Source organism: Mastigoproctus giganteus, chromosome 4 (genome assembly GCF_048544385.1).
Source record: "Mastigoproctus giganteus isolate SK-2022 chromosome 4, ASM4854438v1, whole genome shotgun sequence".
NCBI classification, from domain to species: Eukaryota; Metazoa; Arthropoda; class Arachnida; order Uropygi; family Thelyphonidae; genus Mastigoproctus; species Mastigoproctus giganteus.
The window spans coordinates 116,347,000-116,491,178 of record NC_143578.1 but is presented as its reverse complement, the minus strand read 5'-3'; the positions used below and the strand labels follow the sequence as shown (position 1 = coordinate 116,491,178).

At 37.9% G+C, this 144,179-nt stretch overlaps 1 protein-coding gene across 1 annotated transcript; it reads left to right on the top strand.

The window, feature by feature from the left end:
- Positions 1-29,680: 29,680 nt before the first annotated feature.
- On the top strand, positions 29,681-115,394 carry LOC150087014 (E3 ubiquitin-protein ligase rfwd3.L-like). Its single transcript, XM_090372346.1, has 4 exons — positions 29,681-29,693; positions 46,155-46,246; positions 90,823-91,008; positions 115,239-115,394. The coding sequence occupies exons 2-4, from the start codon at positions 46,244-46,246 to the stop codon at positions 115,392-115,394; spliced, it is 345 nt and encodes a 114-aa protein (XP_090228472.1). The 5' UTR covers positions 29,681-29,693; positions 46,155-46,243.
- The last annotated feature ends 28,785 nt before the right edge of the window (positions 115,395-144,179 follow it).

Below are 144,179 nucleotides of genomic sequence, written 5' to 3'. Positions count from 1 at the left end.
GGAACAATATTCCATTGTAGGGCGGATTTGCGATTTGTACAGAGTGAATAGCTGTTTGGAAGAAAAGTAACGCTGAGAGCGAAAGAGAAAACCAAGTTTTTTAGATGCAGAAGAAGCAATATTTTTAATGTGCTTGTCGCAGATATTTGAGATCTGCGACAAATCTGCGAAATTGGTTGCAGATATTTGAGAAATTGAAGCTGATTGAGCAGGGCAAGGTTTCTCAAACTGGAAACTGGAATGCAATGTGCTATCATTGGCAAAACTATGGATAGGATTTCCAGTCAAAGGGAGAAAGTCATTAATATACAAGAGGAAAAGAGTGGGGGAAAGAACTAAACCTTGGGGGACACCAGCATTAGTGGAGAAGTTAGAAGACAGAGAGCCATCTACCATCACCCTCGGTGAGCGATCAGAGAGAAAACTGGATAACCAATTACAAAAAACATTTGGCAAACCACAAGATGGAAGCTTGTTTAGAAGGCCTTTATGCCAGACACGATCAAAAGCCTTTGAGATATCAAGAGCAACTGTTTGTGTTTCACCGAACTTTTCCATTGAATTTGTCCATAAATGGATAACATAAGCCAGAATATCACCAGTGGACCGACACTGACGGAATCCATACTGGTAATCTTTGATCAGATGAAAGGTTTCTAAGTAGATTGAGTTGGCTGTTAATTGATTTCTCCATTACTTTAGAAAGAATAGAAGTAATTGCAATGGGACGATAATTGGATGGGAGGGATTTGTCACCCTTTTTAAGAACTGGCTGGATATGAGCAAATTTCCAAGCAGAAGGAAAAACACTTTTGAAATAAGAAAGTGAAAAAAAGTGGTAAAAAACAGGAGAAAGTTCAGGGGCACAGGTTTTGAGAACAAATTGAGAAATACCATCAGGACTTGGAGCTTTCTTAGCATCAAGATTTGTCCAAATCCTTCTGACATCCTTTTGACGAAAGACCACAGGAGGCATTGATGCAGCATCTTGGGAATGGTGAGAGGTGTTTTACCAAGATCATTAATACATTAGTTGGAGAAAAATGGGATGCTAGCAGGTCAGCTTTATCCTTGCCTGAAGTGACAACAGAACCATCTGGTTTTGACAGAGGTGGGAGCAGAGATGGGTAAAAGTTGCAGCTACTTTTGGCAAAATTCTGGTGTCTGGTCTCTTGCCAAAAGTAGCGTTGGCAAGAGACTAGAATGCTCGGCTACCATTACGGCAAGAAGCAAGTTTTCTAATCTTAGCCTGTTCAAAATCTAGTTTGGACTGATTAATAACTGCTTTACAATTGTTGCGAGCTTTGATGTAGGCAGAAAATGAAACTGAAGAATTGGAAACAAGCCAGTTACGATATGCAACATTCTTCTCTTGAAAAGCCTTGGCACATTTATTGGAAAACCAAGGTATATAGAACGGGGACAAGATTTTAAATAAAATAAAAATAAAGTACGAGATTTTAAAGTGGAGTGTGGAATAAAGGATTCCATTCCTACAGAATAATTTCACTGACACGATCTGAGCAAACATTGACATCAGAAGTTTTGAAACAGTAATCTGACCAAGGAAAAGAAGAAAAGAAATCTTGCAGGTCATCCCATTTTACATTCTTATTATGCCAAACAAAATGAAGTTGGGAATAGCCATGAGATAAAGGATCCATTGGAGAAGATACAATCACCAAGTTGTGAGCTGAGGTGCCTAAAGGACCATTCACTTCGACCATGTACTTAGAAGGGTTGTTTGTGAGAAAAAGATCAAGCGTGTTGGCTGTATTCTGGCTGGTAAATGAACAATCTGTGCGAGGTCATTAGTAATTGCAAAAGCCTCAGTATCTCGAGCAGCTGGGTCGGTGTGACTAGAAGTCGGAAGCCAGCTGGAGTTGTGAACATTAAAATCACTGAGGAAAATTACCTCACTGTTAGGAAAGTTGGACTGGAGAAAGTCAAGTTGCAAAGAGAGGAAATCAAAGAGCTCCAAGTGATTAGTGGAGTTGGGAGAATGGTAGAGACAACAGATGAATTTGACACAGTGAGGTAGAGAGATTTTAAGCCAGAGAAGATCGAAAAAAGGAGATTCCAAATTACCAAGTCTCTGACAGGGAATATCAGAACATACATATCCACAAGTACCACCTTTGAGGCAAAAGGAATCATACAGTGAATAATTTGGGCAACTGAGATAAGCAGTAGTTAAATCAACCGATAACTGAGATTCTGTCAGAAAAAAGTACATGGCGTTTGGCAGTCTGCAAGTGGAAATGGACATCGTTGAGATTAGTACTGAGACGATGTATATTTGTGAAATGAACTAGGAAGTGTTTGGGAGGTTTAGATCTTTTCACAGATAAGCTTGCTGTATTAGTTTGACAATTCATGGTGTATTCAATAGTAAGAAAAACTGTGGGGGGGACATGCTGTATGAAGTAATGAAATTTTTGGATATGGCGTACACATGGTAAGAATATACCCATATCCTTGATATAATGTTGCCTCGTTACACACTACTCGGACTCTCTCCAGTCACTATCTGGCAGAGTAGAGGTAGCAGGATTATAGCTGATCTAGATGCTTCTTAAAGAGTTACCAATAGGTTCAATTTGGTGTACTAACTAGTGGCTGGCCTGCGAACACCGTTTTAGATTAGTACCCTCGAAATGTAAGGAAGGGCACCTCCATAGCCAGGTGTGAAGGAGCAGCAGTGTGTAGCACACGCTTCTTGGTTAGACCAGGGTTCGAGCCCGTCACCGCCAAATATGGAGGATGCGGAAAGGTCAGGGAATGACCACCGCATACCCCGGAGCAATATGGCCTTAGTTGCTAATGCTCCTCAAAACCAAATAACAAACAAACAATGTAAGGAAGATTGGATCTCGCCATGATGTCCATCATAGCCTCAATAGTCATCAGTCATATTGCATGATGGAAGAGATGGGGAAGGGTTGACTGGCACTTAGCTCTGGAGACTAGACATGGGTTCCACCACTTCAAGCCTCCAATAAGCAAAGTGGTGGTATTGCGCCATTTGATAGTCATCTACACAGAGGGGCGGCATTCCTCCATGTGGTGTGGTTGCCACACCTCGACCCCTGCTTATGTTAGTTCACACCTGTGTGGTCACCCACAGTGTGGTTGCACATGTGGGTTATACCCAGGATTACTAACAGTTTCACCATTATGAAAGTGCAAGCAGAGGATTTGTCCAACACAGACCATCCGGACTTCGCCTAAATTGGGTTCACTTGACTTGAGTGTCACCTGAATATCAGATCCATGAGCATTTTAGACTCCCAAGTAGCAAATAAATCTTGTCTGGCATAACTGAGAGAATGTCTGTGACAGCATCAAGGACCAATTATAGTACTTTCCCTAACTTTCTAGTACAAATAATAATCATATAATATACAGTTGAACTTGGTTATAATAGGTATTAAGGGACCAACAAAATTTCCTCGTTATAACCGTTACTCGCTACATCAGTGATAGCGGAGATGGGGAATCCCCCGGGGCCTTTAAACAATGAACACTTTATATCAGTGATGAGTTAAATCTGCCTCCTATTTTTTTAAATTCTCAATAACTTGATAAAAAGATATTAAAAAAACAAAAGAAATATTAAAGAGAAAAAAATATAAGTACTGTATATACCTACATATTATTTGAAAAATATAAGAGATTTAACTCATACCTTTTTATAGGACTGACACACATGAGATTAATCCAATTAATACATTAAATGAGACTAGATTTATGACACGATATTATGATTTAAAATTGTTAATATATACAGGTTTCTTAAAAATAATCCTGTATTCAATTTCCATAATCTACTCACTGTCAAAAGGAACAGCAAAGCGAAGTCGATGCACATCAATCTACCACAAACTAAACCACCCAGCAATAACGGACAGGAAATTGAAGACAATTGCCAAATTTATTAAAATATATTAGACTGAACTTCGTAATAAGAGACTAATAAGTTATTCATAATAAGTTATTTCGGGATGGTCAGTGCTCATAACAAGTAAAGTGACACTTAACAATCTCCACTCTCTTTTATACTAATAATAAAATTCAATTTAGTGTACCGTGACGAAATTATTTTACTAATGTAAATAAAGTTATTTACACATGCATGTAAAGGTTAACGAGTCCAAAATCGTGTATGGTCTACATACATTTATAACGTTAGGGTTTAACTTCATTTCAAGTGTTTCACTATTAGGAGTTTTGTATATTCATATTGTGCATTAATTACTTTAGCCTCATTAAAAAGAAACTTATGGTTCTCATGGATGGCATGAAAGGAAAGTTCAGACGCACCTGTTATTTTTGTCCTTACGGATGCTTGGTGTTGTTGTAGTCACATTGAAAGATAATTTTAGGTAGAACCAATATAAAAAGAGCTACATTTCCCGCATACAATGTTATAGACTATGTTGGTACATTCCATATTAACAACTGTAGTTATCTTCCTCGTATTCAATACTGTGTGGAGTTTACTTATGCATTGCACAACGATTTTAAATTCCGTGTTTTTAAAAATAATTATGAATTGTTTATACCATTGTTGAATACATAAGGAACTTTAATAAAATATTTTTGTGTAATGTTTTTATTATTAAGTGAAACCGATTCTAATTTTTGTTTCACCTGTTATTGAATATTCTCTATTGCACACTGTCCAAAAATCTTGTAGAGAGTTCCTTAAGCTCATTATTAAGAGATTCCAGTGTAGAACTATATTTGTAAGCATTATAGAATTGGTTAAAAATGATACTTCTTTTATAAGTAAAAGGGTGATAACTTGAATAATGTAAAAATTTTCCTGTGTTTGTTGGTTTCCGGTATATTTTAAATTGTATGTTATCGTTGACCCTAGTTAACATAAAATTAAGAACATTTATAGATTTCTCTTCCGGTGTTTTTCATCTTCTAAAGTGAACTTAAGTCTCGTATGAATTTTGTTAAATGAATACATGAGATTAATTACAATATCTTTATGAGAAATGACCAGGATATCGTCAAGGTACCAACCATAAAATGTTAAGCTTGGAATAAACAGACTTAAATGTAATTGTTCAATGTTGTTAAATTTCCGCGACCAGGCCACTTGAGCTTAATCCCATTGGGAGTCCAAAAATTTGTCTATAAATATTCGATTGAAAATCAATGTATTTTCATTCAAGCCATTGATTTTCAATGAAAATCAATGGCTTGAATGAGAAATCTGATTAAATGAAATATCTGTTTTTGGTAACTTGGTTTTATTCAGTATTATGGAATCACTGTTAATCAAATCCCATAGTGTATCAAGCGAATAATTAACATCTACATTAGTGTATAATGAGTAATGTCTAGGGAAAACAATTTATCATTATTATCCAACTTTTTGTCTTTTAACTTATTAAAAAGTGACTCTGAATTTTTTATACCGAATTTTAAAATCAGATGTAAAGGTTTTATTATATCATATAAATATGACGCGAGGGATGCAAAGGCCGAATAAAAAGGTATGAGTTAAATCCCTTATATTTTTCCAATAGTATTAAAGTAGGAAGGATTGAGCTGTATTTCCCTTATATTTTGAAATCTGCATATTATTTGTATTAATATGCTTGTATAAACTTAATACACTTAATATTAAACACAATTTATTTATCTGTAATTTAAAAACCATACATTTAATACTAAACAATTTATTTCTCTGTAATTAAAAACAATACTATTTAATAATAAACACGATTTCAATTAGTCTTTATTTATGAATCCTAAAATTAATGTTTGTTTTAAAGATTTCACTTTGATATTTCATAAGTTTCCCCTTAAAACACTCAACGTGTTAAAAGTCTCATTACCTGCGTCAGTTCCTTCAAAAAAATTTACTAATGTGTCCAAATGCACCTTGAGCTTGTGAGATTATTGGCACTGGTTTTGATTCACTTTAAATTGTCATATCATCATCAAAATCATCATTGTTATCGCCTTTGTTGAGCACGGTATCTACAATGTTACTCTCTGTAGGAAGGCCACTAGTTAATAAGTTGTCATCAACTCGTACAAATTCATTGATGTTATCTTTATTAAACCTGCAATGTTGTTATGTAGCAAATATTAGGATAATGGTAAGTTGTTTTCTTCATTTCCATCTTCTTCATTTACAATTGAAATTTCATTTGAATTTAATTTCAATTTCTTGAAGCAATTTGATATGGTTGTCAAAGTAACGTTGTTCCACGCATAATTTAATTAATTTATAGCATCCAATATCGATATAGATTTGGTAAGTTTCTGTTCTTTTTGACTGATCAGATGAAGAACTATAAATCTTTTTTAAAATCCTTTCAAACTCTTGATTACGCCTATGTCCATTAGTTGTAAAATTGACGTCGAATTGGGAGGCAGAAACACTAGCTTAATGTTGGAAAAATTTTGAATCTGGGGATGCGCAGCACAGTTATCAACTTAAAATAAAATATTTTTCTTCTTTTCGAATAGCTCCTTAATCCAATCATTTACGTCTTCCTGAAAAATATCCGCAGTCATCCAAGCTTTCCTGTTTGCAGCGTAATCCACAGGAAGTTTCTTTACGTTTTTGAAACCCAGTTTTAATGATTTACAGTTCTTAGCGATTTTAACGATTTTCTGATAACAAACAGTTATTTTTTTATCAGTTCCTGTCATATTTGTGCATATGAGCACCATCAATCAAGCCTTTGATTTTTTTTCCACCAACACATTTTTCCCCTTTGAATTTAAATCTATTGTCAGGTGTCAAATTATAAAAAAGTCTTGTTTTGTTGGTGGTGTCGTAGTAGTACTAATAATAGAGGCATGTGATGCAAGAAAGCAACCATATGAGCTTATGTTAGCATCAGCCAAAAAAAAAAAAAAAAAAGAAAAACACACACACAATTTCACACAACTATTCCCTCTAAAAGTTTGTCCAGCTCCTTCTTGAATTTATTTAAGCTATGAACTTCTACAACGACAGATGGAAATGGAAGTTTGTTCCAGCAATTAACCACCTGGCTAAAGACAAATTTCTGCACATCTATTCTATAACTGTCTTTCCTCAATTTGAATTTATGCCCTCATGGGTTCATAATCTGAGCAAGCAGAAGAATTCCATTAGAATTCAGCGTGCTCAACCCATTCAAGGCCTTATACACCTCAATCAGATCAACTCGCAGGTGCCTAGTCTCCAGCTGCTGCAATTTGCAGAACTTAAGCCTTTCTTGATAAGAGAACCCCTTCATTCCTTTCACCAATCTTGCTGTCTTTCTCTGTTCAGGCTCAAGCAACTCTACATCCTTCCTAAAATGAGACCTCCAGACCTGTACGCATACTCAAGGCCTGACCATTGTCTTATACAAAGGGACAACCACCTCTTTTTCCCTGCTAGCAAACTTCCTGTATATCATTGACAATACTTCATGACCTGCTCTGGCAGCCTGTCTGCATTGCTCAGGAAACTTCATATCTGACTGCACAATCGCTCCCATGTCTTTTTCATTTTCTACCACCTTAAATGTAGTACCACACAGTTGGTAAGTTCCTCTGGGTTACTTCTACCCATATGCAGTACTTTCCATTTGTCAATGTTAAGCTTCAGTTGCCACTTCTCAGCCCATCTGCCCAAATTTTCTCGATCCTGTTGCAGATGTCTTCGTCATTGAAATCTTTCCTGATTTCTGCCCAAACACGGTCAATCCATTCATTTGCCCCCAAAATAAATTATTGGATCTGCATATTGAGATTCTCCACTAATTTTTGCATAAACGATGTTATGTCGGTTTTGTAAATCGATCCAGCCAACTGTGTTACACACAAAATTGTTGCATCCAAATTGTTTAGCCAATTTTTCCACTTGAGCCTTCAAGATCTGACCGTCTAATGAAAATCCACCACTTCTTTGTGTGGTGAACTATTGAAGCAATGCTTTGTCAACATTTGTAACCTTGCATTTTCTATTGTTTTTTTTTTTTTTTTTTTGGTTATGTTCTTTTCCAGTGCTGATATGTAAACATCTTTATTCTTCCACAATGTCGATACACTTGAAGAGAACAAAAAAAGCATTTTTTGCACCATGTTCTAACTCACGAATTTCATCTTTTTTGCGAATCGAGAGACACTTTCTTTTGTTAGTAGACATGTTTCTGATGGAAGGGCTTGTTTCTAACTGATTTTACTTTAAAATGATAAAGTGATCTGCATACAAAGTTCTTAGAAGCCCGAAATGCATACAGAGTTCTTAGAAGTCCCGAAATAAATTTATGGTTCACTGAATACAAGACAATCTGTAAATAGGGTAATGCGACAAGCAGAACTCCAGTGCACTTTCGTATAGCCCCCATCCCCAGAAGGACAAGGTCATAAGCCAGCTGCTAATCCAATGTAAAGCTGTCGCCCTTTTCATTTTCGTCTTTTCCAAGAATTGGAGTTTTTCAACTACCCGAGCAATTAAGAATGATTGCATAGTTACCAAAATTTGTTCGATATATCCATGTAGTATGCTCATTATAACAGTGAGTGATTGATTGTATGGAATATGCATAAATTAAAATCATTATGGCTTTTTGCTTATTACAGCTGTGATCTCGTTATTTTCATGCTTGTTATAACCAAGTTTGACTGTATTTAAAAATTTTTTTCCCCATGGCAAGTTTCCCGTTCGCTTATTCTAATCTGTTATGGGCAGGTTGAAGGCACCTATAAAAAGACATTCACACTTGTTTGACAATTCCAATTCCATATGCATATAGAGACTCTTGTCATACTCTTCCAAATCTTCTGTTCTAGATTACTGCCACTCTCATTACTTTGATTCCAATTAACACATCATACAGATTTTATGTTGGCAGAAGTAACTTCTGACTCAGCAAGAGCTCGTCATACTTATGCTGCTTTTAGTAAGAGGCATAATCGCATCACCCCTTCCCTTCTCTATCTTTTCTTATTACATTATACATACAAAACGGAACTTGACATCCCCAGTTTCCTGGTGGCACTATGTTTCTCTTAGTCCTATTATTCCAGCATTAGTTTCATAACCAGGAATATGAATTTGCCCATTTTGTTGACAACACTCCTGACATTACTGTAGACATTATCCTTGATTCTTAGTGCAGATTTAAGATTACTGTTGATTTATTCCTTCAGGCTGTCATAGGCATTTTGTCAGGTATATCAAACTCTCCTTACTTCCTGAGAGTCTAAAACATGGATGGAACTGATATTCAGTCAAGCAAGTGGACTGAATTTTGGCAGTCTGGTCAGGCAAATCCTCTGCTTACACCTTCACGATGATGGGACTATTAGTAACCCTGCATATGGCCCCCACATGCAGTCCTTAAATACGACACCTAGTGTACTGGAGGCAGGGCCATACAAATGGGGGTTGCATTGGATGCGCTGCATTAGGGCCTCCAATCTAGAGAGCCTCCAGTTCAACATAAATAAACGAGGCCCCCCAAGTATCTTTGCATGGCCCTGACTGGAGATGACCACCCAGTTGTTAACCAACATATGCAGGGGCCAAGGTGTGCCACCCATACTACATAGAGAAATACTGCCCCTCTGTGTTACCAGGCAATATTAGGTGGTAGATGATTCTCATCCACCAGTGCAATATCACCACTTTGCTTATTGTAGGCTCTAAGTAAAACCTATGTTTATTCTCAAGTGCAAAGTCTGGCTATCCCCCCCCCTTCCCATCTCTTATATCATGTAGTATGATTGATGTGTTTCAGGTAATGATGGACATCATGGTGATCCAATCTTCCTTACATTTCGAGGTACAGCTCTAAAATGGTGTTTGCAGGCTGGCTGTTAGGTCTATTGGACCAAACCTATTGGTAACTCTCTAGGAGGCTTCTGGATCAGCTAGTGTATTATCTCTTTCTGCCTCTATTTTGTCAGATAGTGAATGGAGGGAATCTGAGTAGTGTGTATGCAGGGGCATTGTTGTGGCCACATTATGTCAAGGAGTATATTCTTTCCATGTGTACCTATATCCAAAAACTTCATTACTCCATACAATGTCTTCCCTATTGTTTTTCTTACTATTGAATACATCATGAATATTCAAACTAATAGAACAAGCTAGTCTGTGAAAGACCTAACCTCCCAAATGCTTCCTCATTCATTTCACAAATATGTGAAATGAATGAGGAAGCATCTCTCAGTTCCAACTTCATTGATGTCCATTTCCACTTACAATCTGCCAAATCCCACCTACTTTTTCTGACTTAATCCCAATTATCAGTTGATTCAACCGCTGCTCATCTCTGTTATCTTAATTATTTGCTGTATGATTCCTTTTGCTTCGAAGGTGGTACTTGTGCATTATGCCAACTCTGATATTCCTTGTCAGAGAAATTTGGAATCTCCTTTTTTTGATCTTCTCTGGCTTAAAATCTCTCTGCCACACTCTGTAAAATTCATTTGTTGCCTCTGTCGTTCTCCTAACTCCACTAATCACTTGGAACTGTCTGACTTCCTCTCTTTGAAACCTGACCTTCTCCAATCAAAATTTCCTACTAGTGAAGTAATTTTCGTTGGTGATTTTAATGTTCACAACTCTAGCTGGTTTCTGTTTTCTAGTCACACGGACTCTTGGCCAAGATGCTGAGGCTTTTGCAATCACTAATGACGTGGCACAAATTGTCCATTTAACTTCCAGAATTCTATAACATTTACCTCTTTGATCATTTTCTCAAAAACAGAGCTCTTGATCTTTTTCTCACAAACAATCCTAAGCACACGGTCGAGGTGTGCTTAAGTCCTCTAGGTACCTCAGATCACAACTAGAGGATGGTCTCTTCTGCAGTGGAGCCTATCTCTCATGGCCATTCTCAACCTTGTGATATTTGGCATTACGAGAATGCAAATTGGCATTATCTGCAAGACTTCCTTTCTTCATTAACTTGGTCAGATTACTGTTTGAAATCTTCAGATGTAAACATTTGCTGAGATCGTGTCAGTGAAATAATTCTTGCAGGGTGAAATTGTTTATTTCAAACTCCAAGGTTTAAGATAATGTTTCATTTGAAGTATTTGTTTCTTTCTTATTAGAAATTGTCTTGCTGACAGTGCAGCAGCAATTGTTTCCTTTATTGCTGCGGCAATTTCTGATATAAAAAAAATGGTGGGTTCTTTACAAGTCTGTGAAAGGAACTTTCTGCCAGTTTTAATTCCATCTATTTTCAAATGTGAAAACTTCATTGAAATAGCCACCTTTTTTTGGAAGTCCAGTACTTCTGGGTATCTAAGTCTTTATCAGTAAATGAGTTTAAAAAAAAAAAAACTTCAAATCACCACAGAAGATAATGACTATGTACAGTTCCCAAAGAGACAAGAGTAAATAATTGATAAGTTCAGTTTTAACTTATACAATCATTCATGACTTTCTAGCTATGTCTTGTACATACTGTATGTTAAGCATTTTGATTTTTATGTTAAAGACACATTGAAATGAATTAATTAGTATTTTATTAATTTTCTTTTTCTATATGAAGGGGAGTATGAAAGGGGGAAAAAACCCAAAACTATCCTGATCGTAACATGTGTTTTTCAACTAAAAGCAAGCTTTTCCTTTTGTTTTATAAAGTGATTGAATAGAAAAACATGTTGGTTGTTGTCTTAACCTGTGACATACATCATCATCAACCTGTTAGATAAATTTTACGATTGTCACTGGTGACGAATTGTGGGTCCACTTTTTAACCTTGATTCAAATGTGCAACATTGTGATAGAAGGGCATGATGCTTCACCTCCAAGAAAGAAATTAATTTTCTCTCAGGAGGGGAAGGTAATGGTAACTGTTTTCTGGAGCTCTCATGACATTCTTGTGCATTTTCAAATGCCTAGAATGATGTATTAAATTGCTGACAGAACTTAGGGACCCAATTTGAAATGGCTTCAGCCACTGACTGTACTGTGCACTATGACAACAATCCTTGTGATCTACAGTATGCAATGCATTTTCCACATGAAAATCCACCATTTGACTGAATTATTGAAATTAGCAGTCAGATCAAAATGCTTGCTTTTCCCCTCCCCCCAACTAGTTTTGGTAAAAGGTAAAAGATTCATTGAGCTTGATTACCATCAGCTTTGCCATAAAACTTGAATTGTCTTTCTTCAGCCCTAAATATCTGAAGTTTTAATTTGCTTAATTGTTTTCTACTTGAATAGGTATTCCCTGGATGCAGATGCATGGAGCTGTATTTGGAATAAAGATGATCCGTGTTATTTCTTTGCTGGTCTCAAGAATGGCAGTGTCCTGCAGTTCGACACACGAATGACTTGTGGTCATGTGAATCAGCTTCCTTCCTTGGGCCACACCTCTCCAGTTGTCTCTCTTCAATATGTTCAAAAACATACGTCTTCATTATTAAGGTGCTACATAATCTTTTATAACTTCAAGTTCATACAGAGTTATTTTTCTAAAAATAAAATATAGTAAATGTTTATAGAAAAATTTAAAAAATAATATAAATAATATAAAAATGCAATAAAGTTAAAATATAAATAAAAAATAAAATATCTTATTATTTTTATTTTCATTTAACAGTAGAATAAATTACAGTCCAATTATAATGTTTATAAATGTCCAAATCTTATTTCTAGCTAAAGCTATAAACATTAGTTTCTGCCCCATTTCAAACTAAAACTAGAAAATGTTTGGTTTGTCAGATATATATGTGATAAATTAGGTAATTAAATTTGAGTGCACTAACTAATGGAAAAAAGACATACTCCCTCCACTTGAGCTTGTGAAAAGGCACTGAAGCTCTACTTATTTACAAATCAAAATGAAAGAAATCCAGTTTTCCTTTGCATTGTCATCACAGGTGTTCAAGTTGTTCTTACCATAATCAGAAAACGACCTAAACAAGTAATAGTATAAAATTTCAGGAAAGTTTTATATTTAAATGATATTCATATAGACAGGTGAAGGATCATTTCCTTAAGCCTGAGGCTTTGCAGCTTCCACCTTTTGATTGATTACTGTGTTGAAGTGCCCATTTAGAATAATTTCTCATGTTATAACTAACCTTTGTCCCCCTATTCACTCATATAGGAACATTAATGTTGTTTATGATTGTTGATGTTTGATTTGATATTGGCTTTATCAAATGCCAATATTTAACCATAATTATGAGAGCATCCTTGGGTTCAGGGTGAGTTCCCTTCAGACTGGAGATGTGTTCCCTATAGACTGAATTTATCCCCATTTCCCACAGGGGGATCAGAGGGTCACAATGAATAATTATAGAGAAGTAGTAGTATAACATTTCTATTCCAAGGAAATTAATGGAGTCACTGGTGAAAGAATAATGGAGGACCATCTAAGCAGGAATGCATTTGGAGTGTAGTCACGGCATGAATTTGTTAAGTGAAAGTCTTTTGTGTCTAGGCCGGTTGATACTATGATGCAGTGCCCCTGGGTGTCAAACTGTCTGTGACTAAGTGATTAATCTGTGCTTTCAACTGAGCAGTTTTTTTCCAGACTACTAGTTCTTTTTAAGTTTGACATTTATTACAGCTCTTTATTTGATAGCAGCTTCTCTCTCAAAAGGTTTATAAAGAGAATGAGAAATTAAAGCTGCCTTTCTTTATACTTTTCCATATAAGCCACTAACCCTTAGTAATCTTTGCTTGGTCACACCAGGTACTGCTCTATTCCCAACAGGGCTAAAAGGAACAAAGTTGGGAATATGACAGCTGCCCATCACTTGTGCATACATGCTCATTCTTTTCTGTCTTACCTGACACTAAATATGATATGTCACAGTTGAAAAGACTGTATTTAGATATGCAGCAAAAGAAATGCCCAACTTTCCTCATCATCCATTCCTTGACAAAAACAAATCTAGGAATTTTAGCAGTCTGTATTTATCCTACAGAAATGTCTAGAAAACAGTGGGTTCACCAGAAATGGTGAAAAGCTCTAGATCTGGTGATCTATTAATTAAAACCACAAGTTGTAAGCAATCAGAGACTCTGCTTAAACTTTCAAACTTTGGCAGTATACCAATGCAAATTATACAGTCCACCTGCAACTCTAAATACCTCAAATGGAATAATTGCAGATTGGGACCTGATGAATGTCACAGAGGATGAACTAATCCAGGAATTGCAAGACCAAAAAGTCATGCAAGCTAAGTGTATCGTGATCAGAAAAGATGGTGAGCTCTTTCCCACAAAATATACATAACTTTGGTACTCCAAACTTACTCTCCATTGTCAAAGCTGTATCTAAGAAACAAATTTTGCTCCACAGGTGACCCCAAAAATTAAGAGCTACACTATCTACCAACAAAGCAGAATTAACGTCACTGCCCTATGTGGAAGTGTAACAATTCTTGTGAACTCAAAAATATCTGTGAAATACATTCCCTTATTAGATAAATGAACAAATAAATTTTCTGTTTATACTCTGGGTCAACCACAACAGTATCAAAAGCCTTTCTAAGATCCAAATATATGATATCAAAGTTATTCCCTGCATTCAGTTCCTTTGTGACCACATCATAGTATCCAATCAAATTGGTCAGACAAGACTTCTCCTTAACTGTATATAAGCTTCCTTTATTGCATCGTTTGCCACTACTAAAACTAATATTAGAATTAATACAAGCAAAGGTTTACGGACCCTACATCTTAAAGCTCTAAACATATTAAAAAGAATGCAAAGTTATATATAAACATCGGTGTGTGTATATATATATATATATATATATGCTATTTTGTGAGCTATAAAGAAATGGGTGCTATGATTTCAGTATAATTTGTCAAGTCCAGGAAATGCTAGAATAATAGAAATTATGAAAATAAGAGGCAATCAAAGTATAGAATTTAAAAATCATATCACCAGATCAAAAGTTAGAATTAACTGGAAAAGATGAATAGTAGTATGTATATACTAGGGGTATCAAACAGTTTCTCCTGATCTATGTGTTCTTTGAACATTGTTTTATTGACTGTATTGCTTGTTTATCCAGTAATATATGCTAACTCATGTTTCTTTTGTTAAACAGCTGAATGTTTAACAAAAAAAAACGGAAACGAGAGTAGGTCCATGCAAGCTCCAGCTCATAGAGAAGTTTTTCTTACATTTTTGCCATTTTATTGACTTAATTGACATTAGTTTATTTTCTAGAAGTATCTTTTTATTCCTAGTTACGATACTTAGCTTATTTTGAATTTAGATAGAGATTTAGTAGGTTATTAATTAGTATAGGTAAAACTTATACCATTCGAAACTTGCCACCATTGTTGTAGTACTTAGATAGTGTAAAACTAGATAGCATAATATGTAGCACTGTATTAGGAATCTATTAGCTTATAGTATTATCAATTAATCAATTAAATTTATAAATCTTATTAATTTTTATTGTTGATTAAGTTGTATTTAAATGGAAATCATGCCCCAGACTAGAGCAGCAAAGCAATGTGCTCCAAGTAGCTGAAGTGCTGTGGTTCGGGGGAGAACCGAAGTGGGTAATTCTCCACCGTATCACAGTCTAAATAAATGCGCAAAATGGGACATGTTTGCAGACTTTCTTGAACAGGACATGATCTAGCCCTGGAGAAAGTCTTTGTGTGTGGCTAGGTGCAGAAAATGTGAAGAAATAAAAGTGTCAACTCAGCGTTCTGATGGGTGTCTATGGGAGTTTTAAGAATTGGGTAGATGCCTCAAAGGAATTAAAATGGGGGCCCCATCAGGATCTCAGCTGCCCAACTCAACACCAGAGCTCACTCTTGTGCACCAGGCTACACAGCAGCAATCTTCAGGGCAGAATGTGCTCGTTCCAGAGGAGCTAGTTATTGTCAGTGACTCAATAGTAAGCAAAATGTGAAATATATTGGGCAAAAAGGATAGGTGGAATAGGACCAGGGTATATCTGCCAGGGGCAAAACTTGATGTAGAGCAGATATCATCATTTAAGGGCACAAAATGTGATATTGTTTTATACGTTGGCATTAATGACATTACGTGTAGAACACTCGGGATTTATTTAACAAGTACAGGTCAATGTTGAAAAAAATTTGTGAGTTATGGGTAAAATTTGAAATTATCTGTAATCCTGCACAGACACGAAAGGAGGAAGTATATGATGAGAGACTTGTCAATATCAATTTGGCTCTGGAGAGATTGTGCAAGGCTCATGGGGTAAGGCCCTGAGTGCCAGGCAATAGTGACAAGCAATTTTCTCTGCATTATATAGAGTGCTCTTTCCTAGCAATAAAGTTTCAGTTCTTTTCTAGAGAATTTTTCTCTTTTCTTTCACTCCAGGTACTTAAAGTATTGAAGTAAGAAATTAGAAAGGAAATCTACCTTTTTTTATTTAGTGTGTGTGTGTGTGTGTGTGTTGACACACACACACCAATGAGCCAAAACATTATGACCAGCAAGTCGTTATGCAAATCGAAGCAACTGCATCGATGAAATATGGCACGGATCGGGACACAGTATAAAAAACGCCTGATACTGAACTCCGTTAATCAGTTTTACTCTTGTTCTTCAGATGGGAAAGGCATTTGACTTAAGTTTGACAAAGGCCAAATTGTAATGGCCAGACGATTGGGTTAGAGCATATCCGAAATGGCACGGCTGGTGGGGTGCTCATGGTCAGGCGTGGTTAGTACCTACCGAAAGTGGTCCAGGGAGGGGGGGACTCATGAACTACCAGCGAGGTGTCGGATCACCATGGCTCATCGATGCTTGAGGTGAGCGAAGGCTCTCCCGGGTGGTACATGGCAACAGAAGGGCAACTGTGGCACAATTTGCTGGTAATTGGAATGCTGGTGACAGGAGTAATGTGTCACAAAACACACACACAGTACATCAAACCCTGCTGAAAATGGGGCAGCGTAGCCACAGGCCACTCCGAGTGCCCATGCTAACCACAGTTCACCGGTGACAGTGCCTATAATGGGCATGCGAGCATCGAAACTGGACTTGAGTGATCGGAAAAAGATTGTCTGGTCTGATGAATCGCGCTTCATGTTGCACCATGTGGACGGCCAGGTAAGTGTCCATCGTTTACCTGGGAAAGTGATGGGACCTGGATGCATTGTGGGAAGAAAACAAGCTGGTTACGGCGGTGTCATGCTTTGGGCAATACTGGGCCATGCTTTCTGCTGGGGTACCCTGAACTCATGTGCCAGGCACTCTGACGTGTACCACCTATCTAAACATCATTGCTGATCAGGTACACTATTTCATGGCAACAGTCTTCCCCTCTGGTGGTGCCATCTTTCAGCAGGATAATGTGCAATGCCACACCATCCAGATTGTTTGAGACTGGTTTGTGGAAGAGGAAGACTTCCAGGTATTTCCCTGGCCTCCAAATTCCCCAAACATCAATTCCATTGAACATCTGTAGTTTGTGTTGGAACAACAACTCCGATCTGCAGCGACTCAACCACAGACCTTACAGGAGTTAAAGGGTCTCCTGGTTACGTGTTGATACCAGATACCACAAGACACATTTAGAAATCTTGTAGTGTCCCTGCCTCACCTGGTTCAAGCTGTTTTGGCTGCACGTGGAGGACTAACATCATATTAGGTAGGTGGTCATAATGTTTTGGCTCATTGGTGTATATGTTGCCTGTGGCACCTCCGTAGCCAGGTGGGCAGGAGCAGTAGTGCATAGCACACGCTTCTTGATTAGAATGGTGTTCGAGCCCATATCCACCAAATACGGAGGATGCGGCAGGTCAGTGAATGACCATCGCATATTCCCAGCCCAGATAAAGGGTGAGGGTTGGCATCAGAAGGGCATCCGGCCGTAAAAATTGCATGCCAAAACAATAAAAACGCTGACCCCATATAATAATGGGAAAAGGCAAGGATTAAAAAAAAAAAAAAAGGTGTATATGTTGACTGTAAATAAACAGTGACCAGAAACAATTTGGCCTCAGTTGCCCTTGTGTCATTAAGCCCAATACCAACAACAGCAATCATGCAATCATTGGGTGGAATTTTTCTCATCGTGGTCTGTGCTTGTTAACAGGAGAGAGTGCTTCTACAGTGGTGGGATACACTTAACTAGAAAGGGTGCAAGAATATTTTCTGATGCCATTGAGGCAATGTTAGATGGGTCGGAAAACTGCTGGCTTTCCGATTTAATACTCTGCCTTTCCGACTTAATACTCTGCCTGCAGCTACTCTTAATAGATTAAGAGTAGCTGCAGACAGAGGTGGAGGTGATTCTTGCGCTGCTTCTATTGGAATGAGCAGCAGTCCGGAAAGCAAGTTGCTGGGAATTTCCAGAACTGCTGGGAGTCATAGTGGAACAAGTAAATACAATAAGAATAGGTGCATGTACACCAATGATAGGAGCATAGTAAATAAATTTCATGAATTTTAAGTGCTGGTCAAGACATCAAAGTCAGATATTGTTGAATATCAGAGATATGGCGCGACACAGGTAGAAGGAATGCAGAAGTGGAATTTGGGGAGTACAATGTGTACAGAAAGGACAGATGGGATAGTAGGGGGGTTAATCTGTTGGTTAAGAAACACAGTCTAAGGAAGTGCATCCAGTTGACATAGATGGACAGTGCAATGTTGAGTCAGTTTGGTGTGACATAAGCACTGGGAAAGCAAAATGAGGGTAGGAGTTTGTTTTGTTTTAGGCCTAATGACTTTCATGAGTGCAGTTATACAGATAAATAGTGGGCCAGTAAATCAGAGTGTCTTATAATGCAGGATCTTAATTTCCCAGACATTGACTGGGACTTGTGAGTTGGTCACTTACACACTAGCAAGGTGGATTTATTGGATGATTGTTTTCTACAGCAACATGTTAGAGAGGTAACTAGAGGAAGTAACACTCTTGATCTGATTATCAGCAGTGATTATTCATGCATTAAGAATTTACAGATAAAGGAACCAATAGGTGGCAGTGATCACAGCATACTGATGTGGGATTTACTTAAAGATGTAACTACCATCAGGGGTAAAGGGAAGGGTTTTTGCTTTCATAAAGGTGACTATGGTGGTCTCATAATTTTTTTTTTAAATCTATACAGTGAAACCAACTGATGATGTTACCAACAGCAACTAAATGGAAAGCACTCAAGGAAGTAATCTTGGAAGTTACTAGAATTTTTGTTCCAACTAAGGAATACTGTTCTAGGTTTAGAACAGTATTCCTTAGTTGGAACAGTATGGAACAGTATTCCATACCCAAATGGATGTCACATGAACTGATGAGACTCGTGGCAGAGAAGAAAAGTGCTTGAGATGTGTATATATTTTCAGGCTGCACAGAAGCCTGTGATAGATATAAGCTAGTCTGTAATCAAGTCACAAAGGAGGTTAGGCAAGCGAAGGCAGAATTTGAGAAATCTTTGGCAAAGGATGCAAAGAAAAACGGCAAAGACTTCTTTTCTTGTATACTTTCCTTTTACTCTAAAAGGAAGGAGATGGATCAGGTTGGTCCACTTGATATATGAATGGTTTGACTGTAGATGATCATTCTCAGGTAGCTGAAAAACTAAATGAGTATTTTGCATCTGCATTCACACATGAGGAGATATTCAAGGAGGAGAAAGCCAGATTTTTATCAAACTCTAACAGGGAGTTAAATGATTTTGTAATAACTGAGAGAAAATTGGATGAGAAATTGTTGAAGTTAAACATAAGAAAGGCACCTGGGGTGGATGGGATCTATCGATTATATTAAACGAGGTGACAAAGGAAGTAAGCAAACCCTTAGTAATAAATATGAGAACATCCTTGGACTCAGTAGAAGTCCCCACGGACTGGAGATGTGCAAATGTATCTCCAATTCACAAAGGGGAATCAAAGGGTGATACAAGTAATTACAGACCTGTTAGTTTATCTTCTGTTCTGGGGAAAATAATGGAGTCACTGGTTAAAGATGCATTGCAGGATCATCTAGACAAGACTGCAGTAATAATTCAGACACAGCATGGGTTTGTTAAGGGGACGTCTTTTCTTACCAATTTGATTGAATACTATGACATGGTCACAAAGGAACTGGATACAAAAAATAATTTTGATATCATATACTTGGATTTCAGGAAAGCTTTAGAAAAGCAGGGTTGTTAATAACAGTAATGACAGTATGTTGCTGCAACAGGATCTGGAAAAGTTGGGCAGATTGGGCTGAGAAGTGGCAAGTGAAGTTTAACCTTGACAAGGACTATAGGTTCTAATACCTCTCGTGTTTGGGGTTTTCATTAAAAAAAAAAAAATTGCGAAAGAAGCATTGTTTCAAGAGCAAAGTGAGACCTACAAAAAATGGTATAAAGAAGTGCAACAAAAGATGGGAGAAATGCACCACTTTGAGTGATGAATACACGGAGAAGGAATAATTCTGTGCCTTTATATCCCTCATAGAGATTGACAAATATATTTTTACAAATTTTTTAAAAATCGAGTGTGGATAACACTATTAAATGGTGGTAACAAATTGGCATGGTCTCGAAATGGGAATATCTTAAAACACTACTTCTACTAAGTCCTAAGGATAGACCTATCTTAGCCAACATCACTGGGGACTACTGCTATTGCAATCTATCCAGGACACAGTATTTTTGAATCTCAACGTCTATACAGATAATAATCGACCTGGTACTATAAAACAAAATTTTGAAACAAAACAGATGCTTTACTTTACCGTATTCTAATTCCTACTCTACTGTTCCTATTGTTTTTGTTTTGAAACCTGTTTTGTTTCTGGGTTAAGTGATGTATCCATGATTCATTCATTCTTACCATGGGGAAAACACAGGTCAGGATTGCTGTCATACATGCCGATCAATTGAGCAGAGCAGCCTACCTCTTTTATTTCTGAAGACATGAGCACACGTGGAATCCATTGTGCTAAGATCATATTCATATTCTTTTATATCTTAAGCTGGTATAGCATTCTGCTGAAGGGTATCATTTTATATATTCTGCCGTATAAGGCATTCATGTTTAAGTTAAACAAGACCAATAAAAACTTGGCACCTCCAGGTTTTTTTTTTTTTTTCAGTGCCACCTCTGATTAATATTCATTTATACATTTTTGGTTGTATTTTTTCCATGTTAACTTATACTTTCCAAAGGCTAAATAACTTATCATATTTCATTTCCCTCTCTAGTATTAGAAACTTGGCTCATCTCAGCTCATGCTATTTTATATAAAAAGAAATTTATTAACGTGTCAATTCCCGTTTTCTTTTACCAATTATAAGACAATTATGGCAATTTAACTTTGTAGATAGTCTCTCTGTATTACTGATTTGTCCCAGTTTTTATATTCTTTTCGACTCGATTTCTTTTATCTCCTCAATATTCACCAGATGTGAGCCTCCCCCGGGGGCTCACATCTGGTGAATATGGGGTGGCACACCCAGGGTCCTGAGCTGGATATCATAATTCTTCCTTCTCTTGGTGATTCCTTTCTACTTCTCTCTCTCTCTCTCTCTCTCTCTCTCTCTCTCTCTCTCTCTCTCTCTCTCTCTCTCTCTCTCTCTCTCTCTCTCTGTATTGAGTTCCTAATTATCTATACAGATCCCAGTAGCTACCAACTTTTAATTCCTACTCTTACATTATACTTAAAATCTTCTCTTTGGAGTAGCGTTTTGTCTATTGCAGCGGTTGGCAACCTGTGGCTCACAAACTGCCTGTGGCTCTTTGAACACGTAACTGCGGCTCTAACTTTTAGCCCACATGTACGACAAGTGACGTATTTCTGCGAGCAAATATTTTTGAACATGAACTACAGCATATTAAAAATAAATCAAGAAATCGTCTGAACAATGCGAGTTTCTCAGAATGTTTAAAGATGAAAATGATGGCACACTCGCCTGATGTTGGAGACTCGCTCAAGAAATTTAGCAACAAAAGCCACATTAATTCGTACATAATTGGATGTTTGTTACGATTTTCAGTATTAATAAATAATATTCAAAAATATATATTTTTAATAAAATACCTTCCCACTCAATTCCATTTCTTAAAAAATTCCCCCCTACTCATCCCAGCTTGAGCTCAGGTGCAACTCTTCAGATTCTTTTTTTTTTTTTTTTTAATTAGATCAAAAATGGCTCTTCACTCAAGAAAGGTTGTCGACCCCTGGTCCATTGAATTGAATTGTTTCTTGAATATCTATTCTTCTATCTTATGAGGCATGCAAACTTAAGTTAGACAATTTTTTCTTATAGTGATACTTCTGCTGATATTTACTTATAATTTTTAGTTTATTTTTTATTTTTTGATATTGGTTTAATGGTAAGTTTACCTAGTATAAAAGGCCTCAGGTGTAAAGCAATTCTGTGATCAAGCGGCACTGTTCTGAATTAGTGTTCTTTCCTGAAATAGAAATCATTTCCTTATTTAAAGTCGTCATTAAACACACAATTAAATAATCTATAGTAAAAAAAGAAACTTTACTAGATTAAGAAAGAAAATAACATTCGCTTTTCCTTTTCTTTTCTTGTATATATATTAATTACTAACCATTAGTGCTTGTTCACAGGGTGGCACTGCTCCTGCCTCCGCAGTTGGTAACCTGGAGGTGAAAAGATCTCCCTTCCAGGGTGAAATGGAGCAAACTGATTCCAATTCCCAGGAATTCACTGAGTCAATGGACCCAAATAGAACCGATCCAAGATATGAGGAATCGAGTTCTCTCAGAGATGCTTCCAAAGCTACTAGAAAAGGCGATAGAAATAACTATCTCCACAAAGAGACTAAAAACTGACGTAAATGCATTAAATTCTCCAACATATATTTTTATACATTCAAACATGGAGAAATCAGTAAGCCAATTGTCACCCTTTCTCATACAAGAGACTTGAGAGTTTCACCCTTTCTCATACAAAAGACTCTTGAGAGTTATGTCGGCCCACCAAAAAATGTTAAGTGATTAAAATCAGGTGATATTTTGGTAGAAACAGCCTATGAAGTGTGAGGTGCTCTTATGAAGAAAGGCTTAAGTTTTGCAAATTATAGTGTCTGGAGACTAGGCACCAGCAAGGTGATCTGATAGAGGTGTATAAAGCCTTGAATGGTTTGAGCATGCTCAATGCTGATGGGATTCTTCCTCTTGCTCAGAATAATCACCTGAGAGGGCATAAATTCAAATTGAGGAAAGACAGATGTAGGATAGACGTGCGGAAATTTGCCTTTAGCCAGCGGGTGGTTGGTTGGTGGAACAGACTTCCATCCCTTGTCATGGAAGTTGATAGCCTAAATAAGTTTAAGGCTCAGCTGGACAGGTATTTCGAACGAACAGAGGGGTGAAGTGGAAGTGTTTTTTTTTTTTTTTTTGGCTGATGCTGCATAAGCTTGCTTTCTTGCATCTACTAATGCTAATGCTAAATGCTAATTACACACTCCTACTCTCATTTTTGCTTTCACCATGCTTATGTCATGCCAAACTCACTTAATGCTGCAATGTCCACCCATGTCAACTGTATGTACTGCCTTAGATTTTATGCATTTCTTAACTAACAGCATTTCCTGTCTTGTCTGTACACTCTGTATACATGTTCTCCCCAAATTCCATTTCTTCATTCCGTATATCTGTGTGACATCACATCTCTGATATACCAACAATATATTACCTTTACTGTTTTCATCAGCACTTCAAATTCATCAAATTTATTTACCATACTCCTATCATTTGTGCAAGTATACACGTATATACGCACCTGTTCTTACTCTTACTCTTAGTTACCCTAGCACAGCCCTTGTATTTACTTGTTCAATGATGACTCCCAGCAATTCTTGAAATCCCAGAAACTTGTTTTCCGGGCTGCTACTCATTCCAATAGAAGCAGTGCAAGAATCATTTTCACATCTGTCTGCAGTCACCATTAATCTTTTTTATCTGTGCTTTCCCCTAGCTAGCAGTTTCCAAAATCTAGCTAGCAGTTTCCACCTAACACTGCCTCGATAGTATCGATAAATATTTTTGCAAATATTAGACAACTTTTTAAGAACGTACAGAACATGTCTATCCAGAAAGCTGGTGCCCTTCAGTAATCATTGCCTTTTCGAAACCATAGATTCCAAAAATCCATGTATAAGAATGTTTTAAATCTGTAGCAACTTTTCTAATGCACCTGAAATTTCAATCTTGTGACTTGAAAATCTCAATTGCTTTTCCTTTGTTAAAAAGCTTCATCAAACCCCTTGAGAGTGAAGAAAAGAATAGCAGTTTCTCAGCTGTTAAATATTCTTCAGCTTCTTTACATTTTGCCATTTCAAAGAGGTCTTAATTTGTGAGCTCTCCATTGAAGCAGATCAGTGGCATCAGTTGTAGAAACCTCAAGCTGCAATTGGTTAGCAATATTAATTACCGCTTCTGTTTAATTTTTTATGATCTCTGCTGGTTTTTGAAATCCTTCAAAATTATCAATAAATTCAAGAGTCCAAATCTTCAAATTTATCCTCCTTAATAAGCAGGATAAATTTGAAATAAGACAACACAGTGAAAATAAAGAGCAACACAACCACTCTTTGTAATGTCAGCATGGTAACCACTTTATGTTATGTGAGTCAATGAGATGCTCTTGTCTGCCTGAACAAACGCACACATAGTAGTACTGTATTGTATAGCTACGTGTGTGGTTTGAAATAAAGTATTTATGAATGTTTAGCATTTATTTATTGCAATTAATGTTCATATTTTTGACTTTGTTGATACTTAGATACTTGAAAAAAAGAACTCGTAAACCCATGAACTCTTAAAGAGGGAACTCCTGTACTGAAAATCCTGTATCCGTATTAACAGACAAGAGGAAGTAACACTTCCAAGACTTCAAATTGGATATATCCATCTATTTACACAGATTAAAACAGATGGATATGTTTTCACTGAAGCACAGAGGTGAGATCCAGCTGCCTTACTGAGCTTGCAGTCAAGTATATTATTCTTCATTATCCTCTTTATAAAAATGCATGTTAAACAGCATTTCTTCCCTCATGCATAAGCATAACAGCAAGACTGCATCATGCATTACTGAATAGATAAGATATTTGTGACATTTTTCTTAAAACTTAGTTCTTTAATCATGAAACTATTGAGCTAGTAACAAGGAAAGAAATGTAAATCATGATGAACCATTTGAAAGGTGCACAGTAGCTAGTGCACCCATAAACTAACAACAACATGCTTAATAATTTTCCAAACAAGAAGGTGTAAGAAATTAATAGTTATCTTTTTATTTTTCCTTCTGCAACAGTTTTTCTTTTCATCATAATAAAAGTTTATTTTGACTTGATTACCCAGCATTAGATTAAAATTACTTGTCAAAAATCAAAGGAGAATTTTAAAAGAAAGAAAATAAAAAGAACTTCATTTTAATAAAAGTTTTATTTCATTAAAAGTAATGTTGTAAAATGACACATTAATAAAAAGGTAAATATTCATATACTCCAATCAGAATTCAAAAAACCAAAATTTTTTCCTGAAACAAAAAAAAAAAAAGAAAGTTGAACATCTTGTCAGGGGCAAGTGTTCAACTTAGGGGCAACTAAGCAATATGGCCTTAGTTGCTAAAGCTCCTAAAAACCAAATAACAAACAAATAACAAGTGCGTTATCCTCATTTTTCTGTATGGTCACAGTACCTGAATATCCCAATGACACTGACATTTTGGACAGTTTCAAAAAAAAAAAAAGAAGAAATAATTCAAATTTAAGAACTAGTAACAATACCGATGACGAGAGAAGGAAAACGAGAACAATGAAGGTATTAATTCTTCTAAACACGAAATGTTGGCATTTGGTGAGAATGAAGTTAGAAAATTGTCAATCAGATTACAGTTAAACAAAAGAGATACAATTGGTGTATTTCGGGAATACATAATTGAAAAGATGGATTCGGTAGAATTGAAGCATTTGATGGACGCTCTGAGTACGATACCAATTTCATTCAATGAATGTGAACGAGGATTTTCACAAATGAATCTGATCGCCAGCCCAACCAGAGCTTTGTTGATGACAAAAAGTTTCTTCACTACTGTTTCTTAAAATTGTAGGCCTACTGCTAACTCGCTTTGATCCAGCAAAATATGTCAATTCGTGGCTGCTCCGGGAACGTCATTAAGCAAGAGACACACAAAGAGGAAGAAAAGAAGTCGGCATAGGGTGTCGGATGAAAACTTAATAAAAATTTGGAATATTTTACAAAAATTTTATTATTTTTACTTTTATTTATTTTTAGGGTCCGTAGTCTAATGAAGGACCCTTATAATGTCACTCAGTTTGTCTGTCCGTCTGTCACAGCATTGTATCTCTGGAACCACTCAACCTATTAACTTGAAATTTTGCATGGCTTTGTACCTCATTTGGGCCAACATAATGCCATATTGATCATTGTTGACAAAAATTTGTCTGAGAAATGTGGGGGGGGGACATAAAATGTCAACAACCTATAGCTTATTATACACTGTTGGAAAGAGCTCAATGAGTAGGTTTAAAATATTTTTAAAATTAAAAATGGCAGCGCCAGACAGAAAAATTTGAGGAGTTTTCGTGTTCCCCCCCTCTATTTCCGTCGCTAATGGAGCTAAAAATTTAAAAATCACATTAGCCTATGCGTTATTCAATGCTTATCAAGGGAAATTATTCCGATTGAAATCTGCCATTTACTTTTTGTGATAAAATTAAAAAAGCAATTTTTTATTGCACTTCGATTCTTTGTACTAAGTAACTCTCCTTTTGGTGACAAAAAGGTTGCTAAATAATTAGTTAATAATTCTATAAAGATCATTTATAAATTTTGCGACAAGAAATATTTTTTAACAATTTTGAAAGTTAGAATTGTCCCGGCCTGGAGGTACTTAGAGAGCTGGTGGTGGGGAGGCGCCTGCTCAGAGTCTTGCACGGCCCTCACCTGCCAGTCACTTCTCTCCCCAAGACTTTAATTGCTTCTCCATGAAGATGTCGGGGTCGCTTCTCCCACTCTTGTCATTCACAACGACTGGAAAGACTCAAACAGACAATGTTTTCGTTAGTTCCTCAGTTTCAGGCCAATCTGGAGTATTAGAAACTTTTTTCAGTTACCATAATGCCCTCTGTTTGAGATACTACACTAACGACCATTCGTGGCTACGGACCCTTCATCCTGAGTGCCCGGCACTCAGTAGTTGGCCGATTTATTTATTTATTTTTTTATATACATTTAATAATAAATTTATGCTTAATAAACTGTGTTAAATTTGTTGTTCTTATTCCAAAAACATTACTACTAAAGTAACAATATCAGGAACAAAAAAATTTTAGAATACTTTTCATATCCTTTTAATTTTCAAGTTTTCTTGATAGCAAAGAATGAGTACCAGCACCTATTTTTTTACAAAAAAAGCACTGCAAACAACAATATTACATATACATAATTGCTTTCAACATAAAATCACAAACAACAAATACAGAGCTGACCAGGCTAGCCGGGTGGGTAAAGTGCCTGCCTGGCAACCCAAAGGTTGCGGGTTTGAATCCCACCTCGGGCTTTGATCAGAATAAATGCAAAAACTTTGGGAGGTGCATTATGGACACAGAAGCCGATGCGCCAACAACTAACAAAAAACAAATACAGAACAGATGTGTTGATTACCTCTTCTTATTATGTATACCAAAGTCTTTGGTGGGTGGGTGAGATGCAGTACTGCATTATTTTCATATAAAATTTAAAAAGTTCATATATGTTTTTGTAAATATTTTTAGAAATTAGAATGAAACAAATGGTATAAACTGAAAAATCAGGAATTCTGAAAAATCTCAAGCTAAATTTTTCCTGTGAACAGAAATAATTGTTTCTTAAAAACCCTCAGGAGTTTGAATCATTGATTGGCAAGCACTTCCTTAAGGTAACTCGAGAATTCTCACAAGTACTGTAAATATTCATGGCTATCTAAATTAGCATTTACACTAATATTTTTCTAGTGCAGCAGGCCCCCGTTATAACGCGGTTCACTTTACGCAGATTCGCTATAATGCTGTTCTTATATTATAACTGTATCTGACTATAATGCTGTCACAGATCACTATAACGCTCTTTTACAGATTGCATTTTTGGCTTATTTAACAAAATCGTTTAATTTGATGGAGTCAATAGCTTGAAAATGAATAGCAAAACAGCATTAAAACGTTTCCCTCGCCGATTTGCGAAATTTTCCCACACGCTAATTTAATTGCAGTACAGTGACTTGTTACATAGTTCCGAGATCAACATTTTAAAAAATGATCAAGTATATTGCTTGTAATATTTGCATTAAATGCATTATCTGAAAGCTAGTCATTGGCATTGTGCATTAGACATTGTGCGTAACGGACAGTTTACTTGAACATTGTATCATAATTAATGCAACCAACGCAGTTACATTTTTGAAGAGCTAATAATGACCGATAGGAATGAAAAAACGTCTGGGTGCAGTGCGAAGACTATAAATGTAAGAAAAAGATTGAATTTGAAAATTAAATTAGACTTTTTACAAGCGGATGTGTGCCATAATTTAGGACTTGCAAGTTTAACTATAAGAACAATTATAAAAATAATAAAGAATTAATTTTAGCTGCGGGAAAGATAGCTGTTCCACTGCAAGCAACTAGGGCTAGATCGGCTATTAGGATTGAAATGGAAAGACTAATTTTATTGAAGATAATATTCCAATTCAGTTAAGTTAAATATTAAAAAAAAAAAAAAAAAGAGAGAGAGAGAGAAAGAGATTAGCCAATATGATGATCTGAAGAAAACTCACTTAAAAAAAAAAAAAAAAAAAAAAAAAATGTGGAACCGTTTAAAACTGGTAAGGGCTGGTTAGAATGGATTTAAAATCCAGGGAGAAGCTGCTAGTGCAGATCAAGGAGCCGAAACTTTCAAAAAAGAACTTGTTAAAATTATTGAAGAGGGGTATTATGTGTTATACTTCTCAAGTTTTTAACATAGATGAAGCAGGACTTTTGTGGAAACGAATGCCTAAAAGAAGTTTCATATTGAAAGAAGTAAAAACATGCCAGGTTTCAAAGTGGCGAAGGATCGATTGACTTTATTGTTGGGTGGTAATGCTGTTGGGGATTTAAAATTAATATCCCTTTAAGTTTATTTGGAAGAGGGCCAAAGTTCAACTCAAAATCCACACATTTTTCATGATTAAATTCATCAATTAAATTAAATCAATTAAAATCAATTAAATTCATTATTTTAATTGGAATTTTAAGTTTACTTTTGATACGTAAGTAATTACCACAAGTAGTTACCGTAAGTAATTACCACAAGTAGTTACCACATAATTATATATGTATGTAATGCAGAATATTTTATATGTACAAATATTTAAATATTAAATATTTTGACTGACATTTGTGCACCTTTCCACTACCGTTTATTATTGATTAGGAAATATCCTATGGCACCGACCACAACTCACAAATACATATATTACTTATGGGAATGCGGCACTCGCTTAGCGCTCTGTTTTTCCGGAACGAATTATCAGCGTTAAGCGGGGGTCACCTGTATACTGTACCATTATTTTGCTAAAGAGTGTTGGATGAAATATTTTAACAATTGTGTATTTCTCTCTCTCTCTTTTTTTTTCCTTCTCAGAAATACTGGTGGACCATTAGTGGCGCAGTTGGCTAGCTGTTATTTTTATGAACAGATGGATAATCATCTATATAAATCGCATACTCTGCCATTGGATGGTAAGTTTTTCATTTATGTAAAATGGGGATAATGACTTCTGTTTTCTGACTCTCTTGTCTTAGTGGCTCTCCCACTTGCCATTCATTTGGTAAAGTGTGGGTGTGATTAAGTCTTACTGAACTTTATGGAACAGTTTTACATTCTGGTCCATAGTCCAGCAGTACTTAGGTATATCGGCATTTCACCTGCTGTTTCTTATTGGATACAATATGTGCCATCCTAAAATATAAATCCATATTAAGCTACAAGGCTGTTCAGTAAACAATGATCATAATTTTTCACGAACAACTGTACTGCTGGCTATTTCTAGTTGAGCTACAGAATTTAAGACACAAACCAAGCTACATTGTGTAGCAACTGTGCAGTTGACTCACGTGTACAGTGTGACCTTAGCGGGCAGTCAGGTTTATGTCTGTTCAGTGTCACCTATGTAGCAATGGACATGACACATTTTCCATATAGCACAGTTCGCAGGTGGTTTAAAGGTGGACATGATTCAATAACAACGATCGGCAGTCTTGGAGCTCCAACCACTGCTGTCACCATAGAAACCATAAACACTCTTTCTGCAATCGGGAGAGAAGACCATCATATAACAGTTAGGCAACTGGCAGAGATGTTGAAAATATCAGTATGAAGCACACATTCTCTGTGACCATTTACATATGACACATTTGTACACGGTGGGTTCCAAGACTACCCACACCTGAGCAATAGCAATTTGTATGGAGGTTTGTCAGGAGCTGCAATGGATGTTTATTGAAGATGGTAAGGTTCTGCCCAAGGTGATAATGGCAAATGAAACATGGCTTCATCATTTAAACCCAGACAGTAAGAAACAAAGCTCTGTTTGAAAGTCTGTCATCGCCAACACCGAAAAACGCAAAACGCTTCTGTAGGAAAGGTTATGGTGAACTCATTATTATTATTTTTTTTTATTTTTTGACATTCAAGGAATTGCTTACCAGCATGGTGTTGCTATGTCATATGGCTGTTACAAGACCACACTACAGAATTGTACTGCAAAGTTTGTAGGATCACTTTCATTGCAAATGACTACAACTGCACAAAGGTGAGTGGATGTTGCATCACAACAGTGGGAGACCTCACATTGCTCATATTGCCTTCAACTACTTAGCCAGCATTAATGTCAGATATGTTCCTCATTCACCCTATAGCCCTGACCTTGCACTCTGCGATTTTTTTATTTATTTACAAATTTAAAGAATGAACTGTGAGGAAAACGTTTTTTATTTGTCAAAAGAAGTTGTAAAGACATCCGAGGTGATTCTCAAACACATGTCAAAAAATGGCTTCCACCATGTTTTTGAAAAATGGCAAAAATATTGGAGTAATTGCTTGGGTATCTGATTGACTGTAGATGTTTCTATTTACAATAAAATATTGCTACTATCTTGCAAACAGAATATGCCAACAGCCACATGCTGCATTATTTTTGAAATTATTTTCCTGATTGTAGCATTAGTAGAGACATATGATGCAAAAAAGCAAGCTTATATATAGCAAGCATTAGCCAAAAAAAAAAAAAAACTTCCCATTTCACCCATCCATTCACTCCAAATGTTTGTTTAGTTCTACCTTGAACTTATTTAAGTTGTTGATCTCCACTACAACAACGAGGTGCCTCCGTAGCCAGGTGGGAAGGAGCAGCAGTGCGTAGCACACGCTTCTTGATTAGACCGGGGTTCGAGCCCGTCACCACCAAATACGGAGGATGCGGAAAGGTCAAGGAATGACCACCGCATATCCCGGAGCAATATGGCCTTAGTTGCTAATGCTCCTAAAAACCAACAAAAACAAACAAACATCCACTACAACAGATGGAAGTTTGTTCCAACTACAAACTGTTGAAAAAAAGTCATGAATTAGGGTTGAATTTGAAAGTGCCTGCAATTCTGCCCAGACACGATAGGAGGGAGTATATGATGAGAGCCCTGTCGATCAATTCGGCCCTGGAAAGATTGTGCAAGGCTCAAGGGGTAGAATTTTTTTTCAGCCTGGTCTGTGCTTGTTAACAGGAGAGACTGCTTCTACAGGGATGGGATACACTTAAATAGAAAGGGTGCAACAATGTTTGCTGATGCTATCGAGGCAGTGTTAGGTGGGTCAGAAAACTGCTAGATTGGGGGATACAAGGACTAATAGATTAGCAGTAGCCACTGGCAGAGGTGAAAGTGATTCTTGCACTGCTTCTATTGGAATGAGCAGCAGCCTGGAAAATAAGATGCAGGATATTTCAGAGACTGTTGGGAGTCATTGGTGTACAAGTAAACACATGGGTTGTGTTAGGGTAGCTAAGAAAAAGAACAGGTGCATGTATACTTGCGTGTACATCAATGCTAGGAGTTTGGTAAATAAATTTGATGAATTTGAGCTATTGCTCAAAGCATCAAAGACGGATATTGTTGGGATATCAGAGACGTGGTGTCACACAGATATAAGTAATGCAGAACTGGAATTTGGGGAGTACAACGTCTACAGAAAAGATAGGAAGGGAGGAGGGGTTATGCTATTAGTTAAGAAATACATAAAATCCAAGGAAGTGAAGCCAGTCGACATCGCTGGACAGTGCAGTGTCGAGTCAGTTTGGTGTGACATAAGCATTGGGAGATCAAAATTGAGAGTAGGAGTGTGCTATAGGCCTAATGACTCTGATGAGTATAATAAGAAACTGTGCAGGGAAATAGAGTGGGCCAGTAAATCAGAGAGTCTTATAATGGGGGATTTTAATTTCCCAGATATTGACTGGAATTTGTGGGTTGGTCACTCACACTCTAGCAAGGCTTTTGTGGATTTATTGGATGATTGTTTTCTAAATCAGCATGTTCGGGAGGCAACTGGAGGGAGCAATACTCTTGATTTGATTATCAGTAGTGATTCTTCATGCATTAAGAATCTGCAGATACAGGAACCACTAGGTGGCAGTGATCACAGTGTGCTGAAGTGGGATTTACTCAAGGAGGTAACTACCATCAGGGGTGAAGGGAAGGATTATTGCTTTCGTAAAGGCGACTACGATGGTCTGAGACAGTATTTAAATTCTATACAGTGGGACCAACTGATGATGTTACCAACAGCAAACTCAAAATGGGAAACATTCAAAGAACTTATCTTGGAAGCTACTAGGCTTTACATACCAACTAAGAAATATTGTTCAAGGTTCAGGCCTAAATGGATGTCAGATGAACTAATGAGACATATGGCAGAGAAGAAAAATGCATGGGATACATACAAATTAATATGTGACACAGAAGCCTATGATAGATATAAGTTGATCTGTAACCAAGTTACAAATATTGATTTAGTTTGTTAGCTCAGGTAGCTAACAAACTAAATCAATATTTTGCATCTACATTCACACATGAAGAGTTATTCAGGAAGGGGAATGCCATAGATGAAGTAAACACTGGCAGTGAGCTAGATGATTTTGTAATAATTGAGAGTAAAGTGGAGGAGAAATTGTTGAAGATAAATACAAGAAAGGCACCTGGGGTGGATGGGATCTATCCAGTTATATTAAAGGAGGCAGCAAAGGAAGTAAGCAATCCGTTAGCCATAATTATGAGAGCTTCCTTGAACTCAGGGGAGGTACCCACAGACTGGAGATGTGCAAATGTAACCCCAATTCACAAAGGAGGATCAAAGGCAAGTAATTATAGACCTGTGAGTTTAACTTCTGTTCCAGAAAATTAATGGAAGCACTGGTTAAAGAAGCACTGCAGGATCATGTTGACAAGAATTCAGTTATAGCTCAGACACAGCATGGTTTTGTTAAGGGAAGGTCTTGCCTTATTTGATTGGATACTATGATATTTTAGCATTAAATCAGCTCATACACCAACCATAAGAATAAGTATTTACTGTAACAAAAATATTTACAAATTAAAATAAAATAAATATTTACAAAAACTGCTATTATATTAAATTAAATTATATACATGTAAAAAACATTAAAACTGTGATAAAATCCTTGAGATAAAATAAAATTAAAAGCGGATTAAAAGCAATAAAAACGATAAAAATCTCTGGAGCTTTTGGAAGCATCGTCTTCCTTCCTCAGCAGTAACAAAACTTCCTGCAGCACGTCCATATATAACAGGCTCACAGTACTTATACACGTGGTGCAGTCGGCGCATGGTCTGAACTGGAAGCGGAAATAGCTCGGGAACGTGTTAAGCAAAACCGTTCATCCGTACTTAGGATGATAGTTTCAAACAGAAGATGCATACGCATACCTCTGTCCCTATTCATAATATTGTGGTCGGATGAACAGATTCGTAGGCTCTCGAGCCATTTATGGTTCCAGAACCCATGCGCTCGATCCACAATAACCGCATCCTCTGGGGAGATTTGATGCTGCTTCTCCCAAAAATGTTCGGCCACAGCAGACTTATTGTAATTAGCGGTTTTTATAGCATTTGCATGCTCCCCCAGACGATCCTTGAGCCGTCGTTTTGTCTCGCCCACATAACGTTCCCCACAATCTGGGCATTTTATCCTGTATACTACTCCACTACTCAGGTCCTTTGCAATTGGGTCTTTTACCTGAGACAACACTGTGTGCAACCTTCGCCCGGGAAGCTGCACACACCCCTGTTTTATAACCCCGCAAAACTCAAGCGAGATGCTCAGTAACACCCGGATAGTAAGGAATGTATGCGGTAGCCACAGGAACAAACGGTTCCTGACGGTTAGACTCTATTCCTCTACTAAACCTGTCTATGATCCTCTGGGGGTATCCGCATTTTCTAAGGTCTGCTGTGATTCATCTAATTTCCCATTCTTTGTCCTCAGAGGTAATGCAGTGTGACCCTGCTCTATCTAGTAGAGCTTTCACTACACTATTCTTATGCTGCCCAGCTTGTGCTGAACTATAATGGGTGTACTGGCCTCTGCACATAGGTTTTTTAAACACAGAAGTTTTGAGCCTAGGTCCTATCCTAGAGACCAGTACATCCAAGAAAGGAAGGGTACCTCCTGTCTCCACCTCTGAGGTAAATTGTATAAATTGGGAGAAGCTATTAAGCCAATGGAGTACATCATCCTCTCTCCCCTTCTGGACCACGGTGAAGGTATCATCAACATACCTTTTCCATTTCTTTATGGGAAACTGACATCCACTAAAAACCCTGTCCTCTAACTCCTCCATGGCCAGATTGGCCACGATGGCACTAATAGGAGATCCCATGGCTGTACCGTGAACCTGTTTGTACATAACACCTTGGTACACCATAGTGGTGCTGGCCAGACAGAGTTTCACACCAGAACAAATATCCTCTACATTTAAAAGCGATCTATTACCCAAAGAGACATCATTACTCAAAGATTTTCTAACGCAATATATTCCATGTTTAATTGGAATGCATGTGAATAGTGACACCACATCAAAAGAAATCATGCTCTCGTTTTCATTTACAATCAAATGTTTCACAAAATTCACAAATTCTTTACTGTCTTTTATGACATAGTTGGACTGGCTCACTATAGGCGAAATCAATTTAGCCAAATACCCTGACAAAGCATATGTGGGGCTTCCTATAAATGATACAATAGGTCTGAGTGGGACTTCTGTCTTATGAGTTTTTGGAAGTCCATAAAACCTAGGGAGTTGACATCCAGTAGCATGTAAGAATCAAAAGGTCTCCCTGGAAATCTTCTCTGCCTTTAACCAATCCTGTACCAGTTTATTAACGCGCCACTCTAGGCCAACCAACGGGTTTCTCTGAGTAACTTTATACATATTATTGTTCTGTAAAAGGTCCATTGCTTTTTTGTGATAGTCTTCTTTGTTTAGGACAACCGTCGATCTGCCCTTGTCCGCAGGTAAAATCACAATTCCATCGTCTCTTCTCAGTTCATTCAAGGCTTTTCTTTGACTAAAGTTAAGATTCGGAGATATTTTCTTTACCTGGCTCAAAATAACGGCAGATTTAACCCAGATCTCATTAGCTAGGACCTCCGGTAGCTTGCTGATGGCCCGTTCAATACCCATTGCTATCTCCGCAATGGGAGGTTTGGGAGGTACAAGCATAAACTTAGGACCTAAATTTAAAACTCCCTCTTGCTCTTCTGTAAGTTGCCTATTACTCAAATTGTAAACAAAATGAGTACTTCTATCGCTATGTTGTACTGTACCTTCTCCCAACAACCTATTAAACTTTATAATCTGCCTCTGTCTATAAGTATCCGCTATCCTAATAACTTTATCCAACACTAATCTTCTAATGAGAGCCAAATGTCCGGAAGATACACTACTACTAATAACATCGAGGTACATACCTATTTGACTCATAGTGTCTCTTAAGCAGCATCAAATCTCCCCAAAGGATGTAGTTATCGTGGAACGAGCGCATGGGTTCTGGAACCGTAAATGGCTCGAGAGCCTACAAATCTGTTCATGCGACCACAATATTATGAATAGAGACAGAGGTATGCGTATGCATCCTCTGTTTGAAACTATCATCCTAAGTACGGATGAATGGTTTTGCTTAACACGTTCCCGAGCTATTTCCGCTTCCAGTTCAGACCATGCGCCGACTGCACCACGTGTATAAGTACCGTGAGCCTGTTATATATGGACGTGCCACAGGAAGTTTTGTTACTGCTGAGGAAGGAAGCCGATGCTTCCGAAAGCTCTAGAGATTTTTATCAATTTTAATCCGGTTTTTTTTAGTGTATTTTATCTCAAGGATTTTATCACAGTTTTAATGTTTTTTACATGTATATAATTTAATTTAATATACTAGCAGTTTTTGTAAATATTTATTTTATTTTAATTTGTAAATATTTTTGTTACAGTAAATACTTATTCTTATGGTTGGCGTATGAGCTGATTTAATGCAAAAATATGAATTTGCCCAACCTCAGAGGCCTTTTTTTCAGGATATGGATACTATGATGTAGTCACAAAAGAATTGGATGCAGGGAATAACTTTGATATTATATATTTGGATCTTAGAAAGGCTTTTGATACTGTTGCACATAAATTGGAGCAGTGTGGCATTGGTGGCAAATTGTTGCTATGGATAAAGGGATGGTTGAGTGGCAGAAGACAGAGAGTGGTAATTAATGGACACTGCCCATCGTGGACTAATGTTATTAGTGGAGTTCCTCAGGGTTCAGTGTTGGATCCATTGTTGATTTCTGTATTTATAAATAATATTGATGATGGTATATCAAGCTTAATGTCCAAGTTTGCAGACGATACAAAGGTTGGCAGGGTTGTTAAGGACGCTACTGATGCTATGCTGCTGCAACAGGATCTGGAAAGGTTGAGCAGATGGGCTGAGAGGTGGCAAATGAAGTTTAACATTGACAAATGTAAAGTACTACATATGGGAAACAGCAACCCCAGAGCAACGTATCAACTCTGTGGTACTACACTGACAGTGGTAGAGAATGAAAAGGACCTGGGGGTAATTGTGCAGGCAGATATGAAGTTCTCTGAGCAGTGCAGACGGGCTGCAAGAGTAGCTCATGGTGTCTTATCAATGATATACAGGAATTTTTCTAGCAGGGATAAGGAGGTGATTATTCCCTTGTATAAGGCAATGGTCAGGCTGCACCTTGAATACTGTATACAGGTCTGGAGGCCTCATTTCAAGAAGGATGTAGAGCTGCTGGAACGAGTACAGAGAAGGGCAACCAGGTTAGTGAACGGAACGAAGGGTTGCTTTTACGAAGAAAGGCTTAAGTTTTGCAAATTACAGTGTCTGGAGACTAGGCACCGGCGAGGTGATCTGATAGAGGTGTACAAAGCCTTGAATGGTTTGAGCATGCTCAATGCTGATGGGATACTGCCTCTTGCTCAGAATAATCACCTGAGAGGGCATAAATTCAAATTGAGGAAAGACAGATGTAGGATAGATGTGCGGAAATTTGCCTTAAGCCAGCGGATAGTTGGTTGGTGGAACAGACTTCCATCCCTTGTTGTGGAAGATTTAAGGCTCAGCTGGACAGGTATTTCGAACGAACGGAAGAGTTTTTTTTTTTTTTTTTGGCTGATGCTGCATAAGCTTGCTTTCTTGCATCATATGCCTCTAGTAATGCTATCAACCACCTTCTGGCTAAAGGAAAATATCCACACATCTATTCTACAATTGTTTTTTTCAATTTGAATTTATGTCCCCCTCAAGTGAGTAATCTGAGCAGGAGGAAGAATCCCATCAGCATTGAGCTTTCTCAAACTGTTCAAGGCCTTATCCACCTCAATCAGGTCACATCACAGGTGCCTAGTCTCCGGGCACTGAAATTTGCAGAACTTAAACCTTTCTTGGTAACAGCACCCCTTTGTTCCCCTCACCAATCTTGTTGCCCTTCTTGTTCTCATTCTAGCAACTCTACATCATTCATAAAATGAGGCCTCCAGACCTGTACACAGTACTCAAGGTGTGGCCTGATCATTGCCTTATACAAGGGGAAAATCACCTTCTTATCACAACTAGCAAAATTCCTGTGCATCTTAAAACACCATGAGCTACTCTTGCAGCCTGTCTGCACTGCTCAGAAAACTTCATATCTGACTGCACAATTACCCCCCAGGTTCTTTTCATTCTCCACTACCCTGAGTGTAGTACCATCCAGTTTATACATTACTCTGGGGGTTACTGCTGCTCATATGCAGTACTTTACATTTGTCAATGTTAAACTTCAGTTGCCACCTCTCAGCCCATCTGCTCAACTTTTCCACATCCTGCTGCAGTAGTGTACTATCATTACTGCATTAACAACCCTTCCAATCTTCATATCATCTGCAAATTTAGACATTAATCCTGATATATCTTCATCAGTATCATTAATAAATACAGAAAACAACAATGGGCCCAACACCAAACCCTGGGCGACTCCACTAATAACATTAGTCCATGGACAGCAGTGTCCATTGATTACCACTATCTGTCTTCTCACACTTAACCCTCCTTTTGTTCTTAATGCCATACTGCTCCAATTTGTACAGTAGTCTTCCATGTGCACAGTATCAAACGTTTTCCTAAAATCCAAGTATATGATATCAAAATTATTTTTTGCATCCAGTTCCTTTGTGACCATATCAGTAGACTCTGGGGAGATTCCCTTGGATTGGAAAAGTGCAAATGTATCTCCCATACATAAGGGTGTCTCTAAAAGTGAAGTTGGAAATTATCGACCTGCCAGTCTGACTTCAGTAGTAGGGAAAATCATGGAGGCAATGATCAAGGGTGGAATTCAGGATCATTTGGATTGAATTGAAATTCTCAAGGATACTCAGCATGGTTTTGTAAAGGGAAAATCATGTTTAACAAATCTGATTCGCTATTTCAAAAGGGTCCCTCACGAGCTGGATTTAGGGAATAATTTCGACATTGTTTATTTAGATTTCAGCAAAGCTTTTGACTCAGTCCCACATGAGCGGTTGCTTTATAAGCTGGAATCACTGGGAAAATCCTTAGATGGATAGAAGGATGGCTTCAGGGCAGGAGGCAGAGGGTTGTGATAAATGGCTATTCCTCAGATTGGGTTGATGTAAGAAGTGGGGTTCCCCAAGGATCAGTATTAGGACCACTGTTGTTTTTGATTTTCATAAATGACATTGATGAAGGGATAGAGGGCGTGATGTCTAAATTTGCAGATGATGTTAAAATTGGTAGAGTAGTTAATGATCACTGTCAAGCTGAGCTTCTTCAGAGAGACCTAGATAGACTTCGGGAATGGTCAGAAAAATGGCAGCTATGCTTTAATCCAACAAAGTGTAAGGTATTACACCTGGGAAACAGTAATCCCAAAATAACTTATTCACTTGGTGGAGTTCAACTAAACCCAGTACTGGAGGAAAGGGACTTGGGCGTTACGATACGGTCAGACATGAATTCTCTGAGCATTGTAAACAGGTTGCAAGGAAGGCCCGTGGTGTCCTATCGATGATCTATCAAACTTTTGCAAGTAGAGATAGGGGACGTGATAATCCCATTATATAAGGCTTATGTTAGACCACACTTGGAATACTGTGTTCAAATATGGAGATCGCACCTAAAGAAAGACATCGAGCTTCTTGAAAGGGTGCAAAGACGGGTAACTCGCCTGGTGAGATCAGCAAAAGGGCGTCCTTATGAAGAAAGACTTTGAATATGTGGGTTGCAGAGTTTGGAAACTAGAGACCTTAGAGGAGATTTGATTGAGGTGTTTAAGGCTCTGAGAGGCATCAGTAAAATGAATGAGGACGAAATTTTCAAGATTATAAATGATGCTAGAACTAGGGGACATAAATTCAAGTTATGGGGGGAAATGTTTAGATTGGACTGCAGGAAGTTTTATTTTAGCCAGCGAGTTATAAATTACTGGAATAAGTTGCCTTCGTGGGTGGTAGAGGCCGACAGTTTGGGGAAATTCACAGGTCATCTGGATAGTACTTTTGGGTAAGGGAAGCGCATAGGATGATAGGTTTAATTTCCTTTTTTTTTTATTAATTATTATTATTTATTTATTTTTTTTTTTTTTTTTTTGTTTTTATCATTGTTTTGTTCGGATTGTTTTTTTTTTTTTTTTTTGCTGGTGCAGCATAAGCCATAGGCTTTCTTGCACCATGTGGCCATTACTAATACTAATACTAATATCATAGTATCCAATCAAATTAGTCAGACAGAACTTCCCCTTAATAATATAATAACTGCAGTCTTGTTTAGATATCCCTTATCCAGTGCCTCCATTAATTTCCCTGAAACAGCTTAAACTAACAGGTCTGTAATTACTCATGTTACCCTTTGTTCCCCCTTTGCGAATTGGGAACACATTTGCACATGTCCAGTCCATGGGGACCTCCCCTGAGTCCAAGGAAGCTTTCATAATTGTGGCTAATGGTTTGCTAACTTCCTTTGCTACTTCCTTTAATATAACTGGTTGGGTAGATCCCATCCACACCAGGAGCCTTTTTTATGTTCAATTTCAACAGTTTCTCCTCCACTTTGTTCTCAGTTATTACAAAATAATTTTGCTCTCTGGCAGAGTTTGATAAATTTTTGCGCATTCACCTCCCTGAATAACTCCTCATTTAGAGAAAGAACATGGAAATGCATATTTAATTAACACTCACAATGGATTATTAAAAAAGTTGTATATATTGCAGCCGCTATTGGTATCCATTTCAATATTGAAATGGGTACCAAAATATTTATCTGGAAAAGAAGCTGAAACTTACATTGAGGGAATGCACTTTTCCATTTTGTTAGTAGTTGTACTAATTTAAAAAATCTAGGTTTGGAGGAAAATACTGCTCATTGCAGATGCAAAGAATGAAACCTTATATTTAAATAGATGTTTGTCTGATTCAGTGAGGTTGGTGGGGGGGGAGGTTAAAAACAGGGCAAACAATATGTGTGAACATTCACTTATCTCCTCACCCAAAGAGACATATGCCCAAATCCCAAAGAATGAGCAATACCAAACTAACAATACTACAAAAAAAAAAAAAAAAAATTATGGAAGGATGTCAGGAAGGAACTTTATCTGCTTATTTTATGACACAACTAAGTTACTCTTGATTGAGAGTTGTATGTTTTATTACCTTCAAACTCAGATTTTTTCTTCTCCCATTTACTTCACAAACAGACTGAGGAAATACATGCTGTTATAAACATACTAGTGCCTCATTTGATGTGCCTTACATCAAATAGAAGTGCACACTTTTGCCTAGGTTGGCTGGATGTACAAAAGGGGTGAGCATATCAAAATTAGTATATTGAAAGAATGGTCCCAAACAGATATTTGAGTTAGTGGTGATAAAATTTAGCAATGATGATAATAATACTCTGCAACAATATAAATAATGTACAGGTATAAAATTAATAATAAATCAACTTTCAACTCTGCTTTCATTGTTTTTTTTTTTTTTTTTTCTCTTTAATTTCATATATGAAAGAGCCCATATTATGTTGATTCATGATACCACTGATTTTAGGTAGTTTTATACAGAACTTATTTGAAAACCCTGTTGTGTAGCTTCCCAAAGCAGTATCTTGCTGATGCGAACAAATTCGCGCCATTATATGATCAGTACAGTAAAAATTCTGTGCTCTTTGAAAATTCACAGAAGACTGAATGTTATGTTAATGTTCAAGGCTTTCAATGGATGTCAGATGAACTAATTGAGACTTGTGGTGGTGGAGAAAAATGCATGGGATACATATAAATTATCAGGAGATATAGAAGCCTATGGAAGATATAAACTAGTCTGCAATCAGTCACAGAGGAGGTTAGGCAAGCTACAGCAGATTACAAGACGCCTCTGGCAAAGAATGCAAAGAAAAGTAGCAAACACTTCTTTACTTATGTTAACGGTGAAGGAATGCATCCACTTACTATTGATGGTTCAACTGTTCGTGACCGTGATCAGATTGCTCATAAACTGAATAGGTATTTTGCATCTACATTCACACACACATGGGGAATTCTTTATAGAGTGGGGATGTCAGAAGCTTATCAAACTCTAACAGGGTGCTGAATGATTTTGTTATAACTGAGAGGAAATTGGAAGAGAAATTGATGAAATTAAACATAAAAAAGGCACATGGAGTGGATGGGATCTATCCAATTATAGTAAGAGAAGCAGCAAGGAGGTAAGCACATCCTTAGCTATAATAATGACAGCATCATTGGTTTCAGGGTCGGTCCCCCGTGGACTGGAGAGGTGCGAATTACAAAGGGGGATCAAAGGTGACATTAGTAATTACAGACCTGTTAACATAACTTCTGTTCCAAGTAAAATAATGGAATCGCTGGTTCAGTAAGTAAGGCGGGACCATCTAGCCAGGAATGCAATTATACTGCAGTCACAGTATGGATTTCTTAAGGGGCAATTTTGTCTGAGCAATTTGATTGGATTCTATGATGCAGTAACAAAGGAACTGGTCATAAAAAATAATTTTGATATCCATATACTTGGATTTCAGAATAGCTTTTGATACTGTTGCACATAAAAGACAGCTGTATAAACTGGATAATGTGGCATTAAAGGCAAGTTACTGCTGTGGATAAAGGGATAGTTGAATGGGAGAAGATAGTGTGGTTATTAATAGACACTGCTGGGCCTATTGTTGATTTTAATGTTTGCAGGTGCTACAAAGATTGAGATTGGCAGGGTGGCTAATGACAGCAATCAAGGTAAGCAACTCAGAGCTAACCTCCTGTAAATTTTTTGTCAGTATCCTGGCCTTTTCCTCCACACCAATATTATTCCAGTTTATTAATCTCTGAATCCTCCTTCTGACAATCTCCCAAAAGACATTCCATTTAATAGTATTTAGGACAAACTGTTCTATTTTCTGCCAGGTCTGAGTAACACAGTACTTAAATGATATACATCTGTGGCCACTAGTAACTAGAGCTTCCCAAACCTTCTAATCAAACAATTTGTTCCCAACTGTGTAGTGGAATTCATTGCTACATCTCTTTACATTTCTAGTCAAAGGACATTTCTAGTCAAAAATGAGGAAGACTTTTTCTCTCATCTAATCAGGATGAAAGTTGGATACACTATTTCGACCCTGAAAGTAAAAAGCAGTCCCCGGAATGGCGACCATGATGTTGCCATTCCGAGGACTGCTTTTTACTTTCAGGGTTGAAATAGTGTATCCAACTTTCATCCTGATTAGATGAGAGAAAAAGTCTTCCTCATTTTTTTGGCACAGGGCTAACAATTCTTGTGATTTCTGTTGTTGATCAGCCTTCTGGAAACCAGTCAATAATCGAGGATTCCATCTTGCACTCAATTTCCGTAAATGGAGTTGGTCATGAAGGACTGTTTCAATAGAGCCCGCACTAATCTTCACCTCCTGGGACAATTCATACAAATATCTGGCGATCTTCCATGATTAACGACTCCACTTTTCTGATCGTTCTGTCATCAATGGCTGAATGGGGATGACCTGGAATGTGCTCAGATTCTACCAATGTCCGACCACACCTAAACTGTCTCTGCCAGTGCTTCCCAATGCCATAGGATGGAGCTTCATCCTTATACACAGCAGTCATCTCCTTGTGGATTCTTTAGGAAATTTCTCTTTCAAGAATAGATATCAGATTACAGCTCTGGCTTCAACTTTCTCCATGATGCTGCTACTTCACATGTTCAGCTCTGTGAGAGAAAAACAAATTAAGACAGGGCTGAAATTTTACACCTTTAGTACAGAAATATGTATGATGCTACACACAAAATATCATGACTCTGCGATATGTGGAAGTAGGTGAGGGCGATTCTTTTTTTTGAACCACGCTTGTAAGAGGACATCTCCCTATTTTCATCCAGAACTTTTTAACCTTTCCAAGTACAAATACAAACTACACTCTCAAAAGTTTTCTTACAAGAAGAATTAGTACCACAGGGATCAGTCGTGAGTGCCACTCTGTTTGCAATAAAAATAAACTCGATAACCCAACGTATACCATCTACCATAAATACAGCTCTTTATGTAGATGATTTCGGTATCTCTTTCCAATCAAAAAACACGAGAACAATAGAATGCCAATTACAAAGCCCAATTAACAAAGTCAGCAATTGGGCTTTAAGGAAATGGTTTCACAATCTCCACACAAAAAACAATAGATGTGCACTTCTGTAGGAAAAGAAATCTTTGTTTAGATCTAGAATTAAACTTAATGGATAGTTAATCCCAATCAAACCAACCATAAAATTTCTTGGACTTGTTAAAAAAAAACTGACATTTTTAGAACACATAAAACAACTAAGAACAAACTGCCTCAAGAAACTAAATATTTTGAGTCTTATCGGCAACAAACTGGGGTACAGATAGAGCTACTTTACTGCCCTTATACAGAGCCCTCCTAAGATCTCAACTAGACTAGGGAGCTCCTGTATATAACTCAGCCAAACCGAGTTCCCTGAGATGGCTTGATCCAGCGCATCAAAATCCTACACGAACCAAGTTTGGAAAACTTATATAGAGCACATCGAAATACCAACAAACCAGCAGGTATTTATTTAAAAGACCTACTATAGCAATGTAATTTAAATCTCAATCAGATAGCAACTTCTCCTAAAGTTCCATATCCACTGTGGGATGCCATACAAACAACATGCGATCTCCATATGTATAAGTGGAAAAGGGATTCTTTACCTAAACAAAATTTTCAGCAGTTACATGCAGCCTACCCAGCATTGCAATTCCACCCTGATATACATGCAGATGGCTCAAAAACAGAAACTAAGGTAGGAATACCGCCAAGTTCCCGAATACCATCGTCTCCCAAGTAATCCCAACAGAGTGCAGCATTTATACTACAGAATTGGGGCTATACAACTAGCCATAAATCATATATGGCTTACCAAGATACCCAGCAGTATAATCTTCACGGATTCATTCAGTGCCCTGCAAGCCTTAAAGGATAACACCATAAATACCCATCCAACCGTATGTAAAATACAAAACACGTTAACAAAACTAGCAAAGCGAAACATAAATTTCTGCTGGGTTCCCGGCCAAATAGAAATAGATGGCAATGAACAGGCAGACCAAGCAGCAAAACAAATGGAAAGCCCGATCAACAATAGCATAAAAATACCATACCTATACAATTCGAAATAGTGGCCACAAAAATGGTAGGAGCAAGCTGGTAACAAATTATTACAGATAAAACCATTGTTACAACAATGGAAAACCAGTACAAGAACCAACAGACATGAAGAAGTTATACTGAGCAGATTAAGAATATGGACACACCAATTTTACCCCCTCCTATCTGCTTCGAGCTAAAGGCGCCTCCGTAGCCGGGTGGGAAGGAGCAGCAGTGCGTACAGCACACACTTCTTGATTAGACCGGGGTTCGAGCCCATCACCACCAAATACGGAGGATGCGAAAAGGTCAGGGAATGACTACCGCATATCCCCGGAGTAATACGGCCTTAGTTGCTAATGCTCCTAAAAACCAAATAACAACAACAACAACAGCTCCGAGCTGAATCTCCACCTCAGTGCTCTGTCTTTCACACAAATCTAACAGTCCAACGTATTCTACTTAACTGCCTTAACCTTACATGAGAATGTCAGATTACCTTTAAATCCTTAAAAGGAATGAACATATTTTCATTACAAACAATATTGTCAGATAAATCTAATATATTGGAAGTCTTCCAGTTTCTGAAATGCATAAATTACTATAATTTGATATAAAAATCATAACAAAGATATCATTGAATAAATAATAAGTTTGGCACACTATAGCCATAGAAGCTGATGCGCCAGTAAAATATCCAAACCAACCAACCAATCTCCCGAAATTACTTTTACTATATTTGGGTGTATTTCAGTTATGAAATTATGGATTAGTATTGGAAGTCTATTCTGATAATTTGTTTTGCTATCATGATAACTCTATTTACTCTCCTTTTAAAATTAAAATTTTGAAAAATTGAGATCTGTAATTTAATAAATTCAAATTTGCTTTCATAACAGGGAAATTTTATTCCTTGAGCTTTGAACCAAGAACTGGCCACCTTCTTGTTTCGTGTCGTCCTTCTCTCAAGCAACCAAAAGTTACTCACATGGTGAGTAATAGTTATTTCTTAGCTAAATAAAATGTCTTACTGAATTCATATTTCAGCAAATTCAACAAATTTAATTATAAAAGCAATTTACAAAATACTCAAAATTACATTCTACATTAGCAATTTGATCATAGTGGTGGAACATTGATAGGTAGAGCAGGACCAGGGTATGTCTTCCAAGGACAAAAGTTGATGACATAGAGCAATATCATCTTTTAAGTGCACAAAAGGTGATATTATTGTACATGTTGGCACTAATGACCTTAAGGGTACAACAGAATATTTTCGGGTCTAACGGCACCAGGGATTTACCCCATCTCCGCATATGTTCTTTGTATCGAGGAGCGTACTCTGTCAGGGCCAGAGGTTTAAAAGTGTGTGGGTCATGTGTGGTGTAATATGTTGTGCCCCTTGTTCATCTGGCTTGTTAGCTGCTTGGCCCCTGATGGGACCTGACATTTATGTACTCCGCCACGTGGAGGCCAGCCAGGTGTTCCCTTAAAGTTTGCTCTGGCAGGTCCTGCCACCTACTTTCCTGAGATTTCAGTGGCTAGGACCTAAAAAAAAAAAAAAATCTTTTCTTTTGGGCACAGTTGGGATGGTATATTATACACTGTTTAGAGGGGCTATAAGGGATATGTGCTGGAAGTGATAAGATTTCCTAATAGGTCGGGCATGAATTTTGGTGTTTTAAATTTGGACACGTGGGGCAGGTGCTGTGTAAAAGGAAAGAGATGGAGGGGAGGCAGAAGACTGGGGTATTGGAAATTGCAAGTAAGGGGTCGATAGGGAAGATGACCCCTGTTAAAATAGTGGGGCATGCCCATGCCCCACCAAAGGAGAAAGAGGGGTGGCAGGAGGAGGAGACAACAGATCGTCCCCTCTGCCCCTGCCAGGGAAAGAGGAGTAAAAAGCAGGCTAGGCTGAGTGTCTAGCTGGGGTGCCATATGGCTTTATGGCATCATAAGATGCAGTCTTCACCTTTGTGTTAGTCCAGTGGAGGTCCGAGTCCAAGTTGCAATCTTTATCTTTGCGTTAGTCCGGTGGAGGTCCAGGTCAAGTTCGTCACGTTCATGTGTTGTATCTACTTCAGATGGTCCTAGTTCAGAGTTTTGCAGTCATTTCCGGTAGTTATGTCTGTGTTTTCATAGGTTAGTGATGATGTGGCAGGGACCTTTGTCTTTCAAAGAGTTCGCGGGCAATGACTGTGAAAGCGCAGTAATTATCTTCTTCTTGCAATATTTTTTCTTCTCAGTTCCTTAGCAAGGGGTTGATGCATGTGTATAGCTGACATCTGAGGTCGTCACAGTCATGGATAAGGTGTTCCCAGGTTTCCTCCTGCCCGCAGTTACAGCTCGGGTTGTCGGAGATTCCCAGCTTGTGTAGTTTCCCTCTGAAAGAGCTATGTCCTGTAAGAAGGAAGGTGGAGATAGGATATACCCCGCTGATATCGGGTATAAATTTTTTGGTGACTTCCCCTCTTGTGGTAAGATTCCATTTATTTTGACAGATAGATTGCAAATATTCTGTTAACCTCTTATTTTCTGATGATTTGCTTTTCTGTGGATCTGTTATGTAGGCTAGATAAGTTGTGGTTCTTCCTTTCGAATGTTGGTGCAGCAGCCCACAGTACACAATCTCCAGATCCAGAGGAAGGAAGCCTGCCAGGACCTACACGGTGGGTGCTCACCGTGCAGCAGGCTCTAGTTGTTGTCAATAGTATGGATTGGTGGATCGATTTCAGCTTTTTCTTGTTGACTGCTGTGTTTGCTTTCTGATACCAGTCGCCAGCACCATAGGCCAGGATAGGGATGAAGAGAGCTTTGTATAGAAGGGAGAGCACCTTCTTCTTTAGTTCCCAGTCCCTCCTGGTGATTTTGGTTATCAGGGCCGAGAGCCTCCCTGTTTTGGTTCTGAGGTAACAGAATTGAGAAGTGAAGTTCAAGTTTCGGTCTATTATTATTCCTAAATATTTTAGTTCCTGTTTGAGTTTGATGGTCACTCCATTTATTTTGATTAGTGGAGGTCTAGAAGGGTCAAGAGCACCCCTGAGGAGTATTGAGTTTGTTTTTTTGGTTGAGATCATTAGAAGATTCCTCTTGGCCCAATCCTGTAGCATGTGTGTGGCAGAGCTGCAGATTTAATTAACAAGTACAGGTCAATGTTAAAAAAAAGTCGCTAGGGTTGAGTTTGAGAGTGTCTGCAATGCAGCCAAGACACAGTAGGAGGAAGTATATGATGAGAGCCTTGTCAATCAAATTGACCCTGGAGAGATTTTGCAAGGCTCATGGGGTAGAAATTTTTTCAGTGTGGTCCATTCTTGTTAACGGGAGAGACTGCTTCTACAGGGATGGGGTACACTTAAATAAAAAGGGTGCAAGAATATTTGCTGATGCTATCGAGGCAGTGTTAGGTGAGTCAGAAAACTGCTAGTTTTGGGGGTACACAGAATAAAAAGTTAACAGTGGCCGCAGGCAGAGGCAAAAGTGATTCTTGCACTGCTTCTATTAGGATTAGCAGCATGGAAAGCAAGGCAATGGAGATTTTGAGGACTGTTGGGAGTCGTAGTGGAACAAATAAATACATGGGCTGTGTGTTAGGGTGACTAAGAGTAGAAACAGGTGCATGCGCACCAATGCTAGAAGTACAGTAAATAAATTTGAATTGCTGATCAAGGCATCAAAGGCAAATATTGTTGGGATATCAGAAACATGGTCACACAGATAGAAACAGTGCAGAATTGGAATTTGGGAGTACAATGTGTACAGAAAGGGTAGGAAGCGAGGAGGGGTTATACTGTTAGCTAAGAAACACAAAATCTAAGGAAGTGCATCCAGTTGACATGGGTGGACAGTGCAATGTTGAGTCAGTTTGGTGTGACATAAACACTGGGAAAGGGAAAATGAGAATAGGAGTGTGTTATAGGCCTAATGACTGATAAGTACAGCAAACAATTGTGTAGAGAAATACAATTGTACAATGAACAATTGTGCAGAGTGGGCCAGTAAATTAGAAGGTCTTGTAATGGGGGATTTTAACTTTCAGATATTAACTGGAACTTGTGGATTGGTCACTTGCACACTTGCAGGATCATTTTCTACAGCAGCAGCATGTTCGAGGAGCAACCAAAGGGGGCAATACTCTTGATCTAATTATCAGCAGTGATCACTCCTGCATTATGAATTTGCAGTTAAAGGAACCACTACGTTACAGTGATCACAGTCTATTGATGTGGGATTTACTTAAAGTTGTAACAATCATCAAGGGTAGATAGAAGGATTTTTGTTTTCGTAAAGGTGACTACGGTGGTCTCAGGCAGTTTTTAAATTCTATAAAGTCGGATCAACTGATAATGTTAAAAACAGTGAGTTCTAAATGTGAAGCCTTCGAGGAATTAGTCTTGAAATCTACTAGGCTTTTCATACCAACTAAGAAATACTGTTCAAGATTTAAACCTAAATGGATGTCAGATGAACTAATGAGGCTCGTGGCAGAGAAGAAAAATGCGCGAGATGGATATAAATTATCAGGTGACACAGAAGCCTATGGCAGATATAAGCTAGTCTGTAATCGAGTCACAAAGGAGGTTATGCAAGCGTAAGCTGATTATGAGAAATCCTCTGCAAAGGATGCAAAGAAAAACAACAAAGACTTTATTTATGTAAACTCTAGAAGGAACGGGATGAATCAGATTGGTCCACTTGATATTGGTGGTTCGACTGTTCATGATCCAGCTCAGATAGCAGACAAACTGAATGAATATTTTGCATCTACATTCACACATGAGGAATTCTGTAAGGGATGGGAGGACAGAAGCTTACTAAACTCTAAGAGGGAGCTAAATATTTTGTAATAAGGATGAGCAAAGTGGAAGAGAAACTGTTGAAGTTAAACATAAAACGGCACCTGGGGATGGAATCTATCCAGTTATATTGATGGAGGCAGCGAGGGATGTAAGCAAACTCAGCCATAATTATAAGAGCATTTTTAGATTCAAGGGAGATCCACATGGACTGGTGATGTGCAAATGGATCCCCAATTCACAAAGGGGGTTCAAAGGGTGACACAAATAATTATAGACCTGCTAGTTTAACTTCTCAGGGAAAATAATGGAGTCACTGGTTAAAGAAGTAATGCAGGATCATCTAGACAAGACTGCAGTAATAGTTCAGACACGGCATGGGTTTGTTAAGGGGAATCCTTATCTGAACAATTTGATTGGATATTACGATGTGGTCACAACAGAACTGGATGCAAAAAAAATAATTTTTATATCATATACTTGGATTTCAGGAAAGCTTTTGATACTGTTGCACATGGAAGACTGTTGTACAGATTGGAGCAGTATGGTGTTAAGGGCAAGTTGCTTCAATGGATAAAGGGATGATTGAGTGGGAGACGGTAGAGAGTGCTAATAAATGGACACTGCTCTACGTGGACTAGTGTCATTAGTGGAGTTGCCCAGGGTTCGGTGCTTGGCCCATTGTTGTTTTGTGTATTTATTAATGATATCAGTGAAGGTATATCAGGCTTAGTGTCCAAGTTTGCAGATGATACAAAGGTTGGCAGGGTTATTAATGATAGTAAAGACAGTATGCTACTGCAACACGATCTAGAAAAGTTAGGTAGCTGGGTTAAGAAGTGGCAACTGAAGTTTAATATTGACAAATGCAAAGTACTGCATAGAGTTAGCAGTAATCCAAGAAAAATGTTCCATCTGTGTGGTACTACATTCAGGGAGGTGGAGAATGAAAAAGACCTGGGGATAATTGTGTAGTCAGATATGAAGTTCTCTGAGCAGTGCCGACGGGCTGCCAGAGGAGCTCATGGAGTTTTGTCAATGATATCTAGGAATTTTGCTAGCAGAGACAAGGAGGTGATTATATCTTTGTATAAGGTAATGGTCAGGCCAGAGCTTGAGTACTGTGTACAGGTCTGGAGGTCTCATATTAGGAAGGATGTAGAGTTGCTGGAACGAATACAGAGAAGGGCAACAAGATTGGTGAGAGGAACAAAGGGATTCTCTTACCAGGAGAGGCTGAAGTTCTGGAAGTTGCAGCATCTGGAGAATAGGCATCTGCGAGGTGATCTGGTTGAGGTGTACAGTGCCTTGAATGATTTGAGTAGACGCAATGCTGATAGGATACATTCGCTTGCTCAGATTAAGAACCAGAGGAGGCATAGATTCAAATTGAGGAAAGACAGTTGTAGAATAGATATGCGAAAGTTTGCCTTTAGCCAGTGGATAGTTGATTACTGAAACAAATTTACATCTGTTGAAGTTGATAGCTTAAATAAATTCAAGGCAGATCTAGACAAACAGTTTATTTTTGGAGCAGGCTTCCATCTGTTGTTGTGGAAGTTGACAGCTTAAATAAATTTAAGGCTGAACTAGGTTGTGACTGGATGGGTGAAATGGGAAGTTTTTTATTTTTTATTTTATTTGGATGATGCTCTATAAGCTTGAATATTTATTGAATATCTGAAAGGTAGTACTATGTGAACGGCCTCCGTAGCCGAGTGGTCAGGAGCGGGAGTGCAGTAGCACACGCTCTTTGAGTAGACCGGGGTTCTAGCCCCTGACTGCTGAATACGGTCGATCTGCCAACCCGCACTGGACCAGCGTGGCAGATTATGGTCCATTTCCCTCAGCATGAATTGTTGAGGAGGCTTCCATCCTGCAGTGGGTTGATAATGGCTGCACTTTACTTTTTTAGTACTATGTGAAGAGGCAATTACATGCTGGCAGCAAGTGGCACATTGCTTTTCAGGATTTTTATTCATTTAGCTCTGTGATAAACAGCATTTGTTTGTTTCAATAGATATGTTGCCAAGTGAGTTCACTGTCTTTTTATTAATTATGAATTAGAAATAAAAACTATTGACCTATGCCTGTTTTCCTAAACTAATTGAATGTAACATCTTTAATAAGATAAGTTAGGTAAGAAAAGTAAGAAAAAAGTGAAAATGGGCATATTATCACAAGCAGTATGTAAAATGCATTGGGTAACCCTTTGATTCCTGTAAAACTTTTTTTATTGTTATTTTTGTTTGATATTGAAATGTATCAGAAGACTTATCTCTATTGCTTCTTAACTTACTGATTATTGAATGGAGGTGATCAGAGCCGACGCAAGGGTTTCATGTGCCCTAGGCGAGACTTAAAATTTGCACCCCAGTTGTAGTTGCATGTAAAATGGAGAAGGCATCTGACTTAAAATATTATCCCTTCTTCACTAATTTTTCTATTAATATTTTTGGAAGTTATTTAATTAAATGTCAAAGTGATGTGCTGACAAAGCGACCCCGAATATCATAAAACCATGAAGAGGAGGATGGTTGTAAATCAATCTTTTTTTTTTTAAATATATTCTTAATATTTTATAATGTTATTTCTTTATTGAGAAATAATTATTACCTTATTTAATTTAAATAATTATTTTTTTTAACCACTAAAAAAAAAAAAAACTTCACATGCCAAACCTTCATTTTCATATAGTTTTTTTTATTTTTTTTTTTTATTGTTACTTTTTTCTGATGTTAAAATGTATCATTTTCTTATGAGTTTAGAAAAGGTCACTCAGGGAAATTGTTTTTTAAATTTTATTTATCTTTTCCCTGTATGGCATCTAGAAATCTACTTTCTCAAGTTCATTTCAAGTAGCTTTCAGAATTTCTCTGTTTACAGATGAAGTGCTTTGAAATTTTTCCAGTTCTCTTAACTCTAATTCTACCAATAGTACATGTATTTAATAGATGGCAGCATGAAAATAGCTTTGATAATCTGAGGAAGATTATATTTATTCGATTTTTGTGTACAACAACCAAAACTGAATTGAATGATGCATAGATAGATGTACATGTAAAAGTAATAATGAGTTTATATTTTTTATGATTTTATGATTTTTTTTAAATTGTGGTTTGATTTTCTTATTAAGCTGGGAAATCATATCAAAATAAGAAACCAATATTTAAAAGTATTTATTTAGAAGATTTCATGAAGAAACTCATTTTACAGAGACCAGCCTTATCAGAAAATGACTGCAGGGAGCCCACAAACATGCACATTTAGAAAATACTCATATAAGTGTTAAAATTTGCAGTAAGAGAATTGGTTTTCTGCAAAATGTATCACATTTTTTAAACACTTAAAACTGGAGACACCCAGCTAGCAGTCACGATTAGTGAATGCAAGCAAGAGTTATCATCAGCTGCGTTGCACACCAGTCACTTGAAATCTGTAAGCAGTCTGAAAGAAACCTCCCTTGTATATATCATTTTCAAAACACAGAAGGAACTTGCTGACATTGAAAGTTAGCCAATTGGGTTTGGAACATCATAAATGGATGTTGTAAATTTGAAATCTGTTTCTGAATGGATTGGAAATTACAGTTATCAGTTCAGAAGAATGGTGACCATGGAAATATTTATAGATATTTCCATGGTCAATATTATTGACATGTAACTGAAATGGAATATCTGTGGAATTGGGAGTTGAGTGCCTGTGTGTGAGAGGACTCATTAACCTGATTGCTCTCTTTTGGATAGAATTGAGGTTGTTTTAGAAAAGTTGGTGCTCCACCAACTTCTCTAAAGTCTACATATGAGAATATGTATGACAGGACATGGTTTTCAGAATTATGCTGAGAAATACTAGTAAGAATTGGCGACTTCTTAACGTCACAATTGGTCAGAATTCTTCTAATCTTCATAGACTGAAAACAATTGCCCATCCATGAAAGGTAATGAATGGTATGAAGAGAGATTCACCAACATAATCAATCCAAGTGAATCTTTATTTCTAGAACAACGTATGCTAGAACCAGTAAGATGTAAAACAGATGGATGTATGGATGGAGATAGACAGGTTGTAGCCACTGGCTTTTGGCAATTGACCAGAAAACTTGTCTGCCTTGTAGATTTATTAATAATTTCTTTGCAACTACTGCAATCTGTCACATTGACAGAAACAAGCCGGACATTTTGATGCAAGACAATTGCAATATGTTTTTATTTTTAGCCTGCCAGCACATTTGTTACAAATCAGATTTATGTTAAGGACAATAGTCTGGGTTGAAATAAAGAATAAGGGATTTCATCCCTAGAAGAATAATTTTACTGTAATGATTAGAACTAGTATTAAGATCAGGCGATTTAGACTATTAATCAAATCAAGGAAAATTATGGAAATTTTGAAAAACTTATGCTGCACAGGTGGTTTAATGGCAAAGAGATTAGGCTAAGAATGGTTTTGAAAAAGACAGAGGGAGAGAGAGAGAGAGAGAGAGAGAGAGAGAGAGAGAAACAATTCCTCTGGGATAGACTATAGCCAGGTTGATATGAGCTACACAGAAGGTAACTAACATTAACTGTCTTTGAAGATTTGTTCTCCTTATAGTGCAAGGAAACCACAGTCTTTTGCTACTTTTTGCCAGTGCAGAAAGAAAATTATATGCTTCCCTCCTCATAGATGCAACTAACCAGTTGACCTTTGAATTTATTGAAACTGTCAGCCTCAACTACCTGCGAGGGCAACTTATTCCAGCAATCTACGACTCACTGGCTAAAAGGAAACTTCCTACAATTTAATCTAAACCTCAACCCCCTGTAATTTGAATTTATGGCCCCTAGTTCTGAAATTCTTTATAACAGTGGAAATTCCACCTTCATTTATTTTACTAATTCCTCTCACTGCCTTGTAAACCTCAGTCGAGTCAACTTGAAGTCCCTGGTTTTCAAACTGTAGGCCACATAATCAGTCTTTGCTCGTATGATCATCCTTTTGCTGATCTCACCATCCGAGTTACTCATCTTTGGACTCTTTCAAGAAGCTCAATGTCTTTTCAGATATGGCCTCTATACTAGAACACAGTTTTCCAAATGTGATCTTACAATTGCTTTATACAGTCTTTTATATAACATCTTTTATTAATGACCTATCTCTACACGATCATCATCATCATCAGCAATTTTCAATCTACTGCAGGATGAAGGCCTCTTTGACAACTTTCCAGTTCCTTCTGTTTTATCCAATGGCCATCCATTTACTACCCACAAACTTGTGAATTTCATCTGTCCATCTCCGTTGTTGTCTTCCAGGTTTTCTTTCAGCTCCTGTTGGGTACCATTCAGTTATTTTCTTTGTCCATCTGTCATCATGTCTTCGAGCTATATGTCTTGCCAAAGTCCATTTCAGTTCTTTAATTTTGATAAGAACGTCCTTTACTTGTGTTTTATGATAATCCATGTGTTTCTCTTCTTATCGAACAGCCTGGTTTGTAATATAATTTGTTCCATTCTGTGCTCCTGTGTAGTTTTCAGCTTCTCTTCCATTCTTTCAGTGAGTGCCCAAGTTTCACTTCCATAAGTCATGGTGGGGAGGGAGTATATATTGATTCATTATTTTATGACAAATTGGGGTATTGCCCTTTAGTGTGTGACTATATTTCCTGATTACCCATCCATAATTTTATCTTCTCTTGATGTCCAGCCATTTATCATTATTACAGCTAATGACTTGTCCCAGATAAGTATACGAATCCACCTTTTCAATTACTGCTCCTTCAATGATTATATCCCTTTCTGTGGCATACTTGTTCATCATTACTTTTGTTTTAGCCATATTCATCTTTAGTCCGAAATCCTTACTAACTCTGCATAACTGATTAAGATTTTCCTTTAATTCTTTGGGATCGTGGCTTATCATCACGGTGTCACATGGAAATCGCAAATGGCTTAGGTCTTATGTATTCACATTGACTGGTGTCTGCAACCAGTCCATTGGTCTAATTAACAAGCTAATTGGTCTATAATCTTCTCAAAGCTTCCTCAAGGGCAGTAGTAAACAACTTTGGAGATATTTTGTCTCCTTGTCAAACTGCTTTCTCAATTTTAAATTTGCTACTGTCTTTGTCTAGTCTAATAAACGAGGTAGCGTTCTCATATATTTCTTGAAAAACATAATATATGCCTTACCTTTCCAGTGCCCAAAAGATTGCCTTATGCTGTTTGGAGTCAAATGCCTTTTCATAATCCCCAAATGCCAGGCATAATGGTGTTTTATATTCATTTGCTTTCTCTATTTGCTGTGATATTACGTGAAGGTGAGAGCCGTGGTTGAGAATTCTGTCCTAAATCCACCTTGCTCTTTCAGTTGATTCTCATCAAGTATTCCCCTCGACGTGGGCACCTGTACGTGGTGAGGGGACCTCCCAGTGACGCTGCTGGACTTGCAGACTAGCATCACTGGGATCCAACGCCCACAGCCTAGGTTCCGGGCTTACATCAATGGAATCCGGCGTGTTTGCCGTGCGCTGCGACCCGTGGAAATTCGGAAAGGGGGATCCTGGTGGTTGAGGGGCCCAGCTTCAATACACCACTTTGGCCCCTGCTTCGACAAGACGGGTGGTCCTGGAAGGCCCGGCTAGGATCAATCGGCTAGTAGGTTCGCCTGCGAGGGTCAACCGTGTCAAAGCCATGCCCCTACCCTCATGGTCCGAGGGACAGGATTCAGGCTGGCGGCGGTGCGGGTATGGTGTCTGGGTAGCCCTGGCGTCCCACTCCCGAGCGCATTTATTGCATGCCGGGTAGTGGGGGTCCCTTTGGGCTCCGTGGTGGGTGGGGAGCCCGGGCACTGAACCACTTAAAAAAACTCATGAATCCTGATAAACTAACTTCTTCAGGGGCCCCAACCCGGTCCCTATCTGCAAACATAGATGAAGATCCAGATAGTACTATTAGTACAAAGAGGCAGCGAACAGAAGTAACATCAGGGCCTGTACCCAGGTTCCTAATTATGCACTCAACCGGTGAAAAACCGATTGGTAAAATGTCGCCCTTTTTCATTCAAAAAGGGTTAGATGGGATAGCAGGTTCCCCCAAATCAGTTAAGAGGCTCCGTTCTGGAGACCTCTTAATTGAAACCAAAACTGACAGGCAATCAGAACATCTACTCCGAACAACATCAATCGGAGGAATCCCTATAACAGTGACACCACACAGAACGCTCAATTCATCTAGAGGTGTCATTTCGGAGTGGGACCTTCTCGACGTATACGAGGAGGAAATCTGCTCCGAATTAAAACCACAGGGAGTCATTGCCGTCAAGAGAATCACTGCGCGAAGGGATGGAAAAATTGTTAAAACCAGGAGCGTTATCCTGACTTTTAACACTCCTAAACCTCCTGAGGAGATTAAAGCTGGATATATCAACTGTTCAGTGCGTCCATACATACCAAATCCTTTACGGTGTTTTAAATGCCAAAAGTATGGACATTCCCAAATGGCCTGCCGTGGAGTCCTTGCATGCGCTCGATGCGGTGCAAAGGACCACGAAACAACAGCATGTTCAGCCGCAAAACCCACCTGTATTAACTGTGAGGGCGAACACCCGGCCTACTCACGAGCATGCCAGAGGTGGAAAGAAGAAAAAGAGATTCAACGGCTGAAGGCAGAGCTTAACATATCATACCAGGAGGCAAGGAAATCGGTCAAACCCCTGAATATCAACAGACCTACCTACGCCCAGAAGGTAGCAGGGAGATGTTCCGTTGGAACTCAGACGGACATGACCATTCCTCCAAAGGAGTCTTTCACTCCCATCGCGCGGTATCTCTTAACATCCCAAAAACCTGCACAAACGGACCAATCAGCTGCCACTCCTATATCGGTACCTCCTAATGCTCCACAAGTTCCAAAGTTAACTATTAAAGAAAAGAATAAAAAAGGGGAAGTACCCCCTAGTACCCAAGAAAAGATGGATGTCGAGCAGAAGGAGGTACCCGAAGAGTCCGTCTTGGAACTCTTTGCGGAGGAGGAAATGGACACGGGACAGCGTCCATTCTTCCCCAAAAAAGATAAATCCAAGACTGATAAAAGTAAGCCCTCAGCACCTCGGAAGCCGCCTGACGGACCCACCAAGCCAAAATAATGGCTAAATTCCTACAATGGAATTGTCGTGGATTCCGGCGAAATATAGATGACATCAAGGCCCTCCTGCAAAAGCACGAGCCAGTTTGCTTTTGCTTGCAGGAGACATATCTAAAGGCAAGTGACGATCCCACGATGCATAACACCACAATTTTTCGTAAGGATAGAATTGCGGATGGCTCTGTACATGGGGGAGTGGCTATCCTTGTGGGTAACCAGACCCCAGTGCAGTCCTTACTAATTACAACTAGCATAGAGGCTGTTGCAATTCGCCTTACGGTGGGATTTTTATTAACTGTGTGCTCTGTCTATTTGCCACCTGGGACTGACATCTCCCAAGCAGACCTTGATGATCTTCTAACGCAGCTGCCTCCCCCTTTCTTACTTCTCGGGGATTTTAACGGACATAACACCCTGTGGGGTAGTGCTAACGTCAACGGAAGGGGACGAGTCATTGAGTGTATGCTCAATGACAATGACCTTTCCCTTCTAAATACTGGAAATAACACCTTCTTCCACATGCCTACCCGTACCTTTTCTGCCATTGATCTATCTATCTGCTCCCCTTCTCTACTCCCTTCACTCACCTGGGAAGTGGAGGAGAATCCATACGGAAGCGATCACTTCCCTGTGATAACCTTGTTACACAGTGGGAGACCATGTCTTCCTTTTAGGTTACCACGGTGGAAGATTGATCAGGCTGACTGGACTGCCTTCCAACAACAGGCAAATTTCGATCTTAGCACAGTCAGTCAAGAGCCGATCAATGACGCAGTAAAGTTCATCACAGAAATCATCGTCCAAGCAGCTGCTAATGCTGTCCCAAAAACATCAGCCCGGTTTCCACCATTTCCCAAACCTTGGTGGAATTCACAATGCACAGCAGCAAAAAAGGCTCAAAACAAAGCGTGGGGGATATTTCGCCGATATCCTACCACGAACAACCTTATAGCCTTCAAACGTGCACGAGCTAAAGCACGCTACATCCGTCGTCAGAGCCAAAAGGAATCTTGGATCCGTTTTACATCATCTATTAACCAGTCTACCAACTCTAAGGTAGTCTGGGATAAAATCCGGAAAATGAAGGGAAAATATACCTCCCACCCTTCTGCAATCCTAGATTATAATGGATGCGCTATTGCAGATCCAACTGCAATAGCCAATGCTCTTGGGGAAACATTCTCTAAGATCTCTGCAACATCTTCGTATTCCCCAGAGTTCCTGGTCCTGAAATATAAAATAGAAAAACAGGCACTTAACTTTAAAACTAAGGGCATTTATCCCTACAACGGGGATTTCACTATTGTGGAATTGAAAAGAGCCCTCGCTCTTTCCAAAGCAAGTGCCGTTGGACCAGATGGCATCCATTATGAAATGATTAAACATCTTTCACCAAAATCTATGGATTGTCTGCTCCTTCTGTATAACAGAATTTTTACTGAAGGGCAGTTTCCGGACTCCTGGCGAAAGGCAATCGTTCTTGCCTTTCCTAAGCCAGGAAAGGATCCAAAAGTCACCACCAATTATCGTCCTATTGCTCTGACTAGCTGTTTGTGCAAAATCCTGGAGAGAATGGTCAATTCTCGTTTACTATGGTATTTAGAATCAAATGACCTTCTCTCCAACATCCAGTGCGGCTTCCGACGGAACCGGTCCACTTTGGACCATCTTATTAGAATGGAAGCATCTATCCGGGATGCATTCCTAAAACGGGAACACTTGGTGTCGGTGTTCTTTGACATGGAAAAAGCGTATGACACAACTTGGAGATTTGGCATTTTAAAAGACTTACATAGCCTTGGCCTAAGAGGGCATCTGCCTTTTTTTATTCAAAACTTTTTAGCCAATCGATCGTTCCAAGTTCGTGTGGGATCCTCACTCTCTCGCTCCTTTAGCCAAGAGGAGGGAGTACCACAAGGATCAGTATTAAGTGTCACGCTTTTTGCCATAAAAATAAATTCCATCACAGAACAACTTCCTCCGACTGTAAACAGTGCCCTCTATGTTGATGACTTTAGCATTTTTTGCCAGTCGTGCAACATGAGGGTTATTGAAAGACAACTGCAGAAAGCCATTGATAGTCTGAATTCCTGGGCACTTGCTAATGGCTTCAGGTTCTCGCCGGAGAAGACCGTTTGCGTACACTTTTGTCGCAAGCGTAATCTTCATCCTGAACCTGAACTAAGGCTCGGACAAAATGCCATTCCAGTAGCAGCGAACATAAAATTCTTGGGACTCATATTCGATAAAAAACTGACGTTTTTAGATCATATTCGTCAGCTCCGCACAAAGTGCACAAGAGGCCTTAATATGCTTCGCTCGCTCTCCTCTACATCTTGGGGAGCAGACAGATGTATCCTTCTTCGGCTCTACCGTGCACTTGTGCGATCCAAACTAGATTATGGGTCCCATGTATATTCCTCCGCCAGAGACAGTGTCCTGCGATGGCAGGTTCCCGTCCATCATCGGGCCCTACGTATTGCTACTGGAGCATATCGCACATCTCCTGTCCAGAGCTTATACGTCGAAGCAAACGAACCACCGTTATCACTTCGACGTAAGCAGTTGTCTGTAAAGTATGCTTTAAAATTGAAATCCCTGCCAGACCATCCTACGTGGCCCTTCGTTTTTGAGCCACGATGGGAAAATTTATACAATACCCGTAAGACTGCCAATCGTCCTTTTGGTATTCGTTTCCAAGAGCTACTCAAAGAACTTAATATCAAGGTAGACAAGGTTGCCCAAACATCAAAGCAACCCTTTCCACCCTGGCATGCTCGTGTCCCGGCATGCGACTTGTCGCTTAGAAACTGGGGAAAGTTGGACACGCCATCATGTGTCTACCTGCAGCTTCATTCAGCTCACCGAACTGAATATTCCGACTTCGCGCCAGTCTACACAGACGGTTCGAAGTCGGAATCATATGTGGGATCTGCTGCTGTCTTCACAGACAGCACTATATCAGAGCAGATTCCCTCTGATTGCAGCATATTTACTGCAGAGCTGCACGCTGTAGAGTTAGCCTTGGATCATATTAGTAAATGCCAATACCAACGGTTCATTTTATATTCCGACTCTCTTAGCATGTTACAGGCTTTAATATCTGTGAGGTATAATCCTCATCCAGTTCTGTCTAGCATTCAGCAGAAGATTCACGTTCTCCATGAACGCGAATATGACATCCGCTTCTGCTGGATTCCCAGCCACATTGGGATTAGGGGAAATGATTTGGCTGACGCCGCAGCCAAATCAGCAATTCCCAATAATAACCGTTGCCTGTTAGTCCCCTATACAGACTACAGGCAAACAGTACATCAAAAGGTACATTCCCAATGGCAGGATTCGTGGGATAGACAGACTGCGAATAAATTACATCGTATAAAGCCTGTTATTGAACCGTGGCAGTCTTGTCTGCGCAGGAATCGTAAGGAGGAAGTTGTTCTTGCCCGGACCCGCATAGGACATAGTCATTTGACACATTCTTTTCTGCTGAGGGCTGATGACCCTCCTATGTGTGCGTCTTGTGGCACAATTATATCAATTAGACACCTTTTAATCGACTGTCCAGATTTTAGCAATATCCGTTCTAGCATTTTTAATCATCTGACTGAGCCGTATACACTCAGTCAGATTTTATCCGACAACGACAACGTGTCTGCTGTTTTTAGCTATTTCAAATTAATAAAAGTTTTTAATTGTATATAAAAATTTACGTTCTTGTTACGTATTTATTGGTTTACCTTTTATATCTTTGTTATTATACATATGGACATGGTGGCCTAACTACTTAGGTCACTGAATTTTTTAACCTTTTATATATGACCGGTATTTGGCGCATTATAGCCTCAGTTGCTGATGCGCCAATAAAACACAAACAAACAAACAAACAAACAAATCATCAAGTATTCTTTATAGTCTGTTAGTAATGACCCTTGTGAACATCTTGTAGACGTGGGACAACAAGCTAATCGGCTTTAATTTCCAATTTCTGATTTGTGTCCTTTCTTATGTAGCAAATTTATGATTGCATTATTCCACTCCTTAGGGGTCATGCCCTTTCTAATGTGTTTTGTGAAGAGCCTTGCCAGTTTCTGTATCATGTGTCTTCCTTCCAATTTTAACAACTCTACAGTAACTTCATCTTCACCCCGGGCATTTTGATTCTTCATTTTCTTCAGTGCACATTCTAGCTCATCAGGAAGGATATCGGGTATGTTGTATGTGTCGAAAATTTGTGATCGATCTTCCCCACTGCTGGCATCATTCTCTTGCTCCTTACATAATACTTTATAGTAGTTTTTGCTATTTGAATTATGCTTTCTCTGCTATTTATAAGTACACCATCAGTGTTCTTCAGATTCAGTATCGTTTTGTTTCTGTATGACTGCTGATTTAAGTCCTTTTTAATGCTTGTTCTACTTTTCTTGTGTTAAATCTTATGTCCTCTCTGATTGCTTTGTATAACTCAGTATGCTCAATTTTGGCCTTGTCAGCGTTTATCTTGCTCTTCATTTGTCATCTTCGGTTCATCATGACAAGTGTTTCTCAACTAATTTTTTCTCTTTTAAAAACCGTTCATTATTGACGTTCCTCGAGATTCCACAAATTCCACAGGTCTTTCACCTCTTTCATTTCTTTCACCAATTCCAAAATTTCCTATAGTTCCCCTTTCTGCGCAGTTTTGTCTCTTTCCAACCTTAGCATTGAAGTCCCCCCATAATGATAGTGTAGTGAGTTTTCTGTTCATGTAGAAGACTCAAGTTTGCTGTACATTTCTTCAACCTCTTCATCATCGTGGCTTGATGGTGGTGCATAAATCATTATAACCTTTAGCTTATACCTGTTAGAAATCCCGAGTAGTAGTCTTGACACCCTTGGTGATGTACTTCTTGAATTCCAAAATGTTGTTTTTTATAACTTTATGGACTAGAAAGCTAACTCCACCTTCACTCTTTTCACTACTTCCATTGGTGTACAGCAGATTTCCACTTGATAAACTTATAAGTGATTCATTTCTTCTTGTTTCAGCCAAGCCGATGATGCATTTTCTAATTCATTTTCCAGTTCTAATATCCTATCTTCACCGATGAGCAATCTTACATTGTAACAGGCCAAGTTCTATTTCTGTACATAGCAGCCTAGTCATACCAACGATTCTTAGCACCCTCTGCTTCCACTCTTATCCTCTTGCTGCCGTAAGAGTTGGAGTGAAAGCTGCTGGGGACTGAGGGCCATTTGTTTCGTCTTGTTGTCATGTGCTGCAAGGTTTGGTCTTTTCCTCTTCACACTGACCAGGCATCTTGAAGAGACACACTCTAAATGTTTATTGCCACAAAAGTGACATCACAGGGCATACCATCAAGGTGTGCATGAATGGATTTTAGGGAGGCAGGCCAACTGGACTTCTTCTAAAATAGAAAGATATTGGATCCATCAGTGTTTTAGACTGAGTGTCTGAGTGCCTGTTCCCTCTAAGCCCCTCTCTTTCTCTCTGGAGGATTTATCTAGTGTTAGATAAATCATCAGTAGGACACGATAAGCTTTCCTGGCTTGTACTGTAACTCCCAGATCCCTTTCTTTCTCTACTGTTTTTAATTCAACTCTATCAAACATATAATTTATTTTGGGGTTGCTCTTTCCCAGATGTAAGACCTTGCATTTTGCTGCATTGAAACATGGATGCCACTTTTCTAACCATTTTTGAAGTCCGTTCAAGTCATCGTGAACGAACACTGCTTGGCACTGATTGTTAACAACTACCAATCTTTACGTTGTTAGCAAATTCTAACATCACTCCTTCTGTTCCTTTTTCTGTGTCATTTATGAAAATGAGAAACAACAGTGGTCCAAGAACGAATCCTTGAAGGACCCCACTTCTGATGTTACACCTATCTGAAGAATATGCTTCTGCCCTACAGCAATCCCAACTTGTTCAGGCTTATACGGTAATCTGTCATGGGGGAATGAGTCAAAGGCTTTGCTAAAATCGAAATAAGCTCATGAGTAACTGTGTCAAAATAGCTACTAAGTTAGGTAAACATGATTTTCCTTTAACAAAACCATATTGTGTGTCCTTCAGAATGCCATGTCTATCTAAACATCCCTGGATTGAACTCGTAATCATTGCTTCTAAGATTTTTTTTCTACCACTGAAGTCAAACTAACCAATCTGCACTACCAATTTCACCCTTAGAACCACTTTAAGCATTGGCAATGTGTTGGTACTTCTCCAATCTAAAGGAATCCTTCCTCTGAGTCCAAGGTGCCCTCAATTGACTTCAATGGTTCAATACATTCGTACTGCCCTGGTGGCCTCGCTCAAAATTACTGGATATATGCCATCAAAACTGGGAGCCTTACTTGCCTTTATGATCGAACATTTTTCTAATAAAAAAGTATATGTAATTATGAAATCACTAATTTCATTGGCTCAGCCTCACTCGCACAGTCTCTTCTCGGTATGAAGGGTCTTTCATCATTAAAGACCGGTGCAAAGTACCCATTCAATTCATCATCAATTCATTCCTCAGCTGGGTTATCTAAGAATTTTCCACACCCACTGCACAAGGGTCCAATCTGATTCTCTTTTTTCTTCCTTGTATTCGCATACTTGAAAAATTTACTGTTCTCATTCTTTGCTCTCTTAAACAATGGTATTGCATATGCAGCCTTGGCCTCCCAAACCTTATTTGTGGTACTATTACAGATCATCAACTTGTACCTGTTGTAGGCTTCAGTACTTTTTATTGTTTTGTAACTATCCAATGCTGTCTTTTTCTGCTCTATTTGACTAGCCAGCTCTGCATTCATACAATTTGGCATCCTCCTCCTGCAATATTTTCTTAATCCATGGCTTCTGTGATTTTTACTTTAAAAGTATTCCATAATTCAAATGTATCCACACTGACTCTGCAACCAACCCAATTCATAGATGCTATATAAACCACCTTAAACTGCCCAAGTAATTCTCTTTTGAAGTTAAAACCAGAGCCTTTCCTTTTAAATACTGCAACATCTTTCTTCATCTTCCAACTGATGATTGCATGATCACTTCCTGACAATAGTTCCTGTACCTGTCAGAGGACAACTCTGATTTGTTAGTAATTTCAATTCAATTAGCTAAAGAATATTCTCACCCCCTAGTACTTTCTCTAACAAGCTGGTACTAATGGTGGTCATCTAGTTTATTTTTAAAAAAATTTCCCTCCCACTTATTCCAATAAACCTGAGCAGATTAAAATCACCCATAATAAGAAATCTATGCTTGCTTGCCCATTCCACCTGCATGTAAAGTCTCTAATCATGCTCTTCACAATCTTTCTGTCTGTAGATTACTCCTACTTTCATTAGTGAAAGCTTCTGGGGACTGTGGATCACTTTTTTTGTCATGTTGTCATAAAGTGCTGGAGGGTTTGGTCTTTTCCTCTTCACGCTAACCAGGTGTCTCGAAGAGAACCACTCTACACATTTGTTGCCATCAAAGTGACGTAACAGGACTTACCAATGAGAAGGTGTCCATAAGTGTATTTTAGGGAGGCAGGCCAGCCAGACTTCTTCGAAATCTTCTAAAATAGAAAGATATTGGATCCATCAATGTTTTAGACTGAATGTCTGATAACAAACAGAATGCCTGTCCCCCTCTAAGGCTAATTTCTTATATTTATTTAAATATTTTCTGGAAAGTGTGGCTATTTGAAAGTTGGGATTGAAATAGCAATAATTTCATTTGAAAAGGTGATGTGATTGTTATATTTGATTAAATTGACCCTTTTCTTGAAGTCTCTTATCTGAAGGTGCATAGTTGGTATTCCCACAAGTTTAGATAAACCTGAATTTACTTCTTAAGACAGGAAAGGAGTCCTTCAACCAAATCCAGTCCTTTCTTTTGGCCTTAATGGATGCAATTCTAAAGGTTCTTCATATATCTTAAAATCATATGTCAAAAACCATGCTGTGAAGTGATATCTACTGACTCATCAACAGCAAGTGAAAAGCAAGTACAGCAATACCCTACACGGCACAATAATTGGTACTGAAACTGTACCATCATGTGAAACCGTACTGACTGAGGTATAATTATAATGGATTTTAATTGAATGCATACCAGAGAAACAGTCTATAAACAAATTAAAATAAATCTATAAACAATCTGTGCTTAATAGCCAATTAAAAGGATTTAAATTTTAAAATATTGCAAAAATTTTATTAATGAAAAGGAAACATCACGAGAGAAGAGAAAAAAGTTTTATTGTTTATTTAGGTATTTCAATAATGAAGTCTGATGAAGTAGTCTCTTCTTTTTCTCGGTGTAGAATTCTTTGTAGCATCGAATCCCATCTTGTAAAATTTGCTGTATCTTGATGCTATGTTCAACATTCAGATCTCCATTCATAATCGGCTCGCAGGCCACATCAACTCCCCCCCCCCACAGAAAAATTTTCTTCAATTCTTCTGTTGAATATTTTTACAAAATCCCCATGAGAAAATGGCTTTGATAGCTGAGCTATTAGCTAAAATATTTTGAAAGTTACTTCTAAGGCTTGTTCTGAGATTTCAGAACATTTCATAAAAAATTTTGCTGAGCTTGCATGGAATGAAGCAATGAACTAACCTTTTGTCTTCTTAGTTCTCCAGAATATTTTTCATTAAAATGTGCATGTTATTTAAAAGTGCCGTTTCAGATTTTATTCTTTTGGCATGCTTACATTTTACTGGCATATCAAACAAATTATTTTTACTGTGTGCAGTGAAAAAATATTTGTTTGTCCATTGCTTTTGAAAACACATTTTTCATCTTCTGTTTTCCATTTTTAATTTATTTTTTAGCCATTGATTTCACTGGGATAATTTTACACTTTTAAAATAACACAATAACAGGTTAACACCAGTACAGGAAAACAAAGTATTTTTAAATCATCAATAGTTAGAACTCATATATGAAGCAGTACTTTCCATCTGCAATATTTCATATATAGCCAGCAACAACTACGACATGAACACTACTGATGTTTTAACATCAACTATTTGCATTACTCGTCAGTGCAAGAGAATTTCCTATTTCTCTGTTTAGTGCAGTACTGATGTAGGTAGCACACTGACATCTATTATTTATTATTAATTTTATAACTTTTCATACTTGAACTGCACGTTTTATGAAAATTTATTGAATTATTCTTATAGGCTGAGATGGGCTGCAAAAATTTTTTTAGTCAAGTAGCATGTGATCCACAGGTTGCACATCACTGGTGTAAATGAACCTTCACACTTGTATTGCAACCTAGTATTTCGAAACTGGAAAGCACGTTGTTGACAATTTTTCACAGAAGTGAAATTATCATCTTGTAAGAGTTCTCTGATTTGTTTGTGGTTAGTTAAAAACACCAGAAAATATTTTAGTTTAATTTCATTTATCTTGGGAAATTTTTGAAAAATATATATACTCAAAACAGCCTCTTCTCTTTAACTAAGAACTTAATAGACTGTTTATTAGTCCTAGTTTTATATGTAGCAGTGGCAGCAACTTTGACTGGAAGACAATTACTTTTTCTTTCAGGAGGTGACATTAGGTATTTTTTGTTTTTATTTTTTTTTTGGAAACATCTTTCTAATCTAATGATCAGCTGTAGCCTGCTCCACTGTCCCATTTGCACAGAAAGCAAGGGAATTTTGTGTAACCCAATTATTGTCCAAGAAGCAAAGAGGACACTGTCAAATAATCAAAACTGTACATTTCACAAACATATTTTAACTTTTATAATAAGAATGTCATAATACATAAGAGTAACTTAAAACTCACATTTTAAAAGTAATTTCATATGTTATATGTGTATATTATATGTTAAAAGTAAACTTATAACATTATATCATAATGTTATAATGTTTTGTTTAACTGTAGAGAATAGGTAACTGGAATATGTTTCACTCTAGAGTAGAACTCCTTTTAAGCTCACCACGGAAGCTGTAAATCTAGAATATATATATTGCAGTCCCAATGATTATTTAATATCAATTAATTTGAAATGTTATTATGTTTCTGAGATAATATGTACTTTATGCATTTGTTGTAGAAGGAGAGCAACTGTTTAAACAATTACACAAAATTACTTTATTTAAACATTTATTACATAAATAAATCTCATGAACGCTTGTCTGCCCCCCCCCCCCCCACTCTCTCGGCATGCATGCCCCACAGCACAGAAAAATACTACTTCGTTCATACAGTACAAAATCTATTCATACAACAATGCTTATTGTTGTTTTATCTTTCTCCTGGTAAAGAAAGAGTTAGCAATGGCAACAAGAAGAGAACAAAAACTGAAATAGTGAAACTCAGCATTTTGTTGTCTACTCTATCCACAACCGTAAGGAATCAGGTGGCCATAGAATCTGTTGCAGCAGAATGAGGTGATTCTTGCAAATGAAAATGAATATCAGGAGCAAAGCATGTATACCTTCAAGAGAAAATTTATAAGTGCTTTTGTGAAGCAAGGGCAGTTCCCTAACCATGGACCACTTTACATCAATTCTTTCTTCTAACTTAATATCATCTGGTTGGTTCTTGCAGTCAGACTGATAATTGATGCTGCAAAACATCTATTTCTTTATCTATTCCTTATCCTAATGTTGAGATTGATCTTATCGTATTTTTTGTGTTAATTGATCTCATGCAAGGGCTGGAAGTTTTTTTTTTTTCCTCTCCTGGAAACTCAAGTTTGTCATCCAACAAACAGGCAAATCAACAGAACACACAATTTACAGACACGATATAATAACACCTCATAACCATAACACATATAGTGACAGCTCACAGGCCTTGCTCTAGTGCTTAAACTCATTCACTCTTAATGTAGCACCTACAGATTCATGTAACAAAAAATGTGTAGTATCTTTTGAAAAATTTTCCAAAAAAAAAATGTAAATTATATTTATGTGAAAATTCATATTGCTAACTCATGTAATTTGAATCTTGAATGTCCTCTTTCTGATCACGTCTGGCCTATCATTGCTTTATGATTCTATCAAATTTATTTACTTTTTGCGTAACTCTCCCAAATCATCAGCAATTTTTTTCTCCAGTCAAATTTTCCTGTGACAAATTTCCTTTGTGACTTTAACGTTGCTAAGTATAAATGTCTTCGGTTTGTCATTTATGCTTATCTACATAGTAGGGTTGCTGAGGCTTTTGGATCTCTTCTTCTTGTCCAGATGTTTTCTGAATCTGGATGTATTCTTGTATTCTAAGGCTGGTCTAGTAGACAGACCCAGCTCAACTGAACATTCTTTTCTTTGTAACCAATGTATGCAGTGTTCCAATCTCAAATTATAACTTGGTGCATTACAAAAAAGAATTTGAGTCACTGAAGAAATGAGTGGTTGCCCTAGAAACTAATGTAACCAAGGAGTTCCTCAGGGACTCAAGTATTTCGTTACTTGCCATGTGATGCACCTCTGATTCAAGTCCCTGGAAAGAATAGTCATGTGCAGACTGCTTTGATAGATGGTGATCTAGTTTTATTGGGAGAATCTATTGTCAGGAAAATGGGTAACATTTTTCTTAACAAAGATAGGTGGTCCATAACCAGAATGTGTTTGCCAGGAGGAGCAATAATTGATGATGTTACCAACAGACTGTCAGATACTAAGGAAGGAAAAGAGAGCATTTTTATTTATATGGGGACTAACTATATTATATGAACATAACCTGACCATCTGTTGGATAAATATAGAACTATACTGAAAAAATGCTGCAAGTTAGGTCAGAATGTCTGCAATTCTGTCCAAGCATGAAAGGAAGAATTATATTTCTGAAAGCCTTGTGGATTAACTCAAGACTTGAGGGATTCTGCAAGGCTCTGTTGGAGGGGGCTATCAGTGTAGCCCACATTTGTAGGTAGAAGGAATCTATTTTGTAGAGACGGTATTCATTTCAACAAAGGTGGTGCAAGGATTTTTGCCAGTATCATTGAAGATACTTTAAGGATTCAAGGGAAGATAAAGCTCGAGATACAAACCTAAATAATTTTATGGAGTGCGTCTCAGGGTCATAAATTATGGAAGATTATTTAGTCTTAACTGTGTGTGTGTGTGTGTGTGTGTGTGTGTGTGTGTGTGTGTGTGTGTGTGTGTGTGTGTAAAATAATAGCTGTCAATAAAATGGCTGAATTTGAAATTCTGGTTAGAACAACTAATGCTGATATAACAGCGCTAACAGGAACTTGGTGCCACATGAAATTGGGGAAGATGAGTTCCACTATGGTATATATAATGTTTAGGGAAGATACAAAGGGTGGAGGGGGTCCCAATTACAGCAGCCAGAGGTTCAGAGTGGAAGCAGAGGGTACTAAGAATCTTTGTCTACGACTAAGCTGCCATACACAAAAACTGAACTGGGCCTATTACAATATAAGATTGTTAATCAGTGAAGAGAGGATATTAGAGCTGGAAAAGGAATTAGAAAATGTGAATTGGAATATCATTGGCATGGCTGAAACGAGAAGAAGAAATGAATCGCCTATAAGTTTATCAAGTGGAAATCTGCTGTACACCAATGGAAACAGTGAAAAGAGTGAAGGTGAAATTGGCTTTTTAGTCCATAAAGATATTAAAAACAACATTTTGGAATTCAAAAATACATCAAGGGTGGTAAGATTACTAAGGATTTTTAAAAGGTACAAACTAAAGATTATAATGATATATGCACCAACGTGGAATATCATTCCACGTTGGTGCATATTAGAAAATGTGAATTGGAATATCATTTTCACTTTATCACTAGCCATGTGATAAAGAGGTTGAAGAAATGTACACCAAAATTGAGCAACTTCTAGGTGAACAGAAAACTCATACACCATCATTATGGAAGATTTCAAAGGTAAGGTTGAAATGAGACAAAAAGCAGATAAAGGGAAGGAAACTATAGGAAATTTTGGAATTGGTGAAAGACCTGTGGTTTTTGCAGAATCTTGAGGAATATCAGTAATAAACACTTTTTTTTTTTTTTTCAAGAAAAGAGTGAACAGACAGTGGACATGGAAAAGCCCAAATGAATTAACAACTAATGAAATTGACTTCATTCTCACTAATACAAGATATATTGTGAATGATGTTACCATCCTGAACAGGGTAAGTGTAGGAACTGATCACAGAATGGTAAGATGTGCTGATATAGATTTAAGAAATGAAAGGAAAAAACCGACTCGAGTAAATAATACGAAGATCTTTGAGATAACAGAAGAAGAGAAAACGCAGTATGTACTGAAACTAAAGAACAAGTTTGTGCTTCTGCAGACCTTTCAAGACCAAGATATCGATGAGGATTACAACAACTTTTTGAAAGCGATAAAGCCCAAGAAACCTATAGGTAAAAAGAAATCCAAAGAAGAAAAAATTAGTCAGGAAACACTTGTTATAATGAACCGAAGACAAGAAATGAAGAGCAAGATAAACACTGATAAAGATAAATTGAGTGTACTGAGTTATGCAAAGCCATTAGAAAGAGACTCAGAGGAAGTAAGAAGATTTAACACAAGGAAAGTAGAACAAGCATTAAAAGAAAAACAAACAACTTAAATCAGCAGTCATGAGCTGTAATTCAGAAAGACAAATGATACTGAATCTGAAGAATAGTGATGGTGTACTTATAGATAGCAGAATACTACTACAAAGTATTATATGAAGAACAAAGGGGAAGATGGATCACAAATTTACAACACATACAACATACCCAATATCCTTCCTGATGAGCTAGAACATGCATGGAAGAAAATGAAGAATCAAAAAGCCTCAGGAGAAGATGAAGTTACTGTAGAGTTGTTCAAAATGGAAGGAAGACACATGACACAGAAACTGGCAAGACTCTTCACAAAATACATTAGGAAAGGTGTGACCCGTAAGGAGTGGAATAATGTAATCATAAATTTGGTACATAAGAAAGGAAGCAAATCAGAAATTGGAAATTATAGACCAATTAGCTTGTTGTCCCACATCTACAAGTTGTTCAAAAGGGTCATTGCTAACAGATTATAAAGAATACTTGATGAGAATCAACTGAAAGAGCAAGGTGGATTTAGGACAGAATTCTCAACTATGGCTCACCTTCACTTAATATCACAGCTAATAGAGAAAGCAAATGAATATAAAACGCCATATGCCTGGAATTTGTGGATTATGAAAAGGCATTTGACTCCATACAGCATAAGATAATGTTTCGGGCACTGGAAAGACAAGGCATATATTATGAGGAAATACTTACAAGGTATATATTATGAAGGAAATATATGAGAACGCTACCTCATTTATTAGCCTAGACAAAGATAGTAGCAAATTTAAAATTGAGAAAGCAGTTTGACAAGGAGACAAAATATCTCCAAAGTTGTTTACTACTGCCCTTGAGGAAGCTTTGAGAAGATTATAGACCAATTAGCTTGTTAATTAGACCAATGGACTGGTTGCAGACACCAGTCAATGTGAATACATAAGACCTAAGCCATTTGCGATTTCCATGTGACACCGTGATGATAAGCCACGATCCCAAAGAATTAAAGGAAAATCTTAATCAGTTATGCAGAGTTAGTAAGGATTTCAGACTAAAGATGAATATGGCTAAAACAAAAGTAATGATGAACAAGTGTGCCACAGAAAGGGATATAATTATTGAAGGAGCAGTAATTGAAAAGGTGGATTCGTATACTTATCTGGGACAAGTCATTAGCTGTAATAATGATAAATGGCTGGACATCAAGAGAAGATAAAATTATGGATAAAATCAGGAAATATAGTCACATACTAAAGGGCAGTATCCCAATTTGTCATAAAATAATGAATCAATATATATTCCCTCCCCACCATGACTTATGGAAGTGAAACTTGGGCACTCACTGAAAGAATGGAAGAGAAGCTGAAAACTACACAGGAGCACAGAATGGAACAAATTATATTACAAACCAGGCTGTTCAATAAGAAGAGAAACACATGGATTATCATAAAACACAAGTAAAGGATGTTCTTATCAAAATTAAAGAACTGAAACGGACTTTGGCAAGACATATAGCTCGATGACAGATGGACTAAGAAAATAACTGAATGGTACCCAATGGAGCTAAAAGAAAACCTGAAAGCAACAACAGAGGTGGAGAGATGAAATTCACAAGTTCGTGGGTAGTAATTGGATGGCCATTGCACAAAACAGGAGGAACTGCACAATTGCTGCAGAGGTCTTCATTTTGCAGTGGATTGAAAATGGCTGATGATGATGATGATGATAAGAAAAATAGTAACTGGTACATAGGTGACATTGCTAAACTTCAGTGGTCATTTGAACAGAGATTTCAGGACTTTGAACAAGATAATATATTGTTCAAAATGTTCACTTTACCAATCCTTTTGAAGCTTCATATTGAATCTGGGTCCTTCAAGGCGCCACAGACATTCTCTCAGATATGCCAAAAAGCTGTACTTGAGACTCTAAAGCTCTGATGGAACTGATATTCGGAAGATACTCAAGTCAAGTGGACCTAATTTCGGCGAAGTCCGGTCAGTCTGTGAAAACAAAATCCTCTGCTTGCACCTTCACGATGGTGGGAATGTTAGTAACCTTGGGTATAAACCCCCATGTGCAAGCCCTGAAAAATGTCCTGTAGCACACTCTGGGTGTCCACCCAGGTTCAAACCAACGTAAGCAGAGGTCAAGGTGTGGTGCCCACACCACACAGAGGAATGCTGCCCCTCTGTAGTACTAGATGGTAGAGAACTCATCAACTGGTACAATACCAACACTTTGCCTATTGGAAGGTTGAAGTGGTGGAAACTATGTTTAGTGTCGAGTCCAGAGAAAAGCTCCAGTAAACCCTCCCTATCTCTTCCATCATGCAGTATGATTGATGCCTTTTGAGGTTATGATAAACCCCATGGCGAGATCCAATCTTCCTTAAATTTCGAGGATACAGCTCTAAAGTGTTGTTTGTAGGCTGGCCACTAGATAGTACACTGGACAGAACCTATTGATAACTCTTTACGAGGCTTCCAGATCAGTTAGTGTATAATCTCTCTGCCAGATAGTGACTGAAGGGAGTCCAAGTAGCGTTGTAAGTCAGGGGGCATTGTCAAGGCCACGTTATATCAAGGCCATATTCTTACCATGTGTACACCACATCTCAAAATTTCATTACAGTAATACCCCGAAGTTACGCGATAGGTGGGTCCGACGAAAATCGCGTAAGTCGAATTCGCGTAAGTCGGGGTACAACTTTGCATATAAATACATATAAATTTTGCTTAATTGGGACCAAGGACTAACAAAAACACTAGTTTAGAAGAAAAATATTAATAAAATTGCAGTTCTTTATACATATTAATACAAAATATGTATTAAAAAAACAAATGACTTACGTTAAAAAGTTATTTCGATGTCGATGGCTTCATAAAATCTAACAAATTCGTCTGACGACACAGCGCGTTCTTTTTTTCACGCAGAATTTCTTCGTAGCGAGCTAATAATTTTTTTATTCCTTGCTTTGTAGCTATAACGCGTTCTTCGTTGGAGTCTATGTTTTCTAAAATTTTTAAGCCCTTTACAATTGAGCCCTTTTCAATTTTCAACCTCTCAAGTTTGCAATTGTCGTGTGCTTTTCGCCGTTGCTTCATTTAGGCCTGTAGCACGTGCAATATCACATGGTCTTTCATTTCGCTCAAAGCGTTTCACAATTTCATATTTTTTCTCTATCGACAGAGGCGGACTGGCCATAAGCCTTACCGGGGAAACCTCGGTGGGCCAGTGTGATTTTGGCCATAAACCATAGTATGACGCCACTATAAATTTTCCCGGGTAAGAATTTTTGACCCAGTCCGCCTCTGTTTATCGATAATTGCTTTTCTTTTTCTCTCTGAATCTGCAGTGTCTTCACCAGGATGCTTCCTTTTCACACCTTTTAATTAAGTATTTTACTCATTTTTAGGGAATAAAGCACAATTACAAAACGAGGAGGCACGCTTGATACGCATAAACAAAGCTGCGCGCATGTAGCAACTGAATAAACAACACCATAAAGGCAGAGATACACTATTAACACCTCACATTTCTAGGGGTTACTACCATAAAACAATAAAAATCCAGTTGCGTTTCTGCTAGTGAAATCTGTTATAAACTGGTAGTAAACTCAATCTAATTGCATTTGCGATTATACCGATAGCTGGAATTGTGTTGGTTTTTACGTTATTATGGTGAAATGTGTTTCCCCTTCACTGATATAAAAAACATAAAAGCAGCAAAGTTGAATTTTGTTCATCTTTCGCTCTCATTCTCCGCCGTCGCACCGTATATCGATAACATATGAAAAACGACCTTGAAGATAGTGGGCGGCAGCGTTGCCAAACGAAAAAATCAAGAACCGCGTAACTCCGAGTTCGCGTAAGTCGGGGTATTACTGTACTTCTCACAGCAATCTCCCCCCAACCTTTTCTTACTGCTGAGCAGAGCCGCACCAACCCGATGGTGTAAGTGGTGTATCGTCGCACTGGGAGCAACAGAGACCAAGAGGAGACAAAAGACCAATGTTCTGTAAATACTAAAAGAGATGGTAAAGACTAAGGAAACTAAAAGTTCAGTGTATCGAAAAATGTGTTTTGTGGTATTTTATATTAAAAAATAATGAATTTTAAATTTGCAACTTTTGCCTCAGTAGCAGCAGTGCATAGCAAACATGCTTCTTGATTAGACCGGGGTTCCAGCCCGTGACCACCAAATATGGAGGATGATGACCATCGCATATCCCCGGGGCAATATGGCCTTAGTTGCTAATGCTCCTAAAAACCAAATAACAACAACAACGTTGAAACTTTTTTTTTTTTTTTTTTTATATATATATTTCTCAGATGTCTGACAGAGGGAAATGACTCCCTGGTTATGAATACAGAAAAAGACAAAAAATAAAACGTGACCAAATAAAAACAGCAACAAGTTTGATTACCAGGTTTCTGGACATCCAGCAACAGCCAGGTCCATCAACTTTGATTTCTTCTAGCTTTACTACTATTGATGAAGAAACAAACACGTTTTTTTTTTTTTTTTTTATGTGAACCCCAAACACGAGAGGTATTAGAACCTATAGTACTTGGTACCGTGCTTGGGTTGGAGGTTGAGAAGACCAAAGAAGATATTTGTTGACATTGGACTTGAACTTCTGTAGATTGTAATTTTCAGGAAATACATATGAAGGAAGGTTGTTCCAGAAAACGGCAGTTGGATGAATAAATGAGGAAGATGAAAAGTTGGTTCTGTAGGTTTGAAGTTGGACAGTAAATGGATGTTGGCTGGTGGCGGCACGTGTTCGGACTGTTTTGAAATAGAGAGCGGGAATTATAGAACCCAATTCAGAAGAACAGTGCCATGGAAGTATCTGTAAAAGAGGCATGCAGCAGAAACAGTACGTCTATGAGAAAGCGAGCGGAGAGACTCTGTTAGAGATGAATCATTAATTAACCTAACTGCCCTCTTCAGAATGTAATCAAGAAGCCTGAGAGAGGTTTTGGGGGCACCACCCCAGATGTGGGAACAATATTCCATGGCAGGGTGAATTTGCGATTTATACAGAGTGAATAGCTGTTTAGAAGAAAAGTAACGCCGAGAGTGAAAGAGAAAACCAAGTTTTTTAGATGCAGAGGAAGCAATATTTGTAATGTGCTTGTGCCAAGAAAGATTAGAAGTCAGGGTAATCCCCAAAAGAGATATATCATTTTGCCTAGAAATCGGAGTGTCACTAAGGATAAGCATAGGAGCAGAAGAATCCTTTTTGCGAGATATAAGACAAGACTGAGTTTTAGAAGGGTTGAAATAAACTAAGTTGTCTTTGCCCCACTGGAGAATTACCTGAAGATCAGCATTTAAGGAATTGGTAGCAGATTTTCGAGAAGTTGAAGCTGATTGAGCAGGACAAGGTTTCTCAAAATGGAAAGTGGAATGCAGTGTGCTATCATCGGCAAAACTATGGATAGGATTTCCAGTCAATGGAAGAAGGTCATTAATATACAAGAGGAAAAGAGTGGGGGGGAAAGAACTGAACCTTGGGGGACACCGGCATTAGTGGAGAAGTTAGAAGACAAAAAGCCATCTACTATCACCCTTAGTGAGCGATCAGAGAAAAAACTGGATAACCAATTACTAAAAACAGTTGGCAAACCATAAGATGGAAGCTTGTTTAGAAGACCTTTATGCCAAACACGATCAAAAGCCTTTGAGATGTCAAGAGCAGCTACTTGTGTTTCACCGAACCTTTCCATTGAATTAGTCCATAAATGGGTAACATAAGCCAGAATATCACCAGTGGATCAACACTGACAGAATCCATACTGGCGATCGTTGATCAGATGGAAGGTTTCTAGGTAGTTTAAGAGTTGGCAGTTAATAGATTTCTCCATTACTTGAGAAAGAGTAGAAGTAATTGCAATGGGACGATAATTGGATGGGAGGGATTTGTCACCCTTTTTAGGAACTGGCTGGATATGAGCAAATTTCCAAGCAGAAGGAAAAACGCCTTTGGAATAAGAAAGTGAAAAAAGGGGGCAAAGAATAGGAGTAAGTTCAGGAGCACAGGTTTTGAGAACAAGTGGAGAAATACCATCAGGACCTGGAGCTTTCTTAGCATCGAGATTCATCAAAATCTTTCTGATATCCTTTTGACGGAAGACCACAGGAGGCATTGAATGGAGCTTGTTGGGAATGGTGGGAGGTGTTTTACCAAGATCATTAATACATGAGCTGAAAGAAAAATGGGATTCTAGTAGGTCAGCTTTAATCCTTGGCTGAAATGACAACAGAACCATCTGGTTTGGACAGAGGTGGGAGCAGAGATGGGCAAAAGTTGCGGCCAATAGCTTTGGCAAGAGACCAGAATGCTCGGCTACAATTAGGACAAGAAGCAAGTTTTCTACTCTTAGCCTGTTGAAACTCTAGTTTGGACTGATTAATAACTGCTTTACAATTGTTGCGAGCTTTGGTGTTGGCAGAAAATGAAACTGAAGAATTAGAAACAAGCCAATTACGATATGCAACATTCTTCTCTTGAACAGCCTTAGCACATTTATTGGAAAACCAAGGTTTAGATAAAGGACGAGATTTTAAAGTGGAGTGTGGGATAAAGGATTCCATTCCTGCAAGAATAATTTCACTGACACGATCTGAGCAAACGTTGACATCAGAAGTTTTGAAACAGTAATCCGACCATGGAAAAGAAGAAAAGAAGTCTCGCAGGTCATCTCATTTTGCATTCTTGTAATGCCAAACAACACTAGGTTGGGAATAGCCATGAGATAAAGGTTCCATTGGAGAAGAGACAATCACCAAGTTGTGATCTGAAATGCCTAAAGGACCTCTCACTTCGACCGTGTACTTAGAAGGGTTGTTTGTGAGAAAAAGATCAAGCGCATTGGCTGTATAATTAGGATTTTCCGGTATTCTTGTAGGTAAATGAACAATCTGTGCAAGGTCATTAGTAATTGCAAAAGCCTCAGCATCTCGACCTGCTGGGTCGGTGTGACTAGAAAATGGAAGCCAGCTGGAGTTGTGAACATTAAAATCACCAAGAAAAATTACCTCACTGTTAGGAAAGTTGGATTTGAGAAAGTCAAGTTGCAAAGAGAGGAAGTCAAAGAGCTCCAAGTGATTAGTGGAGTTGGGAGAACGGTAGAGACAGCAGATGAATTTCACAGAATGAGGTAGAGAGATTTTAAGCCAGAGAAGATGAAAGAGAGGAGATTCCAAATTGCCAAGTCTCTGACAGGGAATATCAGAACGGACATATTCACAAGTACCACTTTTGAGGCAAAAGGAATCATACAGCGAATAATTTGGGCATCTGAGATGAGCAGTAGTTGAATCAACCGATAAATGAGATTCTGTCAGAAAAAGCACATGGGGTTCGGCAGACTGCAACTGGAAATGGACATCGTTGAGTTTAGAATTGAGACCACGTATATTTGTGAAATGAATTAGGAAGTGCTTGGGAAGTTTAGATCTTTTCGCAGATAAGCTTGCTCTATTAGTTCGACAATTCATGGTGTATTCAATAGTAAGAAAAAGTGGGTGGGACATGCTGTATGAAGTAATGAAATTTTTGGATATGGTGTACACGTGGTAAGAATATACCCAGATCCTCGACATAACGTGGCCTCGACAATGCTCCCCGCATACACACTACTCGGACTCTCTTCAGTCACTATCTGGCAGAGTAGAGGTAGCAAGATTATACACTAGCTGATCTGGAAGCCTCCTACAGAGTTACCAATAGGTTCGGTCCAGTGTACTAACTAGTGGCCGGCCTTCGAACACCGTTTTAGAGCTGCACCCTCAAAATGTAAGGAATATTGGATCTCGCCACAACGTTCATCATAACCTCAAAAGTCATCAATCATACTGCATGATGGAAGAGATGGGGAAGGGTTGACCGGAACTTAGCCCTAGAGACTAAACATGGGTTCCACCACTTCAAGCCTCCAATAAGAAAAGTGAACACCTTTTGTGATCGCCTGCGAACACCGTTTTAGAGCTGTACCCTCAAAATGTAAGGAATATTGGATCTCGCCACTACGTTCATCATAACCTCAAAAGTCATCAATCATACTGCATGATGGAAGAGATAGGGAAGGGTTGACCGGAACTTAGCTCTAGAGACTAAACATGGGTTCCACCACTTCAAGCCTCCAATAAGCAAAGTGGTGGTATTTCACCGGTTGATGAGAGTTGTCTACCACCTAGTACTGCCTGGTAACATAGAGGGGTGGTGTTCCTCCATGTGGTGTGGGTGCCACACCTGAATTATCACCTGTCCAAGATAGATGCTGACATTCCAATTCAACAAGAAACACTAGGCACAAGTGAAGCCAATTTGGATGAAATTATATATTATTTTGGAAATATATTTTTTTAAATTCCCCAAAAATATATTTTTAAATATATAAGAAAGATCAGTGTGTGTGTGTGTGTGTTGGAGAGGTGAAATAAGAAGTTTACACCAGGATGGGTATATAGCCTGGCGCGGCCATGTCAAATTAATAGAGCAAACTTATCTAAGAAAATATTTAAACCTCCCAAACACTTCCTCATTCATTTCATAAATATACGAGGTGTGTCTAAAAAGTAATGAGACAGCGTGTGGCTCGAAAATTGGCAACACTGCAGCCACGCCTCCAACACCAACCAAGATGTACATTCTTACTTGATGTTCAGTGCAAGTTTCAACTCGATAACGGTAACACATCTGACTTGACAGCGAGTTGTGTAAATGTGTAGTGACACGTTATGAAAATGGAAAAATGAAATCTCGAGCAGTGTTGCTCGATCAAATTTTGCGTCTAACATAACAAAAACGCAACAGAAACTTACCAAAAACTAAAGTGGGCTTATGGAGTGCATACTCTATTGAGGGCACAGGTTTTTAGGTGGCATAAAGCATTTTTGGATGGCTGTGACAATGTGGAAGACGAACCTCATTCTGGAAGACCTTGCATGTCAAAAATGTGACCAAAGTGAGGGTTCTCATGAGGTCTGATTGACGTTTGACAGTCAGAATGATCGGTAGTGAGTTGAATTTGAATTACCAAACCGTTCACGACATTTTGACCGAGGAATTGGGCATGTAGAAAATTTGTGCAAAGCTGGTTACAAAAAACCTCACCATCGAACAAAGGGAAAACCGAAGAAATGTGTGCCTGGCCCTTCTTGAACACATCGAAAATGATGAAAATTTTTTCAAAAATGTCATAACAGGTGATGAAGCTTGGATTTTTGAGTATGATCTCGAAACCAAACGACAAAGTACGGAGTGGCAAACGAGCAACTCACTGTGCCAGAAAAAAGCAAGAATGAGCAAATTGAAAATGAGATCCATGCTATTTTGTTTTTTCAACAGTCGAGGTGTTCATAAGTTAAACAACAGTACTATCGTGAGGTCCTTGAATGACTCAGGAAAGGGGTTAATCGTGCCTGATGGAGATTGCGGACTCTTGGATCCTGCATCATAAGAATGCTCCCTATTACACTGCCATTTCTGTGACCTAATTTTTGACCAAAAAGTGGTTCTGCAGCCCCCATACTCGCTTGATCCGAGTCCCTGTGACTTCTTCGTTTTCCCCAAGTGCAAATTCCACCTCAAACGTCATCATTTTGGATCTGTGGACAACATCCAAAAGGTCATGACAGACCAGCTGAAGGCACTTTCAGTCGCAAACTTCCAGCACTGCTACCAGGAGTGGGAGCAACTTGTCCGGTAGTATATGGCTTCCCAAGGGAACTATTTTGAAGGGGTTAATCTTGATTTGTAGTTGCACCTGTCTTATTACTTTTTAAACACACCTTGTATGTGGTCCTAGTTTTAATCTCATTCATGCGAATTTCCACAAATACAGAGGATGCGGAAAGGTCAGGGAATGACCACCGCATATCCCCAGAGCAATATAGCCTTAGTTGCTAATGCTCCTAAAAACCAAATAACAACAACATCATCTCATTTATACAAATTATTCACTGTATGATTCCGTTCTGATAATTCACTTCAGAGACTTAGTAATTTGGAATCTCTTTTCCATCTTCTCTGGCTTAAAATCTATGTGCCTGTCAAATTCATCTGTTGCCTCTGTTATTCTCCTAACTCTGTTAATCACTTGGAACTCTTTGACTACCCCTCTTTGAAACTGGACTTTCTCCAGTCCATCTTTCCTAACAGTGAGGTAATTTTCCTTGGTGATTTTAATGTTCACAACTTCAGCTGGCGTCCATTTTCTTGTCACACTAACCCAACTGGTCGAGATACTGAGGCTTTTGCAATTACTAATGACCTTGCACAGATTGACATTTACCAGAATACCAGACAATCCTAGCCACGCAGCCAACATGCTTGATCTTTTTCTCACAAACAACCTAAGTACCTGGTCAAGGTGAGTGGTCCTCTAGGCATCTCAGATCACAACTTGTAGAAGAGACCATCACCAAGTTGCAATCTGAGTGGTCCTCTACGCACCTCAGATCAACTTGGTGATGGTCTCTTCTCCAATAGAGCCTTTTCTTCTTGGCCATTCCCATCTTTGTGTTATTTGGCATTAACAGAATGCAAAATGGGATGTTCTGCAAGATTTTTTTTTTTTCTTTTCCTTGGTCGGATTATTGTCTCAAAACTTCTGATATCAATGTTTACTCAGATCTGTCAGATTATCTGTCAAATTATCCTTGTAGGGATGAAATCCTTTATTCCACACTCCATCTTAAAATCTCATCCTTTATCTAAACCTTGGTTTTCCAGTAAATGTGCTAAGGCTGCTCAAGAGTGCATATCAATTATATTGCTTATCATAATTGGCTTGTTTTCATTTCTTCAGTTTCATTTTCTGCCTACACCAAAGCATGCAACAATTGCAAAGCAGTTATTAATCAATCCAACTAGATTTCAAACAGAATAAAAGTAGAAAACTTCCTTCTTATCCAAATAGTAGCCGAACATTCTGGTCTCTTGCCAAAGCTATTAGCCACAAATTTTGCCCATCTCTGTTCCCACTGCTGTCAAAACCAGACAGTTCTATTACCCCTTCAGCCAAGAATAAAGCTGACCTGCGAGCATCCTATTTTTCTCCCAACTCATGTATTTACAACCTTGGTAAACCACCTCTCACCATTCTCAGTATGTTCCATTCAATTCCTCCTGTAGTCTTCCGTCAAAAGATGTCAGAGGGATTTTGACCAATCGTGGTGCTAAGAAAGCTGCAGGTCCTGATGGTATTTCTTCACTTGTTGTCAAAACCTGTGCTCTTCATCTTACTCCTGTTCTGTGTTACCTTTTTTCACTTTCTTATTCCAAAGGTAGGTCTTTTTCCTTCTGCTTGGAAATTTGCAAAAAACCAACCAGTTACTAAAAAGGATGAAAAATCCCTCCCATCCAATTGTCTTGTTGCAATAACTTCTACACTTTCTAAAGTAATGGAGAAATCAATTATCCACCAACTCTTAAGCTATCTAGAAACCTTCCATATGATCATCAATCACCAGTATGAATTCCATCAGTGAATATGAATATCCACTGGTGATATTCTGGATTATGTTACTCATCTATGGACAAATTCAATGGAAAAGTTTGGCTAAACTGAAGCAGTTGCCCTTGACATTTCAAAAGGCTTTTGATCATGTTTGGCATAAAGGTCTTCTAAATAAGCTTCCATATTATGGTTTGCCAACTCTTGTTTTTTTTAATTGGGTATCGAGTTTTCTCTCTAATCATTCACTGTGGGTGATGGTAGATGGCTCTGTCTTCTAACTTCTCCACTAATCCTGGTGTCACCCAAGGTTCAGTTCTTTCATCCACTCTTTTCCTCTTGTATATTAATGACAATCTTCTTCAATTGACCAGAAATCCTATCCATAGTTTTGCTGATGATAGCACATTGCATTCCATTTTACAATTTGAGAAACCTCATCCTGCTCAATCAGCTTCAACTTCTCAAGTATTTGCTACCAATTCCTTAAATGCCAATCTCCAGGTAATTCTCCAGTGGGGCAAAGATAACTTAGTTGATGTCAATCCTTCTAAAACTCAGTCCTGTCTTATATCTCACAAAAAGGATTCTTCTGCTCCTATGCTTATCTTCAATGACACTCCAATTTCTAGGCAAGATCATATATCTCTGTTGGGAATTGCTCTGACTTTTAGTCTCTGTTGTCATAAGAATGTTACAAATATTGCTTCTTCTGCATCTAAAAAACTGGGTTTTCTCTTTCTCTCCCGGCATTACTTTTCTTCCAAACAGCTGTTCACTCTTTACAAATCGGAAATCCACCGTACCATAGAATATTGTTCCACATCTGGGCTTCTAGATTCCATTCAAAAGATGGCAGTTAGGTTAATTAGTGATTCATCTCTAACAGTCTCTCTGCTCTCTGTCTCATAGATGTTCTGTTTCTGCTGCATGCCTTTTCTATAGATACTTCCATGGGCTGCTCTTCTGAATTGTCTTCTATAATTTCTGCTCTTTCAACTCATCACTAACAGTTCCTCTCCACTCTCTGTCTCATAGACATTGTTTCTGCTGCATGCCTTTTCTATAGATACTTCCATGGGCACTGCTCTTCTGAATTGGTTTATATAATTACCGCTCTCTCTTTCAGAGCAGTGCAAACACGTGCTGAAACGAGTCAAACATCCTTTTACTTTCCAACTCAAATTCACAGAACCAACTTTTCTTCTTCATTTATTCATTCAATTTACATTTTCTGGAAATTGAATAAATGTCAATATCAACAAATGTCTTCTTTTGTTTTCTCAACCTCCAACCCATGCATATTACTAAGTACAGCAGACTCTCGATTTACTGGGATCTGATTAACCAGGACACTTGAAGACTCCAAATAAAAAAAATAAAAAAATCAACCAAAAACCATAAAATTTAAGTTATAACCAGAATAGGTATAAACAGATGTTTTACAAGTCATAAATAAGCGACAAGAAGCTGTGTTATAAGTAGTCATTGGGAGATTAGTGTGCCCATTATCTTGTAACCCCTGCTGTCTTCACACCCACCACTCAAAAAAAAAAAAAAAAAAACCAAATGTTTAGTTTGTTTTAGTGCGTTGCATCGATTGTTGTGTTCCGTCACACTGCAAAAGGACAAATTTTGTTTATTTATCTTTTTTTTTTTTTTTTTTGTTTAGAAATCGCAAAATAATGGGCAAACGCAAGAATTGTGCTTTCAATTAAACAAAAACTTGAAATTATTCAAAAGTTTGAAAATGGTGCATCTGTTAAATCTCTAAGGAACCATTATAATTTGGTGACCAAACCATACAGACATTGTAAAAAATAAAGGGTAGCATTGTATTGGACACGTGGGCAGTGCATGGTAAGTTTTCTCATTTTTTATCCATCGCCATACTTTTTACATAGGTTGCTGAACATTTTTCGATACAGTAAGTCCCCGACTTATATAGCTTCGGACCTACATTATGTTATTTATATTTTTTTTATATGACTAAAGATTTCAGTGAAGGGGGGACACATTTCGCCATAATCACGTAAAAACCCACAGAATTCCAGCTATCGTTGTTATCACAAATACAATAGGGATCGAGTTTACTACCCATTTATAATAGAGTGCCTTAACAGAAAAGCCCAATAACCTGGAAAGTGCAAATTGTATTTATTGTTTTATGGCAGTGACCTCCAGAAATGAGCTCATGTGGGGTGATAATAGTGAGTTTTCGCCTTAAACCCTGTGAAGTTCTTTTCAGAAAATTTAGTTTTGACTGTTATCTGGTGCCGACTAAGAGAATAAGTGACAGCGGTACTAGTAAATCTATCAAGAAAAGGAAAGCAATTGCATTGGATCAGAAAATTAAAATAATACGGATGTATGAAAATAGCCAAAAATTAAAAGTATTGCATGGAATTCAAATTTGTCAATGGCAACGGTGAACACAATAAAGGAGAAAGACAATACGAGAAGCGGTGAAGGGATTGGCACCAATGAAGTAAACTATAATAACCAAGGATACAAAACACATATATATCAGTGTTTACAGAGCTAACATGCGTTTTTTTCTTCCTTTTATGTTTTCTTTTCTTACGTGCCACTCCGGCAACTTCACCACTGTCCCCATATATATAGTTTTCAATTGAACTAATTAAAAATATATAACTATTTTTCTTCATTCTTCTGAGGATATTATGTGGTTTTTGTAATTTCGGCATATCAGGGATATAGTAGCAATATTTTATTAGTCATTCCCGAGTTACGTAAAACTTTTTTTTTTTGGTATTTGTTGGCGCATCGGCTTCTATGGCCATAATGCACCTCCCAAGGTTTTTGCAGTACTTTGATCCCACAACCTTTGGGTTGCCAGGCAGGCACTTTACCCACCCGGCTAGCCTGGTCAGCATAAAACTTGTCTTCCGTAAGAAGTCCTGTAACGTATGTCTTGCATATGTCGAAGACACAATTTTGAATTAACCGGGAAACCGATTATCTGGGATTTTTTTTTTTTTTTTTGCCATCTATCCCAGAAAATCGAGAGTCTACTGTACTATAGGTTCAAATAAAAATCCTTGGTTTATGATTTCCCCAGATGTTCTGAAAAATACTCCATCAAAATTAGCACTTATCTACATTTGAGTATTCTGATGCACTTTAAAATAAAATTTAAAAAAAAAAAAAAAAATCTAGTCAAGATAGATTTAGTACCAAAAGTGAATGAAAAAAAAAGAGGTTTTTACATCGGTTTTGGCTGCTGAACAGAGCCTGAATAGGCCACACTCATTTAACCCATTTATTCCTGTTATCAGGTAATGACCCTCCACAGTGTACACATTGCCACAGGCCAACTGACAATAAAACACATACTCCTAGAATGCACTTTGTGTGAAAAGTCTCATATAATTTCATCCACTTCTCTCTCAAACTTACAGGAATTGTCACTTAGTCATATCATAGGGGAAAATTCAAACCTTACAGAATTTTTCTTCTTTCTGAAATGAATAGGCTTATATAACTGCTTCCATCATCATCATCATCATCATCAGCCATTTTCAATCCACTGCAGGATGAAGGCCTCTCCAGCAACTTTCCAGTTGCTTCTGTTTTGAGCACTGGACATCCATTTACTACCCACAAACTCATGAATTTCATCTATCCATCTCCGCCTTTGTCTTCCAGGTTTTCTTCTAGCTCCTCTTGGATACCATTCTGTTATTTTCTTAGTCCATCTGTCATCATGTCTTCGAGCTATGTGTCCTGCCCAAGACCATTTTAGTTCTTTAGTTTTGATAAGAATGTCCTTTACTTGAGTTTGTTGCCTAATCCATGTGTTTCTCTTCTTATCTAACAGTCTTATTCCCAATATGATTCGTTCCATTCTTCGCTGTGTGGTTCTCAGCTTCTCTTCCATTCTTTTGGTGAGTGCCCAAGTTTCACTTCCATAAGTCATGGTGGGGAGTATACATTGGTCCATTATTTTACATTTCAGACAAACTGGGATATTGCTCTTCAGTATGTGACTATATTTCCTGAATGCTATCCATCCAAAATTTATTCTTCTCTTGACTTCCAGCCATTTATCATTATTACAGCTAATAACTTGTCCCAGATAAGTATATGACTCCACCTTTTCAATTACTGCTCCTTCAATCATTATTTCCCTTTCTGTGGCATACTTGTTCATCATTACTTTTGTTTTAGCCATATTCATCTTTAGTCCAAAATCCTTACTAGCTGTGCATAACTGATTAAGATTTTCCTCTAATTCTTTGGGATCATGGCTTATGACCACAATGTCATCTGCAAATCGCAAATGGTTTAGGTACTCTCCGTTCACATTGACTCCTTTCTGCGACCAGTCTAATCTTCTGAAAGCTTCCTCAAGGGCAGCAGTAAACAGCTTCGGAGATATTGTGTCTCCTTGTCGAACTCCTTTCTCAATTTTAAATTTCCTACTGTCTTTGTCTAGTCTAATAAAGGAGGTAGCACTCTCGTATATTTTCTTCAAAATCATAATATATGGGGTATCAATGCCTTGTCTTTCCAGTGCCCGAAACATTGCCTTATGCTGTATGGAGTCAAATGCCTTTTCATAATCCACAAATGCCAGGCATAATGGTGTTTTATATTCATTTGCTTTCTCCATTAGCTGTGATATTACATGAAGGTGATCCATAGTTGAGAATCCTGTCCTAAAGCCAGCTTGCTCTTTCGGTTGATTCTCATCCAGTATTCTTTCTAATCTGTTAGTAATGACCCTTGTGAACAACTTGTAGATGTGGGATAACAAGCTAATTGGTCTATAATTTCCAATTTCTGATTTATCTCCTTTCTTATGCAGCAAAACTATGATTGCATTATTCCACTGCTTAGGCGTCACACCTTTTCTAATGCACTTTGTGAAGAGCCTTGCCAGTTTTTGTGTTATGTCTCCTCCTCCCAATTTTAACAACTCTACAGTAACTTCATCTTCCCCTGGGGCTTTCTGATTCTTCATTTTCTTCAATGCATGTTCTACCTCATCAGGAAGAATATTGGGTATGTCGTATGTGTTGCTACTTTGAAATCCATCTTCCCCACTGCTGGCATCATTCCCCTGCTCCTTGTATAATTCTCTATAGTAGTCTTCTGCTATTTGAATTATGCCTTCTCTGCTGTTTATAAGTACACCATCGCTATTCTTCAGTTTCAGTATCATTTGTCTTTCTGTATTACTGCTCATGGCTGCTGATTTAAATCCTTTGTTTTCCCTTAATGCTTGTTCTACTTTTCTTGTGTTAAATCTTCTTATGTCCTCTCTGAGTCTCTTTCTAATGGCTTTGCATAACTCAGTATACTCCATTTTCTCCCTGTCAGTGTTTTTCTTGCTTTTCATTTGTCGTCTTCGGTTCATCATGACAAGTGTTTCTTGACTAATTTTTTCTTCTTTGGATTTCTTTTTCCCTATAGGTTTCTTGGGCTTTATCACTTTCAAAAAGTTGTAATATTCCTCGTCGATATCTTGCTCCTCAGCAGTCTGCAGAAGCTCAGACTTGTTCTTAAGTTCCAGTACATACTGCTTTTTCTCCTCTTCTGTTATCTCAAAGACCTTTGTATTATTTACTCGAGTCAGTTTTTTCCTTTCCTACATCTATATCAAGTGTACATCTTACCATTCTGTGATCACTTCCAACATTTACCTTATTCAGGACGGTGACATCATTCACAATATATCTTCTATTAGTGAGGATGAAGTCGATTTCATTAGTAGTTAATCCATTTGGACTCTTCCATGTCCACTTTCTGTTCACCCTTTTCTTGAAAAAAGTGTTCATTACTGACAGTCCTTGAGATTCTGCAAATTCCACAAGTCTTTCACCTCTTTCATTTCTTTCACCAATTCCAAAATTTCCTATAGTTCCCCTTTCTGTGCTGTTTTGTCTTTTTCCAACCTTAGCATTGAAGTCTCCCATAATAATAGTGTAGTGGGTTTTCTGCTCATCTAGAAGACTCTCAATTTCAGTGTACATTTCTTCAACCTCTTCATCATCATGGCTCGATGTTGGTGCATAAATCATTATAATCTTTAGCTTGTATCTCTTAGAAATCTTGAGTATTAGTCTTGACACTCTTGGTGATGTACTTTTGAATTCCAAAATGTTGTTTTTAAAATCTTTATAGACCAGAAACCCAATTCCACTTTCACTCCTTTCACTGTTTCCATTGATGTACAGCAGATTTCCACTTGATAAACTTATAAGTGATTCATTTCTTCTTCTTGTTTCAGCCAAACCGATGATATTCCAATTCACATTTTCTAATTCCTTTTCCAGCTCTAATATCCTGTCTTCACCGATGAGTGTTCTTACGTTATAACAGGCCAAGTTCAGTTTCCGTGCATGGCAGCCTGGTCGTACCCAGAGATTCTTAGCACCCTCTGCTTCCACTCTAATCCTCTCGCTGCCGTAAGAGGGAGAGTGAAAGCTGCTGGGGACTGAGGGCCAATTGTTTCGTCGTGCTTTCATATTGCTGGAGGGGTTGGTCTTTTCCTCTTCATGCTGACCAGGCATCTTGAAGAGAACCACTCTACACGTTCGTTGCCACCTAAGTGACGTAACAGGGCTTACCATCGAGAAGGTGTGCATGAGTGGATTTTAGGGAGGCAGGCCAACCGGACTTCTCCTAAATCTTCTGTAACAGAGAGATATTGGATCCATCAGTGTTTTAGGCTGAGTGTCTGATAACACACAGGATACCTGTTCCCCTCTAAGCCCTATAGACTTCTTCCATAGACTTCTTCCATACTGCTTCCATAGAAGCTAACAAAATTATTAACTACTATGATGGGTGCAATATGGCCTAAGTAGCCTTTGCACCAGAAAAATCCAAGCACAACAACAAATTGGCTGCCAACCCTCTGAAGATGTAGTTGAAATCTTAGGACCTACAGCATTAAGTACCATTTTTATTATTTATTTTATTTTATGTTAATCTTAATTTTATTTTATTTTAGGTAATCTGCTTTTACTTTGCAGGCATTCTCAATTTATTTCATTATATTTACACTTGACAGGTCAGCACCCCTACCCAATGCACTGATCAAATACATTTGTCTATATTTCATTATGGTTGCTGGGTATTTCTGCTGTAACTAGTAGTGCCCCGGATCCATAATCCAATTTAATAAATTAATATTTTTTTGTTCTTTTTTAGACATTCAGTTTTGTCACTACATCCTATTATTTTTATTTATATTATATATATATATATAATTAAATATATATATATAAATTATATATTTTTTTTTCCATTACTTAAAAAAATATGAAATCTGTCATTTAATGATATCGCTGCCAACATCTTGTGTTTATTAGTGTTATTCTAATATTCTCTACTGAAAACTGTCTGCTGGGAGTTTGAAATACATTCATTTTATTTTTTCCTTTTTTTTTGCAAAAATTTACATGATAGTTCAAAAACAAACAGATCAATGGCCAGAATTTGAAACAATTGATGGTTGTTTCATTATTAATTTTGGCTTGCACTTTAGCCTTATATAATTTAATTTTCATTATTTTATTACATAAAATAATAGGTGAAATATAAAACAAACAGATAAATATATTGATAATAAATATGTAATATTCATTACATAAATGGCATCTTCTTAGCTGTGTGAGCTATCTTGCAACAGTCGCTGTGATGAACTTCCTGATTCAAGTACATATTCTTGTAATGTTGCCCAAATCTTACAAGGAGGTGCAACACAGGTTCATATTTCAAAGTCAAGGTTACTTCTTGATCCCAAAAATGATTCTTCTGTTCTGATCTGTGCTGGAGATGAAAGTGCTCAAGCTGTAAGTATTACACTATTCCAAATAACAACTTCTTTTTAATATAAATTTGAATAAGAATTCAGGTTGAGAAAGAAAATTAAATTATTATTTTGGTTGATATCTTTTCTTATCGAAAAGTGGCAGAATTGATGACAGTCATATTTACAGGTAATAATGATGCTCTTAAAGTAGAATTAAAGAAGTATACCAAGATGCACATGGAGATTAAATTGTTAAATGGAAAAGAATAGATGAGTGCAAGTCATTCATTTTGTAGCCAGTAGATTGAGTAGGATGACTTAAATATTCTTAAATACTAAAGGTATACGATACAAGAAAGCAAGCTTATACAGCATCAGCCCAAAAAAAAAAAAAAAAAAAAAAACTTCCCATTTCACCCATCCATTCACTCCAAATGTTTCTCTAGTTCTACCTTAAATTTATTTAAGCTGTCTACTTCCACAAAATGACAGATAGCAGTTTTTTTCCCGCAGTCAACCACCACACATCTAGTTGTTCACTGTCTTTCCTCGATTTGAATTAAAGTCCCCTCGGGCAATTAATCTGAGCAAGAGGATGAATCCCATCAGCAATAAGCTTGTTCAAACCATTCAAGGCCTTACACACCTCAATCTGTCATCTCCCATTCAACCATCCTTTTAACATTTGTCCACAAAGAGCAGTGTCCATTGATTACCACTCTGTTGTCTCCCACTCAACCATCCCTATATCCATTATAGCAACTTGCCCTTAATACCATACTGCTCCAATTTGTACATTAGTCTTCCATATGTAATAGTATGAAAAACTTTCCTAAAATCCAAGTATATGATATCAGAATTATTCTTTGCATCCAGGTCCTTTGTGACCACATTGTACCATGCACCCGATTAAATTGGTAAGACAAACTTTCTCTTAACAAACTCATGATGTGTCTGAACTATAACTGCAGCCTTCTCTAGATGATCCTGCAATGCTTCTTTAGCCAGTGACTCCATTATTTTCCCTGGAACAGAAGTTAAACTAACAGGCCTGTAAATTATCTGTGGCTCCCTTTGATCCTCCTTTGTGGATTTGGGTCACATTTACACATCTGCAGTATATGGGTACCTCCCCTGAGTCCAAGGAAGCTCTCATAGTTATGGCTGGTTTGCTTACTTCCTTTTGCTGCCTCCTTTACTTAGTTATTTAGTTAGTTATTTGATTTTTAGGAGCATTAGCAACTAAGGTCATATTGCTCTGGGGATATGCGGTGGTCATTCCCTGACCTTTCAGCATCCTCCATATTTGGTCTGCCTCCTTTAATACAACTGGATAGATCCCATCCACCCCAGGTACTTTTCTTATGTTTAACTTCAACAATTTCTCCTCCTGCCACAGTTTGATAAACTTCTGGCATTTGCCTCCCTGAATATCTCCTTGTGTGTATGTAATTGCCTTCCTTCTAGTGTTTACATAAGTAAAGTACTCTTTGCTGTCTTTCTCATCTGCCTTCGCTTGTCTAACCTCCTTTGTGATTTTATTACAGAATAGCTTATATCTACCATAGGATTCTGTATCACCTGATAGTTTGTATGCATCCCATGCATTTTTCTTCTCTGCCAAGAGTCTCATTAGTTCATCTGACATCCATTTAGGTCATTTAGACCTTGAACAGTATTTCTTAATTGGTATTGAAAGCCTGGTAGCTTCCAAGATTAATTCTTTGAATGTTTCCCTAGAATTTTCTGTTGGTAACATCATCAGTTGGTTCCACTTTATAGAGTTTAAAAACTGTCTGAGACCACTGCAGTCATCATTATGAATCCAAAAACCCTTCCCGTTACCCCTGATGGTAGTAATATCTTTGAGTAAATCCCACATCTGCACACTGTGATCACTGCTACCTAGTGGTTCCTTTATCTGCAGATTCTTAATGCATGAATAATCACTGCAGATAATCAGATCAAGATTGTTACTCCCTCTGGTTGCCTCTTTAACATGAAGCTATAGGAAACAATCATCCAATAAATCCTTAATGCTTTGCTAGTGTGCGAGTGACCAACTCACAAGTTCCAGTCAATATCTGGGAAGTTAAAATCCCACATAATAAGAGACGGAGTTATTGGCCCACTCTATTTCTCTGTACAGTTGTACATTGTACTCATTAGAATGTACTCATTAGGCCTACAACATATTCCTACTCTGAATTCTGCTTTCCCAGTGCTTTGTCACATGATCAGGCAGATGGAGAGAGAGAGAGGGGAGGGGGGTGTTCCAGATAACATAGCATTAGAATAACAAATATAAATAAATAAATAAATTTTCTTTTATACTCCGGGATGACCAAACGGTTAGAGGAGTTTACAAGATACACAGAATACAAGAAACAGCACCATATTCAGCAGTCACTCAAAGCACGTGTACTTATGCACCCGCGCGCCTGACCACTAGGCTACTCAGTGAATTTATAATTATTCAGGATGTTTCATTATGGAAATAACAATCTAATGAATACTTTTTCAGTAATCAGAATGTTGATTCCAATAACTCAAAAACATCAACAGGCTTTCAAGGATGAAAACAATAAATACAAAAAATCTTTAGAACTGATGCAAGAAAATGAAGATAAATTGAAGAATAAAAGATAAAGCATTACTAAAATGTCAGAATGAGCTTATAATAAGCTCTTATAATATTAGTTAATACGGATATCATATTAGTATTAACCATACATTGCAAGAAAGCCCTGGGATTTTTGTTGCGCCGGAAAAAAAATAAATAAATAAGTAAAATAAATAAATAGTTCTGCCTTTCATAGGTGTTGATATAACTGACCTTTCAATTTTCTAAGCTGTCAGCTTCATCTACCATGAAGGTAACTTTTTACAGTGATATACAACTCTTTGGCAAAAAGAACATCATGTATGGTTGGGCCGTAACTTCCAAAATCTCTCTCTGTCTCTCTCCCCTCCCACTCCTTTTCCACTATCTTTAACTGAAATTAACATTAGCATTAGTTGAGGCATCAGATGCAAGAAAGCAAGCTTAAAAAACATTGGCCAAAAAAAAAATAAAAAAACCCTTCCCATTCCACCCATATCTTTGTCTAGTTCTGCCCTGAATTCATTTAAGCTATCAGCTTCCACAACAACAGATGAGTCTGTTCCAACAATCAACTACCTGCTGGTTAAACCAAATTCCTGCACATCTATTCAACAACTTCCCTCAATTTAAATCTATGCTCCTCGGGTTCGTAATCTGAGTAAGAGGAAGAATCTCATCAGCATTAAGCGTGTTCAAATAATTCAAGGCCTTATACACCTCAATCACATCACCTTGTAGTTGTCTGGTCTCCACACATTGCAGAATTTAAGCCTTTCTTTGTAAGCGCACCCCTTTGTTTTCCCTCAACTAAACTTGTTGCTCTTCTTTGTACTCGTTGTAGCAAGTCTACTTCCTTCCTAAAATGAGGTCCCAAGACTTGTACACAGTACTCACGGTATAGTCTGACCATCACCTTATGCCTGCTAACAAAATTCCTGTATATCATTGACAGGACTCCATGACTTGCTCTGGCAGCCTATTTGCACTACTCAGAGAACTTCATATCTGACTACACAGTTATCCCCATGTTTCTTCATTCTCCACTTCTCTGAGTGTAGTACCACAGTTCGTATGTTTCTCTGTGGTTACTGCTACCCATATGCAGTATTTTGCATTTGTCAATGTTAAACTTCAGTTGTCATTTCTCAGCCAGTCTGTCCAACTTTTATAGATCCTGTTGCAGTAGCATACAGTCTTTGCTGTCATTAACAACCCTGCCAACCTTTGTATCATCTGGGACATTAAGCTTAATATACCTTCATCCATATCATCGATAAATACACAAAACAACAATGGGCCCAGCACTAAACCCTGGTAGTTCCACAAAGAGCAGTGTCTGTTGATTACACTCTCTGTAGTCTCCCAGTGAACAATCCCTTAATGCCATTCTAGTCCAATTTGTACAGCAGCCTTCAGTGTGCAACATTATCAAAAGCTTTCCTGAAATCCAAGTATGTGGTATTAAAATTATTTTCTGCATTGAGTTCCTTTGTGACCACATTATAGTATCCAATCAAATTGGTTAGACCAGACTTCCCCTTAACAAACTCATGCAGTGTCTGAACTATTACTGCACTCTTTCTAGATGATCCTACAGGCTTCTTTAACCAGTGATTTCATTATTTTCCCCAGAACAGAAGTTAAACTAGCATGTCTGTAATTACTTGTGTCACCCTTTGATCATCCATTGTGAATTGGGGGATCACATTTCCACATCTCCATTCCATGGGGAATGGAGTATGCTCTCATAATTATGCTCCAAGTATGCACTCATAATCATGGCTAAGGGTTTGTTAGTTGCCTCCATTAATATAACTGGATAGATTCCATCCACCCCCAGGTGCCTTTCTTACGTTTAACTTCAACAATTTCTCCTCCACTTTGCAGTCCATGATTACAAAATCATTTAGCTCTCTGTTACAGTTTGATAAGCTTCTGTCTTCACTTTCCCTACAGAATTCTCCATGTGTGAATGTGATGCGAAATACTCATTCAGTTTGTCAGCTGTCTGAGCAGGATCATCAACAGTCGAACGATCAATATCAAGTAGACCAATCTTGTTCATCCCCTTCCTCCTAGAGGTTACATAAGTAAAGAAGTCCTTGCTGTTTTTCTTTGCATCCTTTGCCAAAGATTTCTCACAATCTGCCTTCGGTTGCCTAACTTCCTTATTGACTTGATTACAGACTAGGTTATATCTACCATAGGCTTCTGTGTTGCCTGATAATTTATATGCATTCCATGTATTTTTCTGCTCTCATGAGCCTCATTAGTTCAACTGACATCCATTTAAGCCTAAACCTTAAACAGTATTTCTTAGTTGGTATGAAAAGCCATGAATTCAGGTATGAATTCATTAATTCCTTGAAGGCTTCCCATATCGAATTTGCTTTTGGTAACACCATCAGTTGGCCCACTGTAAAGAATTTAAAAACTGTCTGAGACCACTGTAGTTACCTTTACGAAAGCAAAAATCCTTCCTTTTACCCTTGATGATAGTTACATCTTTAAGTAAATCCCACATCAGTATACTGTGATCACTGCTACCTAGCATTTCCTTTATCTACAAATCCTTAATGCATGAATATTCACTGCTGATAATCAGATCAAGTGTATTACTCCCTCTTGTTGCCTCTTGAACATGTTGCTGTAGAAAACAATCATCCAATAAATCCACAAAATCTTGCTAGTGTGCTGTGACTTACCACAAGTTCTAATCAATATCTGGAAAGTTAAAATCCCCCATTATAAGACATTCTGATTTACTGGCCTATTTATTTCATCAGAGTCATTATACCTATAACACACTCCTACTCTCATTTTCCCCTTTCTCAGCACTTATGTCACACCAAACGGACTGAACATTGCACTTTCCACAAATGTCAACTGGATGCATTTCTTTAGAGTTTGTGTTTCTTAACTAACAGGATAACCCCTCCTCCTTTTCTATACTGTCTGTACCCATTGTACTCCCCAATTTCCAATTCTGAATTGCGTATATCTGTGTGACACCATGTCTCTGATATTCCAACAATATCTGCCTTTGATGTCTTGACAAGCACTGCAAATTCATCATATTTATTTACTATACTTCTAGCATTGGAGTACGTGCAAGTATATATGTACCTGCTCTTACTATTAGTTACCCTAACACAGCCAATGTATTTACTTGTTTCAAGATGACTCCCAGCAGTCCTTAAAATCACCCAGCATTTTTCCAGGCTGCTGCTCATTCTAATGTAAGCATTGCAAGAATCACATTCGCCCCTTTTTACAACTACTGTTAATCTTTTAGTCTTTGAATTCCCCCAAGCTAGCATCAGCAAATATTCTTGCACCCTTTACATCTGTACTTTAGCTGTATAGAGTGAACAGCTTTCTGGAAGAAAAGTAATGCTGAGAGTGAAAGAGAGAAGACCAAGTTTTTTAGATGCAGAGGAAGCAATATATGTAATGTGCTGGTGCCAAGAGACATTAGATTCAGAATAATCCCCAAAAGAGATATATATATATATCATCTTGCCTAGAAATTGGAGTGTCACCAAAGATAAGCATAGGAGCAGAAGAATCCTTTTTGCGAGATATAAGACAAGGCTGAGTTTTAGAAGGATTGAAATCAACTAAGTTGTCTTTGCCCCACTGGAGAATTACATGGAGATTGGCATTTAAGGAATTGGTAGCAGATATTCTAAAAGTTGAAGCTGATTGAGCAGGGCAAGGTTTCTCAAACTGGAAAGTGTAATGCAATTTGCTATCATCAGCAAAACTATGGATAAGATTTCCAGTCAATGGAAGGGGAAAGAAGAGAAGTTAGAACAGAGAGAGCCATCTACCATCACCCTCAATGAGCAGTCAGAGAGAAAACTGGATAACCAATTACAAAAAAAAGTTGGCAAACTGTAAGATGGAAGCTTGTTTAGAAGACCTTCAAATAATGAAATCGCTGGAAAACTATCTAGGAAGGTTTCTAGATAGTTTGAGTTGGCAGTTAATTGATTTCTCCATTACTTTAGAAAGAGTAGAAGTAACTGCAATGGGACGATAATTGGATCGGAGCGATTTGTCACCCATTTTGGGAACTGGCTGGATAGAACAATTTCCAAGAAGGAAAAGCAACTGAGAATAAGAAAGTGAAAAAAGGCAGCAAAGAAGAAGAAGAATTATTTCAGGAGCACAGGTTTTGAGAAGAAGTGGAGAAATACCATCAGGATCTGGAGCTCTCTTAGCTTCAAAATTCGTCAAAATCCTTCTGGCATCATTTCGATGGACGACCACAGGAGGCATTGACTGGAGCAGGTTGGGAATGGTGGGAGGTGTTTTACTAAGATCATTAATACATGAGTTGGAAGAAAAATGGGATGCTAGCAGCTCAGCTTTATCCTTGGCTGAAGTGACAATAGACCCATCTGGTTTTGACAGGTGTGGGAGAAGGAATGGGCAAAAGTTCCTGCCAATAGCTTTAGCAAGAAACCAGAATGCTCAGCTACCATTACAGCAAGTTTTCTACTCTTAGCCTGTTCAAAATCTAGTTTGGACTGATTAATAACTGCTTTACAATTGTTGCAAGCTTTGGTGTAGGAAAATGAAACTGAAGAATTGTAAACAGCCAATTACGATATGCAACATTCTTCTCTTGAATAGCCTTAACTAGTACATTTATTGGAAAACCAAGGTTTAGATAAAGGACGAGATTTTAAAATGGAGTGTGGAATAAAGGATTCCATTCCTACAAGAATAAAGGACACTGACATGATCTGACGAAACGTTGACATCAGAAGTTTTGAAACAGTAATCCCACCAAGGAAAAGAAATCTCGCAGGTCATCCCATTTTGCATTCTTGTAATGCCAAACAACACGAGGTTGGGAACAGTCATGAGATAAAAGTTCCATTGGAGAAGAGAGAGTCACCAGGTTGTGATCTGAGGTGAATAAAGGACTACTCACTTTGACCGTGTATTTAGAAGGGTTCTTTTTTGAGAAAAAGATCAAGCATGTTTGCTGTAAGGTTAGGATTGTCTGGTATTCTGGTAGGTAAATGAACAATGTGTGAGGTCAAAAATTGCAAAAGTCTCAGCATCTCAACCAGGTGGGTTTGTGTGACTAGAAAATGGAAGCCAGTCGGAGTTATGAATATTAAAATCACCAAGCAAAATTACCCCACTGTTATGAAAGTTGGACTGGAGAAAGTCAAGTTGCAAAGAGAGGAAGTCGAAGAGTTCCAAATGATTAGTGGAGTTGGGAGAACGATAGAGAGACACAGATGAATTTGACAGAATGAGGTAAAAATATTTTAAGCCAGAGAAGATGGAAAAGAGGAGATTTGAAATTACCAAGTCTCTGACCGGGATTATCGGAATGGACATATACCACCTTTGAGGTGAAAGGAATCATACAGCGAATAATTTGGGCAACTGAGATGAGCAGTGGTTGATTCAACCGATAACTAAGGGTTTGGTAGACTGTAAGTGGAAATGGACATCATTGAGATGATGATGATTTCAACAGACCACACATATTTGTGAAATTAATTAGGAAGTGTTTGGAAAGTTTAAGTCTTTTTGCAGATAAGTTTGCTCTATTAGTTTAATTCATGGTGTCTTCAATAGTAAGAAAAAGTGTGTGGGGGGAGACATGCTGTATGAGGAAATGAATTTTTTGGATATGGCATACACATGGTAAGAATATAATCAGAACCTTGACATAACGTGGCTTCAACAATGCCCTCCCCTCCACATACACACTACTGGGATTCCCTCCAATCACAATCTGGCAGAGTAGAGGTATCAAGATTATGCACTAGCTGATACGGAAGCCTCATAGAGAGTTACCAATTGGTTCAGTCTGGTGTACTAACTAGCGGCTGGGCTGCGAACCCATTTTAGAGTTGTATCCTCGAAATGGAAGGAAGATTGGATCTCGCCATGATGTCTATCCTAGTCTCAAAAGTCATCAGTCATACTGCATGATGGAAGAGATGGGGTAGGGTTGACAGGAACTTAGCTCTGGAGAATAAACATGGGTTCCACCACTTCAAGCCTTCAATAAGAAAGTGGCGGTATTGCATAGGTTGATGAGTCATCTACCACCTAGTATTGCCTGGTAGCACAGAGGGGCAGCATTCCTTTGTGTGGGCGCCACACCTCGACCCAGGATTACTAACAGTGCAAGCAGAGGATTTGGCTGTTACAGATCATCCAGACTTTGTCGAAATTGGGTCCACTTGACTTGAGTGTCACCCGAATATCAGTTCCATCAGTGTTTTAGACTCCCATGTAGCAAGCACAATTTGTCTGGCCTATCTGAGAGAATGTCTGCAACAGCCATGAACAAAGCTTGACCAAGGATTATTGGGCGCCAATAATTCTTGGTCAAGGATTTAAAAATCTGCAGATAAAGGAACCACTTGTGGCAATGAACACAGTGTACTGATGTGGGATTTACTTAAAGATGTAACTAACATGAGTTGTAAAGGGAAGGGTTTCTGTTTCATAAAGCTGACTATACTTGTCTCAGACAATTTTTAAATTCTATACAGTATGACCAACTGATGATATTACCAAGAGCAAATTCTAAAGGGAAAGTATTCAAGGAAGTTATCTTGGAAGCTACTAGGCTTTTAGTTTGATCAAAGAAATACTGTTCAAGGTGTAGGCCTAAATGGATGTCAGATGAACTAATGACACTCGTGGGAGAGAAGAAAAACACATGGGATGCATATAAATTATCATGTGACCCAAAAGCCTATGGTAGATATAAGCTAATCTGTAATCAAGTCACAAAGAATGTTAGGCAAGCAAAGGTGGATTATGAAAAATCTGACAAAGGATGCAAAGTAAAACAGCAAAGACTTCTTTTCTTATGTAAATTCTAGGAGGGAGATGAATCAGTTAGCATCATTAGCATCAGCAGAGGCATATGATGCAAGAAAGCAAGCTTACTCAGCATCAGCCAAAAAAAAAAAAAAAAAAAAAAAAAAAAACACACACCACACTCCCATTTCACCCCTCCGTTCGTTCAAAATACCTGTCCAGTTGAGCTTTAAATTTGTTTAGGCTATCAACTTCAACAACAAGTGATGGAAGTCGGTTCCACCAACCAACCAACCACCCACTGGCCAAAGGCAAATTTCCACACATCTACCCGACATCCGTCCTTCCTCAGTTTGAATTTATGCCCTCTGAGGTGATTATTCTGAGCAAGAGGAAGAATCCCATTGGCATTGAGCATGCTCAAACCATTCAAAGCCTTATACACCTCTATCAGATCACCTCGCCGGTGCCTAGACTCCAGACTCTGTAATTTGCAAAACTTAAGCCTTTCTTCGTAAGAGCAACCCTTTGTTCCATTCACTAATCTTGTTGCCCTTCTCTGTACCCGTTCCAGCAGCTCTACATCCTTCTTGAAATGAGGCCTCCAGACCTGTATACAGTACTCAAGATGTGGCCTAACCATTGCCTTATACAAGGGAATAATCACCTCCTTATCCCTGCTAGAAAAATTCCTGTATATCATTGACAAGACACCATGAGCTACTCTTGCAGCTCGTCTGCACTGCTCAGAGAACTTCATATCTGCCTGCACAATTACCCCAGGTCCTTTTCATTCTCCACCACTGTCAGTGTAGTACTGCAGAGTTGATACATTTCTCTGGGGTTACTGTTTCCCATTTGGAGTACTTTACATTTGTCAATGTTAAACTTCATTTGCCACCTCTCAGTCCATCTGCTCAACCTTTCCAGATCCTGTTGCAGCAGCATAGTGTCAGTAGTGTCCTTGACACCCTGCCTACCTTTGTATCGTTTGCAAACTTGGACATTAAGCTTGATATACCATCATCAATATCATTTATAAATACAGAAAACAATAATGGACCAAACACTGAGCCCTGAGGGACTCCACTAATAACATTAGACCAGGACGAGCAGTGTCCATTGATTACCATTCTCTGTCTTCTCCCCCTCAACCACCCCATTATCCATAGCAGCAATTTGCCTCCAATGTCACACTGCTCCAATCTGTGCAGCAGTCTTCCATGTGCAACAGTATCAAAAGCTTTTCTAAGATCCAAATATATAATATCAAAGTTATTCCCTGCATCCAGTTCTTTTGTGACTACATCATAGTATCTAATCAAATTGGTCAGGCAAGACCTGCCCTTAACAAAACCATGCTGCGTCTGAGCTATAACTGAATTCTTGTCTAGATGATCCTGCAGTGCTTCTTTAACCAGTGCCTCCATAAATTTACCTGGAACAGAAGTTAAACTAACAGGTCTATAATTACTTGTGTCAGCCTTTGATCCTCCTTTGTGAATTGGGGTTACATTTGCACATCTCCAGTCTATAGGTACCTCCCCTGAGTCTAAACAAGCTCTCATAATTATGGCTAGGGGTTTGCTTACTTCCTTTGCTGCCTCCTTTAATATAACTGGATAGATCCCATCCACCCCAGGTGCCTTTTTTATGTTTATCCTCAACAATCTCTCCTCCACTTTCCTCTCAGTTATTACAAAATCATCCAGCTCACTGCCAATGTTTACTTTACCTACATCATTCTCCTTCCTGAATAACTCCTCATGCATGAATGTAGATGCAAAATACTCTTTTAGATTGTTAGCCACCTGAGCAGGATCCTCAACTGTTGAACCGTCAATATCCAGTGGACCAATCTGATTCATCCCTTTCCTTCTTGAGTTTAAATATGTAAAGAACTCTTTTCTGTTTTTCTTTGCATCCTTTGCCAAGGATTTTTCGTAGTCTGCCTTTACCTGCCTAATCTCCTTTGTGACTTGGTTACAGACCAACTTATATCTATCATAGGCTTCCATGTCACCCATTAATTTGTATGTATCCCATGCATTTTTCTTCTCTGCCACATGTCTCACTAGTTCATCTGACAACCATTTAGGCCTAAACCTTGAACAATATTTCTTAGTTGGTATGTAAAGCCTGGTAGCCTCCAAGTTTAGTTCCTTGAATGCTTCCCATTTTGAGTTTGCTGTTGGTCCCACTGTATAGAATTTAAATACTGTCTCAGACCATCATAATCGCCTTTACGAAAACAAAAACCCTTCCCTTTACCTCTGATGGTAGTTACCTCCTTGAGTAATTCCCACTTCAACACACTGTGATCACTGCCACCTAGTGGTTCATTTATCTGCAGATTCTTAATGCATGAAGAATCACTACTGATAATCAGATCAAGAGTATTGCTCCTTCTTGTTGCCTCATGAACATGCTGATGTAGAAAACAATCATCCAGTAAATCCACAAAAGCCTTGCTAGTGTGTGAGTGACCAACCCACAAATTCCAGTCAATATCTGGGAATTTAAAATCCTCCATTATAAGACTCTCTGATTTACGCCCACTCTATTTCCCTGTACAATATCTTATTATACTCATCAGAGTCATTAGGCCTATAGCACACTCCTACTCTCAATTTTGATTTCCCTATGCTTATGTCACACCAAACTGACTCGACAATGCCCTCTCCATCGATGTCGACTGGCTTCACTTCCTTGGACTTTATGTGTTTCTTAACTAATAGCATAACCCCTCCTCCCCTCCTGTCCTGTCTATCCTTTCTATACACATTGTATTCCCCAAATTCCAGTTCCGCATTACTTATATCTGTGTGACACCACGTCTCTGATATCCCAACAATATCTGCCTTTGATGTTTTGAGCAATACCTCAAATTCATCAAATTTATTTACCAAACTCCTAGCATTTGTGTACACGCAGGTATACATGCACCTGTTTCTATTCTTAGCTACCCTAACACAACCCATGTGTTTACTTGTACCGCAATGACTCCCAGCAGTCTCTGAAATATCCTGCATCTTGTTTTTCTGGCTTCTGCTCATTTCAATAGAAGCAGTGCAAGGATCACTTCCACCTCTGCCAGTGGCTACTGTTAATCTATTAGTCCTCTATTAGCTTATATTAGTATGGTAGATATAAGCTAATCTGTAATCAAGTCACAAAGGATGTTAGGCAAGCAAAGGTGGATTATGAAAAATCTGACAAAGGATGCAAAGTAAAACAGCAAAGACTTCTTTTCTTATGTAAATTCTAGGAGGGAGCTGAATCAGTTGGTTTGACTGTTGATGATCCTGCTCAGGTAGCTGACAAACTGAATGAGTATTTTGCCTCTACATTCAAACATGAGGAAATCTCTAGGGAAGTGGAGATCAGAAGTTTATCAAACTCTAACAGGGAACTAAATTATTTTGTAATTACTGAGAGGGAAATGGAGGAGAAATTGTTGAAGTTAAACATAAGAAAGGCATCAGAGGTGGATGGGATCTATGCAGTTATATTAAAAGAGGCAGCAAAGGAAATAAGCAAACTCTTAGCCATAATTATGACAAGGGGGAAGTCCCCCACAGACTGGAGATGTACAAATATATCCCCAATTCACAAAGGGAGATCAAAGGGTGACACGAGTAATTACAGACTTTGTTAGTTTGACTTCTGTTCCAGGGAAAATAATGGAGTCACTGGTTAAAGAAGCATTGCAGGATCATGTAAACAAGACAGCAGTAATAATTCAGACACAGCATGGGTTTGTTAAGGGGAAGCCTTGTCTTACCAATTTGATCAGTTACATGCTATAATGTGGTCACAAAGGAACTGGATGCAAAGAATAAATTTGATATCATATACTGGATTTCAGGAACGTTTTTGATATTTTTGCTGCTATGGATAAAGGGATGGTTGAGTGGGAGGAGACAGAGTGGTAATCAGTGGACTAATGTTATTAGTGGAGCCCCCAACCCGGGTTTGGTGTTGGACCCACTGTTGTCTTCTACATTTATCAGTGATATTGATGAAGGTATATCAGGCTTAATGGCCAAGTTTGCAGATGATACAAAGGTTGGCAGAGTTGTTAATGACAGTATGCGACTGCAACAGGATCTAGAAAAGTCGGGCAGATGGGCTGAGAAGTGGTAATTCAAGTTTAACAATGACAAATGCAAATTACTGCGTATGGGTTGTAGGAACCTCAGAGAAATGTACCAACTCTGTGGTAAGACACTCAAGGGATTGGAGAATTTAAAATATGTGGGGTAATTGTGTAGTCAGATATGAAATTTTCTGAGCAGTGCTGCCAGAGCAGCTGATGGGTTTTTTCAATGATATACAGGAATCTTGCTAGCAGGGATAAGAATGTGATTATCCCCGTGTAATAAGGCAGTGCTCAGGCCAGAACTTGAGTACAGTCGGTCCTCGTATAACACGTGTTTGCATTACACGAATTCGATCATACACGATTTATAAATAGGGGAACGTTATCTTATATAACACGAACCGAATTCGCTTATACACGATTCGCCTTTGTGTTTACAAGAAATGGCAGTCGAATGCGGAATCACTCCAACTGAACGCAACACGATAGGAACGAAGAAGATTCTGAAAATGTGTTTATGTGTTTTATATCAGTGAAGGGGAAACACATTTCACCATAATAACGTAAAAACTAACACAATTCCAGCTATCGATATAATCGCAAATGCAATTAGATGGAGTTTACTACCAGTTTATAACAGATTCCACTAGCAGAAACGCAACTGGAAATTGTTTTTATTGTTTTATGGTAGTAACCCCCAGAAATGTGCTTTAGTAAAATGTGAGGTGTTAATAGTGTATCTCGGCCTTTACGGTGTTGTTTATTCAGTTGCTATACGCGCGCAGCTTTGCTTATGTGCATCAAGCATGCCTCCTCGTTTTGTAATTGTGCTTTATTCCCTAAAAATGAGTAAAATACTTAAAAGGTGTAAAAAGGAAGCGTCCTGGCTAACGCACTGCAGATTCAGAGAGAAAAAAAAAAGAAGCAATATCGATAAACAGAGGCGGACTGGGTCAAAAATTCTTACCCGGGAAAATTTGTAGTGGCCTCATACTACGGTTTATGGCCAAAATCCTACACCGGCCTCCGGCCCACCGTGGTTTCCCCCGTAAGGCTTATGGCCAGTCCGCTTCTGTCGATAGAAAAAAAATATGAAATTGTGAAACGCTTTGAGCGAAATAAAAGACCATGTGATATTGCACGTGCTACAGACCTAAATGAGGCAACGTGGAGAATTACAAAGAATGCAGAGAAAATAAAAACAACTTTCATAGCGGGAACAACTCAAAGTGTAATTAAAATCCATTAGATTAAGACACAAAGAATTGGAAGAGATGGAACGGCTGTCATCTGTTTGGATAGAAAATCAAACAAAAAGCAAGTTTGCTTACGATAGAAGCAAAAGCATTAGCAATATTTTATTACGACTTACGTATTATAATTTATACTTACGTATTATAAAATACGTAAGTATTTTATTACGACTATTTTATTTAATATAATAAATTTTTTACGAATAAAATACGTATTTTATCCGTAAAAAATACTTTTTTAGTATTAAAAATACTAAAAATACTTTATTATAATATAATATTATTTTTATTACGTATTTTAATCGTTATAAAATACTTACGTATTTTATAACGATTAAAATTACCCGATTATTTATTGTGTTTGGTAATGTTTTGGTTCCAAATGTGTGTTCAATCTTGGGTGGTCGGCACCTAACCCTACTTTTCCCATAGGGGCTGTTGTTTATATTGCACGATTTTGCATTGCACGAGGGTTTCTAGGAACGCAACTATCGTGCTATACGAGGACAGACTGTACTGCATACAGGTCTGGAGACCTGATTTTAGAAAGGATGTAGAGCTGCTGGAAAGAGTACAGAGAAGGGTAAGAAGATTGGTGAGGGGTGAAGGGAGCCCTCTTACCAAGAAAGGTTTAAGTTCTGCAAATTGCAGCGGTTGGAGACTAGGCATCTGCGAGGTGATCTGATTGAGGTGTACAATTCCTTGAATGGTTTGAGCATACTCAATTCTGATGGGATACTTCTGCTTGCTCAGATTAAGAACCAGAGGGGGCATAGATTCAAATTGAGGAAAAACAGTTGTAGAATAGATGTGCATAAATTTGCTTTTAGCCAGCTGGTGGTTGATTGCTGGAACAAACTTCCATCTGTTGTTGTGGAAGTTGATAGATTAAATAAATTCTAGGAAGAATAGGACAAAGTTTTGGACTAATGGGAGTTATTTGTTGTTATTTGGTTTTTTTTTTTTTTTTTAGGAGCATTCGCAACTAAGGCCATATTAATAAATAAATAAATCTTCTGTTTATACTCCGGCACGACAACCAAGTCAGTAGAGTTTACAATAAATCGTCAATACAAATATTTATCGTATTTAGTAGTCACGGGCTTGAACCCCGGTCCACTCAAGGAATGCGTACTATGCACTCTCGCTCCTGACCACTGGGCTACGTCAGGCCTTATATATTATTCCGGGGATATGCGGTGGTCATTCCCTGATCTTTCCGCATCCTCCATATTTGGTCACGGGCTCGAACCCCAGTCTAATAGATGGGAGATATGGGAAAGGGTGTTTTTTTTTTTTGCTGATGCTGTGTAAGCTTGCTTTCTTGTATCATATGCCTCAGCTAATGCTAACGTTCAGTTACCCATAAAGGAAAAGAGACAGGGTGGGGGGGACTTTATTTTGTTAAGTTTTAATTGTTCACTAATGTATCTTAATGACTGCTGATACGTGTGGGTTTTTTTTTTTTTTTTTCAATGGGATATCTGTAAGTGTATCATCCAGAAAGTCAAAATGTGAAAAATTTGTTGAATAAGAATCATTGTTCAATGATGCTTATGACATTACTAAAGGGAGGAAACATACAGTGAGCATTCACAGATTTTTTTTTTTTTTCTAATACATACCAGTAATGTGGGAAAACGAGAATTCCATATATTTATATTATGCAGTGTAATGAGTTGTCATATAATGAGATTTATATAGGAAGGGAACAAAATCAGACTTCTTTTCCAACATTCATTGCTGAAATTTCAGTTTCAGCAATGAAACTGGTATTTCATTAAGATGGAGAATGTCTTTTGCCCCTCACTGTCATTCTAGAGTTGGTAACCCAGTTCATCTCTTTTTTTTTTTGCAAAAAATAGTAAAATTACATTGAAAATGGAATTTTACATCAGATAAACATATATGTATTACTGCTTGCAGTAATACGTGTGTTTATCTGATGTAAAATTCCCCCAATGGTGTCAGTTTTTCTGAACCTTTAAATGCCTCTTCAGTAATATTAGCAATGATCAATGAATCACTTTATTCAAGTGTATTCCAAGAATTAATCTACCTTCTGTGATCTAATTAACAAGTTAGACCACACCGTTAAAATTTCCCCCAGAAATCCTTGCAGTACACAAATCTTGAGGTCCCCAAGTGCCAAGCATTTCTTGAGTGCAATTAATCTCACATTTTTTTAGTTCAGTAATTATAACTTGCACTCCCTTGATATGTGACTAATGACGTATCATACTACTTCTTTCTAACAGTGTGCTGCTATCTTACTTTTTTAATCACTTAGCCACTGGTTGGCAGTGCTGCTGCCTACGTGTGGGGAGGTGGGAAACCTGGGTGGAAAGAAGATATTTCCCAGGGGCTAAAAGGAGGAAAGCATGGAAATGCAAATTGACTGCAATGAGACAAGATGAATGCCATACTCTTAACTTGAATAAGACTGTACAGACACACAGCAACAGGAATGCCCAGCTTTCCTTATGTTTCACTCTCTATCCGTCAAGTCTACTATGTCTCCATTTCTCAAAGAGGAATGTTTGACAAAATGTTTAGAAAATGCAGCAGGTTCATCAAAAATGGTGATAAATCTGGTGATTTACTGATTGAAACTGCAAGTTGTAAGCATTCTGAGACTGTTTACACTTACAAACTTTGGTCACATATGAGGTGTAAGCCAGAAGTTTCTGGACTGGCCACCTGGAGCACTAACCACAAGGATACCAGTGCACCAGTAGAACATTAGGCTGTTGTGTAATAGGTGTTTAAGCATGTTTCTATTGAGTGTGTCTTGCAGTTTTTGTAGTCAAGTAAGATGGCAGAGTTAAGGAACAGTAAACATGCATCAAATTTTGTCAAAACTTAGGGAAAACAGTCTGACACTTGTGAAATGCTCAAACAAGCATTTGGTGACGATGATGCTGTGGGTAGAACAGAAATTTCAGTTGAGGATTTTGAGTTCGGGTCACTCATCGATGGGATCACAGTATACAATTAATGATATTTGTGACATTTTAGGTGAAGTGCTGCAAAACTTGTGCCACTTCTGCTGAGTGATAAACAAAACACAGCTTTCTGTGTGCAGGGACATGCAGAAAATGACAAACTTCTGTTCCAAGGTCATAACAGGGGATGCAATCTAGAAATCAATCAAAATGCTCTTGACAAATGCCAAGGGCATTTTGATTCTTTTCTTTAACAGTGAGGGAATTGTTCATCAGGATCGACTCTTACATCATAAGAATGCAGTCCCATAACCTTCCTTTCTCTGTTAAAAGACTTGGATGTCATTAGAATTCTACAACAAATGAGACTTCATTACAAGATGAGCAGGAAAAATCAAAAAAATTTTGCTATTTATGGATAACTGCACCACTCAATGCCAAATGAATAGCTTACATGTAATGATTGTTGACTATCTGACATCTGATGTGTCACAGTTAATTATTAGCATTAGTAGAGGCAAGAAAGCAAGCTTATATCATCAGCCAAAAAAAAAAACCCTTCCCATTTCACTCCAAATGTTTGTCTAGTTCTGCCTTGAAATTATTTAAGTTGCTGACCTACACTACAACAGATGGAAGTTTGTTCCAACTATCAACCAACTGTTGGCTAAAGGCAAATTTCTGTACATATATTCTACTATTGTCTTACCTCAATTTGAATTTATGCTCCCTCAGATGAGTAATGGATAAAGGGGTGGTTGAGGGGGAGAAGACAGAGAGTGGTAATCAATGGACACTGCTCATCGTGGACTGATGTTATTAGTGGAGTCCCTCAGGGCTCAGTGTTGGGTCCATTATTGTTTTCTGTATTTATAAATGATATTGATGATGGTATATCCGGCTTAATGTCCAAGTTTGCAGACAATACAAAGGTTGGCAGGGTTGTCAAGGACACTACGGACACTATGCTGCTGCAACAGGATCTGGAAAGGTTGAGCAGATGGGCTGAGAGGTGGCAAATGAAGTTTAACATTGACAAATGTAAAGTACTACACATGGGAAACAGCAACCCCAGAGCAACGTATCAACTCTGTGGTACTACACTGACAGTGGTAGAGAATGAAAGGGACTTGGGGGTGGTTGTGCAGGCAGATATGAAGTTCTCTGAGCAGTGCAGACGGGCTGCAAGAGTAGCTCATGGAGTATTGTCAATGATATACAGGAATTTTTCCAGCAGGGATAAGGAGGTGATCATTCCATTGTATAAGGCGATGGTCAGGCCACACCTAGAGTACTGTATACAGGTCTGGAGGCCTCATTTCAAGAAGGATGTAGAGCTGCTGGAACGAGTACAGAGAAGGGCAACAAGATTAGTGAATGGAACAAAGGGGTGCTCTTACGAAGAAAGGCTTAGGTTTTGCAAATTACAGTGTCTGGAGACTAGGCACCAGCGAGGTGATCTGATAGAGGTGTATAAAGCCTTGAATGGTTTAAGCATGCTCAATGCTGATGGGATTCTTCCTCTAGCTCAGAAAAATAACCTGAGAGGGCATAAATTCAAATTGAGGAAAGACAGATGTAGGATAGACGTGCAGAAATTTGCCTTTAGCCAGCGGGTGGTTGGTTGGTGGAACAGACTTCCATCCCTTGTGGTGGAGGTTGATAGCCTAAATAAGTTTAAGGCTCAGCTGGACAGGTATTTTGAACGAACAGAGGGGTGAAGTGGAAGTGGGTTTTTTTTTTTTTTTTTTTTTTTTTTTGGCTGATGCTGCATAAGCTTGCTTTCTTGCATCAAATGCCTCTACTAATGCTAATCTGAGCCAAAAGAAGAATCCCATTAGCATTGAGCTTGCTCAATCCATTCAAGGCTTTATATATCTCAATCAGGTGCCTACTCTCCAGGCACTGCAATTTGTAGAAATTAAGCTTTTCTTGGTAACACCAACCTTTTGTTCCGCTCACCAATCTCATTGCCCTTCTCTGTACTCGTTCCAGCATCTCTACATCTTTCCATTGTCTTACCTCAATTATACAAAGGGACAATCATCCCCTTATCCCTGCTAGCAAAATTCATGTATATCATTGACAAGACACCATGAGCTACTCTTGCAGCCTTTTTGCACTGCTCAGAAAACTTCATATCTGACCATCCCTTTATCCATTGAAGCAACTTACCCTTAATGCCATACCTCTCCGATCCCGGTTAATCGAGAGTCTGTTGTAATTCCTAAATAGTTCATTGTCATTTATAATACTGCATAAAAACAGAAATTGTCCTCAGAAAATTAGGGGACTAGTTCTCGTTGTTTGTCTGTATAATGAGAAAAAAACATCCTATGTGCTAGAAGATTTTTTGACTTAAGTGTAGAATCAAGGAGTTCTGCCGATTACTTTGGTAAATTTAAATCTCTTGCCAGATCATTGAGGGTTGGACTAAATGTCTCCAGATGAGTAGACTTCAATTTCATCTTCAGAAGCTTCACTTTCAGCACTCTGCTGCGACATTATCCAACATAAGTGGAGAGCATGGAATTGGCAGGTTATCTCCATGTGGGACTGATCTAATGCCAGATGGAATACACATTGCCTTTCTTTGCATTGTAGCCCTCTACATTACAGCGGTTTTTTTTGGCTCCCTCCTACAAATCATGGGAATTGCAAGTGGCATAGCTTCTTTTTACCGTTTTTCCACAATTTCAATTTGGCAAACTTTATATGGAGCCAATTGTTTATCTTGGTCCCAGAGACTCCTAAATAAGCATAATACAATTTTTTTTTACAAAATTCTGTAATAGCTTGTCTTTGCACAAGCACTACATAACTTCCACCAATATAACAAAATTAGTTTGGATTGTTCAAACACTTGCATTTTACTCTTTTCAGCACAAGTTTTGATGCCATAACCTCAGAAATAAATGACTGAAGCAGCTTTGCCAACATTTGAAGGATTAGTTCACAAATCCCCATCATTTAATCCTAACTTGATACACCCAATAATACAACTCATGACATCAACTTAAGTGATGTGTAAAAAAATAGTAGGCAATAGAAAAAACTGAATATTTCTGAAAGCAGTATAAAAAACTGAGTTAAAAACGGCTATTAGTTTACACACATCAAAAACCATGCACATGATCTATTTTTTTAATATTTGTAGTGCTCCCATTTATGATACTGTCCTGCTGGGTCTTGGAAGATGAAATGGATGGTAAAAAAAAGTAAAGTGCACCCATTACAACCCACTGCAGGATGGAAGCCTCCTCAACAATTCATGCTGAGGGAAAATGGACCATAATCTGCCACGCTGGTTCCAGTGTGGGTTGACAGATCGACCGTATTCAGCAGTCAGGGACTTGAACCCCCGTCTTCCACTTCATTTTTACCATTTGATTGAATGATACTTCACCAATTAGCACATCGGCATATGCAGTTTGAAATCCATTTGCTGCTCTCAAAATTTGTGTTTATTTTTCATTTATACAGCTTTTTAATCCCTTTATTCACACATTTGGAAAATTGAAGTTAATCAGGCTATATAAATGCCAACTGTTCGCTACAACAATACCAGAACTGAAACATTGTTATACTCAGGTGTAAGTTGGGAAAATTGAAAAGGAAGAATTTGAACCATGGAACTGTTTACCTCAAGACCGCAAAGTTTTCTAAATTATTTTATCCAGTCTCTATCACCTATGCCCAATTGTCTAGATCTTATTTGTTTCTTTTTTTCTGACCTCATGATCTATTTTTTTAATATTTGTAGTGCTCCCATTTATGATACTGTCCTGCTGGGTCTTGGAAGATGAAATGGATGGTAGTTAAAGTTTATGAATCGCTGATAGCAGCAGTTTATTTCTTATGTAACTCAAACTTTTAAAGGTAAATAAGCCACTGCCTAACTAACTTTAAATACACTACAAAAAAGGGCTAAAAATCTACCTAATATCCAAAATATTGATGAACAGCCTCTGAGGTGGGGAGGTGGCTCTTTGGGGCCATTCTCTTCAAAAGAACTGACAATGACTAAGATAATTTAACCTTTCAATTTGAATCTTGTGCACAAGTTCACAGAACCTCCAAGGCAGAGTCAAAACATATGATGTATTTTTTTTTTTTTTGTTGGTAGTGTTTTATAAATTATTTCATTAAATTTATTGTTTTTAAAATTTTTTTTATCATTCTTATTGGATTGAGTTGGCAAACTTCTTCCATAATTACAATACAACGGAAAAAATAAAGATCATTTGGTAAATAATATATTCTGTAACTAAAGATGCTATGGCAGTGATAAACAATTGAATTTTAACAGCCCCAAGGAAAAGTCAATTACTACATTGATTTAAGCGATCTAGGACAGGGGCTTTTCTCAACGGCTGGTCTGTAAAACGTTTACTGCTATATGCCCAACCTAAATCAGCATCTAGCAGTCCTCAAAAGGGTTTAGAATGATCTAGAAAATATAAAAGAAAATAAGATCTAGAATATATATAATTCACTACCGAATGAGTTATTTTTAACCACTGCCATCAGCCCTTACCACATTACTGATAACAGTGGACCTTGGTGGTATTATTTTGCATTCCCTCATGCAGTACTGTGCAAGACCTACTAATTGTTTACACGTGGTAGTCTTGTATTCAGCTTAATGAGGTTATGCAGAGTATGATTTCTCAAATTCCTTGTTTGTCTTTATTACACTGTTTAAAACCTGTAGTAGTGTGACTGAGGAATCATGTTTATTTAAAAATCAGAGAGCTCTTTACAACTACACATAACTTTTCATTTCTAATCCTATTGAGTTATGGAAATAAGTCTGTAATTCCTTTTCCACCATTGTGATACAATAACAATTCAAAATTGTTCACTTTTTGAAGTCAACTTTAATTTTAATCTATTATGAACACTAAAAAATCAATTTTTTTATACTGAGAACATTTTTTTAAAAGAAACCCCACCTCTGACTGCACTTTACACAGGTGCTTTAGACATGTTTATTAACATCTTCACTGTTGGCAAACAAAACTTGAAATAAATAAGAATCAAAAAGCCTACATGCTTCAGTGGTTGGATAATAGCAATAAACAAACATCTGACATAGCCGAAGCATTGATATTGCTAGCATGCACGATAACTGGACAATAAAAAAGTCGCTAAACTTAAATTCATGTTGTAGAGCCCTTGATTATTAAGCTTACTGCAGTTACATGCAGGAAGCTTAATAAGGCCTAAAAAACTTTTTTATGGTAAAATTTTTTAAAAACTAAACAATTAATGATATAAATCAAAAGTCAAATCAGTAATGAAAGAAAACAAATTCACATTGACATCACTTTAATGGATTTTTTATTTTCAAATTTAAGTTTTGTTTTGGGGGACATTCATCACCAACATGCCTGGCAGAGGGTTAATCATGATCTTACAGTACTGTGTTTGTTGCTCTGACCAAACACCACTATCATTATCTATTTTTAAGTATTTATCCGGGTGTGCATTTTAGTTTCTATCCTGTAAAAATATATAAAGCATAAAGAGCTGTTGGACAGAATTTTGGAAACAACTAGTAAAAGACAATAGTGTGGTAGTGGGCTGTGTGCAGCCAGGAATCCATAAAACTTTGGAAGTGTCACCATTCATCTGTAACCAGTGGTTCTCTAACTTTTTTGCACCCCCCTATAAAAAGCATTATTCAGACTAGTGATTTGTATGATCCATTAAGGAAGGTAATAATAATTAATTGCATGTTTATCCCAAATCCAATTAAAACTTTTTAGTTTAATTAATTCAACAAAACTAGTGAACTTGAGCTAATGATACCAGCAAGTCTGATATTTTTTGCAAGGGTCTTAGATACCACATTTAGTAACTACTTCACTGTTCAATAAATTCTTAATGCGATGAATGAGCTTGATGAAGTGATAACAGTTTCCCAGTGTCTGGTTTAAAGTCACTTAGCAGGAGTCTTAAACCACCTTTGGTAATCTGGCGGTCAATTTTTCTTTGCTCAGAGAGAAATTGGATGACCACACAAAACCAGAATAAAATAATTATGTACAACTACTTACCAAACATATGCACAAACCTGCTCTTACCAATGACTGGCTATCTTGTATCAATTGTGAATCATAAATACAAAGTGACTAAAGGAAACAGCTTTAAAAGTGAAAGAGCAGTAAAACTTAAAATACAAAATAAGGATAGTGTTTTGCCCTAGACTCTAACCTTACAAAGTACCTGATCAATTGGTACTTTGTAAGCACTTTTCTCATAGATGGTAAGGGAAATCAGGCCAGCCCAAGGTCAACATGCATCAAACCATTTCAAAACTGCTGGACTCCACAAACAAAGTATAGATTCTTTCCTTCAAAACGATGGACCATGCAGCACACTATATCACCTTGTCGGTGTTTATCAGTCAAAGGTGTAACACTACTGGACAACCTAATGTAGTCATGTATATGTGATACCAAAGTGTTTCCATTATTCTGTCCACCACCAATATTTTCTCTACTTAAATTAAGAAGTGACATTCACGCATTTTTTTTCTCTTGAACTTAGGCACTTATATGGGATAGTACTAACGGACAGTGTCTTCATAAACTGAAAACTAGTTCTCCTGTTTTGGACATTATTCCTTTTCGAATCAACCAAAATTCTTTTCTTGGGACCCTTACCGAGAAAACTTTAAGACTTTATAGGTGGAATGATGTATGAAGAAAAATCTGTGAAAAACTAATTTTTCTGTATTAATGATATACAACTTTGCCATGTCATAAACTGATAGAAATATTTTAGATTAATTGTGAATGTAAATTTGGTATCATGTTCACTGATGAAATAAACATTATTTTATTATCTGTATCAAGGGATCATTGTTAATTATTATTTTAATTAAAAATAGCAGACTTGTAGAAAGTTGTGCTTAAAAAAACAAACAAACAAACACTGGAATGGCTTAGGCTATAGCACACTAAGTTCTTGTGATCGAAGTGATCTTTTGTGACAGTTATATTGCATAAATAGCCGTTGCTGAAGTAAGAAAATTCCATGAAACGTTTGAATCCATAATGTATATGATGTTACTTAATGCAATAAGAATATTTTTCATATGACAATGCTTTTTTGTCTTTTCTATTTCATGAACATTACATTATTTTGTTGTTTAAAAAATACATAAGAGTTTACCTGAATACTTCTTCATAGGATGGCTTCTGCACCATACTCTCCAAGTAAGACCGACTTAAAAATGTATGATAACTTCTTTAAAATAATTTAATGTATTCATCACTCTTAGCCGATCTTAAACGATCTGACATGCTGGGATCGCAACCGAAGCCCCAACCCCAGACCCATCAAACCTTCCACGAAACCTCGAGTGACTGAAGACATTATGTCATGGTTTAAAAATGAAGATAAATGCCAATAAAATTATAGTGAAATAAAAGTTAAATATTAAACACAAAGATGAAATTTTCATAAATTATTTTTCATCGTTGTGTTTTATATTTAACTTTTAATTTCACTATAATTTTATCGGCGTTTATTTTCATTTTTAAACCATGACATATTGGCTTCAGTCACTCGAGGTTTCGTGGAGGGTTTGATGTTGGATTGGGGCTTCAGCTGTGATCCCGGTGTGCTGGATCATTCAAGTGCTAAGAGTCATGAAATCATCACTATGATTGTTTGAAAATGTCTCATAACATTCCATTTCCTGCCACTTGAAATTAAAATCACATCTACATACAGCCAGGGAAATGTTACCCTTTTAAGATTTTTTCATGTCTTATTTCTTTAGCACCTTACTGAAAAGCATTGATAAATTACTTTACACTACACAAATATTATAAATTTATTGCAAATACAGGAGAGATGTGGGGGGGGGGGGACAAACTTGTTTCTATTTTACAACATAGAATACTCCAGCACGTCAGGGCATTTCTTCTTATTAACAAAAATAAGGAGAAATGCCCAAAATAAAAAATAAATAAATTTAATTGTAACAGTTTCATTACAATTTCTTGTGGAAAAAATAATAATAAAAATACCTAGAAACTTTGTCAACTATATTATGACAGCAAGACAGAGAAGAGTGAAAACAACTAAAAAGACTGATTCTCTATCATAAATCTGGAGAGTTGACGGGTGTACAATGCCAACATTTCAACTTTTTCTTAATAGATGCCAATCATGTATAACACTTTAAGTTCTAAAAAAATAATTCTGGTGAATATTTTAGACATAACATGGAAGCATTATTCTCTTAGTCTCTTCCATTTTCTAATTTAAAAAACCATTTAAAAGCATGAAATTTCAAATATGCATGTATTTCTGTTTATTATGTATATAAATATTTAAAAATTAAAAAAAAAATTATATATATATATATATATATATATATATATATACTGTAGATCTGATGTAATATCCTGGTGTGGATGGAATCTATCCAGTTATTAAAGGAGGCAGCAAAGGAAGTAAGCAAACCCTTAGCCATATCATGAGAGCTTCCTTTCACTGTTTCCATTGGAAACAGTGAAAGGAGCAAAGTGGAGTTGGCTTTCTGGTCCATAAAGATATAATTCAAAATTGAATTCAAACGTACATCACAAAGGGTGTCAAGACTAATACTCAGGATTTCTAAGAGGTACGGGCTAAAGGTTAGAATGATTTATGCAACAACGTCAAGCCATGATGAAGAAGAGGTTGAAGAAATGTACACTGAAATGGGAGTCTTCTAGATGAGCGGAAAACCCACTACACTATCATTATGGGGGACTAATGCTAAGGTTGGAAAGAGACAAAACATGCAGAAATAGAAACTATAGGAAGTTTGGAACTGGTGAAAAATGAAAGACTTATGGAAAATTTGCAGAATCTCAAGGATTGTCAGTAATAAACACTTTTTTCAAGAAAAGGGTGAACAGAAACTGGACATGGAAGAGCCCAAATGGATTAACAACTACTGAAATCAACTTCATCCTCACTAAGAGAAAATATTTCGTGAATGATGTTACCGTCCTGAACAAGGTAAATGTTGGAAGTGATCACAGAATGGTAAGATGCACACTTGATATAGATGTAAGAAAAGAAAGGAAAAAACTGACCAGAATAAATAATACGACAGCCTTTGAGGAGAAAGAGGAGAAAAAGCAGTATGTACTGGAACTTAAGAACAAGTTTGAGCTTCTGTAGACTGTTCAGGACCAAGATATTGATGAGGAATACTACAACCTTCTGAAAGTGATAAAGCCTAAGAAACCTATCGGTAAAAGAAATCCAAAGGAAACACTTGTCATCATGAACCAAAGAAGACCAAAATAAACACGGACAAGGATAAAATTGAGTATGCTGAGTTATGCAAAGCCATTAGAAAGAGACTCAAAGAGGACATAAGATTTAACACAAGGAAATTAAAACAAGCATTAAGAGAAAACAAAGGACTTAAATCAGCAGCCATGAGCAGTAATACAGAAAGACAAATGATACTAAAACTGAAGAATAGCGATGGTGTACTTAAAAATAATAGAGAAGGCATAATTCAAATAGCAGAAGACTACTATAGAGAATTATACGAGCGAGGGTATGATGCCACCAGTGTGGAAGATGGATCGCAAATTAGTAACGTAAGCAGGGGTCGAGGTGTGGCACCCACACCACATGGAGGTATGCCGCCCCTCTGTGTTACCAGGCAATACTAGGTGTTAGATGACTCTCATCAACCGGTGCAATACCACCACTTTGCTTATTGGAGGCTTGTAGTGGTGGTGGTGGTACCCATGTTTAGTCTCCACAGTTAAGTTCTGGTCAACCATCATGCAGTATGACTGATGACTTTTGAGGTGGTGATGAACATCATGGCGAGATCCAACCGTCCTTACATTTTGAGGGTACAGCTCTAAAACAGTATTCGCAGGCCAGCAGCTAGTAAATACACCAGACCAAACCTATTGGTAACTCTTTAGGAGGCTTTTGGATCAGCTAGTGTATAATCTTGCTACCTCTACTCTGCCAGATATTGACTGGAGGGAGTCAGAGTAGTGAGTATGCTGGGGGGGGGCATTGTCGAGGCCACATTATATCAAGGAACTGGATATATTCTTACCATATATACACCATATCCAAAAGTTTCATTTCTTCATACAGCATGTTCCCCTCCCCCCACTTTTTCTTATTATTGAATACACTATGAATTGTCAAACTAATAGAGTAAGCTTATCTGCAAAAAGAATTAAACCTCCCAAACACTTCCTTTCACAAATATATGTGGTCTCAATTCTAATCTCAACGATGTCCATTTCCACTTGCAGTCTGCCAAACATCATGTACTTTTTCTGACAGAATCTCAGTTATCGGTTGACTCAACTACTGCTCATCTCAGTTTCCCAAATTATTCGCTGTATGATTCCTTTCGCCTCAAAGGTGGTACTTGTGCATATGTCCATTCTGATATTCCCTGTCAGAGACTTGGTAATTTGGAATCTCCTCTTTTCAATTTTCTCTGGCTTAAAATCTCTCTACTTCATCTGTTGTCTCTACCGTTCTCCCAATGGAGCCTATATCTCATGGCTATTCCATTCCTCGTATTGCTTGGCACTATAAGAATGCAAAATGGGATGACCTGCGAGATTTGATTTCTTTGGTCAGATTACTGTTTCAAAACTTATGTCAATGTTTCCTCAGATCGTGTCAGTGAAATTATTCTTGTAGGAATGGAATTCTTTATTCCACACTCCACTTTAATATCTCATCCTTTATCTAAACCTTGGTTTTCCAATAAATGTGCTAAGGCTGTTCAATAGAAGAATGTTGCATATTGTAATTGGCTTGTTTCCAATTCTTCAGTTTCATTTTCTGCCTACCCCAAAGCTCGCAACAATTGTAAAGCAGTCATTAATCAGTCCAAACTAGATTTTGAACAGGCTGAGTAGAAAACTTGCTTCTTGCCATAATAGCAGCCAAGCATTCTGGTCTCTTGCCAAATCTATTGGCTGCAACTTTTGCCCATCTCCGCTCCCACCTCTGTCAAAACCAGATGTTTATGTTGTCACTTCAGCCAAGGATAAAGCTGACCTGCTAGCATCCCATTTTTCTTCCAACTCGTGTATTAATGATCCTGGAAAAACACCTCCCACCATGCTCCATTCAATGCCTCCTGTGGTCTTCCATCAAAAGGATGACACAAGGATTTTGATGAATCTCAATGCTAAGAAAGCTCCAGGTCCTAATGGTATTTCTCCACTTGTTCTCAAAACCTGTGCTCCTGAACTTACTCCTGTTCTTTGATGCCTTTTTTTCACTTTCTTATTCCAAAGGTGTTTTTCCTTTTGCATGGGGTGCCTCCATAGCCAGGTGGGCAGAAACAGCAGTGCGTAGCACACACACTTCTTGATTAGACTGGGGTACGAGTCCGTGACCACCAAATACGGAGGATGCAGAAAGGTGAAGAAATGACCACCGCATATCCCCGGAGCAATATGGCCTTAGTTGCTAATGCTTCTAAAAACCAAATAATAACAACAACCTTCTGCATGGAAATTTGCTAATATCCAGCCAGTTCCTAAAAAGAGTGACAAGTCCCTCCCATTAAATTATCGTCCCACTGCAATTACTTCTACACTTTCTAAAGTAACGGAGAAATAATTAATCACCAACTCTTAAACTACGTAGAAACCTTCCATCTAATCAACGATCACCAGTATGGATTCCATCGGTGTCACCAGAATATCACCACTAGTGATATTCTGGCTTATGTTGCCCATTTATGGACAAATTCAATGAAACACAAGCAGTTGCTCTTGACGTGTCAAAGGCTTTCGATCATGTTTGGCATAAAGGTCTTCTAAATAAGCTTCCATCTTATGGTTTACCAACTGTTTTTTATTATTGGTTATCCAGTTTTCTCTCTGATCCCTTACTGAGGGTGATGGTAGATGGCTCTGTCTTCTAACTTCTCCATTAATACTGGTGTCCCCCAAGGTTCAGTTCTTTCCCCCACTCTTTTCCTCTTGTATATTAATGACTTTCTTCCATTGACTGGAAATCCTATCCATAGTTTTGCTGATGATAGCACATTGAATTCTACTTTCCATTTTGAAAAACCTTGCCCTGCTCAATCAGCTTCAACTTCTTGAATATCCGCTACCAATTCCTTAAATGCCGATCTCCAGGTAATTCTCCAGTGGGGCAAAGATAACTTAGTTGATTTCAGTCTTGTCTTATATCTCGCAACAAGGATTTTTCTGCTCCTATGCTTATCTTTGGTGGCACTCCGATTTCTAGGCAAAATGATATACCTGTTTTGAGGATTACCCTGACTTCTAATCTCTCTTGGCACAAGCATATTACAAATATTGCTTCCTCTGCATCTAAAAAACTTGGTTTTCTCTTTCGCTCTCGGCATTACTTTTCTTCCAAACAGCTGTTCACTCTGTACAAATCGCAAATCTGCCCTACCATGGAATATTATTCCCACATCTGGGGCAGTGCCCCCAAAACCTCTCTCAGGATTCTAGATTCCATTCAGAAGAGGGCGTTTGGTTAATTAATGGCTCCTCTCTAACAGAGTCTCTTCACTCTCTGTCTCATAGACGTACTGTTTCTGCTGCATGCCTTTTGTACAGATACTTCCATGGGAACTGTTCTTCTGAATTGGCTTCTATAATTCACGCTCTCTCTTTCAAAACAGTCCGAACACATGCCGCCACCAGCCAAAATCCATTTACTGACCAACTTCAAACTCACAGAATCAACTTTTCACCTTCCTCGTTTATTCATTCAATTGCCGTTTTCTGGAACTACCTTCCTTCATATGTATTTCCTGAAAATTACAGTCTACAGAAGTTCAAGTCTAACGTCAACAAATATCTTCTTTCATCTTCTCAACCTCCAACCCAAGCATGGTACTAAGTTCTATAGGTTCTAATCCCTCTCGTGTTTTGAGTTTTCATAAAAAAAAAAATAAAAAATTAACATTAAAGATTATGCAGAGAATGTAGTTTTCAGTAATTAGGAATTTTCTCCAGCCTGCCAAATATTCATGTGACTCACTTCTCTAAAAGTTTGGGGACCCCTGATCTAGAGTATTTTAAAAATATTTTCCCCTCCCACTTATTCTAATCAATCCGGTAACCCATAATAAAACATTCACACTTGCTTGCCAATTCCATCTTCAGGTAGAGATGCTCGTCATACTCTTGACAACCTTCTGGTCTGTATATTACTACAACTTTCATTTTATATTTGCTATCAACTAATTCACAGACAGACATAACTTCAAACTCAGCAAAAGCTGTTTTCGTGCACTGGCTGCTTTTGAAGAAAAGTATAACCCCACCATTCCTTTTATCTTCCCTGTCATTCCCAAATACATTATACATACTGTAATAGAACTCATCATCCCCAATTTGCAGTTGGCACCATGTTTCTGTTAGCCCTATTATATCATCATTAGTTGTCCTAACAAGTTTGAATTCACCCATGTTGTTGACATGCTTCCTAACATTACTGTAGACACAGTTAAGACTAAATATTCTTCTATATTTTACTTCCCTGCCCATACCAAGTTATTTAGGCTTGTTTCCCTATCTTCCCCATACCACTCATTTGAAACGTTGCTTCCCTCTGAACATTTGCCATCAGCTATTGCAACAATAAACAAGAATTTTGAGGTGAGTGCAAGCATTACTTTGATTCATATTATCAGATGAACATGGATCAATATTAACCCTCTCTCTCCCCTAACTAGCAGTTTCCCTGAATGCTTAAGGTATCCTCAATGATACTGGCTCAATTATTTTATAGAGATGAATATCATCTCTACAAAATAATTCCTTCTATCTACAAGTGCAAACCATGATGATAACCCACCCATCCTTGCAGATTCTCTCAAGTCTCAGTTAATCCACAAGGCTTTCAAGCATATAATCCTTCCTATCATGTTTAGACAGAATTACAGACACATATATATTCTGACTTAATTCGTGGCATTTCTTCAGTATGGCCTTTATGTATTTATCCTATATAGGACCATGCTGAGTTGGATAAATACCTATATGTATTTATCCAACAAATGGTCAGACCATATTCATTTAATATTGTCAGTCCTCATGTAAATAATACTCTCTAAATTTAGCCCCCTTAACATCTGATAATCTGTTGATAACATCATCCAATAAAACTATCATCTGCAACCAGAGATGTATATGCTTGACCATTCTTTTCTGGGCCCCAAATTGGGAGTGCTTCACTTCGCAAGTCCATATTATTTAATAAACCCTTCAGTTTTGGGCCTCCAAGAATGCAAAAGTCTGATAATGATAGATCTAGTGAATATGGGGAGGATTGTCCAACATTTCAAAGCCAGACTCATGCAGTGCAACCATGGCAATGACAGTGAGCAGGTGTAATGTCATGGTGGAACTAGATCATTTGCTGAGTTTTCCTTGATATTTGTCTTTGATGTTTCCAAGCAAATGCATCACAAGTTGTGTATAATGTGTCCTTGTGACTGCCTGGCTATTCTGAAAGTAATCCACTAGCAACATTCCATCAGCAACCGAAAAAAAAAAAACTGCTGCTGTCACCTTGTCAGCAGAAGGAATCAATCTGGCTTTCTTGGGAGGGGAGAAGAGCTGTGTTTCCATTGTTTGGATTTATCCTTTGTTTCTGGCTGAAAAGGATTGGCGGCAAAGATAAAGAAAGCCTGCACAAGAAGCATACAAAAGTTCGATGAAATTTACTGGTAAAAGTACTTTGCCATAATGGCACTTGTATTGTTGCTCGCTCGGTAAACAGACGAAGGGTGTTAACATCAGGAGTATAATTGAATCCCATGGGAGATTGAAACCCTCCTGAAGTGGAGAGGGTAACCTGACCTTTTTTCTTTAGAATTACTGGTGGACTAGTGGATAAATTGTTTAAGAAAAAAAAAAAAAAAAGGCAAAGGAAGCCCACACGAGAAGCATGGCAAACTTCAAAAAAGTTTACCGGTGAAACTACGTTATGAACATTTTTTATGACACCAGAACTTCCAATATCACTCTGTTCGTGATTCAATTAGTGATTCTAAAGAAAAAAAGAAGAAAAAAAAAGGTCAGGTTACCCTCCCCCCCCTCCACTTCGGGAAGGTTTCAATCTCCTGTGGGATTCAACTTCTACTCCAGACCGATAACAATTAGGGAATGAGAGTAGCCATGTGCAGGCGAGGTTTTTGCTGCTCCTGGGAATAAAGAAGTTTTTTGTTTTATTGACTTAAGTTGGCATATAACTTGTTTTCTGGAGTAGTTTTGTGTTCCTAGTTGCGATACTTAGTTTAAAGTTTAACTTAGATAGAGATTTTGTGGGTTATTACTTAGTATCGGTAAGGATATATATAATCCACGTGTTACAAGTTTTACAGCTCCACTGAAGAGAATTTTTTAGCCATATTTAGCCGCTTTATTGATTAAGTATTTTCTATAAGTGGCTCGTAGACCTAGTCGAGATCTTTGCTTTCTTCTGAATTGAGACAGCAAGATTTTGGAAGTTAATTTAATACATAAGTGACCATAGATTTACCGTTCATAACTTGCTGCCATTGTTATATGATATGTTATATCCCGAACTAGATAGTGTTAGCTAAGTATAGTATATTATACAAAGGGTACTAGGAAAGTTTTGCAATACAGCTTTGTTTATTTAATTTTTTCAAAGTAATTTCCTCTACATTCAATACACCTCTCCATCCTCTAAAACCAATCTTTAAACCAGTTCTGCCAAGTTTCACTAGGGAGTAAAGCACACTCATTGTCCCAAGCCCGTAGAAGGTCCTCATCACTGGAAAACCGCCTCCCTTTTAGCTTCATTTTCACATGCGGGAACAGTGTAAAGTCGCAGGGAGCAAGGTCTGGACTGCAGGGAGGGTGCTCGAGAAGTTTCAGTCCTGTCGTCAAATATTCGGTGCAGGCTTTGGCGCGGTGATCTCGAGCATTTTCGTGATGGAGGTACCAGGTGTCCATTCTTGACTTTGGCCGCAGGTTCTTCATAGATCCAATGACTTTAGGCAGGCATTGTTCAGTATACCACTTAGCTGTGACTCTTCTGCGTGTCCAAAACGACACGTTCCACAATTCCACTCGATTTGAAAAATACAGCTATCATTTTCTTCTTTACAGATCGGGATTTTCTGACAATTACGGGTGTGTCGTCATCATCAAAGACCCAAACTTTGTTTTGAGCCTTGGTCGGCAGATCGTAATAGTACAGCCAAGTCTCGTCACCTGTCACAATGTTGTTCACATACCGAGATTGTCCCTTATCAAACTTTTTTAATATCTCCCGGCACCAAGTCACACGTCGTGTCATCTGCTCTTCAGTCAGTTGATGCGGCACCCAGAGAGAACAAAGTTTCTTCACGTGCAAATGATCTTGCAGAATCGAACGAATTGCTGGTGCATTTAGGCCCAAAGTATCCTCTATCTGTTGGTAGGTCACTCACCTGTTTTCGTCAAGCATTTTCCTCACAGCAGTAACGTTTTCCTCCATAACTGACGTTCGTGGCCTTCCCGGCCTCTCAGAATCCTCCAGAGTGAAATTTCCCCTTTGGAATTCTCTATACCACCTGAATATCGTTGTACGATGTGGACAATCATCATCTAGTGCAAGAGTCATTTCTTCTAAGCACTGGTCTATGGTTAAACCACGCACGAAATTATACCGCAAAACTGTCCTTATCTCATTTCGTGACCACGATGCCATCGCAAGCACTTTACACTCTCACTACTAATGAATAACTGAGCCCATCGACTTGGCGCGGTGGCTACTATGCACGTATGAACATGTCTCAACATGCAGCAACAAGCAGCTTCCTGTGATTCATTGTTGCGTCATATTGCAAAACTTTCCTAGTACCCTTTGTATAATACTGTCAATTAATCAGTAGAATCTATTAATCTTGTTGAACTTCATTGTCAATTAAATTGTACTTTTTAACTGAATACATATAACGACTTAGATTTTACAAACGTAACATAATTAATTAATACATAACTTGATTCTGAAGTTATATAAACGGAACTCGTAGATAATACTCGATATTGAAAAATATATATAGATATATATGGTATTATAACTGTATTGGGATACAAGTTTAGGGTTATAATTTTGTACTGAAATTGAAATTTTATCGAATTAAATCGAAATCATGACTCAGACCAGAGCAGCAAAGCAAAAGGCTCAAGCTAATGGGAGTGCTGTGGCTCAGGAGAGAACTAAGGGGTGGTAGGGGGCAGTTGCCCTCTGAATCATAGCCTTTTAAAATGCACTGCTTGCTTGATGTTTGTGGAGCAATCGGGTATGGGACATGATATTGCCATGGGGGATGTCTGTGTGCGCGCAATGTAAGGAAATCAGGCGACAACTCAGCATTGTTACGGGGGCCTATACGAGAGCTTGAAGGACGGGGTGCATGCCCTCGAAGGATCTAAATTGAGGGGCCCATCAAGCTCTCAGCTGCCCACATCAACGCCAGAGCTTGCACTTGATCAACACACAATACAGTGGCAACCCCCAAAGCAGAATGCGCTGGTCCCACAGGAACTAGTAGCTGTTGGTGACTCTATTGTCAGGGAAACGGGGAACATGCTTTGTAAAAAGGATAGGTGGAACAGGACCAGGGTATGTCTGCCAGGGGCAAAGGTTGATGACGTTGTAGAGCGAATATCATCTTTTAAGGGCACAAAAGGTGATACAGTTGTACACGTTGGAACTAACGACAGTAAGAGATCTGCAGATTTATTCAACAAGTAGAACTTTTTTTAGCCTGGTCTGTACTTGTTTAACAGGAGAGACTTCTTTGTTAAATAGAAAGGGTGCAAGAATATTTGCTGATGCTATCGAGGCAGTGTTAGGTGGGTCCGAAAACTGCTAGCTTGGGGAGGGATATAAGGACTAATAGATTAACGGTAGCCACTGGCAGAGGTGAAAGTGATTCTTGCACTGCTTCTATTGGAATGAGCAGCAGCCTGGAAAACAAGATGCAGGGTATTTCAGAGACTGCTGGGAGTTATTGCGGCACAAGTAAACATATGGGTTGTGTTAGGGTAGCTAAGAATAGAAACAGGTGCATGTACACCGATGCTCGGAGTTTGGTAAATAAATTTGATGAGTTTGAGGTATTGCTCAACACATCAAAGGCAGATGTTGGGATATCAGAGACGTAGTGTCACACAGAACTGGAATTTGGGGAGTACAATGTGTACAGAAAGGGTAGGAAGGGAGGAGGAGGCTATGCTATTAGTTAAGAAACACATAAAATCCAAGGAAGTGAAACCAGTCAACATCACTGGACAGTGCAGTGTCGAGTCAGTTTGGTGTGACATAAGCATTAGGAGATCAAAATTGAGAATAGGAGTGTACTATAGGCCTAATGACTTGATGAGTATAATAAGAAACTGTACAGGGAAATAGAGTGGGCCAGTAAATCAGAGAGTCTTATAATGGGGGATTTTAATTTCCCAGATATTGACTGGAATTTGTGGGTTGGTCACTCACACACTAGCAAGGCTTTTGTGGATTTATTGGATAATTGTTTTCTACATCAGCATGTTCGGGAGGCAACTAGAGGGAGTAATACGCTACCTAATTATCAGTAGTGATTCTTCGTGCATTAAGAATCTGCAGATAAAAGAACCACTGGATGGCAGTGATCACAGTGTGCTGAAGTGGGATTTACTCAAGGACGTAACTACCACAGGGGTAAAGGGAAGGGTTTTTTTTTTTTTTGTAAAGGCAACTACGATGGTGTGAGACAGTATTTAAGTTCTATACAGTGGGACCAACTGATGATGTTACCAACAGCAAATTCAAAATGGGAAGTATTTAAAGAACTTATCTTGGAAGCTACTAGGCTTTACATACCAACTAAGAAATATTGTTCAAAGTTTAGGCCTAAATGGATGTCAGATCTAATGAGACATTTTTTTTTTTTTTTTTGGTAGTTGTTGGCGCATAGGCTTCTGTGGCCATAATGCACCTCCCAAGGTTTTTTTGCAGTACTTTGATCCAAGCCCGAGGTGGGAATCGAACCCACGACCTTTGGGTTGCCAGGCAGGCACTTTACCCACCCGTCTAACTCGGTCAGCAATGAGACATATGGCAGAGAAGAAAAATGCATGGGATACATATAAATTAATGGGTGACATGGAAGCCTATGATAGATAAGCTGGTCTGTAACCAAGTCACAAAGAAGATTAGGCTGGCAAAGGATGCAAAGAATTCTTTACCTATGTAAACTCTAGAAAGACAGGGATGAATCACATTGGTCCACTGGATAGTGATGGTTCAACTGTTGATATTCCTGCACAGTGGCTAACAAACTGAATGTGTATTTTGCATCAACATTCACACCTGAGGAGTTATTTAGGAAGGGGAATGCCAGAGGTGAAGTAAACTCTGGCAGTGAGCTAGATGATTTTGTAATAACTGAAAGGAAAGTGGAAGAGAAATTGTTGAGGATAAACATAAAAAAAGGCACCTGGGGGTGGATGGCATATATCTCGTTATACTAAAGGAAGTAAGCATACCCTGAGCCATAATTATGAGAGCTTTTTGGACTCAGGGGAGGTACCCACAGACTGGAGATGTGCAAATGTGACCCCAATTCACAAAAGAGAATCAAAGGCTGACACAAGTAATTATAGACCTGTGAGTTTAATTGTTCCAGGAAAATTAATGGGGCCACTAGTTAAAGAAGCACTGCAGGATCATCTAGACAAGACTTCACTTATAGCTTACACAGTATGGTTTTGTTAAGGGAAAGTCTTGCCTGACCAATTTGATTGGATACTATGATGCAGTTACAAAAGAACTGGATGCAGGGAATAACTTTGATATTATACAGGGTGTCTCAAAATATTGGTACAAACGTTTAGGGGAGGTAGGTAACATCTAAAGGAATGTGAATGACATAGGAACCCATAACCGGAAACGTCACTATAAGTCGGTACACGGCGCTGTTCATCAGTTTGCGAGAGGGAAAATTTCTGGTTTACTCATTGAAGCAGTAGTCACCGCATGAAGAGCATGCATCGATATACGAACTGTGAGCTGGCAGACACGCACCTAGTGGATTAGCAGAGGGCAATGGACAAGCCGCTCAACGAATTTATGGAAAACGCTTCCCAGACAGACATGTACCGGAGTACTGTTTGTTTGCGCGTGTGCATCAAAATGTGTGCGATTATGGGTCATTTAAAGGTAACAGGAGTAGTGCGGGAAGACCACATTCAACGCGAACTCCCACAATGGAACAAAGTGTGTTGAATGCCTTCCAGTTAGTTAGTTAGTTATTTGGGTTTTAGGAGCATTAGCAACTAAAGCCATATTGCTCCGAGTTATGCGGTGGTCGTTCCCTGACCTTTCCGCATCCTCCGTATTTGGTGGTGACTGGCTCAAACCCTGAATGCCGTCCAGAATAATCCTACTACCAGCACACGTGCCGTTGCCTCTGCCTTAGGAGTGTCTCGTTGCAGTGTACAGCATGTCTGGCAAGACGATACCTTACACCTCTTTCATCTCCAAAGAGTTCAGTTACTGCTCCCCCAAGATCATCCTGCACGTGTGGCTTTTGCGCAGTGGTTTCTCCAAGAAAGTGTTCAAGACTTGAATTTTCTAGCCTATGTTTTGTTCACGGACGAGGTTCATTTCACTCAGGAAGGCTTATTCAATCAGCACAATGCTCATGTGTGGGCTCACGACAACCCACACGGTATGCACCCCCATGCGGCACAACATTGCTTCCAATAAATGTGTCGGCAGGTATGCGACCCATACATGTTACCATCCTGCATGAACTCTGATAAATATCGGATCTTTCTTGAACAAGTCTGCCAGGGTTACTTGACGATGTTCCAGCAAATGTGAGAAGCAACATTTGGTTTCAACATGAAGGGGCGCCTGCCCATTATGGAAGATGTGTTCGTAACCATTTGAACAGGCGTTTTGGGCATCGATGGATTAGCCGTGGTGGACCCATTGCCTGGCCCCCCCGCGCTCACCTGATTTATCGAACCTTGATTTCTTTCTGTGGGGGGGCCCTCAAATCTATCGTGTATGAATCGCCTATGGAGACAGAAATGGATCTCGTGGCAAGATTCGTCTGCACTGCTGCTACTGTAAAAGAAACTCCAGGTGTGTTCGACCATGTCCGCCAATCCATGCTGCGTTGGTGTCACGCATGCATCACGTCTCATGGTGGAACCTTCGAGCAGCTGTTGTAACATCATGAAATGCATCCATCTCGTACTCCATTGTTAATATTATGTCAAATAAATGTTTGCCACTAACTGTTTTGTGTCATTTCTGCTTCTTGTGCCTCTGCTACTACTTTCCCGTGATGTTTCCGGTTAGGGGTTCCTATGCAATTCACATTCCTTTAGATGTTACCTACCTCCTCTAAACGTTTGTACCAATATTTTTGAAACACCCTGTATATTTGGATCTTAGAAAGGCTTTTAATACTGTTGCACATGGAAGACTGCTGCACAAATTGGGGCAGTGTGGAATTGGAGGCAAATTGCTGCTATGGATAAAGGGATAGTTGAGGGGGAGAAGACAGAGAGTGGTAATCAATGGACACTGCTCATTGTGGCTAATGTTACTGAACCCGGAGTCCCTCAGGGTTCAGTGTTGGATCTATTGTTGTTTTCTGTATTTCTAAATGATATTGATGATGGTATATCAAGCTTAATGTCCAAGTTTGCAGACGATACAAAGGTTGGCAGGGTTGTTAAGGACAGTACTGACAGTATGCTGCTGCAGCAGGATCTGGAAAGGTTGAGCAGATGGGCTGAGAGGTGGCAAATGAAGTTTAACATTGACAAATGTAAAGTACTACATAATCCCGGAGTAAAGTATCAACTCTGTGGTACTATACTGACAGTGGTAGAGAATGAAAAGGACCTGGGGGTAATTGTGCAGGCAGATATGAAGTTTTCTGACAGTGCAGACGGGCTGCAAGAAGAAGGGCAACAAGATTAGTGAATGGAACAAAGGGTTGCTCTTACGAAGAAAGGCTTAAGTTTTTGCAAATTAGTGTCTAGAAACTAGGCACTGGCGAGGTGATCCGATAGAGGTGTATAAAGGCTTGAATCGTTTGAGCATGCTCATGGGATTCTTCCTCTTGCTCAGTGTAATCACCTGGGAGGGCATAAATTCAAATTGAGGAAAGACAGATGTACGATAGATGTGCGGAAATTTGCCTTTAGCCTGCAGGTAGTTGGTTGGTGGAACAGACTTCCATCCCTTGTTGTGGAAGTTGATAGCCTAAATAAATTTAAGGCTCAGCTGGACAGGTATTTTGAATGAACGGATGGGCAAAACGGGAGTGGTTTTTTCTTTTCTTTTTTTTTTTTTTTGGCTGATGCTGCATAAGCTTGCTTTCTTGCATCATATGCCTCTACTAATGCTAAATGCTAGTCTGTCCGTCCAATCTGGGAAAAGTTGGCTTCTGGTTTCTTTTCTTAGAGGCGGAAGGCCTCGTGTCATCAGTCTCCCACTGATGACATGCCGTCTGTTTACCGAGCAAGCAACAATACAAATGCCGTTACGGCAAAGTACTTTTTACCAGTAAATTTCATTGATTAGCCAGATTGGCTTAACATCTCATTCATGGTCACAAGCCTTGCAAGGAAATTTGCTGGATCTGCTTAAAAATATCACGAATGTTAACCTGACAAGTCTTGTGCATTTTTGATCTGGTACACATGTTCAGATGAGATGCCAAAGACACTGGCAATGTACCAAACCATCACTCATCATCAAATCATGCACACTGTCAACTTCTTAGGTGATGGATGTTGCAGGTTGACAACAGTGTGGGTCATCTTCTAGGTTCTTCCTCCCCTTTTTTAAATTCTGCTTTCCACTTCTTAAGAATAGAAAGGGACATCTTTCCTCAATGTTGTAACCATATCCTCACAAATTGCCTTTGGTGTTAGCCCCACAATATTTTCATAAATATTGTATACTGCAGTGGCTAATTTTGTCCATTTTTCACATTTGCACAACTTTAACTTCAGGACCTATAATTAAAAAAAGAAGTTATTATGGAACATGATTGGTTACTATTCGAGGCGTTTCATATTAAGTACTGAAATTTTTAATATTATATCCCTACCCTTTCATAGTCAGGCAAAAAACTGGGAATGAAACTGAAATGAATCAAAGCATGCAACGGTTTCACATTCATATTTTATGACTGCAACGTTTCCTTCCCCCAACTTTTAGGGGAATTAATAAAACTTTATTATGGCTTGTGGTTTACATCAGAAATGAAGACATACTGCTATTTTGCTTGCAATCCTGGCCATTGACATATGATGAGAGAACGGTTTTGTAACTTGTTGTTATGGGAGTTTAAAGGCGCATAGGTTACTATGGCTATAATGCGCCTATTTGTAACTTGTGTTCCTATCTCACAAAAGTTTGGCAACATCCTGGCCACTGACATATGATGAGAGAACAGTTTTGTAACTTGTTGTTGTTATGGGAGTTTAAAGGCGCATAAGCTACTATGGCTATAATGCACCTATTTGTAACTTGTGTTCCTATCTCACAAAAGTTTGGCAACATCCTTATTTTGTTAGTTTTGGTAATTATTCATTTTTATTATGTATATTTTATTAGTTATCTTCCATCTCCCTCACTCTTTCCTTATTTTATTATTATTTATTATTTTTTTTTTTTTCATTTTATTGTCCATGCTCTGCTTAAGTTTAGCATTTGCTGCCTTTAACCCATTTTTCTATCTTCTAATTTCTTATTATTCTATTCAACATACAATATATATATATAAGGTAGGACAATCCCTGCAATACACCATTCAGTTTTCCTAAATTTGTCAATGAATAAATGGCATTAAATCTTAAATGTTACATGTTCAATCGAACTATTATACTTTAAAATAAAACACATGTATGTGTTTATTTTAAGTTATAGGAGCTTGATTGAAAATATATATTAAATTAACTTAAAATATAAAAATACAGATAATAATATACATAAACTAAAAAAAAAAGATCCTACCTGACTAGCAAACTGATTGCAAGGAAATCCTAAGATACACAGGCCCTGAGATTTAGAATATTTCTCATAAAGGGCTTGTAACTGCTGGTAATTTTTGTTGGTTGCACCTCACTTAGATGTTACATTGACGATTAGAGTAACATGACCTCTGGAAATATAAAATGGACTACAGTTAACTATTAAAATAATTGTTATAAGAATTACAATTTCTTATACATTAATAACTTCCTTTATACCTGATGGCTACAATTAAAGGAGACCTCCCTGTTTGGAGCTGTCTGTAGCACAGTCTAATGGAGGAAATATAACACGTTTGGCTTTCAATTCTCCATGTCCTTCAAGTGTCTTTGAAGGACATGGAGAATTACACAAAAAACAAAATTCCAAGAATAACCACCAGGAGAAAAGTTGTGCTCTGAATGATTTCTATACTCGCTAATAATAATATAAACACATAAATATAGAATGAAAGGTGCAAGATGATACTGATAAGGAAACTGTAGTGCTAGGAACACAATGGTCTTTCACCTAAGAAGAGCATACTTTGATTGTGAAGCTCTACTACCAGAATGGATGAAACACTGCTGCAGCAAATCAGAAGTAGAGGTACTAGAAGCACAAGTAAAGTGGTCCATGAAACCATGTAGTGTCAGAAAAATGATTGCAGTATTCAATGAAACAGGTCTGGGAATAAAGCCAGAAAGAGAATGCAAACCTCTCAGTCAACAACATGTTAAGGTTATTGCTATCAAGTTTAAAGGACTCCCCATAATGGGTGGTGTCCATTAAAATTCCCTAAAATATAGAGGTGGTAGTAGCTGCTTGATGAGATTAAGATATTTTAATGAATAACATTGGTTTGAAGAGACAGATTGAGACAAAAGTTATCACAATATGACTAATTATATGTGCAGCAACAGCTTCTATTCTGAGTCTGAAGAGGGATCTATGAATACCAAGGTGGCGATACTGCCATAGGTAGCATCTGTTGTATTACGATCTCATTGATGGAGAGTATAGTTCTTTACCAAAGGGGAAATTTGAGAAGTTAAAAAAAAAAAAAGTTTCTTGCAAACAAAGGCTAGATGGAGAATGGCAATTAATTAAATTTTGGATACAGTCCCTGTTGTAGTGAAAGCTTCTGCAATTCCACTGTATAATAGGAGGCACATTATTTGTATTAAATACATTATACTGTACTAAATACATTATTTGTATGAAGCTGTATCTGACTGGGTTTTTTTTTTTTTTTTTTACATGACTGACTTGGTGTTCAAACTTTGGTGTCTTTTTTTTTTTGGGAAGACAGACTGCCAGTGTCCACATGTTCTTGTACAGTATCAGATCTTCCTATTTGGATGTGTCATCTGTGTCCATTGATTTGCCTTGAATATTCTTCATCATTTGAATTGTGGGTTGTGGTAGCAATCACTAATGGAGGACATTGTTGATATGTCATGAGTATTACTTGCATGATCTGAGAGCTTAGATTGTTAGATTGCATGATCTGAGAGCTTAGATTGTTAGATTGCATGATCTGAGAGCTTAGGTTGTTAGGTTGCACGATCTGAGAGCTTAGGTTGCTGCTAAGAGGATGGTTAAAGCCCATTATGAGATTGATATATTAGTAGTAACTGTGACATCAGTTTAAGTCGCAGCTGTTTGGTGTTTCTGTACACCAAACAGCTGCCACTCAAACTGATGTCACTCAACTTTGGTGTTTCTGAGCTGGTAGAGTTAGTATATGTGGGTATACTAGGTACAATTAGTTTCCTTGCTTTCTGATAACTATGTTCAACCTCATATTTCACTATTTTTTTGTTCTCATTTTTCCATCTTTCGGTGTCTTATATGCTGGGCGGTCACCTTTGTTCATGGGGAGGCAGGTCATCGCTTTCATCAAACAGTCACTTTAATATGATGTGATAGCCCACAGTTGGGGGCAGACAGGATCTCCTCTGCATGCTGTTTGAGAGTGGCCATACTTTTGGCATTTATAACATCTCAAAAGATTGGAAATGTAAGGGTGAATGTGGCAAAGTAGATAATCTGCTTTTATAGACAAGGGTAAGTTGGAGGTACTGAATGTGAGAATAATATTCCCTGTAGGGGAAAGTTTCTTTTTTAATTATAATTTGCTTGGCTTGAATTACAATTTATTCCCGTAGCTCTTGGGTTATTTCTTCCTCCGTGACATTCAATAGATGTTAACTGGAACTCTTAGATGTATTTAAGGTTACCTGTGGAGATACTTTTACTGGGATTATAGCAAAGTTTGTAAGTTGTAAAAGTTTTTTTGAGCACTTCTGGCTCAGTTTCTACTAGTAGCTAACCCTGATTGCAGTCTCTTAACCATTTTATGAGCTCCTGCAACACTTTCCAGGTGTTTTTGATAAAGAATGGAGACAATTTATTCATAGGTTGGCTAGTCAGAGAGGGGATAATTAGGAATGATAGGCAAGGTTGCTCTAGATGGTAGTCTTCAATCTTTTTAGGATTATCATTTTAGTTCATTAAGGTATCCATCCATGATAGAGGTGGGTGATAATTTGAGCACTGGATAGGGATGTGTATTCATTTTGCTCTTTTAGCACAGAGGGAGAGCTCATTTCACTCTTGCCATGTGGAGACTTGCCATGTGGCTGCGATCAAGCAAGCAAAGGATATGCAGCACATTGAAAGCAAAAGGGTTGCAGTATGTTGAGAGAAATCTGGCAGTACACTGCAAGTGAGAAAAGCAATAAGAGTTTTCAGTACATCTAGCAATAGTCACACTAGAAACTGTGCAATCACAGTTGCATACACAGGGGGACTGCAACAGTATGAAAGGTGTTGCAGTCTTATTCATACAAACTTAACCATGAACAAAAACCTATACTGCACAGCAATATCATAATCAGCTTTTATTATTTTTTTTCCAATAACACACAACTTAAAAATATGAATTATATATTTTAAAAAAATACAAATATTAATGTTATCACCTATAATTTTTGATTAATAAAAAAATGCAGTGCTGCATTATTTCAAGTCATTATACGGTGAAGAGCATTTTAAATGAAAAATAAATGACATCTACGACACAGAGAAGATGAAATAACGTTAAAATGAAGAAATTTTTATTCCAGGATAAGTGACTGATAATCCAGTCTCCAAAATTTTCCATAAGCTCTTAGCCTCGCCATTTGCAGATGTTTTCAGGAACAAAATGTACAAGAATTGCAAAGCCCTTCTGTATTCTGGCATCACATATGGATTGAGAATGCTGCAGCAAGGCCTAAATTTCTATATAAATTTTGGTAGAAATTAAATACACTGCTCAACAAAATTAATAGAACAAAATGTTTTTCATGAACATTTTATTGTGAATAGTGTTGCCAAAGGTGAATATTTGATATGATAAGCATCCTGGCAGGCAAATTCTAAGTATCCAATAGAAATTGATCATTACAGAGCCACGCATTATGCAAATTATTCATGCCTATAGTGCATGAAAACACTGGTTGCAACCACATCACTTCATTCCTGTTTTTTAGCTTGCTCAGTAGAACAGCTACATCTCCAGTATTCAGGATGGCAAGTCCTAGATGATTTTTTGAGATGAAAGGCCATTGTAAAAGGCATGAAGCCGGAAGTTGTGAGCAGAGGTGGCACGTTGGCTCAATGTATCATGTAGTGTCATCTTGGCACTATGGAAGCAGTTCGGGAGACAGGAATCATTACAAGAAGAGCTGACCAAGGTCGCCCGAGGAGTACATCAACCAGAACAGACTGCTTTCTAGCTCTAACAGCTAAACAAAACCCTATGATGTCCTGTTATCTGCTGAGATTGCTGCAACGACAGGTGAAAACATTTCCAACTGGACTGTGTTGGGCTGGAAATGTTTTCACCTGTGGCTCAATTCAAGAAGGCTCATTTCAAGTGGACTCTATGCAAGGAAGCCAGTGGTTTGTATCCCATTAACCCCAAACCACCGCAGAGCTCATTGAAAGTGGTGCCATTAACATGGCACAAGTTCATGGCACCACAATGAAATTGGAGTCCTGACGAATGGGGAATATTTGTTCTCTGATGAGTCCCATTTTTAGCCTACAAACAGCCTCTGGATGTTATTTCATCTAGAGACAACAAGGAATGCTTTGCCATCCCTCCAACATCAGAGAAAGGGACACTTGCGGTGGAGGTGGCATTCTCATGTGGGGTGGAATAATAATCAATGGCACACTCCTCCATGTTTTTGATAGGGGTACAGTTGGCCCAAATTTTCTTTTCATATAACAATGCCACTGCACATAGAGCTCAAGTAGTGGAAGAATATCTTGAAACTGATGATATCCAACAACTGTCGTGGGCCATCATGATCATCAGACTTAAATCCGATCGAACATATGTGGGATGCCCTTGGGCATCGCATTGCATGCCAACGCCAACTTCTCTATCACTTGGTGAGCTAAGGTCTGTACTGGCGGAAGAATGGATTTTTTGCCAGAGAATCTTATAGACATCCTTGTATTGAGCATTGTTCATCACTGTCAGGCCTGTTTAGCTGTTGGAGGGGATCATATGCCATGCTGATGTCATGTAACCATATTTTCAAGCATCTTGTATCGATTTCTGTAATGTGACTTTTCTGATAATTCTTATACAACCCTTATAATAAATATCCCTTATACCTGTCTGAAGTTTCTTGCTGTCTCCTGATTTCATTGTTATTCTATGGTACACTACCATACCAAATTTAGTCTCGCTTCATTGCAAGCTGCACGAGTTACACCACATTTTTTAAATGTTCTGTTAATTTTGTTGAGAAGTGCAAGTAGAATCCTCTTAGTTCTACTGCAAGAATTTAAAAATCTAGGTCCAATATCACACCAATTTTCTGAATTGGCTGTAATCAATTAGGGTTTTTATGCTTTTCCAATGATGAAAAACCTTAACATACATTTGATGCATTTTAACATTAATATGCTACAAGTTAATGGAGTAGCTGTTTCATTAAGTAAACGATGAACATTAAAAATCTGTTGGTAGAATAAGTATCCCATTCACAAACCAATGATTATACGTATAAGATTCCTTATATTTTCTATATAGCAAAAGTAAGATCCTCTGATAAATTTTAAAAGCTTGTGTGATATTTATGGTCATCTAGCTACAGTTTGATGATGTAGGTTGTGTGGAATATTGAGAAATTTGTGCCAAATTGTTGGGGGCGGGGGATATTTTCAAAAGCCATAAGTCATGTTTTATGAAAGGGTGATTGAGAACCAAATCAATGCTTGCCCCTCATCAGTGCTGACATAAGTACATTTCAGTCCATCCAAGAGGATTATATAAACTTCCAAAAAATTCATTTGCAGTATACGAACTTTATTTAAAAGTGTAAAACTCAACAATCAACGTCCAACTGGACTAACTGGAATGTGCAAGACTGCAAATTTTTAAAACAAAGTTTAAAAATGTTATTTATTGTTTCACTTAAGAAATTGTAAGAAGCACAAAATTTTGAATAAGAAAAATTAGTCTTGTAGATGAAAATACCAAGAACATAATTATAAAATAAAAGAAAAATTATTAAACAAGCATTTTAATGGATCAAGTTGTCACAGTTAAAATACATTTAACAAAGTACCTTTTAAAAGTGAAACCTTTAGTGATATAAATACCTGTACTTCTCTAAAGAAATTTCATTACCATCTATATCTGTGACTGTGAATTCATAAATGGAAGATGCATTCTTCCAATTTTCATGATTTGATGTTGCCTATTAAAGATAAAAGAAATAAATAACAATTTTAATAATTAAATATAATACCTAAACTGTATAACTACAATTTGATATTGTATAAGAATTATTTTCCAAAAAATTAAGTTACCAAAGCTGTTCAACTCTTGGATAAGAACAAAATTATTTATTTGGTGAGCTAATGCTTAACTTTTCAAAATAACAGGTCTGTATTTTCTAAACAAATATAAATTTCTAGGCTTTAACAGAAACTAAGAAGTGCAATGAAAAAAAATACAGTATTAAAAAAAATCTGAAACAAACAGTATCAGAGCCACCTCAGATTACTGAAAATGATTACAGTGAAACTTCTCCTAACGAACACCTCTCTTTAACGGACATCTCTCTACAACGGACATTTTCAAATTCCCCAACTCTCCTCTATTGGTTTTAACATGTTTTCAGCTTCTGTCTAGCGGACAGGCAATCTGCACTGTTTCGTTTAGATTAGCACTTAATTTGATCTCCCCATAACGGACAGCGGGCGAGCTCACGGCCCTTTTTCTAGGAACGTTTCTTCCACGTATTGCCTAAATCGTGTGTTTATTTTCTATTTCCGATTCTCTGAATTTTATCAAGGTTTACGTCGCGGTTCTAAACCCTTTTTCAAGAATTTTAAAGCACGTGTAAAACTTCTGATGAATTCGGTGTGTGCAGGGGGGCGGGATTTTGTCGGCCTTCGTCTTTTGAGTTTCAGTTTTCAGTTTTGTTCAGTGTCATGTGAAGTGCACAATGTCTTCTCGTAAACATTTGACTTTAAAAGATGAAGTCTAACTCATTAATGCGTATGATCGGCAAAAAAATAGTGTTCGCAATCTCGCTGCAAAATTCAAAATCGGGAAGACGCAGGTAAGCGACATCCTAAAGAAAAAAAAAATTAACTGCTCAAACAATTTTGGCAACACGTAAATGATCAGGTTCAAAAATCATTCCCGAAAACTGTTGGACTTCAAATTGACAATGTTACGTATGAGTGGTTTTGTCGCGCACGTGCTAAAAAAATTTCCATTAATGGGCCTATTATTAGGAAAAAGGCTTTGGAGGTTGCGAAATCTATGGGAGTAAATGAGTTCAAAGCTTCTGTGGGATGGCTAGACAAGTTCAAAACTCGGCATGAAATTTCTTGGAAAACCTTAAGTGGTGAAGGTGGATCTGTTGATACTGGGGTTGTAACAGAGTGGGCCGTCAAATTGGAAAATTTATGTCGTGATTTTGAAGCTAAGGATATTTACAACTGTGACGAAACAGGGTTGTTTTTTTAAAGCTTTTCCTGAAAAAACAATGAGTCTAAAAAACGAAAAGTGCCAGGGCGGAAAAATTTCTAAGGAATGCTTGACTGTACTGTTGTGTACAAATATGCTGGGAGACTTTGAACAACCTCTTGTTATAGGAAAACCACAAAATCCTCGTTGTTTCAAGGGCATAAAGTTGAATCTTTTGAATGTTGACTGGAAGTCTAATAAAAAAGCGTGGATGACACGAGATATCATGAGCGAATGGATAAGTCACTTTAACCAAAACATGATTCATCAAAACAGAAAAATTATTCTTTTCATGGAAAATGCTGCATCTCACCCGCACATTGAATTGTCCAACATTCAAATCGTTTTTCTGCCACCAAACACATCTGCAGAGTGTCAGCCCTTGGATCAAAGGATAATAAAAAATTTTAAACTTCACTACAGAAAACGTGTTTTAAGACATCTCATTGCAAACATGAACGACGTAACATGTGCGAGTGACCTTGCAAAGAAAATCAGCATCCTAGATGCGATTCAGTGGATTTCCTCTTCAGTAAGCGCAATTAGAAAACAAACTGTTGTGAACTGTTTTGTAAAGTCTGGCTTCTCAAACGCAAAAATTGAAGTTGTGAACAGCAATGTGGAGCACCAAGAAGAACAAGAACTTCAACATTTATTGATAATGTACGATACTTCCGCTACAAGTGACCCTGGCTACAAAGATATAGACTCGAGCCTCACTACAGAAGATGGTGCTCTAGATATCAACGACATTATCATCGATATTTTTCAAGAAGTTCCTCATGAGGATGAAGAAATGGAAGGAGGTCATTCTGTCGAAGAACATATTAACGACGAACCACCGATGAAAATAGAAGAAGCGCTCATACAAATCAATCGTTTAAAAATGTTTCTCGCCGCTGAAGAAGATACTGAAGGACTTTCGATGGTTTCTTCACTCCAAACAAATGTTGAAAACAAAATTATCAGCCGGAAGAAGATGCAGAAGAAAATAAGTGATTACTGTATGTATTTTGCTTAAGATAAAGTCATAATATGCATAGCATAATTGTATGTATATTATTTACAAAAATATTGTTCAAAATATTTTTGTTACTGTATGCATTTTTCTTAAGATAAAGTCATAATATGCATAGCACAATTGTATGTATATTATTTACAAAAATATTGTTCAAAATCTGTATATATTTTAATTTAATTTTACATTAAACGTTTAACGATTTTTCTTTCTGTTTTTTTTTTTTCTCCCTCAGACTTCTTGTTGGCGGACACCTCTCTAATGGACAGATTTTCGTTCCCCATGGCTGTCCGTTAAAGGGAAGTTTCACTGTGTATACACACACACACACACGAATAACATTTAAAATAGTTGGAAACTGAATCTTTCATAATAAAAATAAAAAGGTACAGCAAACATCAGAGGCAGCAAAAAGCATATTCCTCTACATGATGCTTGGAATATAACCATAGAAATTAGAATAGGAATTGAAAATAATGCCAGCAGCATGGCAAGACAAGAGCTAACATAACCAAAATTAAACATAACGATAAACTAACAGGGAGGGAAGAGAGGGGTAACAAGAGTAAAAATATTGCAGCAGAAACTAAGATAATTTAGAACATCTAAATGTCAGAATAATAAAATAATAATTGATTAAATTTCGAAAGCTAATTAAACAGAAATTTAACGGCTCCCCCTCTGACGGGGACCATGTCCAAATTTATGTGAAATTTCACTAACAGAGATTTAAACCACTACAATAAAATAAAACAAAAATAGACTGACCATTACTCTTGTTACCATTCTCTTCCCTCCCTGTTGGTTTATTGTCATGTTTAATTTTGGTTATTTTCACTCTTGTCTTGCGATGCTGATGGCATTGTTTTTAATTAAATAAATAAATTTTCTGTTTATACTCTGGGACGACCAAACGGTTAGAGGAGTTCACAAGATAGACAGGATACAAGAAACAGCACCATATTCAGCAGTCACGGTCTCGAACCCCGGTCATTCAAGGCACGTGTACATATGCACCCACATGCTTGACCACTCAGCTACGGTGGCCTTTATAAAAGTTCCTCTTGTCATAGAGGGGATTCGAACCCGGGCCTTTTCCACCCAGTTTCTAATTTCTATGGTTTTTTACACACACACACACTTTTTTTTTAGTTAATTCTGTTTTTAGGTTTATTTCAACAGTGTGAGAAACTGTATCTTGCTTCCTGAAGTATATAGAGAGAATACTATCTTTACTATGCAAAAACAATTTTTCAAAAACTAGGGCAAGACTGTAGATGTTGAATCAACAAGTGGGAGAAGAAAAACAAGTAACCTGAAACTAAACAAACATATCATTGGCACTTGGCCAGTACCATATTACTCTTCGAGAAAAAAATGAAATAGTCACAAAGACAGTGGTGGGTCACCTGACAGGTTATCATGTGCTATTATTTCTGATGAGAAATAAAAAAAGAAAAAAAAAAAAAAACCAACCTCAGAAAATGTTGATTATGTTTAAGAAAGTGCAAAAACCCTCAGAATTTTTAATCACTGGTTAACATGGAAAAGTTATTTACAAGGATCACTCAGTGACACCCTCCACCACCGCTGGTTAATTATTCAATCTTGAAATATTGTAATTGAAAGCAGCTTTTCCAAAAGTGGGATCCGTAGACCAGTTCCAGAGGGTCTGCAAAATGTTCAGAAGGTATCAAGTAATGTGTTTATTTTCTTAAAAAATGTACTGATAGAATCACAACAAATTTTGTTATAGAACATTACTTATTTTCGATATGATTAGTATATATAATTGTATACATATTTCAAATTATTCATTCTATGTATAGAAAATTGATGATAAATAAAGTTATATATCCGTTTAAAAATAAGAATAAAAGTAGAGTCGTTTCACACATAAAACTTAGAATTTTCTTTTCAGAAAACCCAGTGCGCGTGCACAACTTTTTTTGAAAGGATCCATAAATCTCAGTAGTTTGGGAATCGCTGATTTAAAGTATTACAGTAGTAAATATCTTATGTTAAACATATTTCTTTAACATTGTTATTTCAAAAAAACAAGTTCACGAGCGTAGCCTGTGCGGATGTACATTTTTGCCGCTCCTGGAACAGAAGTTTTTTCTGATTTATTTTCTGTTTTATTAGCTTAAATTGGCATATTAACTTATTTTCTAGAGTAGCTTTATATTCTTATTTACGATACTTAGATTAAAATAACTTAGATAGATTTTGTAGGCATTACTTAGTACCGGAAAGGGTATCAAATCCACGTGTTTACCGTTCGTAAATAGCCGCCATTGTTACGCGATACAAAATATCTCGAAATAGATAGCATAAGCTTAATGTAGTATAGTACAGTACATAATATTGCCAATTAATCAGATAATTAATCTTGTTGAACTTCATTGTCAATTAAATTGTACTTTTAACTATACATATAATGACTTGGGTTACGTAACATAAATAATTAGTAAAAAATAAATAATTAATACTTAACTTGATACGGAAGTTATATAAAGGGATTTCGTAGATAACACTCGATACTGAAACATAAATATAGCGTAATAACTGTATTGGGATATAAGTTTATGGTTTTAATTTTGTACTGAAATTGAAATTTTATTGAAATTAAATCCAAATCATGACTCAGACCAGAGCAGCAAAGCTAAAGGCTCAAGCTAATGGGGGTGCTGTGGCTCAGGGAAGAACTGAGGGGGGCAGTTGCCCTCTGAATCACAGCCTATTAAAATGCACTACTTGCTTGATGTTTGTGGAGCAGTCAGGTACGGGACATGATACTGCCATGGGGGGTGTCTTTGTGTGTGTGCGATACAAGGAGTGTAAGGAAATCAGGCGACAACTCAGCATTGTTATGGACCTATATGAGAGCTTGAAGGACAGGGTGGATGCCCTCGAAGGATTAAAATTGAGGGGCCCCATCAAGCTCTCAGCTGCCCACACCAATGCCAGAGCTTGCACTTGGTCATCACGCAACAGCGGCAGCCTCCAAGGCATTTAATGGAAAAACCTTCGAGCCTACAGACCAGTAAGGCTCCTGGAGTTGATGGAATATACCCTATAATCTTAAGGGAGGCGGCAAGTGAATGCACTGAACCATTGAGGCTAATTATGCGAGCATCACTAGACTCTGGGGAGATTACCTTCGATTGGAAAAGTGCAAATGTATCTCCCATACATAAGGGTGGCTCTAAAAGTGAAGTGGGAAATTATCGACCTGTCAGTCTGACTTCAGTAGTAGGGAAAATCATGGAGGCAGTGATCAAGGTTGGAATTCAAGTTCATTTGGATCGAATTGAAATTTTCAAGGATACTCACCATCGTTTTGTAAAGGGAAAATCATGTTCAACAA

Excerpts from the sequence above, each read along its gene's own strand:
- LOC150087014 (XM_090372346.1), top strand. Across the intron at positions 91,009-115,238 it reads GAGATGAAAGTGCTCAAGCT|GCACTTATATGGGATAGTAC; the intron begins GTAAGTATTACA and ends TCTTGAACTTAG.